At 32.5% G+C, this 134,130-nt stretch overlaps 5 protein-coding genes across 8 annotated transcripts; 4 read left to right on the top strand and 1 right to left on the bottom strand.

The window, feature by feature from the left end:
• Positions 1–14,757: 14,757 nt before the first annotated feature.
• LOC134721009 (gamma-secretase subunit PEN-2-like) lies at positions 14,758–27,625 on the top strand. Of its 3 annotated transcripts, none has more exons than XM_063583654.1 (4): positions 14,758–14,837; positions 18,584–18,648; positions 25,319–25,423; positions 25,976–27,625. In XM_063583654.1, exons 2-4 carry the CDS (start codon positions 18,588–18,590, stop codon positions 26,113–26,115), a joined length of 306 nt encoding a protein of 101 aa, XP_063439724.1. In that variant the 5' UTR covers positions 14,758–14,837; positions 18,584–18,587; the 3' UTR covers positions 26,116–27,625. The 3 variants fall into 3 exon arrangements, with proteins under 3 accessions (XP_063439724.1, XP_063439726.1, XP_063439725.1); XM_063583656.1 differs by having other exon boundaries at positions 14,804–14,828; XM_063583655.1 differs by lacking the exon at positions 14,758–14,837 and adding an exon at positions 15,401–15,485.
• Positions 27,626–36,106: 8,481 nt separating this feature from the next.
• Positions 36,107–40,932, top strand: LOC134721008 (uncharacterized). Its single transcript, XM_063583653.1, has 4 exons — positions 36,107–36,211; positions 37,818–38,213; positions 38,708–39,055; positions 39,923–40,932. Exons 1-4 carry the CDS (start codon positions 36,160–36,162, stop codon positions 40,216–40,218), a joined length of 1,092 nt encoding a protein of 363 aa, XP_063439723.1. The 5' UTR covers positions 36,107–36,159; the 3' UTR covers positions 40,219–40,932.
• LOC134721007 (cytochrome P450 3A21-like) lies at positions 40,149–63,156 on the top strand. 2 transcript variants are annotated; one of them, XM_063583652.1, is made up of 15 exons: positions 40,149–40,198; positions 44,714–44,802; positions 46,367–46,463; positions 48,141–48,193; positions 49,739–49,835; positions 50,212–50,328; positions 51,088–51,176; positions 53,492–53,640; positions 55,057–55,187; positions 56,859–56,916; positions 58,699–58,856; positions 59,435–59,523; positions 60,526–60,663; positions 61,832–61,994; positions 62,880–63,156. In XM_063583652.1, exons 2-15 carry the CDS (start codon positions 44,729–44,731, stop codon positions 62,964–62,966), a joined length of 1,500 nt encoding a protein of 499 aa, XP_063439722.1. In that variant the 5' UTR covers positions 40,149–40,198; positions 44,714–44,728; the 3' UTR covers positions 62,967–63,156. The 2 variants fall into 2 exon arrangements, with proteins under 2 accessions (XP_063439722.1, XP_063439721.1); XM_063583651.1 differs by lacking the exon at positions 40,149–40,198 and adding an exon at positions 40,977–41,208.
• Positions 63,157–67,648: 4,492 nt separating this feature from the next.
• LOC134721006 (carboxypeptidase B-like) lies at positions 67,649–85,416 on the top strand. The gene is made up of 12 exons (XM_063583650.1): positions 67,649–67,745; positions 70,689–70,769; positions 71,003–71,078; positions 71,409–71,545; positions 72,271–72,361; positions 77,271–77,369; positions 78,826–78,924; positions 79,358–79,468; positions 81,030–81,129; positions 83,131–83,333; positions 84,239–84,323; positions 85,188–85,416. Exons 2-12 carry the CDS (start codon positions 70,690–70,692, stop codon positions 85,379–85,381), a joined length of 1,275 nt encoding a protein of 424 aa, XP_063439720.1. The 5' UTR covers positions 67,649–67,745; position 70,689; the 3' UTR covers positions 85,382–85,416.
• A 14,724-nt stretch (positions 85,417–100,140) lies between these two features.
• On the bottom strand, positions 100,141–131,436 carry LOC134722458 (uncharacterized). Its single transcript, XM_063586079.1, has 9 exons — positions 131,328–131,436; positions 119,514–119,691; positions 114,611–114,717; positions 111,160–111,294; positions 108,157–108,255; positions 104,006–104,038; positions 102,497–102,616; positions 101,556–101,614; positions 100,141–100,206 (listed from the first exon to the last, which is right to left on the bottom strand). Exons 1-9 carry the CDS (start codon positions 131,419–131,421, stop codon positions 100,141–100,143), a joined length of 891 nt encoding a protein of 296 aa, XP_063442149.1. The 5' UTR covers positions 131,422–131,436.
• Between the last annotated feature and the right edge of the window lie 2,694 nt (positions 131,437–134,130).

Genomic DNA, 134,130 nt, shown 5'->3' with positions numbered 1-134,130 from the left:
AAAAACTTTCAGGGGACTGATTATTGAGGGTATTGAATTCAGTGATATTTTTTTCTTCTGAAAAGAATACATTTTGTATACAATTCATAATTGCATATAATTTGTTTATGCCAATTCATGACCAATGTTTAAATCTATAAGAGTCACCTGAGATTGACAAAAACCAGTGGCATTGTGAAAATGTTTACGAATATACTTCGGAACTTATTAACCTTTAAATTGTAATGCAAATTAGTTGACAAATAGATGTTAAGCTAAAACTATATCATTCCACAATTGTTGTGCATTCAATTGTTTTGTTAAGCAATAACATCAAAAGCAACTATTTTCATGCGTCATTGAATTGGTTCTGCTCCACCTATAATGCCAACATAAATGACTATGGAAGCATGCCGAAGATAGTCGTCGATTGTTAAAATGAAAAAATATTCGTGTACAGTTTTTTGTACCATAAAACCCCTTTGAAACAACGCATCCTATGTTGCCTGATAGGATTTGTTAAAATGAAAAAAATATTCGTGTACAGTTTTTTGTACCATAAAACCCCTTTGAAACAACGCATCCTATGTTGCCTCATAGGATTTGTTAAAATGAAAAAATATTCGTGTACAGTTTTTTGTACCATAAAACCCCTTTGAAACAACGCATCCTATGTTGCCTGATAGGATTTGTTAAAATGAAAAAAATATTCGTGTACAGTTTTTTGTACCATAAAACCCCTTTGAAACAACGCATCCTATGTTGCCTGATAGGATTTGTTAAAATGAACAAAATATTCGTGTACAGTTTTTTGTACCATAAAACCCCTTTGAAACAACGCATCCTATGTTGCCTCATAGGATTTGTTAAAATGAAAAAATATTCGTGTACAGTTTTTTGTACCATAAAACCCCTTTGAAACAACGCATCCTATGTTGCCTGATAGGATTTGTTAAAATGAAAAAAATATTCGTGTACAGTTTTTTGTACCATAAAACCCCTTTGAAACAACGCATCCTATGTTTCCTGATAGGATTTGTTAAAATGAACAAAATATTCGTGTACAGTTTTTTGTACCATAAAACCCCTTTGAAACAACGCATCCTATGTTGCCTCATAGGATTTGTTAAAATGAAAAAATATTCGTGTACAGTTTTTTGTACCACAAAACCCCTTTGAAACAACGCATCCTATGTTGCCTGATAGGATTCGACACTATTTTAGTTTTTCGACAGTTAAAGCTGTAGATGATCCTCTAAGATTGAGATGCATTTCTTTTATATAATCAGAAATAAAAAAAATCTTGACTCAACTATTTCATTGTTAACATAAATTATGTTAATTGAAATCCAAAAAGTGACTACAGATGTGGGAATAGCCAACGTGTTGTGATATAAACACCGTAAGGTACTTTCTTTTCAAAAACCTAGAAAATTTATCCTCAGAACAATTGGTTTTTCATTTTTTTTTATTTAAACATGAGGTTAAATTACAGGAAAATCATCTCACTTCTCAAAAATTATCATCAATTATGTATAGTTTGATTAGTTGACACTTTAAACGATAACCCGGAAGCTTCGTTTTAATCTTCGTTTGATAACAGTATGGTCCTCATTAGATGTCGTTGCATTCATCATGTTCATCAAAAAAAGAAACATTTGGATACAAAATAACAAATTTCCGCCTTATAAAAAACCACATTGTTACTGCATTAAGTTGTGGTTCTTTGAAAATGTAGAATTGGATAAAAATCTTATTTTTAGCACTTTAATAACCAGTTAGAATATAAGAGTTACAGTTCAAGTTAGAGTTTCTGCTGGACGAATATGTTTCTCTAAATATGATATAAACAGTCAAAGTAGTGACCTTCACATTCCTGCTTTCAACATGCTTATGTATATCTTACTTGGATCGAAAAATATCTATACATAATAATAAGAAGATATGGTATGATTGCATCAGGTATCTGTATCTGCATCTTTTCTTCACCTCCTTCATAGAAGATCAGGGATTTTGTACTTAAAGTATATATTTATAAAAATGTCATTCACCATAATGTTATAAGAAAAGCCTATCACAATTTCTACATCGTATACATATCAAAATATCAGGTATTATATAAACGATCACTTCTTTGACTATTTAAACTTATTGAAAGAGGTTAAGCTAGCTATAGAACCAGTTTTTACCCACTATTTTCTCCAGAAATTGTTTGTACGAAGTTTAGAATATGATAGTTGTTTTTCACCCATCCATTGATTGATAAGGTTTTAATTATGCCGAATTTTCTTTGTTAGAGTTATCTCCCTATTTACTGTTTATTTTGTGTGTGCATCTCCTTCGTAACAAAAACATATATTGCAAACATTTTTTTTTCTTAATTGTTTTATTCATCCTCAGGAATTTTTGGCTGATTGGATCGAATTGATCCAAGGTCAATAATATATTAACACCATATATTTGTTGAATCTTTGTGAATAAAGCTATCATATAAGACCAGAAGTGAGCATTTGACAGTAATGTACGCATCTGTAAATGAATATTATGGCCCCAAAAATGATGAATTAAAAATTTTACAAGTGAGAGGTTAAGCTAGCTTTAAAACTAGGTTTAATCCATCATTCTCTCCATGAAAGAGCCTGTTATTACTTGAACATGCAGACTGTTCAGCGTATTTAAATAATCATGAAAGTTTCCAATGAGAATATGTGTAGAAACACACACTAATATATGCTTTCGATCATTTATATCCATAACATAAAATGCAACGGTGAATTCCAACATGACATTGGCAGATGATGAATTGACACCTTACCTTTCAATACGTTCAATGGTGAAACTATATAAACAAAATTCAAACAAGGAAAAAAGTTGTTGGTGTTTCATAAGCCTACCCCTTTTAATGAAAGAAGAAATACAACTCAATTTGCCTAACTTATTAGTCATAATCTTTCGTCACTAAGTTAGAAATATATAGATTATTTCGATTTTAGAGTATATGGTCATATCGCGTTTGTATATTTTGTCTATAAGCAATAGAGTTTTGTTAAGAAATTTAGTGGATCTGAGACTATAATTCTTGACTATTTGAAGTACACCGGAAGTGAAAGTAAACTGTACCTTTGTCCAAGTAATACATGGAAATAAAATGACTGTACTAGTCACAATAAACATGTTGGAGTAAATTGCAATAACCTAATTCCAGGTTTGAATTATACTGGTTTAATACATTGTGTGTTCTTAGATAATTATCTATTTTATATGAGTCCAAAATACATTATGATAGGCTTCATAATCAATGTATATTTTGATGAAATCTGTACGGCAAATGACTAATTCCTGTATACATAGAGTCACTTCCAGATGACCTTTTCATGATCATATGTCTACCAAACGAATGCAAAATGTAATATGGCTTTATCAATTTATTTTTGTGGAACAAGGAATTCAAATCAAAAGACCCCAGATATGTATCACTAATGGCTTACCAATTACAAATACATAGCATTTTGTAAAACATATAAGGGTGAAAAACTCTAATAAATTGAGTCCAATGACCGCTTCGTTCAGTTTTTTTTCTGGAAACCTGAAGAAATACTGAGCAATATGGCACTTATTTTGCGTTTTCATACAGTTGCGAAGAAATAGATAAATAAAGGAAAAAACTCTGAAAAGAAAATGTCTTTGGTTAAACCTTGTCAGTTTCAAAAACTTATAATTTGTTCGATATCATATTGTAAATATCGAAGCGATATCTTGCAAAACAAAATTTCCTTGTAAACATAAAAGTGGCTGATAAAAAAAAATAGTTTAGAGAACAAGTGTAGGTGCTTCCATCCCAAATGCACATTTATGAAATGGAAAGTATTAACTTCTTATCATATTGCGTTCACCTTTGAATGATACACCTATTCCTTGCTTTGGGAGACAAGGCCTCAAGTTAAAAGACCAAATGTCTCTCTCTCTATCAGTAAACGTTTACCAGTTACAAATACATTCCAATTATATCAAATGCATTACGGAGAAAAACTGCCGTATGGGGTATCCGAACCAATTCGGACATGATAGTCAATAACATCCTTAAAATGCAACGAGCAATTTTAGAAAATATTTTTGTCGTAATCTTTAACGGCTGTGAAAGAGTTGTGGAAAAAGAAAACAGTGTTTAGAGAGATCACTCGTACAAAGAGAAGTGTCCGGTTCAGCTTTGTTAGTGTCAATTGTGTATGCAATGCTCAATATCATATACAAAATATTTAAATACATTTTCTGAAACAACATTATGGCATAAGAAAAAAAACCATAGGCAATATTTTTTTTAAATAAGTCAGATCAAAAGGTCTTTCAACGGAAAAGTTAACATGATTATAATCAGAACATTATAAAAAGATCTTTCCACGATAGCATTGAAAAACCATTTATCATATGTGTTGTCATTTTTCCACAGTTTTGTTAATGGAGTAATTACACCAATAATACCAGTTGAAGGAATGTTAATGTTTCTAATGCTGCAGCCAAAAATTACGTTTACCATATTCCGGATAATGTAACGGATTAGCATAGCATAATCATGAGCATCTTGCGAAGGAGATCCAGATAACAATTCAAAAGCCTTTTCTGTAGACTAATTAAAAAAAAATATTCAAAAACATTTTGTGAATAAGGGGGCGTTAATTTGGATTACGTTTTCCTTATGATCAATCACTAAAAAGGGTAACTAGTGAAAAGCATCGAGCTTTTATGCGACATGTATCAGATGTTTATCACATGATATATTTTACACTAAGTTGCAATAAACTTATTATTTTATTAAACACCTGTTTTCAGGAATTTTTTTTAGATGATTATGGATGGTCCACATGGGAACTATGGACGACATGTAGCAGCAGTTGTAATGGCGGGCTTTAGACCAGGTCACGCAGTTGCACTAATCCATCGCCTAAATATGGAGGGTCATGATGTTATGGGGAATCATCATGCACAGACAATACAATGCAATACTATGTCTTGTCCAGGTACATACAAACGTTTTAAACACAAACTATCTTTAACAGAAATTAACTTATTGTAAATTTAATTTAAAAGGTGGATAACCATCACAAAATGGAATTCTCAATGATGTACAATATAGACATGAACAATGACTTTGCTAACATAAATTACATACATGTTATATCAGTTAAGTTATTGAACTGTAGCATGAACTTGTAACGCTATAGTCTGGGAAACAGTGTGTATATGGTTACCAACGGGGTGTTCTTGTGTTGGAACTGTTACAATTATCTCCTCTTTGGTGCTTTATACTGCATTGTTAACATGTAATACGGTATTTATAACGATGAATAATTTTGTGATAAATCATATAGTAGTGCAGAACAAATACATTGACTTTAATTGACATTATCGATTACAATCGATATTTGCATTGAAGACGCAATTTTTCATCGAGTTTTTTTCCACATTTATATTCTGTTTAAAACCTATGAACATGAACAGATTTTATCAAAATTAGATAGGAGTGATTTCGAACTTGTAAAACAGTGGGTGAATTTAATAATTTATTTGTTGAAACTTCAAAATCAAACAGCATATTAATGGCTGAATGTACAGATATAATTATAATAAGTAATGATAATTCAAAAAGATGTGGTCCGTGTGTTTTTCACACAAAATCCCCTCTGTCAAATCCGGTTGTGATCTGGTGACCGATTGTTGATTACAAAAAAAATCTTTGGCTTCTGATTAATAGTTGTCTCATTGGAAATTATCCCACATATCTCCTTATTTATAAAAGGTTTAGTTTGCCAGAGGAAACTGAAAACTTGTTCTTAATCATTTCAATATTTGTCGAAGGAAACAAAAACAATCTCTGTTATAATATCCGTCATCGATAATATCTTATTATAAATCTACATGTGGCCGCTTCTTGTTGATCGTATAGGCATTGTCTTAATGGATCAGATACATGTCTGTCTGAATTCCGTTTTTATTCATGTTTCTCATATTAATCAATGCGTGGCCTTTAATTAACATATGTTGAAAAACTATAAAAACACAAACATTTAAACATACACATTTAAACATATTTTTGGTTATCCTTTTGATACGGTTGGCAGTTTTGGTTTTTCATTTGTTTACACTAAACTTTCACATTATCATGTCAAGCTTACAATGTCCTAACTACTTAATGGTCGTTTGAAAGATCTGATTACACATTTATTTGCCGCAACTCATATAAAGCTTTCCAATTGAGAACTTTACATTTCTAAGTAGCAACATTCCAGCAGCACCTGCATACGGGGTATATATCTCCCAATTGATACGATATTCCCGTGCTTGCATTTCCTATCATGATTTTCTTGATAGAGGGTTACTGCTCACAAGGAAGCTATTAAACCAAGAGTTCCAAATGGTGAAGTTGAAATCATCCCTTCGTAAATTTTACGAACGCCATCACGAGTTGGTTGACCGTTATGGAATAACCGTTTCACAAATGATATCGGATATGTTCCTTACGTCGTAACTACAATCCCCTTCCCTTTCATGAATTTGACCTACCGAATTAGACTATTTACCGGATTTGTAATCACATAAGCAACACGACGGGTGCCGCATGTGGAGCAGGATCTGCTTACCCTTCCGGAGCACCTGAGATCCCCCCTAGTTTTTGGTGGGGTTCGTGTTGTTTATTCTTTAGTTTTCTATGTTGTGTCATGTGTACTATTGTTTTTCTGTTTGTCTTTTTCATTTTTAGCCATGGCGTTGTCAGTTTGTTTTAGATTTACGAGTTTGACTGTCCCTTTGGTATCTTTCGTCCCTCTTTCATATAAAGCCTGCTACTATAATGAAAAAGGTAAGTATGTTAGGTATACTTACTTCGGGTGTGTTAAAATGATTGAAGTTGTACATTTTCTTTTAGACAACATTATATATAGTTCGGCAATAACGTTTATCGACAGGTTGTATGTATTCCCAACTACACCAAGTGCGCCCCTTTAATAGCGAAATTGTACCTTTACTGTTATGATTCTCCTAATTGTGGACTTCCCATTTCTATCAGTGATATTTCTGCGTTAAATAATAAATAATTGTCTGAATATACTGCCGAAATTTACCGAAAGGAACTTACTTAAAATAAATCAAATTCAAACCGTTGGATTATTCTCTTTTCCAAGATTTAGATATCTATTTTGTTACACGTGAAACTCTACACAAAAGAAAAGTAACGAAAACAGGAACTATGTTTCGTTCCCTTTTATTCATTTTCCTTTTTTGGGAGGTGGAGTTCCTTTTGCTAACATATCACAACTAGTTCGCTATCCCTATGTTTTGTTTTTGGATTTCAATCAACGTAATTAATGTCTACTAAAAAATTAATGACTCAAGAATTTCATAACCTCAAATTACTTAAATCTTTACTAAATTCTTCCATAGACACGCCTGGTAAATTATCAAATCTCATTCAAATGGTTAAGCGAGAACAAAGTTTACTGGCACTTTCTGTTGAGCTTTTCTGGTAAAAAATATAGATAGGGTAGGTCGACTTTTTAATTAACTAATTGTCAATCTGTAAATATGTTTTTGTTAAATAGGAGAATGTATACTTCTGTTGCCTTTATCTATGCCATAGATACCTGAATGGGAGCTTATCTCGTTCATTAATTACTACCAATATAATTTAAATGACATCGGAATGACTTGTCATGACAAAATTCATTTTTGTAGACAAAATTCAGTTTTGTCATGTCAAAACTCAATTTTGTCAAAATTAAAAAGGTATGCAAATATAAATAGATATAGGAAGATGTGGTGTGAGTGCCAATGAGACAACTCTCCATCCAAATAAAAATTTAAAAAGTAAACCATTATAGGTTAAAGTACGGCCTTCAACACGGAGCCTTGGCTCACACCGAACAACAAGCTATAAAGGGCCCCAAAATTACTAGTTTAAAACCATTCAAACGGGAAAACCAACGGTCTAATCTATATAAACAAAACGAGAAACGGGAAACACGTATATATAACATAAACAAACGACAACTACTGTACATCAGATTCCTGACTCAGGACAGGTGCAAACATTTGCAGCGGGATTAAACGTTTTAATGGATCCAAACCTTCTCCCTTTTTTTTTGAAACAATAGCATAACATCACAACATAGAAAAACATACGATAAAATATCAATTGGCAGACTTAACTCAATCAAAAAAACTTATTTGCATACAAAATTGACTTTTGTTACCTGATATGGAAATTAAAACACAAAAGTCAATTTTGTAAGACAGAATTGATTTTTATGAAACAAAATTCAATTTTGTGAGACAAAATTCAAGTTTGTCTATTTTGTTTCACAAAAGTCGATTTTGTGAAGATAAAATTCAATTTTGTGCGACAAAATTCATTTTTGAGAAGACAAAATTCAATTTTGTGCGACAAAATTCATTTTTGTGATAATAAAATTCACTTTTGTGGGACAAAATTGACAAAATTCAAGTTTGTCAATTTTGTTTCACAAAAGTCGATTTTGTGAAGACAAAATTCAATTTTGTGCGTCAAAATTTAATTTTGTGACAACAAAATTCACTTATGTTATATAGGACAAAATTCAATTTTGTCAATTTTGTCTCACAAAAGTCAATTTTGTTATATAAGACAAAATTCAATTTTGTGACGACAAAATTCATTAATGTGACGACAAAATTGACTTTTGTGAGACAAAATTGACATTTGTGAGACAAAATTGACTTTTGTGAGACAAAATTGACAAAATTTGTCAATTTTGTCCCACAAAAGTGAATTTTATTATCACAAAAATGAATTTTGTCGCACAAAATTGAAAGTCAATTTTGTCTCAGAAAAGTCAATTTTGTGTAACAAAAGTCGATTTTGTATGCAAATTAGTTCACAGAATCCAAACTTAACTAATTTGCATACAAAGCTGACTTTTGTCGCCCAAATTTCAAATTAGGTAACAAAAGTCAAGTCTGTGTAACAAAAATGAATTTTGTCATGACGAAAGTGACTTTTGTTCATTGAAAGATAATTTTGTATGACAAAATTTTAAATTTGTAGTATGTTACAAATTTTAAATTTGTAGTATGTTACAAATTTTGTTCAACTGAACTCAATTTTTGTTGAACAAAATTCACTTTTGTCCGTACAAAATTAAAGTTCGAGTACAAAACCACAAGAGTCCCAATCGGCGCCCCGTATCTCGTACGTGCGGCCAGCTCAGTGAGTTTTTGACAAAATGATGGTAAGGTTATCAATATGTAAGGTATATATCAGTATATAAGTGTTCTTCTTATCAATATAAATGACGTAAAATAACTCTATTTCTTACAAATGTAATTGAATTAAGCTGAATATGTCATGAAGTATGTCAGGTTGAGATTGTCTGGTATAGGTTGTGATATTCTGGAACAATGTAGAGATCTACTGTCGAATAAAATTGCTCAACTAGCTGCGTATCAATCCGATACAACCGTCAAAATTCATGAACTTTCTGTAGAGCGGTTGTCATTTTAACTCGTTTCTGGTTTTGACATTAGTTTTGTATGGAGAGTACCTAAGCAAATGGCAAAATCAAAGGCCCAAACACATCAAACGAACGGATAACAACTGTTATATTCCTGACCTGGTACAGGCATTTTCCTATGTAGAAAATTGTGGATTAGACCTAGTTTTATAGCTAGCTAAACCGCTCACTTGTATGACAGTCGCTTAAAATTCCATAATATTGACAACGATGTGTGAACAAAACAAACAAACATAATAGGTAAAGTCAAGCGCTGAAGTATATCGTTCGGAACAGTAGATGCAATGTCCATCGCTGTAGATCTTTATTTTTAGAACTGTAGATGCAAAGTCCTGTCTTGCTTCTTTACTAAGAAGGCTTACTGTTGTGTCGTGTATATGAATATGTATGGAAACAGGATCTTCCATAGATTTGATTCACAATAGGTAACATGGTAAAATATAATCTTTTTAAAGTATAATCAATGAAACAATGTGAATTATTTATTTGATACAAAATATTGCAGAAAGGGGGGTGACAATGTTACAAATGTCCCCAAAATATTGTCCAAAGTAGAATTTCAATCCATTAGTGTGACATTTTTTCTGTATTTATCTATACAAATGTCAAATACTGAAAACCATGTATGCATTTAACATAATTTTTCGCTGAAATTGAATTGAAAAGTTTGAGCGAATAAAAAATGTTGAAAAAGGGTTCAATAATTTCTCGGTGGACCTTATGTTAGTACGGATGTGATACAAGGAAGGTCAAACAGAAAATTGCCTATAAAACATGCGAAAATCAATGTTCATTTTAAAGCCTTCTGAAAGTTTTATGTTTTCCGCTATTTAAGAATCGTTTATTGCACACCTACTTTCTTTTTTGACAAATTCGCCGGGCTCGAATTGCGAAACCAAACTGCCCAAAGGGTATTGCTATAAATACCTACAGCGTAGTAAAAAAATATTCCGCTTAACCATTAGGTTAAAATCTTATGGTTTACCAGGAGTGATATATACAAAGATTTGGTTTGTAAGTCTGTATCTGTAGAAGACTTATTCAAATCGGGATATCATGTTCTCATTTTAACGGTGAGGTCTGTTTACCGAGCTCGTAAATGAAGGTGCGATCCGGGTAAACGTATACGTACCGTTCCTTTAAATAAACTTATTCTAAAAGGTTACCAGTTCAACATAGTGTTTCAATTTTCGAATAGTGTTTTTTTTTCGATATAGATATTGATTTTGTGATCAGTAAATAGACCACTTTCGAGTTCATCCGTCACCGGCAAAAACTCGTCAATTATACACGCCTTTATGACGTCATTTACCAGATAGAGGGGCTCGCCTGTATCCCTGCACTATTTACGTTCATCAAGCGTCTTAGTGATCGTCTTTGTGCAGGATAAACTAGAAATAATGGTTGCTCTGTAGGTACTTACTGACAATTCCCTAATGACAGCAGTGTTGATTGTCAATTTTTAGAATTCAATTTGCCGAATAATTCGTACAGTATAGAATTATAGCTTTCCAACCACTCGCTCAACATGGGAAGGGAAGTGACGATGCCCCTAAACGCACAAATGACGATGATAAAGGCGTGTATAATTGACGAGTTTTTTCCGGTGACGGATGAACTCGAAAGTGGTCTATTAAGACCACATTCACGGTTGTACAATCTGTCGATACATTTAATTGACATTGCACAAGGATATGTTATTATCTGATAATTACTAAAGTCATATTCTTCTCTGATTAAAAGACGTTTTACACTGAACCCATAGGATGTCGGATGCCAACTGATAGGCATTTTAGTCTTAGACCGATAATTTATTAGTTTTTTTTTTACTTTGAACTATCTTTTAGTAACTGTGAGTACTCTCCTATTTGTACTTTGTGTCTTTAGATAGATATAGGAAGATGTGGTGTGAGTGACAATGAGACAACTCTCCATCCAAGTAACAATTTAAAAAGTAAACCATTATAGGTTAAAGTACGGCCTTCAACACGGAGTCTTGGCTTACACCGAACAACAAGCTATAAAGGGCCCCAAAATTACTAGTGTAAACCCATTCAAACGGGAAAACCAACGGTCTAATCTATATAAACAAAACGAGAAACGAGAAACACGTATATATTACATGAACAAACGACAACTACTGTACATCAGATTCCTGACTTAGGACAGGTGCAAACATGTGCAGCGGGATTAAACGTTTTAATGGATCCAAACCTTCTCCCTTTTTATCTTTATGTGTTTTGAATCGATCTGATGATATAGGCCCTTTTCAATTATTCATGACTTTTTGTGTCGAAGTGTTGCAGCACTGACCCAGGTTAAGGTGAAGAATTGACGCCAGCCAACATTTTTAAGCCCGTCACATTCTCTGTGTGCCTGTTCCAAGTCAGTAGCCTCTAATGCAGTGGTTGTCGTGTATTGCTGTCTAATATATTTGTTTTTTTTCGTTTATTGTTTTGTAATTAAACCAGGCCGTTAGTTTTCTGGTTCTTTCGAAGCCTTTTATATAACTTACTATACGGTATGAGTTTTGCTCATTGTTGAAGGCCGAGCAGTTCAAAATAGTTGTTAACTTCTATGTCATTTGGTCTCTGGTGGAGAGTTGTCGCACCTTTTATATTATACCTGACATTTTCATATTTTGCTCATTGTTGAAGGCTGTTCAGTGTACAATAGTTGTCAACTTCTATGTCATTTTGTCTTTGATGGAGAGTTGTCGCACCGTTTGTATTTTACCTAACATGTTGATATGTACACGATATAAAAAATGGTGATAGATTTTTCTTTTTTACGCAATCATGACAATGGTGGATGAAATTTATAATTATTAGATAAAAATATACTTTTAGTGAGAAATATCTGATCTTCTATGAAGGAGGTGAAGAAATGATGCAGATACATATACCGACTGTCAATCATACCATATTTTCTTATTCTTATATATAGGCATTTTCGGATCCAACTAAGATATCATTACATATGTATGTTTAAAGCAGGAATGTAAAGGTCACTGTTTTGACCGTTTATATTATATTTAAAGAAAAATATGTGGTCCTTAAAAAAGGGAGTCGTAATGTATGCCAAAGGTTCAATTTTAGGCTTTACACAATAATGCTTAAAGCTCACTATGTGCCGTAGAGGTCCATCCCCTTACACCACCCATTTGTCCTTAATACTACCCTAATGTCAACTTCTACTCTGAATCAACGTACATGTATCAGCTTCAATGCATGCTGGGGTATTGCTTCTTTACCTTCGTTATCTCATATTATTTGTATGCATCATCTAGCTTTATTTAAAGAAGCAACAGGTGATATATATTTCTCAGACATACTTGTCAAACATGGGTCTTGTGTATCATATAATAAGGTATTGTTACATTTTATAAACTAGCATTCTGATGGTACTGCGTTTGCTATAATCTGACACTTCCTAATATGTCGTAGTATGTTGAGGGGAATTTTTATCTTACCATTTTTGGGGCCGGAATATTCATTTACAGATGTGAACATTTCTATCAACTGCTGAATGAACCCAATCATGAGTCATCTGTTTTAAACTAAAATTTGATATACATTTTATAACACCGGATCAATTGATTCAGAAATCATTAAAAACTGGACTAAACAACAGTAAAAATATTTCGTTCAGCAGGAACTCAAACTGACTTGATCTGCAACTTTTATAATCTAACTGAGTATAAAAGTGCTAAAAATAAGATTTTTATCCAATTATACATTTTCAAAGAAACACATTTTAATGCAGCAATAATGTTTATTTTCCATAAATCGAAAATTTGTTATTTGAATCCAAATGGTTCTTTTCTAATGAATGCAACGAAATCTTCATGTGGAGCAAAGTGTTTTCAAACGAAGAGTAAATCGAAGCTTCCGTGATATCGTTTCAAGTGTCAACTAAACAAACTATACATAATTGATGATAATTAGCGAGAGGTGAGATGATTTTCCTGTAATCTAACCTCATGTCAAAATTAAACCTTATAAAATTACTATGACCAATAAATCTTTATGAACTACCACATGTAAAATCCATGTGAATTTGTGCAATTTATTTATATTTAGCGCACAATATCTTAATGTAAGACTATAAGTTGCATTTCTGTAAATATGGACAATGCAATTTCCCATAGGAACTCCTTTTACGGCTAAAACTGGACCACTTTTACTATGCAGTTTTGAAAAAAATTATATCCTAGAATGGAAAGATCATATGCACTACTATTTTTTTCAAAGGTCAAAATATAGGGCTGTGCGGCGCATTTCTAACGTTTATATGCCCCGAACTTCTAAGAGTTTAAACTAACACTAAATTTCTTAACTACACCTACCTTGACTGTAGGATTATGCATATGTATATTTACTGGTAACATATGTCTCTAAGAGATGAAACATAGAGACCTAATTGGGAACCAGTACGTAAACAAAATTAATTATCTATGAATATTCTATATCTCCCTAAAAGAGGCGAGGTTTTAGAAATCGCTGTATTTACAAAGTGCAACCTATACAAACATTTATTCAAATAAAAATCTTTCTAAAAACACTTTTTTCTCAAATTCATACTTATTTATTAGAATTATAGCCTTAAAGAAATCACTGCATATACTCTAAGTTTTCTTTTACTGGCAATAATATTTTTATTATTGTTACATTTCCATGTAACCGTAGCCAGTGCCATTTAATATTTGACTGCTGCACCCATATTTTGACAATTTTACCTATTATGTCTGTTTTGTTCACGCATCGTTGTAAATATGACAGAATTTGACAAGACTGTCACACACATGAGAGGTTTAGTGCTATAAACCAGGTTCAATTCACAAATTTAAAAATTCGAAAATGCCAGTACCGATGGGGTTTGATAAACAATGTCGTAATCAAATAGCTACATGTAAGTATCAAAATTATTGTTCACATACTATATAACATTTAGCCAATTTTATAATGAACTCACCAAAATATATATCTCATATGTTAGTTATACGTCCAGAAATATTGCACCCACGGTGACCCACCAATGATCCACCTTGAAATAATTTTATCTAAGGCGATTGAAACAAATAAAATGCCTAAAATAAACAGCAGAACCAACAAACTTGAATAAATAATGAATCAAACAAAAACAGAGAGGAAAAAAAAGAAGAAAAATGGGTCCGTCAAAATACAATGAGACTTGCTGTTACGATAAAGACTTCGGTTTTTAGTTATATCATAGTACACACTAAATGATGACGTACTACACATCTGACATCCGGAAGTATTGATCATATGCAAAGAGTGAAACTAAGGAGTAAGTTCGGTAAGTGCCATATTTGGCCCAAATTATAAAGTTAATAGTTAAAAGACAATAAATGTTTTAAGTTGCCTTAAAGACATGTTAGAAAGTTAAACTGAACTGTTTTTGTCAAAATTTAATTCTAACACGTTGATTTTTACATCCAAAATAGGTCAAAATAAGGGATTTTGGTGAAATTTGACAAAATCAGCTATATTTCAACCAAATGAAGGACCAGGAAACATAGAGCGCAGGCGTCGACAAGCTTAAGATTCTAATAAGACATGTGAAATGTCTTCACAAACATTATTTTAAAAGATCTTTGTTGTCGACGCATGCGCTCTATGTTTCCTGTCCAAATATCTATGGAAATATACCCATTTTCATTGATTTTTTCGTGAAAAATCACGAAAAAATCAATAGGAGTACAACTTGTGACGTCATAATGAAAAGCAGAAACGTAAAATTTTCAACAAAATGGTTTATATCATAGCTAGTCAATGTATTAGCTGTAATTTATCGTGATATTGGTCGATAAATCTGAACTTGAAATTTACGCTTAAAAAGGGGGCCATTTCAGGACGTTATCGAACATACTCCTTTGTGTGATACTATGTCATGTATGTTATAGACGTTAAGATTAATCACAATCGTTTTGTAATTTGGGAACAGGTATACATTCAAGTACATTTATACTACTTAACCAGTTTTTGGAGCCCACCCAGATATTTGTAGTGTCATTTTCGCACTACGCCACTAGCTATTTGTCTGGATAATATGAGGCAGGTATAACCTGTGAATGGGGACGAAGTCTGTATGTATTTTTTTTTTTAATTCAATCATGTTGATAAAAGAAACCGAAATATCGTACGTAACGTTCCTGATTTTGGTTCTGTTGTTAGATAATTATAGCTGTTACGTTCTTTCAGTTATGACGTCATATTCGATGTAAACAAAAGAAACGCTTTGATCAGGTAACGTTTTTTTCATATCAAACAATTATTAAAATTGAATTTGTATTGAAATCCAATTATATATTTTACTTGACTGATAAATATAAAAAAAAAAATCAAAGTCTGATGTAATCAAGACAGATATCTGCGCAAATACGGGAAAAACCGGAACAGGAAGTAGATCTGAAAAAAAAAGTTAACGATTTTGAGTTCATTAGTACAATGAAAAATTCGGGAAATTTTCCAGATTTTTTTTTTTTTTTTTTTATTGATTTGGGGACTTCGTCCCCATATTAAGAATTTTGCAAATTATGTACGTAACAGTAGCAGGACTGTAATCCCTATAAGCTTTCTTTAAACAGAGAGGGAGAACATGTGTCTGAATTGCTTTTCTTTGAAGATGTACTAAGCCAGCTTGAGTAGGGAAGTACCTCTTTTGCACAGTCTGTTCTAAAGTGTTTATTTTAACACAGAGGTGTTGGGTTCAAGTCCTGGCCTCACGGTCATAAAACATTCGAGCATGATTTTTGTACTCAGACTAAAAAATCAACCAATCAAATTGCTGGATTTCATGTTTCGAGCATGATTTTTGTGCTCTGGGCACTGGGCAAAGTTTTATGACTTCAAGGCCTGGTGTAAACAATAAGATTTTCTCTTAAGAATATTGCTGTCCAACTCACTTTACAGACACTAATACTAACAGCTGCATCTACATGTACAATATACAGTGCCTCTTTAAAGCCTTGTCTCTTGTTTTAGTTATGGAAGCAGGACAAATCACCCCACTGGCAAAACACCCAACACCATTATTGCCCCACTATTAATAAATAAAAAAATCGCCCCAACCTGATTAACCAACTCCTCCACTTTATAAAAAAATCGCCTCACTTGTTAAAAGGGTTATAGCCAGTTAATTTTCCCCCTGTGAACTTGCCCCACTTACTAAAAGAAGGAAAAATCTACTTCTATCATTGTCTATATACAATTTTCCGGTCTACCAACTAGCTGCACTTAAAAGTTGAATGAAAACTTATTTTGATTTTTGTAATCTACACAGAATACAAAATAAACACAAGAAATTTATTAAACTTTGTTAACAATCTTAAAATATAATTGCAAATACATGTACATTTTCGTATCATTATTTGAAAATAACTTAATACTTGTAAGCTTAGTTATTTGTATAACAATAGGGCTCTTCACGGTTAGTTCAGGGATATTGGATAGGGGGAAGATTTTCTAGAAAGAGGTGGAAATAGTATGAAAGTATGGGAAATCCTATGTGTGTTTCCAAGCAACAGCTCTGTTTTAATGATGTGTTCCCATATTTTTCACACCATTTGCAGGGCTCACGCTACCAGGTGACTTGGGCAAAGAAGTCGCTTTCCCGACCGTCACTTCGCTTTTCCCAACCCTAAAAAGCGAAGACAAGTCGCCCTGTTCTTGACGATACTCGCTTTCAGTCGCTTTCGTCATCGGACATTTTCAATTTTTACCAAGTTGATAAAACATCATTTTTTATTGATAATTAAAGAAATTCAGACATAAATGATTCATTATCTTTAGAAAAGAGTTTGAAGCATTGTCTTTGCGGTGTGAAGCAGGTTATTTGATAAAAATACCACTTTTTATCACTTCGTGCATTTCAGTTAGTTCTGGTGCTTGTTACTCGAAAACATACATCAACCTAAATTTTGGTGGCATAATAAGCTTGTTACTTCATTTAAACGTGATAAAATTTGCCTCCAGTAAATGTTTAATCCATTTATTGCATTAAAACATCATGTTCCTTTCCAAATAACTTGTCAAACAAATTTCATTTTTGTAAATTTTCTTCCATTTGTCCGCCATTGATCGATTTCTAAACTACGGATCTGAACGGGACCAGCTATGACCGAAATCCGTGTTTTTACAATAATTACTACACACGGATGGAACAGCTGACAGAAGAATGTTGGTCCCAAAGGGAAAAATTACGCATTTCACACGCATTAAGAGACTTTTGGTTGCATCTAATTGATTGGTGTATATAATTCCCTATATCAGCATGTGTTGTGGTTAAACCCCGTTGTAGTTCCTCTAACCTGGTACAGTTGTGTAATAGTACAACATAAGAAAAAATATACATGTAGAATAATCGAGATATTACAATGTACTACAATGAGAGGGGGTAGGAGGGGTCCTGATCCCGAAATCCCGGACTTACATACACGAAATCCTGATGTCCCTAAAGTTGAAAAAAGAATTCCCGGATCCCGACAGGGTCAATCCCAAAATCCCGAGCTTCAAATCACCCGATCCTGGAGTCCTGATAAAGGTCCTATCCCCCCTCTACAATGTATGATTATTTTAAACAGAAAAAAATATGATTATTATACCTTTACAAAATTACAATGTAGTACCAAATATCTTTAAAATAAAACACCATATGTTATGTATATAGAAGTTTCTTTTTAATGGTAAGTTTTTAATACATAACCTCATATACATGTAAGATAAAGCTAGGACATGCCTGAAAAGAGCAAGAAGTATTGCATACATTTACAAATGTACATGTATTCATGGTATTTGGTCAAAATTATTTGAATTTTTACTGAACTTTTCTTATAATTAATAAACACCATGTTTATACAGTTTATAGTAAAATATATCTTAAACTTTAATTATTTTATGTACCATACATGTATATACACTGATATATGCATTATTCATATATACATGTACAAAAAAAATGTACATGTATGACTGTATGTATATTTAATAATATTATATATGACACTACTCTTTATTAGAAATAGATTTTATTTTTTATTTCAGAAACATGGACTTGAGAAAATTAAAAAATGAAGATAAGTTGGATCTCTGCAGAAAGTATTACTTGGGTATATATTTGAAATGTTAAGTGTAAAAAAGTTGACTGATGTTATATTACCAGAGCATATATATTCTAATACCTGTCTACTATTTAGCACCTTTTATCTTTTATTGGTCAAGTTAGAACTGATATTAAGGTTTGTAAACTCTTGCCACAGGCACTTGACTCAGCAGGCGCAGATCCATGGGTGGAACCACTCCCCATTTTTAGCTCACCTGGCCCGAAGGGCCAAGTGAGCTTTTCCCATCACTTTGCGTCCGTCGTCGTTGTTAACTTTTACAAAAATCTTCTCCTCTGAAACTACTGGGCCAAATTGAACCAAACTTGGCCACAATCATCATTGGGGTATCTAGTTTAAAAAATGTGTGGCGTGACCTGGTCAACCAACCAAGATGGCCGCCACGGCTAAAAATAGAACATAGGGGTAAAATGCAGTTTTTGGCTTATACATGTAACTCAAAAACCAAAGCATTTAGAGGAAATCTGACATGGGGTAAAAATGTTTATCAGGTCAAGATCTATCTGCCCTGAAATTTTCAGATGAATTGGTCAACCTGTTGTTGGGTTGCTGCCCCTGAATTGGTAATTTTGTGGAAATTTTGCAGTTTTTGGTTATTATCTTGAATATTATTATAGATAGAGATAAACTGTAAACAGCAATAATGTTTAGCAAAGTAGGATTTACAAATAAGTCAACATGACCGAAATGGTCAGTTGACCCGTTTAGGAGTTATTGCCCTTTATAGTCAATTTTTAACCATTTTTCGTAAATCTTAGTTATCTTTTACAAAAATCTTCTCCTCTGAAACTACTGGGCCAAATTAATCCAGACTTGGCAATAATCATCTTTGGGGTATCTAGTTTTAAAAATATTCCGGTGACCCGACTATCAAATCAAGATGGCCGCCACAGCTAAAAATAGAACATAGGGGTAAAATGCAGTTTTTGGCTTATAACTCAAAAATCAAAGCATTTAGAGCAAATCCAACACAGGGTAAAATTATTAATCAGATCAAGATCTATCTGCTCTATAATTTTCAGATGAATCTGACAACCCATTGTTGGGTTGCTGCCCCTGAATCGGTAATTTTAAGGAAATTTTGCTGTTTTGGTTATTATCTTAAATTTTATTATAGATAGAGATAAACTGTAAACAGCAATTATGTTCAGCAAAGTAAGATTTACAAATAAGTCAACATGACCGAAATGGTCAATTGACCCCCTAAGGAGTTATTGACCTTTATAGTCAATTTTTAACAATTTTCATAAAATTTGTAAATTTTTATTAACATTTTCCACTGAAACTATTGGGCCAAGTTCATTATAGATAGAGATAAATGTAAGCAGCAAGACTAGTAAAGTAAGATTTACAAACACATCACCATCACCAAAACACAATTTTGTCATGAATCCATCTGCTTCCTTTGTTTAATATTCATAGACCAAGGTGAGCGACACAGGCTCTTTGGAGCCTCTAGTTTTAGCTCACCTGGGCCAAATTGGTAATTTTAATGAAATTTTGCTGTTTTTGGTTATTATCTTGAATATTATTGTAGAAAGAGATAAACTGTAAACAGCAATAATGTTCAGCAAAGTAAAACTTACAAATAAATTAACATGACCCAAATGGTCAGTTGACCCCTTAAGGAGGCTCGCGGGTATAAAATTTTCACAAAAAAATCAAACGTTTATTTTTAATTACAAATTTTATTAATTACCTTCATGTCATGACCTTAAGAAGTTGTTACTTTATCATATGGTACAAAAATTATTCAAAAAAATCAATACGTGTTGGCCCCAGGTGACTTTTAAAATGTAGATATCAGTAAAAAGCTCCAAATTATCTCCCTTTGGTGCAAAAATGCCATGTTTTGGCATTAATATTTAAATATCTTTTTTAACTCATCGGTGACCTATATTTTTTATTGTTATTTTCGTAAAAGCTGTACATAAACTAAATAATTGTAAAATATCTGCCATTTCTGTAATTTAGTTCTTTTTTAATTTCTATATTACCGCTTTTTCTCCTATTACAAATGTATTAGTTTAACAGAAAAAAAGGACATTAGCAAAAATGTGTGCTTTTTTCGAAGGCAGATTGTAAGCCTAAATGAACGGTGACCCCATTTTTTTATTTCATTTTTCTATAATTAGGTATAAGATAAAGTTTATTTATTGAAAAATATAGCGAAATCTTATATTAAATAAAAAAAAATGATTTAGACCCGCGAGCCCCCTTCATAGTAAATTTTCAACCATTTTTTGTAAATCTAAGTAATCTTTTACAAAAATCTTCTTTGAAACTACTGAGCCAAGTTAAACTAAACTTGGCCACAATCATCATTGGGGTATCTAGTTAAAAAAAATGTGTCTGGTGACCTGGCCAACCAACCAAGATGGCCGCCATGGCTAAAAGTAGAACATAGGTGTAAAATGCAGTTTTTGGCTTATAACTATAAACTCAAAAACCAAAGCATTTAGAGCAAATCCGACTGGACGTGAAATTGTTAAACAGGTGGAAATTTATCTGACCTGAAATTTTCAGAAGAATCGGAAAACTGGTTGTTAGGTTGCTGCCCCTGAACTTGTAATTTTAAGGAAATTATGCGGTTTTTATACGACCAAAAAATTTGAAAAAAATTTCGTTGTATATTGCTATCACGTTGGCGTCGTCGTCGTCGTCCGAATAATTTTAGTTTTCACACTCTAACTTTAGTAAAAGTGAATAGAAATCAATGAAATTTTAACACAAGGTTTATGACCACAAAAGGAAGGTTAGGATTGATATTGGGAGTTTTGGTCCCAACATTTTAGGAATTATGGCCAAAAAAGGGCCCAAATAAGCATTATTCTTGGTTTTCACTCAATAACTTAAGTTTAAGTTAATAGAAATCAATGAAATTTTAACACAAGGTTTATAAACCACAAAAGGAAGGTTGGTATTGATTTTGGGAGTTTAGGTCCCAACAGTTTAGGAATTAGGGGCCAAAAAGGGACCTAAATAAGCATTTTTCTTGGTTTTCGCACCATAACTTTAGTATTTATAAATAGAAATCTATGAAATTTAAACATAAGGTTTATGACCATAAAAGGAAGGTTTGTATTGATTTTGGGAGTTTTGGTCCCAACAGTTTAGGAATAAAGGGCCCAAAGGGTCCAAAATTAAACTTTGTTTGATTTGATCAAAAATTGAATAATTGGGGTTCTTTGATATGCTGAATCAAACTGTGTATGTAGATTCTTAATTTTTGGTCCCGTTTTCAAATTGGTCTACATTAAGGTCCAAAGGGTCCAAAATTAAACTTAGTTTGATTTTAACAAAAATTGAATCCTTGGGGTTCTTTGATATGCTGAATCTAAAAATGTACTTAGATTTTTTATTATTGACCCAGTTTTTCAAGTTGGCCCAAATCAGTGTCCAAAATTTAAATTTAAACTTTGTTTGATTTCATCAAAAATTGAATAATTGGGGTTCTTTGATATGCAAAATCTAACTGTGTATGTAAATTCTTAATTTTTGGTCCCGTTTTAAAATTGGTCTACTTTAATGTCCAAAGGGTCCAAAATTAAACTAAGTTTGATTTTAACAAAAATTGAATTCTTGGGCCTCTTTGATATGCTGAATCTAAACATGTACTTAGATTTTTGATTATGGACCCAGTTTTCAAGTTGGTCCAAATCAGGATCCAAAATTATTATATTAAGTATTGTGCAATAGCAAGAAATTTTCAATTGCACAGTTATAAATTCAGCAATAGCAAGAAATCTTCAATTGCACAGTATTGTGCAATAGCAAGAAATCTTCAATTGCACAGTATTGTGTAATAGCAAGAAATCTTCAATTGCACAGTATTGTGCAATAGCAAATATTTTCAATTGCACAGTATTGCACAATAGCAAGAAATATCTAATTGCAAAATATTGTGCAATAGCAAGAAATTCCAATTGGATTTCAATTGGAGTTATTTTTCTTTGTCCAGAATAGTAGTTGAATCAACTTAAATCATTGTTTTATACAATATACAATGTATATTCATTTTTACTACCAACTGATAGATTAAAACAATCTTTACCATTCAGTCATTGTCAGTGATAACAAGCACTTTTTTTTTACATTTTAATATTTTATGATGTATTTAAATGAGTAGTTATTGTTGCAAACTTCATTAGAAATTTGAATTGAGATCAGTTTTGAAATAAGGGAAAGGGGGATGTGAACAAAAAATTGGGGGCGGTCAATTTTTTTCATTTCAGATTTCATAAATAAAAAAGAAAATTTCTTCAAACATTTTTTTGAGAGGATTAATATTCAACAGCATAGTAAATTGCTCAAAGGCAAAAATTTTTTTAAAAGTTCATTAGACCACATTCATTCTGTGTTAGAAACCTATGCTGTGTTAACTATTTATTCACAATCCAAATTTAGAGCTGAATCCAGCTTGAATGTTGTGTCCATACTTGCCCCAACCGTTCAGGGTTCAACCTCTGCGGTCGTATAAAGCTACGCCCTGCGGAGCATCTGGTTGTTATTTATATCTTGAATATTATTATGGCTAGAAATAAACTGTAAACAGCAATAATGTACAGCAAAGTAAAACCTTAAAATAAGTAAAATGATCAGATTGGTGAATTGACCCCCTAAGGACATGAAGGAGTTATTGCCCTTTACAGTAATTATTTAACAAATTTCATAAAATTTGAAAATTTTATTTACATTTTCCACTGAAACTACTAGGCCAAGTTCATTATATAAAATAATATATTCATTATATATATCGCTAATTGTAAGCAGCAAGAATGTTCAGTAAAGTAAGATCTACAAACACATTGATCACCATTACCAAAACACATTTTTGTCATGAATCCATCTGTGTCCTTTGTTTAATATTCACATAGACCAAGGTGAGAGCCTCTAGTTTAAACGATCAATGCATTTGAATGGGGACATGTGGTTGGACCCCCCCCCCCCCCCCTTTTGTCCTGGGTTAGGAACCCCTCTTTTTGAAATGGCCGGATCCACCCCTGCTTAGTATATTTTTTTCCCTATATACCTTAAAGTCATATGAAACGAGTGAGTGGTGAAAAATAATGTATGTCCAATTCTTGAACCAATGCATGTATACATCATAAACTTAGTCCTCTGTGCACGATTTTATCATTATTTTTGCAAATATATCATATAAACGTCAATTTTTTTTCTCTCTGTTTGTTATGATTTAACAAATATGGTTGTTCATTAAAAGCCATGTTTTGAAGCCGAGTTTTACTGATTGTCACTTTATAGTAAACAAATCACAAAAAGCATGGGTATTGAGCACATGTTTAACATGTATAATCAGATATTTGTTTATTTCAATGACAGATCCATGCGTATTGTGCATACGGAAAATATGTCCGCAAATTGCTTGCTGGAAGCAAGCAATTAAAAATAAGTAAACTTCTTCTAAATGTGGACAAATTAAAGAATTTTCCTCAGAAAAAAGTATATGTACATAAGTTGTATAATGAAAACTATCCATTTAGTTATAAAAAAACATATGCATATTTTTTTTTTATTTGAGGTTTCTTATGACTTTAATATAACACTTTTTATATATAAGGTATATAAGATTTTTTTTTTCTGAGACAAGTGCCTGTAACTCTTGCCTAGTGATCATATTGTCACCTATGAAATGTCTGTTGTCAGTTTTTCCATATTAAATACTACAAAAAGAGTTAGACATTGTTTTGATTGATTTTCACAGACCCGCAATGTACATGTATCAGTGTATGATCGGATCAAAAAGATTCAAAGTACTGGATATTCTCCCTTTATATTAATTTCACGTTAGTTCCCTTTAAGGGGGCTTGCTGGTCTAAATCATTTTTTTTATTTATTATAGGATTTGTTATATTTTCTATAAATAAACTTTATCTTATACTTAATAGAAAAATGAAATAAAAAAATGGGGTCACCGTTCATTTACGCTCACAATCTGCCTTCGCAAGAAGCAAACATTTTTGTTAATGTCCTTTTTTCTGTTGAACTAATAGTAGAAATAGCATGCGCAGTAATATCGAAATAAAAAAAGAACTAAATTACAGAAATTGCTTAAATTTTACAATTATTTAGTATATGTACAGCTTATTCTAAAACAACAATAAAAAATGGAGGTCACTGATGAGTTCAAAAAGATATTTAAATTTTAATGCCAAAAATGGCATTTTTGCACCAAAGGGAGATAATTTTTAGTGTTTTCAATGATATCTTCATTTTAAAAATCACCGGGGGCCAACACAAATTGATATTTTGGAATAATTTTTGTACCATAAGATAAAGTAGCAATTCAACTATTAAAGGTAATAAATAAAATTTGTAATGAAGAATAAATGTTTATTTTTTTTCTAAAAATCTTATACCCGCGAGCCTCCTTAAGTTCCCTTTAGTGACTCAAATTTTTCCCTTTTTCTTATCTGTAATAAATAAGAAAAATTTGCCACATAATTAGATAAGAGGATAAGCTTTCAGCATAAAAGACCTGCTCTGTATTAGGAGCATAACTTGTCCTTGTGAAAATGTAACTTTTACACCCAATTACATGTACAATGTAGTGAATGTACATGATGTACATGTACAACCTCATTTGGCTTCAGAACATTTTTCCATGATTGATTAAAAACTTTATTTCTGTTTTCAGGTGGATTTGCAAGCCTTCCATTTCTGTGGTTTATAAACTCTATATGGTTCTTCAAAGACGCTTTCCTAAAGGAGGAGTACACTGAACAGAAACAAATCAGATCATGTAAGAACATGTGCAAAGTGACTTCTATTATCTATAATTCATAGTTTTAGTCAAAGCGATTGTTTACAGATATCAAACTGTAAAATTTCAATAATTATTTTCTATTATTCACAACATTGGATTGAGAATACATATAAAGACAGTATTGCATAGAGTCAAACATTTTGTATTTAAGCTTGATTTTCTGTATGGTTTTTATTCTGACAGCTGCATGACTTTAAGTTTCTGAAGGAAGTCCTGAAGCGTTGTTAGGTCTTTATAATCGTGATAATGACTAGTTAAAATTTGTGTTAACTTGAATTTTGGTAGTTTTGATGTTTTATTTTGACTGCTACCATTGAGAAAACATTTCAGTGATAACTCGTTTTGTTAATATAAAACGCAAAGAAAAAAACAAAATATATTGGACAACATTAAACTGCTAACGATTGAATGTACAAACAAAAACAAGTTGAAATAACCAACACATTCCAGATATAATGATCAGGTATAAGCTATCTGGAACATTCATATAAAATACATGTAGATAAATGTATGATTTTATTTTTACAGATGTGATAAGGTCTATGATAGGAACTGTGATATGGACAGCTATAATAACCATATGGATTGTAATATTCCAGTTAAATCGTGTTTCATGGGGAGATGCAGCTGATGCTATGTCATTCATTATTCCAAGAGGCATACCATAGGCATAGGGAATCAAAGTCTTTTATTCCATCGAAGAATCATTCACAATATATAAGAGATTATTTTTAGAGATAAACTGCAACAAATATTGTAACAGTTATCATGGTTATGTGTTGAGCAATATAGGAATTTGTATTATGCTAATACATTTATCAGATTCTATTTATCTTAATGAAAGTCATGTAAATTATTCAATGTTAATCAACAGTAAAGCACTGAAATCACCTGGTTGAATATTTTGTAGAAATAATGAAATAGAACATGTCATCACACAGAAAAGAAATGAATGTTTTTTTCTCATTGGGTTCAAAAGAAATTTTGAAAAACAATGGCCTCTAAAGATTAAATAAGCTATTGAAAACTTGCTTGTTTGACAAATAGGAAAATCTGTTTTAGATATGTTTTTCCAAAGCAGTAAAATATATGAGTGCATGCCTATGAGTCAATTTGATCATTATAAGACTTAAGTTAAAGTAAGGGATCATCATCTTCTATTTTGTTCTGCGTTGTTGTACATAAATAATATATTAATACATCAATTATACTGTAAGTACAAAAAAGCATGTTATCCTTTAGATATATTTAAATCTTGATAACATGCATGTATGGTATGGTTTGTGATTTTTATGTTCAGAATTTCTGAGAATAGTTTTTTTTTTCAGTCTAAAATTTGTTTCTTAATGTTTGCATTATTAAAATTCCCCCTCTTTTTCTAGTACTTAATACATGTAATATGATCACACAAATCTTTCCTCTAGTTCTGAATTTATTTTATTTTAATTATAACAGACTTTAGCCAATAGTTGTATTGAAAATCATTTTAATATTGTATATTTATTATGTCCTTGATGGATATTGTATTCACCATATTCACTGTCTCATTTATCATGTTTATGTTTGTTTGAAAGAAAAAATTGAAATATATTATGTATAGTGTAAATTCACAAATTATTGAAGGCATTTATTATTGGGATTATTTTAATTTTAGACTCAAATGTTATTTTTATATTTGCGATATTGAGTAAATTCCTTTTTAACTCCTAAAAAAAAAACCATAATGCAAGTTAAAATTATTGTGATTATAACCTTAAAAGCATCGCAATAATTTCTGAATTTACACTAATAACTGTGGTCATCAGTCATTTTAAGCAATGTTTAAAAGGGCTGTTCCAGAAAAGTTATGGTCCAAACTTTGAAAGCACAAATAAAATAAATTTTGAGGGGGTTTGCTTCTGGATATAAAATATACATTTTTCATGAACGATCGGGATTCTGAAAAAAATGACTTTGAAGTCTGCTTTCCATTCTCAATTTTATTTATAATATTTTTCTGGATCTGCCCATCGTCTGTAGATTGTAAAATAATTATGGTTATCAGACATGAAACAATAAAATATTTACATTGTATAAATGAAGAAATTGTTTAGTTTATTCTTGATTTGTATGATTGGATACATGCAAATTATTGAATATATTGTATTAGAATATGATATAATAAAAAATTGTAACTTACTTTTACAGAGGATCTAGTAATGCACACTTTTTTCCTTAATAATGTTAATATAAAAAAGAAGATGTGGTATGATTGACAATGAGACAATTGTTCACAAGAGACTAAAATGACACAGACATTAACAAACTATAGGTCACCATACAACCTTCAACAATGAGCAAAGCCCATCTATACTGCATAGTCAGCTATAAATGGACCCGATATGACAATGTAAAACAATTTAAACAAGAAAACAAACCGCCTTATTTGTATAAAAAAATGAACGAAAAACAAATATGTAACGCATAAATAAACGACACCCAACCACTGAATTACAGGCTCCTGACTTTAGACAGGCACATACATAAATAATGTGGCGGTGTTAAACATGTTAGCGGGATCCCAACCCTTCTCCTAACCTGGGACAGTGTATAACAGTACAACATATGTTAAACCGGTTTGCAAGAACTAATTTTCATTTTTGTGTTGCTTGACAGAGTCAAAAAGCAAGACATAGGTATGTTGTTTCAAGCGTTGGTGGTGATGATGGCGTCAACAATGAATTTGTTTGTGATTAGGTCTAGTTCATTGTTAATCACCAGTGGTAGGTCAATGATATTTTGTATGCAGTTGTATTAGCATTGCCACATCGCATTACCATGGAGTTAATTTGGCCCTTAATCATGGTATATTACTTACTTTACATCTATTAGTTTGTGATTATATCTGCTTAGTGGTAGGTCAATGATATTCTGGTATGTATTTGAATAAGTTTTGCATATCTCATTACCATGGAGAAAATTTGGCCCTTCCACCTCAGTGATGGTCTATTGACTTTGAAACCTCTGCTTAGTTTGCATGTTTTACACTAGTAACTTGGGGCCTTTTATAGCTTGCTGTTCAGTGTGAGCCTAGGATCCTTGTTAAAGACTGTATCTCGACCTAGAATGGTTTACTTTTATAAATTGTGACTTGGATGGAGTGTTGTCTCATTGGTACTCGTACCACATCTTCCTATATCTATTTAGTTTGTGATTAGGTCAGTTAATGGGGAAACACTGGTGGTAGGTCAATGCTATTTGGTATGCAGTTGTATTAGTATTGACATATCTCATTTCCATTGAGAAACAAGGATGAAGTTCGAATTGAGTGTAATAAAATTCTGAATATTTGAAAGACACATTAAGCTGTGGAAATGAATAGGGGCAACAGTAATTTACCGGAGTCAAAACTAGTAAATTTTATGTAAAGTCTACTCAAGGGATTAAAACTGATTGAATTGCAGGAACTCCAAATTGAGCCAAATATGATGGCATGCTTACCTTGTGTGTAGGAGGTCATTGTATTGTTCTTGTCAGGTTAAACAAAGTACATGGACATGTGTAAATGCTGCTTTTCTTCCTAGCATGTGGATATTTAGGAGTAAGAGCCAAGACGAGTCGTCGGAAGGGGACGATAAATGGCTGACCCGTGTTAAGAGAGAGCCATATCTCTTACACGTAAAAGACACCCTTGTAGATTTCGAAAAAGAGTAGGCTAATGCCGCTACAATGCAGCACTCGCACCCGCAAAGTGGAAACGGATTAATATAAGTTGCAAAACTTGTTTCCCAATCCACTCTAAATAAATATGTTTAAACTAAACTAAAGAGTTTAAATAAGAATCTGACAAGTCTCTTTTGCCATTTTGGAGTTATTTTCCCTAAAGGGGGGTATCATTGGGGGGGGGGGGGGTCTGCTTTCTGTTTAGTCAAATTCCCGTATCCCGCTTACACTATGTGATTATGCAATTCTATTTTTTTTGTACTTTCCCGTGTCCCAGACTTCATTTCCCATTTTCACGGCACAATAATTTGACTTACACGTGTCACGCTGACAACAAATCGGCAATCCCGCGTCACGCTTAAACCCCAATGAGACCCACCCTAAAGTTAAAATCAGTTTAGGAAAAACCTAAAAGACTTTGGCAATCTTGAAAGCTGTAACAGATATGTCATATGCCAGTAGCCTGTAATTCAGTGGGTTTCGCTTGAAAGTATGGTTCATTGATGTTTCATGTTTAGAAAAATATATAAATGTATAAGACCGTTGGTTTTCTCGGTGTTATTGTTTTACACGAGTCATTTTTTTCACTTTATTTTATAGCTTGCTGTTAGGACGGTGTGATCAACGGCTAAATAAGAACAATGTCTATTTATTCACACATGTCTTTAATGTAGAACAATGACCACAGTCATCTGTAATGAAAAATAAAACATTATAAGCACAGTTCAGTCCATAGTTTTAAGTAGCAAATGTACATGGCAATTATAACCCTCTATCTCCCCTTAAGTTTTTGGTTCCTGTAATGTTCCATTAAAGGTGTCAAATACTTGTTCACTGTCATATGACTAAGATGATATTCACACTACTCTCCGTTAGTTGAAATGCGAACTGAAAATTCAAAATGTCAATGTCATGATTGTTAATCCATACTATAATCTGAATGCCAGGCAGGTGGTCTACTAGCACGACTAGATTTACGTTGTGGAGTAAGTTCTGTCGGAGTAATAATCAACGGAGGAGTGATGGTGGTCGGCTGCGTTCCCTTGGTTCACTAGTGTCGTTTCTGTGAATTCCAAACGACGCCGCTCAGGATGTCTGTTTTCAACTGTAGGACTTTTGGATGAAGAAAGTCCTGTCTTGGGCGTTTCCGGAATGTGAAGATTTTGCTCGCTAGGCAAACCTTGTGGATACTCATTAGGTGAATTCTCGTGTAGAGCTGTCCTTGGAGTCTGAAGTTGCCTGACCTAGTGGATAATGCTTTTCACGAGTAGATTCTTTGGGGGTTTTCCATTAATGTATCCGACGTCGGTTGTAGTACTAATATGGTGTCCAATGATGAGGGGACAGGTATATTCTTATAACAAAGATTATCTTGCATAGTCTTTGTTGTTTTGATGCTCTTGACAGGAACATACTTTCTGAGAAATTTCCTGTTGCGTAAAGTTACTCTTCCAGAACCATTAACCTTTATAGCATATTGATCAAATTGGCGGACTTCAATGATGATGCCAGTTTTGTCCCATTTGAGTGGGTAATGCCCTATTTGGTCCTGAATACGCATACAATCGACAGTTGCACGTTGAGGTAATCTTTTTGTATGTTCTGATAAGCGTTCACCCTGTTTGATGTGGCGGTTTCTGAAAGCTTCTTCACGGGCATCTTATCTTTCCCTCCAAGTATTGTGAGGTAACAAATTGTCCTGGTTGAATCGGAATGAAATCCCTGATTGGATGACCAAAGACGCACATTGCAGGGGAAAGTTGTGTGACTCTGTCAGGTGTATATATGTACTGAAGCATGGCCCGTTGGAATGCATCCGTGTCGAGATCACCTGTAGTACCAGTGTTATCAGCAATCATGCGTTTGACGGTTTTTACACCAACTTCCGCCCTGCAATTGCTATGAGGGAAAGACACTGACGGTAGGTGTACACCCCAGTCACGAAAAAACCTGTCTTGAAGCAGTAGAGGTAAATTCAGGACCACCGTCAGTTGCTAGTTCGGGAATTCCAAAAGTGACAAATGTGCGTCGAAGACAGTTAATGAGTCCGGCTTCTCTATTTGATGATCTTTCAACAATTGGCCAGTTTAAGTATCGGTCAACTATGACAAGGTAACAAATCCCTTTGTATTGAAAAAAATCAGAACAAACACATTGAAACGGGTAGTCTGATGACATCAGTGGTGTAGGTGGAGCACTCGGGTTATAGGGTGCTATCCGATTACAATGGTTGCATCCGGCTCTTTGTGCTGAAATAGCAGGGGGTAATTAATACCTGGCCAAAAAAACTGATGACTCTGCTCTAGAAATCATTAATATATTGCTGTTACTCCTTGGTGAGATGCGTGTAAAGCAGACAACACGTCATCTCGGAGGCCGGGGGGGGGGGGGGGGGGGGGGTGATGATTCTGTCCTTGTATATTATAACACCATCATTATAGTATAAAAGTGTTCACGGAATTGGTAGTATTTCCGTAATCGTGGAAGAAATTCATGTCGAAATTCAGATGTACCAGACTCAATTAAGTTGATAAGTTCATTCATATTGTCTTCACTTGCTGTAGCGGTACGAACTCTATCCCAAGTATCGGATTTGACTGCAAGCGAATCAAGCGAGGATACGGTTGATATGAAGACACTGTTATCTATTTCAGTAGCATCCGATTCTGATTCAGCATGATGTATGTCCGATAAAAAAAGATGTGGCAGATGGCAACGACAGTGTACTATTCTTGATGGCTCCTATGTCATCTAAGAGAATATTTTTTTCAGGATCCCCAGTTGGGTGACGTGACACACCGTCAGCAGCATGATGTTTGACGCCTGTTATATGAATCATCCGGAAACGATATCGGAGTGTTTTCTCTTTCAAATTTCGAAGGCGTGAATTCGAAATGTCTTCTAAAGATCTGTCACTGAATATTTTTAGGAGTGATTTATGGTCAACAACTATAATGAGATCGTCGCATTCCAGTACAAAATTCGTCGCTTTGTCAAAAGCGTCGACAACGGCTAGCGCTTCGCTTTCTACTGGCGCATAACGGAATTCAGCTGGATGTGTAAAGCTACTCCCAACAAGAGTTATTCGCCATCCTGAGTTACAACAGAATGGTTCACTTCCTTTGCAGGAACAATGTTTCTCAAATAGCCAGAAGCCGATACAAGTTTTTGACCAATCTGTAGCAAGACATGTCGGTTTACTTTCATCAAAGATGCGAACGCTCTCTTATATTTCGCTTATGATAGCAGCTTTTGATTCCTCGAACAGTATTTTGATGTGTTCATCCAAGAAAAATGGTGTCCTTGTTTCAATAATTGCCTGAAGGGAAGCATCTTATTAGCCATGCTGAAGGCGTAGGACACTTGATTAACAAGACCAAACCATGATCGTACATCCGTGATATTTCTAAGTGTTGGAAAATTAAGGATCGCTTCAAGGTATTTCATGCAAGGACGGATAGTGTTGGGCGTGATCTCAAATCCAGCGAATTCTACAATATCTTGACCGAATATGAGCTCTCTCAGGATTAAGAGTGATGTCAAGACGACCACAAATATCGAGCCATTGTACAGCTTGAAAAAAGCTTTACTCAATTGAATCAGCCAATAGGAGAACGTCATCGACACATTTGGTTTTGTTTGGAATATCGGCAACAATTTTATTATATCGGCTTGTATAGGCGTCGCCTGAAGCTATGTAAGCTTGCGTCTTGTAACGATATCTGACCCAGGGTGTAATGAAGGTAGTCAGATAGCGATCTTTTTCACGAATTGGTATACTATGATAGCCGTTCCAGGCGTCAAAAACTGTTTTCTTCTTTCCATTCGGTACTGATCTAGCCTGGTGGAAAGGTGAAGGCGTACGGTGTGTTTCGCGTGTTGCGTGCCCATTGAGGGGTTGGAAATCAACAGTACGACGTGGTTTTTCATTTTTCTTAGTACATACGACCATTCTATGACACCATGTGACAGGTTCCCCAACTGGAACAGGTTCCAATACGCCAAGTCGGACGTCTTGATTAAGACCAGCTTTGACTTCCTCTTTCCAGTGGACTGGTATTAGAACTGGAGTGTGATGAGCCACAGGTTCAGCTTCGGGATCCACCATCAACCGCATTGGTGGTCCATCCATTAGTGTCACTGGCTGGTGATCACATGCGGCAGCTCCCGTTGAGGACATCTAGGCTGTTAACACTTCGGGTTGTTGTTTGTGATGTTGTGAGAGTTCTCAGTACCGAGAGTTTGTTGCGTATCGTCAATTTCACCAATTGTTGGGAAGCTGTCGGAGATCATTCGAAGAGCAATGCAAGCTTCTCTGCTGATAAATAGCTTTTCAGAGTTGTCAGTAACATATATATGTCATTTGTTTCGTTTCGACATGTCTGCCTTGATCATCTGTGCCTGAAATATGGAGTATGGTTGTTGGCAGCATGCATTTCAATATTGACAGGAATTAATTCAGTCTGATTTATTCCTAGTCGATGGATGACCTTCATACCGGCAAGGCATCTCTGACATCCTGTATCCACCATGGCAGAGATTGCAACGGTATTTGTTCTTTTTGTCATGTCGAAACCAAATGCTTTGTAATCTACCGGTAATATTCTGAAAACGAGGTTGACGAAGGGTTGTGGTTGCGATGCCTTGCTGATCCAGGTATCTGACAGATTATCGTAAAGATGATGGTCTATGGCTAGTGTTCTACCATTTATTTTATATGAATCGCTGGACATGCTACACAGTGAATCAAAGACAGCACCTTCACAATCGTCTGTATTATGAGTAGCTGTACCAGTTTTCGATTTTTCCTTGCTTCTACAAACCTTTTCAAAGTGGTGTTCACGGTTTCAATATCCACACTTATGGCCATATGCAGGGTAATCTGATTCACGGAGACGAGCTGGTGCACTTTTGACGTGTCCCTTTTTGCCACAATATGTACAAACTTAAGTTTTGTCCCTCACGGCTGTCTGTTTTGCCTTTTTATAAGAGCTGCTAGCTACTTGAACTGTTTGAGTTTCAGGTAATCTAGATGCAGAACGTTTGCCTGACCTTCAACGAATTGAGTGACTTCTTCAAGGGTTATGTCTTGGTTTTTGTCACAGAGGAGATCTAGTTGGATTTCTGGATCGGAAATGCCTGTTGCAAGCACGTCGCAAATAATGGTGTTTGTATAGTTCACATCTGTGTTACATGTAGTTCTGTATGAAGAATTTGCAGACACCAGCTTGTCCTCGCAAACTTGCACAAAAGCTACGCACTGGTTCGTCACGGTCTTGGCGCATATCATGAAGTGTGACTCTTGCCACCATCGTATTTTCTTCACGAAAAGCAAGTTTCTTGATTACGGCGAACACTTCTCGCACAGGTTTGTTTGTTAGACTACCCCCTGCTGATCGTGCCAAGTCCTTGAGTAGTTTGTTCATCACAGCATTATAGAAGCTGAACTACCTTGTCACGGCCGGCAATTTTCAACATAATCGGACCACCGTGATTCAAAATATGCCTATTCCTCACTAATTCCAGCTGTTGATATAATCGGTCTTTTAACTTTTTCTACGTTCGCTGCTGTGACTGGTCCCGAAGCGTGTTTTGTACTATGAACAGTGATGAGAACAGCTACGATTGCTGCATCAAGATCGTCAGTGAGATAATCACATCCAGGTATTGGACACTGTACTGCAGGCATTGTCGTATAAGTGTTGTTCCTCACAGGTCTTCAGTAATTACTGGCCGTGGTCATAAATAAGAACAATGTGTATTTATTCACACATGTCTTTCATGTAGAACAATGACCACGGTCATCTGTAATGAAACATAAAACATCATAAGCAATAATAGGCCCAGTTCAGTCCATAGTTATAAGTAGCAAATGCACACGGCAATTATAACCCTATAACGGCTTCGTGTTGAAAGTCGTTCTTTGGTTTACTTGGCTTGGATGGATAGCTGACTCATTAGCACCCAAACCACATCTCCTTATGCATATAACAAATATGAAAAGCATTAAAGTAGTAAAATTAAATACCGAAATGGCCTTCCAGGTGTGCAATTTACGCTGCTCTTGGAATAACCTGTTTTTAATGTTGTGATATGGTAGACATTCTTATTTCGCATGAGGAATTACCATACTAGAGTATTGTAGAGTATGTAAAAATGATATTGATAAATTTGATAATATATTTCAATTTATGTTTAGTTTTAAATTGAGTTGAGGTTATTTCTTTATCAGAAAAATCAAAAGGCAACTGTTAACCTCATAGGGTGGGTATCTAATCGGACATCTATATTCTGTGCTCCCCAACTTACTTTGGCGGCGCAGACTTATTGAATATCAAGCTCACATGAAAAATGAAAAAAAAATCACAAAGGGTATACTTTGATGTATAATAATAAAGATATTAACGTTTGCAAAAAAAAACCCCATGTAAAACCTATCTTTAAATCGCCCTTTCTCCAAAATCCAGCCTGAGATATTATATTTAAAACAAGAATGTTTCCATAGTACACGGATGTCCCATCAACACTTTCATTTTTTATATTAGTGGACCGTGTAATTTGGGTAAAAACTCTAATTTTGCATTTAAATTGGAAAGATCATATCTAAAAGAAACTTTAACCTGAAGCGGAACAGACGGACGAAAGTCGAACGAACGGACGGACGTACAGACCAGAAATCAAAATGCCCATAAATGGGGCATAACACCCCCCCCCCCCAAAAAAAAAAAAAGCTGTTCAAATTAATGTATCCCAGCATTTACTTTTATATTAATATTTTATTACAAACAAAGCAATATTTTCTTTCATATATAATCGATCAGACTGAGGATTTAAATTCTTTTATCACGGTATGCTTGTTACCAAAGTGCGTATGGAATTTAATATAAAACTATAAAAATATCGTACACATCGTGTTTATTTATACGACCGGGAGATAACACGGGTTTCGTCAGGTATGATAATGAAAGTAAGCACACACTTTAAATCTCTTCCTGTTTATGACATTCTGAATGAAGAGTGTTATGTATTTGTACTTCTTTTTGGTTCTTATTTGTTTGAAGGGTAAGTCAGATACCAAGCATGTACATGACAGTTGTTGAAAACCAAACTAGTACATAATGTTATATACAAATAGAATTAAAAAAGAGATTATACAATTATACATCCAACTGCACAAGTAACAAAGATTAGCGGTTCTTAACTTGAGAAGGGCACATTCATTGGTTACGTGGTACAGCAATGATCTCCACCCTCTTATTGTGTTGTTTTATTTTCGTGCGCATCGGGAGTAATTTGTTCTCCGTACTGTTATTTCGCTTTTTTCTCCGCCCCGTATAAGGTAAAAGTTTGTCACTAAGTTGCTGTCTTAAATGTAGATGTATGGTATACCGCCATCTTGGCTTATACAATCGCAGAACACAATCGGTCTAGAGCTTTGCCAAAATCTGAAAATTTTGGAGACAGATTGAAATTTATACGTTAGACTATTTATTTGTAGAAAGAAAGAAAACTTGATGATTCATTGCATTATTCATAATGTTTAAATAAATACCAAATATTTGTGTTTTTAGAATAATTTTTTCAACTTGGCCATTTAAGGGGAGATAACTATTTTAGTAAAAACTATTTACTGGTGTAATAGGGAATTTTTAATTTATTACTCGTAGCAAGTAAACACCACTTTTCCTTTTTATTTTCTTAAAGCACATTATAAAACCTATCTTCTCATATCAAATTTCCAAATTCTGCCTCATAGATATCTTTTTATGCACAAAACAGTGGTTTTTTTCATGAACAATCTAAGCAAATTTCGGCAATTTCAAACGATCAGTAGCTTGAAAATAGCACCGTGACCCATACATTTTTATTTTATTTTTGGAAAAAGCATGAAAAAGTCTGCATTTTGGCAAATTATAATAAAATCTATCTGAGGAAATATATACCTCTGATCTAACTTAAATCACCTAGAACGGTAGTACACATGCTCAGTATGATGTGAACTTTTAAAGTTATTTACCAAATTAGGGCCCAAATTTCACTTAGTTAACATGAAAATGTGCGAACATGAGCATGGTGTTCTTTAGCAATTATATTTTCTTGTTTGAAATTATACCCTGCTCCGAAGAAGGGGTACAGTAGTTTAATCTGACCACCCGATCATTCCAGGACATAAATTAACCAAAAAAAAAACCACACCAATATACATGCAGATGAAGTGTTACTTTCATGTATTATAATCAACGACACACGTTGAAAATCGCACCATAATATTATTACATAACAGTGAGTAATGCAGACTCTTAATCTAAATGCTTGATGTTAAGAGTAACTAAATGCTAGCGTTTTATGCTATCGTTATAATGTACATGTCCATGCCTACATTGCTTTAATACTGCACATGAAAAAAGAGGAGGTGTCCTTCAGTTTTTTATTCTTTGATTTATAAGTCATTATTATCTATTATTTATGAATGCTGTATATTATTCTCTATCATTCTCTATATTTTCGGTAATATTGACCAATTATTCTCTATTCTTTATATATTTTTGGTAGTATTAGCCCGTTATTCTCTACCTAGTAAATCATATCCAGGAGAATACCGGAAATTTTATTAAAAAAAGATGTATTTATTGAATGAAATATGATAATTAAAAAATACTATTTGTAGACACAGGAGTAGAATGCTTAACAAATCTCCAGATAAGTACTGTTGGTCATGCTGTTCTTGGACCTAGTGATTTGGAATTACGATGTTCATACAATCCAGAGAGCGGGGATGATATATATTCTATCGACATATCAGCTGAATTGAACGGTCAATACAGAACAATAGTAGCATTTTATCCAGAAAATAAGAGAAAAGATGGGAGATTGCGAATGGATGGGAATTACCTAAATGGAAGAGTTACGATGAATAATCCGAATCAATCTTCTGATGTTGCTGTACTGATATTCAATCAAACTGAATGTATAGATGAAACCATGTACAAATGTAGAGTGACTTATGACAGTAATATTGGTACGCAGAACCAAGAATCAAACGCAACAGCTATATACTTGGAAGGTATGAAATCAAATTAAATTTTAATGATTTAAGTTGAAAGCAATTTAATATGCAGACAACGAATTATCATACAAATGATTTATGTATTTCACTTTTTCTTGATTATTAGGAGCTATCATTTTATTTGTATGGTGGGTTGGGCTAGGATGATATTTGAAAAATGCAGGACAGGAGTTTTGAGTTAAAAAAAAAGGCAGGATGCATGAGACGCATTGCAAAAATAGGCAGGATGACCATTTATGTAAAAATGTCAGGACCGATTAGAATGAAAAATAAAAAGGCCGAATAGAAATTACAGATAAAAAAATGCAGGACACACTTTTCATCCTAGCCATTATTTGTATACACAGGGGTATACTAGGATCAAAAAATGAAATGGTAATTCCCTAATTAAGAAATCCTGTATTCATTTAAGACTGCAGATACATTTAAGGTAATAAGCAATTAAATCATAGATTCCTATTAAATGTTATAATATACTTTCTTATTTAAAGGTAGACCTACAGTCCCAGACAGTGTACCAAGCTATATACCCTCGGCTGGGATAGAAGAAGGAATGTCAGTTGTCTTCACGTGCACTGGAAATCTAGGGAAACCAATGGGTAAATTTAGATGGATTGTGTATAGACGTAACGCCAATGGTTCTATGCCAATACAAGTATCGCTGTATGACAACGTGACTACAACAGGACTTGAAATACCAGGAACCTGCACATTTAACGGTACCAGTCAACTCACACTTCAGGCGGAAAGTCTGGACAACAACGCAGTAGTGAGATGTGAAGTGGTTTATCAAGATGTGCCTCAGGATTTATATCAACAATCGAATATAAATGTTTATTGTAAGATTTTCCTCTTAGTTTAAGATGCTGTTCTAATGGCATAAGCTATTTAGTGTGACAGTGTTTGAGAAAAAAAGCAATTATCATAGTACATGTACTATATTATGTAATGAATGATTATTTAAAAGATGTGTGGGGGTGTGTAGTGTAGAATCAACAAAAGTGATAAAACAACCAACCGAATTGGATGGACCGATATCTTATCTTAAACATCCAAATTTTAATACACTACAAAAATAATAAAATCTATGATCTTCACATCTCATCTTTTATAGCAAAAACACTATTTTAGGGCCAGCCGAAGGACGCCTCCGGGTGCGGGAATTTGTCGCTACATTGAAGACCTGTTGGTGACCTTCTGTTGTTGTTTTTTCTATGGTCGGGTTGTTGTCTCTTTGACACATTCCCCATTTCCATTCTCAATTTTATATCAAAATGACAGATATTCTTTATTTATAGTCAGGGAGCGAGATATAAGGATATTGAAAAAAATAAAGTTGTAAAACTTTTACTATGAGCGGAACTAAACAATCAATTTCCATTGTAAACCAAACATGATTTTTTAGTTTTATTTTGATAAGATTTGAAAATCTCAACTTTTGATTGTACTGATGATCAAACTGTTACCAAAAGCGGATTTTACTGAAAACAGTCAAATTAATACCAAACAAAGAAGTTCATGATAACAAATTTCCAAAATAAGTTTGTCAGTTTAACTTTTTTTTAAGAAAAAACGTTATTTGTTTTTTTGCCGTTTTCATTAGTCATTATAAATGAGATTAAACAGCAGCAGTACTCTAACTATCAATAGGTCGCTACAAACATCTACCTCGTAATAAACTGAACATTTATATATATTACATACAGACAGCGTGAGGAATGTTACAGTAACAAAGTCATATTTACATTACACTTTCGGCCCAGGACGCACCACTTTGACTTGTACATCAGATGGTAACCCAGCTGTTAGAAATGATGATTATAAATGGTACAAAATGTCCCAGCAAAACACAGTAATAGAAACTGGATTCCAGCTCCTTACAAATGCTACCGTTGGGGAATCAGATGTCTATATTTGTGTGGCACAAAACAGTTACAATGGAAAAACTTTTAGCTCAAATAGTTCAATACAGATTAAAATAGGTAAGATGTTAAACTCATAAACAACAACAAATGTGAAACTTCACAAATCAGCAAGTACTAACACATTTTGAAATACAAAGCTGACTTTATATTTGTTTTGGTAATTATAGTCATCACGCTATCGTCTATGTTTTCAAAAAGTACAACAGATAAAGATGGCAATTAAAGAGTGTGGCAATAACATTGAACACAACTCTCAAATTCAATATTACTTTACTAGTACAGTCATTCAAACATATAAAACTATGAACATGTGGTAAGATTGTCAACGAGACATACATATGTACTAATTTACCTATAAAAGAGAAGATGTGGTATGATTGCCACAAGATACCAAATGACACGGAAATTAATAACAATAGCTCACCGTACAACCTTCAACAATGAGCAAAGCATAGTCAACTAAAAAGCCCCGAAATGACAATTGTAAAATAATTCATACGAGAAAACTAATTGTATTGTGACTTAATATCTTGTTTCAGGTTAATAATATAAGGGTATTATCGGTGAAAATAGGCAGAACATAAAGACAAATAAATTCAATATGTAGTGAATCGTTATTTCTATTCATTCATTCGTTAAACTCATAAACTCATTAATTCATTTATTCATGTGTTGTATGTAAATGTGATATCGGTTCACTTTGTTCAATTGCTATATACCAAACTTACACTGTCGAGTTTATTCATTTATTTTCTTGGGTATCAATTTTCGTGGATTGCTGAAAACTTGCATTTTCGTGAATATTTTATTCTGTTGTTAAGCCAAATTGAATATGTCTAAACAAAGCCTATTGGAAATATGTTATTCGTTGATCATTTGAATTCGTTGTTCACCTGTACCCACGAAAATTGGTATCCAATGACTAATAATGAGTATTGAGATGCAGTCGTTAACGTCTAAATGAAAGGATCAAAATGTGTAAAACGGTTACATAAGACAGAATGCGGACATGACTTTTAGAACCGAAAAGACTGTCAATAACGTACTTCAAAGGATACAGAGTTAAGGTAGATATTGTGTGTACCGGTTAGTATTATATACTTTCAAATATTATATTGCTATACAATAAAAGGGTTATTGCATGAATATTGGGGAATATTGTCCCTCGTAGAACATATAAAATTCTACTCGGGACAATATTCCCAAATATTCATGCAATAACCCTTAGGCTACATTATTATATTATTACGTAAGTATTTCTGTATTGGTCGTGTTATTGGCCAGAGGCTTGCTGTATTGGCCTGAGATATAGATATGAAATTCATTGCTCAATAAACATCACAACAAGCATTCGTGACATATTTTCCCTAATGAAAAAGTAAAACGCTATGGTAAGATTGTCAATGTCGAAGATTTTAGCAACCATAGACCAAGGCTACGATATCATTAGCAAAAGTCGGTTAAAAAAGGACACGATATGGCATTATAAAAAACGGTTCAAACGAAAACGGCCTAATTTAGGCAAACCAAAAAACCGTACAGCAACCAACTACAACCACTGCACGAATTACAGGCTCCTGACTTGGATCAGGCATACACACAGGCTCTCCCTCATGGATTTTACAAACCTCACACGAGTTGGTTGACCGTTATGGAAAATCAGTTTCACAATTGATATCGGATATGTTCCTTATGCTGGTTTTGCGTAAAATATACAAATATCTTACCAATGCTGGTGTCCCTTTGAATACACAGAGAGTAATCAATTGTGGTGTAATTAAAACTATAAAAACAACGGAATACAAATGTTTTTTACTAGTATTTTGACTCTCAAACAATTACGATCATGACACTTTCTGAAAGACAATTAAATTCCTCTTTATACAACTTCCTCTTTTGAATAACGCGTTTTACAGATATTGATGTTTGCTTGTGTTAATATATGTCTTTTAATTGAGATAATCCATTTCTATGGATAATTTATAGTGGTTTTTTCTATGTTATGATAATACACTATTGTTTAGGGTAAGGCTGAAGGTTGGTACCTATTAAAATGTTCAAATCCCCTGCATTTATTTGCACCTATACTAAGTCAGGAACCTGATGGTTTTTTATAATTTACATTTATGACACAGAGCTCGAGCAAATACATATTATTTAGCAAAATATTGTGTGGCAAAAATAATTGTTGTGATATTAAATATGTTTTACGTTTTTAAATGCTGCTCCAGACCAGTTTGATTATTTGGTAATGTATTCCATCCACAAATCATGAGCAATAAATCCTGCATTTAAAAAGCTGGGTATTATTTATGACAAACCGTTTTACTATTTATTTGAATTTAAAGTTCCTCCACTATAATATATAAGATATCTCATATAAAATATAAGATATCTCCTTTAATATATAAGATATCTCCTTTAATATATAAGATATCTAATATAATTTCATATTTTTATGATATCATACACATTATATGAGATATGTTATATATCATATAATATATCTTAATATTATTAATTCGTATATTTTAACAAATTTGATACGTTTAGGGATAGTCACATGTTAAACTATATTTTCGAAGGTAGAGAGAAAACGGCGGATAGCAAAAAGCATATTGACCGGCAAAAAGCATATCGCACGGTTATTTTTAGAATACCTAAAAACCGATATACTTTGTGACGTCATGTAATGAATTTCAAGATATTGTTTAACGTTTTATAACACATGATATCTGTCATCGATTATTTGACAAAAAATCTTTAAATACATAAGATGTAAAAAAAAATAAAAAAAAATAAAAAAAAAATGAAATAACAACTAATATGTTGTTACTGTTAAGGAGACAATGTAATATCTATAAAATTCCAATAATCCTAAATGACGATTTTGATACAAATATGGTCGGAAATTAATAATATAACAAATATAGCCTTTGTATGAGGTCAATACAGGATATATCGACCCAAAGAAGTATATCGACCTCGGACTTCGTCCTCAGTCAATATACTTCTTTCAGGTCAATATAGAGAGAATAATACATGGCAAAATCCGTATCATATGTCGTATCATCCCGAGACATCAATATCAGCCCAAGGGCCTTTAGGCCCGAGGGATGATATTGGTCGAGGGTGATACGGCATGTGATACGGATTTTGCCATGTATTATACGCTTTATCATATATTTCAACAGAAGAGTAAATAATTATATTATATGAACTGTTTTCTGATCCATAGCACTGGGTTACCTTCAGTTCTACTTTTGTCTTGTTTCATAGGCCTCAAAAGAACTGCTCAATTACTTATCCGAAGCACCTTACAATTTGCGTGCTGTTGTTTTAAAAAAAATATTTTGTTTACGCATTATTATATTTATTTGTGTGTTTTGTACTTTTTATAGTTGCATTTCGTGTGCCAAAAAAATATGAAAACTTGACGTTCGCGTGACATCATATACAATAAAGAAAACTTGACGTTGGTGACGTCACATATCAAACAATGACGTCATTCAAAAAAATTACCTATTTTGAGGAAAAATTTTCTTGAGCAAAAAAAACAAATAGACTAACTTTATTTAAAAAAAAAAAAAAAGTAGGGGTGTGATAAAGGGTAGGGGTGCGATAAAGGGTATGCGATAAAGGGTAGGGGTGTGATAAAGGGTATGCGATAAAGGGTGTGCATCAAAGTTGCGTGATATGGATTAAACAGCAGGCTATTTATCACATATGCAAAACTACTGTATTTACTACTTAACATATGATAAAAGGATGTATCGACCTCATACATAGGCTGTATTTGTATAATATAATAAATGTAATATATATGATAAGATATCTCATAAAAGATATAAGATATCTTATAAACTTTATTTTATAGAGAATAAAATTATCTTACATGTATATACTTTATAAAATAAGATTTCTCATATACTTAATAAGATATCTTATAAATTATATGTGCCGATATATTTTATAGTTTTAAAGATATCTTATATAATTTAGAAGATATCTTCTATAAAAGAAAATTATATGAGATATCTATAAACAACATAAGATATCTTATAAACTATATATTAAGATATCGCACAAACTTATAAAATATCTTATAAAGTGTATAAGATATCTTATAAAGTGTATATATAAGATATCTTATAAAGTGTATATATAAGATATCTTATAAAGTATATAAGATATTTTATACAGTTTATGAAATATTTTGAAGTAAGAATCAATAGCAAAACCGCTTGCTATAGTTACCTCTTTCAGTACTTGGATTAGCCTCTATGTCCTGAGGCAGCGTAAAGCAAATACAAATCAATCAATCAATCTTGTTTTTCTTGTATCGTTTTAACTAGGAATCGTTTATATTCCCATTGTAAGCAGAGCGAAAATAAAATTGAGGCGTCGTGGGATAAAAGTTAAAATCAGAATTAAAAAACCAAACGTTCATATTTATTTCACAATAACGTTTTTCATGTGATAAATACACTTTATGCACCGTTAGAGTTCATAGATAGTATATAAATAGAATATAAGTAGTGATAATATACACACTGATATGTATTTATTCAGGTAAAGATATTTACAATGGAGCTACTCGGTGTTATCTCTGTACCAGGATGGCTGTTAACTATTTTGCTTCTGATTCTAACATTTTGTTTGTAAGTCTACTTTCATTTTTATATGCAAATAAAAAATTACAGGTTTTTCCTATTATGTATCCGTAAAATAGGTGAGCCATCATATTTCATTAATAATACATTTATGACATTGTATCACTATATATATACTGAACGACTTTAAAAACGCAACACTCATTTTGTTGAATTTTTTTTGACCTAATCTTGTTTGAATTTCTTACAACTACTTTTCATGAATATCATACTTTACAAAAAATCAAAATCTGACTTACCTGTGGTTATTGAACATATCGAATTTTTGAAGTCGCACGAATTTCTTAAAGCGAGACATTGGACCCATGAAAGTTTGTTTCGGTTTTGTTTGCTTTGTTAAACAGTTCTTTCAATCCTTTGCCTCACTTAAATCAGTTTAAAAATGTTGCATCTCCATATTGCCAAGACTGAGAAATAAAAAACTGAATTAGCCCTTAAGAATACTGCAAACATGAAAACATAAACGTGCTGCAACCATAATGTATGACTTCAGAAACTCGTCTTACTGTCCTTCTGACAACGATACAAGGAGACCAGATTTGTTGCTGGCCATCAATGAACAGATCAACGTGTAGTGACAATGAAACGCCAACAGAATTTGATTACTCAACGTCATTTGCCATACTTTTTTACGGCCGCAACGTCAACTGTTAATCAAATTGCCGAGTGCCATTGTATACCGATTCATGCAATATATGTTTCCCATCAACTAAATTGCCAAAGAATCGACTGAAGGAAAACCTTTAAAGCCCTCAAGTTCCAACCGCATAATTTCCAAAACCAATTAATGGGTTGAACAAATGCGAAATCAGAAGGTGTAAAACAGAACCCAAAATATGTCAGACAGAATTTGTTGACCTTTTTGACAATCATTTTCTCGTTTGTATAACAGGCAGTCATCGCTTTTGACGGTGAGAAATTTATTCAAAAATAACAAAAAAATAATCTAGTGTTGCGTTTCTAAGGTCGATCAGTATATGTACAATAAGTTAACACTGACGATGATCATCATCAATTGGAGGCACCAGTGGCGTATCATTGCTTAGGGTACTACTCTTACTTGTACATATTCTGCTAAAAAGATTTAATTTGATATACCAAGCCAAATTGAGGTTAATTGTCTTGAGTTATTGTTTTGGAGATCCACTTTAGTTTAACACCCATGCGTATATATTGTATTGTATTATGAAAATTATTGATGTTGTAATGTTTATGCCCTTTGGGGCCCATAATTGGAAATAAGATATCTTCTTCGTCTTCTATACATCTAAATTGATTTGGAATGCAAAGGTATAACAGTTTGTCGGTTTTCTTAAAATTAAAGACCTCACGACATGTTTTTTTCCATGGTATTCTTCAGACAACTCTCCACCATTATATCAAATAACACATTCATGAACAACTATACATTGTAGGTCTCCATACAGCCTTCAGCAATGATCAAAGTCCAAACCGCATACTCATCTATAGAAGGCCCAATATCTAACTGCTTTTTTTCTACATATTGCATATATACAGGATTTATATTTATTTTAATTGTTTTGTTTTATAGATATTCAAAATGGAAGCACAGTTTGTGGAAGAGGCTTGGAGTTCCTGGTCCACAACCAACTCCTTTTCTTGGAATTTTGAAAGAATATTTTAAAAAGGTAAAATAAATGGAAGGTTCTTTTCATGATAAAGGACATATCATTTACGCATGATTTGCTTTTTTTCTTTTTTTTTTCTTAAAATTTTGTATCCACTACTTGCAAATCTAAACGTCTCACAAAAACATCAGTTTGGTCGTCCGATTTTGATTTTATAAACTGTCATGATTCTCGACTTTCTCATCATCACGAAGGCGATAATTTGTGTTAGATTCAAGTCGTATCAAAAGAAACATTATAAAACTTAACCACGCACTAGCTAAACCAGTATTTATTAGGACTACCAATGCCCGGTCAACGCCCTGACATATATAGATAATTGATCATGCCCTCCTCATGAACTTATTTCATCATTTAATTTAAACTTTGTATTCATTATCCTGTTTGTATTTAAGTGTCACATACTTTCAATGGAAACAAATATTCGTATAAATAAAAGGGATACACAATTATGTTGTCGACAGGAGGAATTCACTATACATGTCAAAATAATCTTTACACATGTGTATGCATATTCAGAAGGAGATACAGTGAAACCGTCTTTTCGTTCATTTTTTTACATAAATAAGGCCGTTAGTTTTCTCGTTTGAATTGTTTTACATTATCTTATCGGGGCCTTTTATAGCTGACTAATATGCGGTATGAGCTTTGTTCATTGTTGAAGGCCGTACGGTGACCTATAGTTGTTAATGTCTGTGTCATTTTGGTCTTTTGTGGATAGTTGTCTCATTGACAATCATACCACATCTTCTTTTTAATATTATGTGATACTCTGATAATCATTGATAATTTATACATTTAAGAATTCAATGCCTCGTTTTGGTATTTTATTGGTGTCTTAAAAAGCGTTGACCGGAGCACGTCTTGTACAATTTTAGTGTATAACCGTGAAACAACGATATATATATATTAACCCAGGTGGTCGTGTGGTCTAGCGGGACGGCTGCAGTGCAGGCGATTTGGTGTCACGATATCACAGTAGCATGGGTTCGAATCCCGGCGAGGGAAGAACCAAAAATTTGCGAAAGCAAATTTACAGATCTAACATTGTTGGGTTGATGTTTAGACGAGTTGTATATATATATATATATAGATCAAGCCTTTCGGTAGTTTTCTGAACTTTTGGCTTCCACGACGATTCCAAGTTGTAGAATTGTATAAAACTTTAATTTGTTTGTATAATGATAGTCTTAAAATATTAAAGTGCGAGAATTATCAATAAGGCATACGTTTAATGAACATGCATGAACTATTTGCAACTGGACGTTGAGCAAACACCAATAAATTGAAGAAAAAAACCCCTAACATTTCTACACCAATCATCATTATTTGGCAACATAACGAAAGAAAATATATCCATATGATCTACGTACACACAAATAGTTTCCAACAATGAAAAGAAATTTTCATGAAATGACTATATTGATCAAACACATAAATGCCCAACTTTTTAAAGTAGTATAAAATCCCAGAGAGAAGAAATGATGACCAATATCGCCATAATGATGATAACTGAAAAACGCAAAGATAGTTGATGTCAAAAGCTAAATAATATAATACACATAACGTTAGGAAATAGACAAATGGACCTAGTATTAGTGTCCGGATACATTGTTATCTATTTGTACTCCAATAAAAACACTCGGACACAATCAACGTTAAACCTTTATATTGTAGGGTTCCTGTAACACAGATTTAGAACTTGTGAAGAAATACGGCAATGTTGTCGGGTAATATAAAATTTAAACAAAAACAATTTTTGAAGATAGAGGACATCATAAATTATAAAAATCTGCACAAACAAATCGACAGTCAAAGGAGACGTTGCATCCCATAAATATCGTTCTGAATGTTTTTAACATTAAGCTTAATAAACCCAACTCATCAGTAAATAGTCTGTAGCAAACATGTATGTTTGGTGATTAAACTCATCGACCCGTGTTAATAGAAGTGTCAATGAATAGAATCATATTCAAAACAGTGTGGTCCTGGCCATTGATTGACGACCTAAATTATCCCTTTGACTGGGACAGATAAGGCGAACGTTTGTCGGTAACAATCACTGCTCACTGTGTACTTGTTAAAAACACTGAATCTGTGGGGTCACCAAAGGTTCTCAACACCTAAATAAAGCAATTCGAAAAACGAATCCGGAATAATACGATGTGTTGATTTATATCAATAATATAAATCAAAACATAAAGGCTATTCCTGAATAATTTTTCGATTTATTTTATTATTAAAGGCGTTAAGAACCTTTGGTGACCCCACAGTTTAAATTCTATAATAAGTAAGAAGTGAGCAATGGTCGTTACAGACAAACGTTCACCTAATCTGTCCCAGTCAATGGGATAATTTAGGTCGTCAATCAATGGCCAGGACCACACTGTTTTGAATATGATTCTATTTAAAAACTGACCTCATCAATCAGCTAACTATTTTATTAAATATATAACAGGTACACGAATACATTTAGCTACATTTGTATAGTACCACTATTCCTTTACGTTGTAATGGCCATTTTCATTCAAAGTGAGGTCCTCTCCGGTGTCCGCATTTAAGTAAAATCAATACATGCTCGGCGAGATTCGACTATCTTTCTAGAGTTTTAAGAGCTCGGAAGTTTATAGCAAGAATTGCATATATGATATGATCAAGTAACATATCAGATCAGAAACATATCGATCTCTGTTAGTGAACCAATTAAAATTGAGAATGGAAATGGGGAATGTATCAAAGAGACAACAACCCGACCATAGAAAAAACAACAGCAGAAGGTCACCAACTGGTCTTTGAATTAATGTAACGAGAAATTCCCGCACCTGGAGGCGTCCTTCAGCTGGCCCTAAACAAATATATACTAGTTTAGTGATAATGAACGCCATGCTACTTTTCAATTGTACACAATAAACTAAAATTAAAATAATACAAAACTAACAAAGACCAGAGGGTCCTGACTTGGGACAGGGGCAAAAATGCGGCGGGGTTAAACATGTTTATGAGATCTCAACCCTCCCCCTATACCTCTAGCCAATGTAGAAAATTAAACGCATTACAATACGTTCATTTAAAATTCAATTCAAGAGAAGTCCGAGTCTGATGTCAGAAGATGTAACTAAAGAAAATAAACAAAATGACAATTAGTTGTTACAGTCGTTACCAGAGATCAAATTTGCGCAAATTAAATGCTCCGTTTTTTCTCTTTGCCAATGTAATGCACAGAATAAAAACAAAACTGAACAGGGAATAACATATATTTCGTGAATTCGTTTCAGGGTTTATCAGTGTCATGTTCCAAGCTTGTTAGTTGCTGATCCAGAAATGTTGAAAGTGATTTTTGTTAAGGAATTCTCCAACTTTCCAAACAGATTTGTAAGTGAAAATGAAACAACTTCTAATCTATGTCAGAGGAAACGAAACCTTATTCTAATTCATTTAATATATGAAATGTGCATTATATATTTCTAGTTTGAAAATGTGAATTGATAAAACCAAATTTTCAAAAGATTTTTAAGATCACACAAAAAAAACCCCAATGTTTCTGCCGTTTGGGTTTTAATTTTTAAATTGATGTGTTTCCGTCAGTTTTTGGTTTGTTAATCTGATTTGTATCAGTTATATCAATCAACGAATATTGAACAGTCTTATACTACTATTGCCTATTTGTATTAAAAAAAAGATGTATGACAATTAGTCCAACAGCCTGCAATTCAGTTTGTTATTTTACTTTACTAGAAACTTATTGCAGATACCAGTAAAGCCAACAGAACGAATGTTAGCTGGTGTTGCGTTGGCCCAGGGAACACATTGGAAGTTTCTCAGAAGTACAATTTCACCGACATTTACAGTGGGAAAGTTAAAACTTGTAAGAATCTTAATCAGAACCATACTAATGTATCATTTAGCATCAATATAACAATACAATAATTGTTCAAGCTTTAATTGCTTGTTCAAGTGAACTGATGATTTTCAAATTATATTTAGACATTGGACAAGTGCCAATCGTCTTTCAGTTACGAATTAATGAATGTTGGCGAATTTCAACAAAAACTATGATTAAAGGTGATTGTTTTCGTTCTTTAAACACTTGAATACTGAGTTTGTGGACATGGTTTATTACAATTAGTCTAGTTTTGATATTAACTCCTTTTTTTATTCAACTAGACATATTAGAACTTTTTATTATTTTTGCGTTCATTATTGTTCAATGGTACTATCAGTATCATTCTATCGTAACATTATAGTACTCGGTAATATATAAATTTCAATCAACTAGAATGAAAAAAGTTAAAAAGATAATACCAAACATTACAGGACAATGAACAAGGAATAGAAAGATATGACCATACATGTTAAACAGAGGCAATATACAAAAGATTTTTTTCTCAAAATTACGAAAATACCAATTAACACAAAGCTTAGGAAAATCTGGATATGAAATTTCCTTATCAATAGCAAAATAATAAGCTCAAACACATCAATCGAATGAAAACAACTGTCATACTGCTGACTTGGTGCAAGCATTCCCTTATGTTGCAAATGATGAATATCTGGTTTTATAGCTAGCTAAACATCTCACGTAAACGGTGTTACACATCTGACGATATTTTTGTTTGTCCTCTAGATGGTACAGAAAATCAAAAAATGTTGTCAAGCTTTGGTAGAAAACATCCACTCACAGCGAGGAGACAACAAACCTGTTGATATGAAAGAGTAAGTGTCATGTCATTGTGCATTTGTCATGTCTTCAAATATACACAAGGGAGTATGAACGCAACTACCAAAATCAAGAAAGCAAGAACTCATACTTTGAATAATACAAAAGAAAGGTAAAAACTGACAAAATGTAATCAAACGTGTTGTCTCCACTATGAATGGAATTACATGTATTGTCAAATAGATATAAAAAGATGTGGCACGAGTGCCATTGAGACAACTCATCCAAGTCACAATTTGTAGAGGTAAACCATGTATTTAGTAACCATAAAAGAAAGAGAAAAATGTATGCATTTTCAGTTATTTTCAATTACATGCGTCATAACTAAGTCTACTTGATATTTAATTAATTGATAATTATCAAAGGTACCAGGCTATTAATTTAATACGCCAGACGCTCAGATCAAAATGGTTAGAAAGCGAAACAAGTATAAAGTTGAAGAGCATTGAGGACCCAAAATTCCTAAACGTTCTGCCACATACGGCTATGGTAATCTATGCCTGGGATAAGAAAATCCATAGTATTTCGAATAATTCATACTTTTGCTAAAAGTAAATTTTAAGATTGACTAACGGATCAGATAAATACCATTGTCACATAAGTTATAATGTCTGGTTAAGATCTTGTGTTTTCTTCCTTGAATAGACAACTTTCGAGTTCGATGCCTTTCCGTCAAAAACTCTGGTTTTAGTGAACGTCATTTGTGCGTTTAGGGGCGTCGTCACTTCCATTCCAATGTTGAGCGAGTGGTTGGAAAACTATAATTCTATATTGTACGCAGTGGCGTATTCAGAAGGGGGCGTAAAGGGCGTACGCCCCCCTTTGCTGACACTTTTTTTTTGCAAAATGATTTGTAATCAACCTAGACTTCGTGCATTTTGCCGTGTATTTAATTTCAATGCGCCAATTCTTCACTAAAAAGCTTTAAGATATTTTTCAGTCGTATTCACTGTAATATATTATTGATTATGTCAAAATTAGTAATTAGCTACGGTGGAGTTGACAAGTACGTCGAAAAAAAAATCGTCACTCAGTCATTTTGAAATTCAAATTACAGTTATACATGTTATGGCTAAGGACGAAGCCTTCAAAGCAACACATTATTGCGCAAGGACGTATTGACTTTTTTTTTCTCACAATTCCACAAATTTTTTATGGAGGGGGAGGGTTGCATATGAATCCCAAATCTGACTGGAAGGTCGGTTCCGCCGAACTGATATACTAAATATTTTTTCAAAGCCCTGACTTCAACCGGCCTGCTGGTTGTGGCCTATATGACTTCATGTGTCTACCGTTATTCACAACTTTATTTTTTTCGTTTCTGATTCATTCGTATCCTTTTAGTTGATTTGTACCCCTCGCTTCCATTGTTGGGTGAAAATTTTCAACCAAACATTTCAATGGATAAAAATTTCTTGTTTGTTTTTCTTCATGTCGGTCGTATTGTAAATTTCATTGAATAGCCGTATATCTTGTTCACAACAAGAAACTGTAAAGTAATGCTAACTTACCATACAATAAACGGGAAATTCCCATGTCCATTTTTTACTGACAAATTCCACTTCAAATATATTAAATAGTACATAGCTTTGGATCCATTCAATCATTTTATAATAGACAATCAATGTAGAAAATACGGCAACGGCAAAAATGTCCAGCCACTACACTTTAACTAAAATGCATTTTACACTTATTTTATGTTTTTTAGACAAAAAAAGGTCCCAAATTTGTTTTATCCACGCTCCGCTCGGCATATTTTTTACTTCGCCCCCACTTTCAAAAATCTGGGATCCGCCCCTGGTACGAATACTCGGCAAATTGAATTCTCATTATTGAGAATTAACACTGCTGTCATTAGGGAATTGTCAGTAGATACCTACAGAGCAACCGTTATTTCGAGTTTATCCTGCACAATGACGATCACTAAGACGCTTGATGAACGTTAATAGTGCAGGGATACATGCGATCCCTCTATCTGGTAAATGACGTCATAAAGGCGTGCATAGTTGACGAGGTTTTGCCGATGACGGGATGAACTCGAAAGTGGTTCATTGGTCCAGTTGTTTCGAGTGTAGTTAGGTTTTTTTTCAATGAAATTGCTTGGCTGCGATATAAATTGATATACTGCATTAAGCAAGTGTAAAATTTCATTCGCGATCAGTAACACTATGAATATGTGTTTTTTATAAAAAAAAAATTATAGCTAAAACAATTTATATTTTCATTCACTTCAGTTTAAAACAGAACTAAGCAAATGACAAAGCTTTATTGAAAATAAGCTACATCAAATATCATGAAAAAAATGTTTTAGATTGTGTGGAGCATTTACTATGGATGTCATATCTAGTACAGCTTTTGGTATTGAGGTTAATTCGCAGAAAGAACCCAATAATAGATTTGTTTACTATGGAAAGAAAGCTGCCATTGGACAACTTGCCTCATCATTTGCTGTGTTTATCAGTAATTTATTTATTAACGACTGTATTATTTATTTGTTGTTGTCGTCATTATGTGAACCATATCCAAATTAAGAACACAGATAATTTTTATGGCCCACCTACGATAGTAGAGGGGCATTATGTTTTCTGGTCTGTGCGTCCGTTCGTCTGTTCGTCCGTCTGTTCGTCCGTCCGTCCGTCTGTTCGTCCGTCTGTCCCGCTTCAGGTTAAAGTTTTTGGTCAAGGTAGTTTTTAATGCAGTTGAAGTCCAATCAACTTGAAACTAAGTATACATGTGCCTATGATATGATCTTTCTAATTTATATGCCAAATTAGAGTTTTGACCCCAATTTTACGGTTCACTGAACATAGAAAATGATAGTGCAAATTTCAGGTTAAAGTGTTTGGTCAAGGTAGTTTTTGATAAAGTAGAAGTCCAAACAACTTGAAACTTAGTATATCTGTTCCCTTTGATAAGATCATTCTAATTTTAATGCCAAATTATAGAATCTATTTTAATTTCACGGTCCACTAAACATAGAAAATGATAGTGCGAGTGGGGCATCCGTGTACTGTGGACACATTCTTGTTTTACATTCAGATCAACAGTATACAACACTAAAAAATAAAGGGACGTGAAAAGATTACGAATGAGACACTGTCCAATAAAGTTCAAATGAAGTTTATATGTGACTTTAGTAAACATAGGCAACCATGCCGTCTTCAACAATGGAAAAAACAACTTAACTATAAAGTCGCCCGTAAAGGTTAACTAGTCAATTTATGAATCGTTATAACCAATCAAAAACACATTAAGTATTCATATGCGAATTAATTTTGTCAATTCTATGTTTTCAATTATAAATTCATTGCAATCTTTTTACCGATCTGCTTATCAATAACACATCTGTTTTAAAAGTTAGGTGAAGATTCTATGTTAATCTTATTGACATTTCGGAGTACCTTAGATAATCCCCATGTTTGGTGGTGTTCGTGTTGATCAGTATTCTGTGTGTAGCGGTTGCATGTATTTTCGTATTGGCAATGATATTGCTTTATTTTTTTTACTTAATGTGGTTGATTATCCTCTTAAATCTACTACATGTTGGTTATTATTAGTATACTAGTAAAGCCTCATACTTAACCGACCATTAAATTTGGAATATATACTGTTAGTTCAGTTGAAGCCCAAATAATTGGAACCTTGCTGAAAATACATATTCATATTTCTTTTACCAATTAAAGCTTAGTAACGTAATTATGTTGCAGTTTTACGGATGATTAGTCTAAATTTCACATAAAAATGTCCACAGTGATGCACTCAGGATTCATCCACTTTATTTATCATTTCACACTATTAAAGCTGTACAAGTACAGCGACACAAGAGATTTATAAAAAAATATGGACGAATATATATTGAAAATGTTTCTATTTCAGTGATGTTTCCATTTCTAAAAAATATAATTGGTGCCATCATACTCCAAGGAAACAGAGTTGGTAAAGATGTCATTGAATTCTTTGACACTGCACTACGGTCTGCTATTGATCTTCGAAAAGAAGGAACTGAGGTATTTGAATACAATGTGAATACTTTATCTCAGAATATGTTTGGTTCATTTAAACATACATGTAATATGTTTGAGTTAGTTCCTCAATCCTACAATTTTAAATATTAATGATTTTCCCCCTTAAGCTTCATTTTCGTTGTGGGATTTCACACTGATTATATATTAAATTTTCCCAGCTGTAAAGGAGTAGGTTCGGTAATGACCGGTTTTTGGCCTCAAATTTCAAGTTCATCTGACGAAAGATTTCGGACACTGTTTAAACACTTACATGTCTATTTGAATTGATTCAATTATTTTTTGTGAAAGATTTTAACTGATTTACTCATTAAAAACGCTTAGCTTCAAGTCTGAATATGAAAAATCTATCAAATTTGCCAAAAACTGTCACTTTTCAGATGTTTTTTGTCAAAAAAGAAAGTGACCGCATACGTGTTCATCCTCGACCTTTATATATGTTATATATTATCATTAAACACAACTTACATTTCAATATCAAGAATGGTCACGAATGCGACCACTTTCATTGAAGACGAAAACCGTCTTAAATTTCACTTAAATGCTAAAATTGAGAAGATTTCAGTAATTTAGCATGACTTAATGATGCAAGTACCCGATATATGTGCATTGTAGTGCCAAAAATAGCCAATATTTATTTAACTAACAGTTTACATTTAAACAATTTTGTAAAACTGATATATTTTTGGGCCAAAAAGGGGTCTTACTTAACCTACAGTAACTCCTTTGACCATGAGCAGCAGTCTGAATTTATTCAAGTTAAACGTGTTCTGTAATTTGGAGATCGATAAGATAAAGAGCTCTTTAACATGTAATGTTTGTGTGCACAACACCTTTGTACATGTTTAACTTGAATAAATTAAGACTGCTGTCCACGGTCACAGTTGGGAAAGTTTAATAAATAATCAGTGTTAAATCCCACAACCAATCAAAATAAAGGCAGCCGTTGTGTAGTGCTTAGTGCATCGGACTACTAACACAAAAGTTCCTGGTTCGATTCCCGTTTGGGATGAAAATTTCAGGAACTCAATTTTCGGCTCTCCTTCGACACCATTTGAGAGTATGGTCTTCAGAAAACGATGATAGTCCGTCGGAAGGGGACGATAAATGGCTGACCCATGTTAAGAGAGAGCCATATCTCTTGCACGTTAAAACACCCTTGTAGATTTCGAAAAAGAGTAGGCTAATGCCGCTACAAGTTAAAATGATATAAACGTACATATTGGGTCGATTCAAATTTGTTCTTGTAGATGTTTGGCTTATGCCGCTACAAGGCAGAACTCGCACCCTCACAGTGGAAAAGGATTAATATAAGTTGCAAAACTTGTTTCCCAATCCACTATAAACAAATATGTTTAAACTAAAAGCCTAAGCGGAATAACCAGTATAATATCTTCCTAACCAATTTAAGATTTGAACATCGGTAAAAAAAAAACATCATAGATACTAGTCTTTTAAATAAGTATATATGTTTTTGAAATAAGGAAATAGTTTCTGACGACACATTCCATACTAGCATGCATTTAATAAGTTGGGATAATAATTTCAATCTTCTTATTTGGTTGCTTACAATGTACAAGTAAACGTGAAGTGCAGATGTCGTTAGTATTGTTCGCATATATTATTACTATTACCGAATTATTATATATTCTATAGCAATACCAAGATTTCCTACAATTAATGATGAACGCAAGACACAAGGATGAAAATAGAGGTCAGAAATAAATCAATCATGTAAAATGTAAAATAAATTGTGTGTTATATTTAGCTTGACTATAGAAACTATATAATGAGCCCTGTACAACAATTTATAAAATAAAAAAATCATAAGTCCAATCGAAACAGACATCAACATTAGCAAAACTATCATTTAACTAATGATTGTGAAACACGAAATTACAAAAAAAAGTTATTTTCCATTTGTAATCTTAATATGTTATGACTACATTTTGTAATTGCAAAAAGTTGGCTTTTAATACTTATTGTCAGTATTTGATAAAAAGTCTTGTTATACTGTTGTATAGCTTCATATTTTAGGTTATATCTTTTTTTACTTGAAAATCACAATAATTTATTGTAACCAATGTTTAACGTAGGAATAATTTCATATAGTTCTAAATTTATATAAACTATTGCAAAAATCAAGAAAAACATTCAAATTACTTTTACGTTGCCTGAATATTAAGTGCATGGAGACGTATAACTGTACTTGTAACACCATTATTTTTAAATGAATCAACGGGTAGGATAAACTTTAGTTTGATGTGTTTTTTTTTTATATCTATATCACCAATAAAATAGCAATATGAATTAAACATTTTGTTTTCAAATTCAGACTGCTATTATATGTAGTCTAATCTTTATTAAACACATTTTGACTAATGACATTTTGGCCAATCTGCTCTTTTAAAAAAAATATGTAAACGAGATTAATTGCAGGATAAAATTGAATTGAAATGGAAAAAGAAAAGAAAACACCACTTAATCGATTTCATCCTTCCAAAGATTTGGAGAATTTATGATCACAAATCATTATAAAGATCATGTCGACTACTTGTCTGAAAGTGGAATGCTACCCAAATGACTTATATCATACATCATTCATGATTGTGTATCTACTTAAGGAGTTTAGTCAAAAATGATTTTGTTACAACTACAGTTATATGAGTATGTATAGAAATCGACGTGCAATATAAATAAACTCATCATAGATACCAGGACTAAATTTAGTATCTACGCCAGACGCGCGTTTCATCTACAAAAGACTCATCAGTGACCCTCGAATCCCAAAAAGTTAAAAAGGCCAAATAAAGTACGAAGTTGAAGAGCATTGAGAACCAAAATTTCTAAAAGTTTTGCCAAATACTTCTAAGGTAATCTATGCCTGAAGTAGAAATAAGATATATTAAAAACCTCTTAAAAAAACACATAAAGTGAAAAGGTATATTTTACCAAAACGCATTTGACTAACAAGTCAAACAACTAATGTTCTTAAGCCCTGATGACTGTCATTGACGATTGCCAAATAAATTGATCATAAGATGTAACAAAGTGGATTTTTATATTTATTTAAAAATACTAAACAGAAAACAACAAACCTGCGGCAAAGATGTTAAACCACAAACGTGAGGTGCTTAAATTTGTACATTTTATCCTGATTTCGACAACTAATATCTCTTCAGTGATGTAAGGAATCAAACATTATTTGGAAGGCCATATAATTTACATCAATTTAACGGAGGGTAAATATAAAACAAACGCATACGAAATAAATATAAAGAAGACTGAAATGAAAACAAGGCTCAAACCTATGATTGCGTTGGATAACAACCACAATTTGTTTACGTTTACATTTAAAACAAATTTCGTTGAAGAGGGGTCTAAATACAGCACAAACAACATTTTCCAAAAGACCAAAAAAAAGTAAAAAAGTATTTAACATAGTATATATATACAAATTAATATTCAAATTCTCATTGACCACTCATTTATATAGGTTTAAATGAAATGGAGTTGAAATCAAACGCCATGACGTTCTTCCTAGCAGGCTATGACACAACTGCCAACACACTATCATTTGCTTGTTTTGCATTGGCCACAAACTCAGACATACAGAAGAAGCTTATTGAGGAGATCGATACCGTTCTTTGTGGGGTAAGTTCTTATTTATTCGGTAGCCGACAACCATTGACTCAATCAAGTTATGTTTAAAAACTACGATTTGAATGACGAATTGTCTGAATGGCACTCATATCACATCTTCGTACACTACATACACCAGAAAATACATGAACATAAAGTGGCCAAGCACTTTTAAACAAGGCAAAAATCAGTATAATCTGTTATTCATGCGTTCTAATGCTGCGGTATAAAGTTTTAAAAGGTAATTCAATCAACATGAGCAATAGGCATTTTGAAAATCATATACCATGTTCTTTTAATGCTATTTACAAACATAACGTGAATACAAAATAAATATAATGATACTGTCGAAGATAATTTGGTGAAAACTTGTATAAGATTACATACACATCATGTGCAAAATCAATTTGTTTTCTGTGGGTTTGTTCAGAGATCCCAAAGTTTAAATCTAAATATCTAAATACTCACAACACTCGACGTTAAGAATTACATGTAGCTTAAAATGATATAAACGTACATATTGGGTCGATTCAAATTTGTTCTTGTAAGAATTAATATGATTACAGCTTTAAAAATTTGCTTTAACATAGGAAAAACCCCAATATGAAGACATATCAAAGTTACAGTACTTGGACAGATTCGTGAATGAAGTTTTGCGTCTTTATGGAGCTGCAACTAGGTATGTCATAACAGTATATAAGAAAGAGGTAAAAAAAATGATACCGAGCTTTGAGAAATTTCTCATAAAGTTCATAAGCAAATGGCAAAATCAAAACATCAAACACATCAAACAAATAGATAACAAGTGGGATATTCCTGATCTGATACAGACAAGAAGAGTTATTGCTTTTTCAAACACTCATGAATCAACGATTCATCAAGGGCATAAACCAAATGAAATCTAGGGATCACCATTTTTACTCAAAAATATTTTTTTTGTAGTTTTCAACTATAACAATTTTATTACTGGAAAATAATTTTTAAATTGTCAGGATATTATTGCACTGTCAATTCCGACCCACTGATGGTATACTTACATTGTCAATAACTAGTTGTCTATTAATTACCTCGTTGTTTGTTAAATCTGTATAAACATAACTAAAATTGATTTATGTCCACTGATATGGAAGTATTCACGTTTCAATTTCTTCATTGTTTCGCAAAATTATTTTTGTAAAATATATTTGTTTTAAATAAGTCCCATCTGATTCTGCCTAAATGAATTTACAATATATAGTTTACGATTGATCGAATGTTATAAATCTATTTTGATTATACCACAAAAATAATAAAAACAAAATCGAATTTGAGTGATCATGACCTAATTAGTAGAGACATTCTTATGATATGAATGCCTTACCAGACAAACCAATACACATTAGTCAAATTGACAGTTTAGAAATTTCAAATAGTTAATACATCTTTACAGTAGTCATTTATTATAAGGTTGTATGATCTAGAACAGCAAAAAAAACCAAACACCGACCGTGTGTTGAGACCCAATCAATTTGTATCAGGCAATTAGTTCCTGAAGGTGACAAAAAAAAACCCAAACAACATGTGAAGTGTATATTTTATTCGCTTTCCATAATCCTATATACATCGCTGTTTGTATCCATTAGATACAGTAAGTATAATGTTAAATTTCAGTAAAATAACTGCTTTTACAATCGTTTTGTAGATTTAACAGGGAATGTCAGAGCGATATCAAGATTAAAGACACGTTTATTCCGAAAGGAACAGACATCAGTGTACCTTCATTTGCATTACACAGAAATCCGGAATTCTGGCCAGATCCTGAAAAATTTGATCCTGAAAGGTAAATGGAAGAAAATTTATGTATAAAATAAAAAAATTTAAGATGTGTTGTAATTGTCAATGCGACGATTCTTCGAAAGAAACAAAAATAACACAGACATTAACAACTAAAGGACACCATGTGGCCTTCAACAATGAGTAAAACAATACAGAATAGCAAGCTATAAAAGGACCCGAAATTACAAATGGAAAATAATTCCGAAAACTAACTGCTCTAGGATTATTTTACAAAATAATGAACGAAAAAAAAATATGATATACAGCAACGAGATTCACTAATTTACAGGCTCTTGACTAAGGACAGGCACATGCAGTATATGGATGGGTGAAACTAGATTGAAAGTGTCCTATTTTGGGAGGGACAGTGATAAAACAGTTAACTATAAAAACCGACTATAAAATCAGTTGAAAAAACTGTTACTTTGATGGATACTTAGAATACTTAGACAACAACAAGACACTAATAACAGATTTGAGAATACTTGCAGCCACTACATCTAGTCCATAGCCAGTAAAAACTTACATAGCCCATTTGTAGAGATAATATATGTAATGTGTATTTAATGTTTAATTGCAATTATAAGGGTAATTGATATGCATAGCATTTATTATTGTCTTAAAATAAATGCTTCCTTCCTTTAATGTATACGTGTTTTTGGATATCCCAGTTCAAAGCGACGATGAATTCGTATTTAAAATTAACATTCTAAAAGGAAAATCTTTATCATATACATATGAATGGATTTAGAAAAATAACAATTGTTATCCATTCCTTTGATGTATTTCAGCTTTTGATTTTGTCATATGATACCGGAGGTTCTGTTTAAAATTTTACCCGGATTTTTTGTTATTTTTATCTTTGTGATAAAGCAAATGACTTTTGTTATTTTTGAAAGAGTATTGATCATTTTCATCATGACTACAGTTTTGAATTTAACGAAAGGCAGGTCGACATAATGCATGTTTGTTTAGCTCTTAGCACTGTTTGGAACATGAAGTGTAAATCATGCATTAAATGAATGCATTTGGCGACTGTATTGGTAAAGTTCTTGTAATAAATATAGTTTTCATTTTAAATGTATTTTTTCAAAGCTGAATACTATTTTTATAAAATATGCATTATTAAAATGTTTGTTTCACTCATATAACGACATATTTATTTGTAACAGATTTACAGAAGAAAACACTGCCAAACGACCAGAATATAGTTTTGTCCCCTTTGGCATTGGTCCAAGAATATGTATTGGTATGAGGCTGGCGTTACTTGAGGCTAAAATGGCTTTGGTGTATATGCTTCAGAATTTCTCTTTTACCACTTGTGATACAACGGAGGTACGTTGAAGTGTCTGACATAAAAATTTACATAAATGATGGAAGTATTCGGTTGTTATTCAAATTAATATGACTACATTTGATATATTGGGCATAAAGATGGTATTATTTAATTTATCTAATCTGCAATCAATTTCATATTCATGCCCAATATATCATGTACTCTAGATTCTACTGACAAGGAGAAGAAATACTTGGCACGTATTTGTTTTTTTTCTCAATCGATTTAAAATTTTTGAACAGCGATATACTACTTTTTCCTTAATTTGGCCAACAAAAGCTGAACTATTGTGCAGTCGAGGTAGCCGTGTGTTCTAAAGCACTGCACACAGTGCAGGCGGTGTTTTTCTCGATATCAAAATATTATGAGTTTGAATCCCGTCGAGGGAAGAACAAAGTTTTGCTTCCGTAAATTTGTAGATTTAACATTTTTATGCTGATATTTAGAGTTTGTATCACCTTCACTTGTGATATAACGGAAAGATCTGTCGTAGAGTTGTTACTTGTTTAGGCGTACTTATATATATGCAAAAGAATAACGTTACGCTACTTAGTTATATAGATATAAGAAGATGCGATAGGAGTACCAATGAGGCAACTTTTCATCCAAGTCACAATTTGTAAAAGTTAACTATTATAGTACCTTGCTAAGACCCGCGAAGGATGAAAACGTTAGAACGAGGATGCACATATTGTATTATCTACTTACACCATTCTGTTTTTTTTTTTTTATTTATATACGAATCTTTACACGACTTTATTTATCATTTTATTAATATATATAAATACAGATACTGTAATGGACGTAGACGCTTTTATAAAATTATTATTTTTATTAAATTTATATTATATGTAAAAATGATTAAAAACATGAACTCATTGTAGATACCGGTCACATTTGAAAAAGGATTTGTTCTGAAGGCACAGAATGGAATAGTTTTGAATGCTAATCCACGTAAAGACGCACAATAGAAAACTTCAAAAAATATACTATAAGGACATTGTGACTAGATTATTATGAATAATTGTTAATTTGAATTGAACGGTCATTGACGTAAATGATACATATCAGCAGTCAATGTTAATGTAATTTGTAATATAACTCTATGTACGATTTGTCGTTAGTTACATGTGGTCGAGTGGTTGTACAATAAAAATGTTTTGCAAAACACATGCAATTTTTAAGTACAATGTACCACAAGAAATATTTGTATGTGGGTATTGTATCGTAAAATCTTTTTACTACCAGTGATAAATTCGAATGACGTCGCTTTCTATACCTGATCCCACCTAAACTTCAATTATAATGTGTAGCAATAAATGCTTCCTGACCTGTTCAAATACAAAAAAACATTTATATAATATTCTTGACTATGTTTTGTGATATAAAATAGTTTAGTAGATTCGTGATTTGCAAATATTAGCACAAACTATAGACACCCTGAAACAATTAAGAAAATTGAGACAAAAATAAACGAGAATGCATGCGTGCGTTGGGTTATCTTAAAACACTTGTGTTACTCACCAATGACATTTAGATTTATGAAACAGCTTAACCCATAATTATATTTCGTTAAAAATGCACTCTTAAAGGATGTGAATATGTGTCATATATATATTTTCGGAGTAAAGCTGTTGCTCATTTTAAATTAAAAAAAACCTCTGGACACAAAAAAATGCGTATTTTATATTCTGATGTTTGTTGTTCAAAGGACAAAAAAGCCATCCAAATAAGTATTTGGGACAGGGAATTACACACCAATATTTATAGTTCGTTACTGACAAATACTTACTCAGCAAAAACAATAATCTATTTAATATAATTTCATGAACATGTATTTAAAATTAAAAGGGACACAGCATAGTAAACAACAGTATATGGTAATCGTTATTGTTCAGAAAACACAAAAATGGCTACAAAGCCGTATGGATTAGATGTATTAACTATTTACCGAGGGTCACTAGAAGATGCCAAAAATACAGTTATTTTATTTGTTTTTGTTGCACTTCAGTCTTTCTATTGTTCCGTCGTTTTTCTCTTATCATTTATGTTTTCCCTCACTTTCAGTATGAAACCCGGATTTGATTTCCCTCAATCGATTTATTACTTTTAAACAGTCGAATACTGCTGTTGCTTTTATCTAGTCATTTTTTTTATGGTGACAGTAGGTTGTACAACTTTACAGAGTAAAGGTTTGCAAATAAAAACATTTAAAGATTAAAAGTTTTTATATGACTTTTAATTAAATTATTTAAGGAAATCACAGAAATAAGCCGCCTTGTCATTTGTACATTTATTTTATGATCGCTTTTAAGATAATGAGAATATTTTCTTAATCTAGAATTTCATTAAGGCTGTATCTAATCATTATGCTTAACACGTAAACGATTATGCACATAATTTTATTTGAGATTTATCAACCTACTCATTTATAACAAGTTCACATTCCTAAACAAGATGGTTAAATTTATAAACATTATTTCCAAAGCAACTTTATCCAAGTATTTGCTTATTGTGTAAAAAGTAAAATCACAAAAATACTTAATTCCGAGGAAAATTCAAAACGGAAAGTCATTTGACAAATAGCAAAAGTAAAAGCCGAAATTCATCAAATGAGTTTTCGAATGTAGAAACGATACACAAGGTTACTGTTTCATTATTATATTTTTAAATCTCATTTGGATCCATTTTCTCAGTCACGGTCACATATTACCGCGTAAATACTATAATTATGACTATATAAATGTATATAATTGTTATGTCACTGGTTAGCTTTAAGGTTTTATTTCATTTTTCTCAGCATTTGAATGCCAATAAGTGAGAATAAGGTTTCGTGTAACTTAAGTTTTAGCAAAAATTGTTCCAACGGAAATGCTTATAAGTACCAGCAGTTACAGCATGGGCAATTATCTAAAACATAATATATTTAATTCAGACTTATTTCTGGTAACTTGTTGTTTAGCCGTCATGAAATTTGTTTACTTTAAGGCTACATTACTTATGTTTTTTTGAATACTGCGTTACATTACCTTTTTTTTAGGCTACATAAAGATTATTTCCTAGGTAACCCGAAACATTTTGGCTTTGATATTATGTGTGATACTACATCTTTGTCTTGTTAGATGGCAAAATTCCAACATGCAATTAAGAATTAGATATATAATGTTATTCTCATATATTTTGTGATAGTATGATACTAAACCCCTAACGGCAGGGATTGTGCCTGATATTCATATGATGAAGACATAATATTTCAATCAGTTTAATTGAGGTCTAGAGGTGGCATGTCAGTTAACTGCTAGTAGTCTGTTGTTATTTATGTATTACTGTCATTTTTTTTTTTTTTTTTTTTTTTTTTTACATCTTTTGACATCGGACTCGGACTTCACTTGAGCTAAATTTTAATGTTTTTATGCGTTTACTTTTCTACATTGGCTAGAGGTATAGGGGGAGGATTGAGATCTCATAAACATGTTTAACCCCGCTGCAATTTTGCGCCTGTCCCAATTCAGGAGCATCTGGACTTTGTTCGTCTTGTATGATTTTTATTTTAGTTTCGTGTGTATAATTCGGAGTTAAGTATGACGTCCATCTTCACTGTACTAGTATGCATATTTTTAAGGGGCCAGCTGACGGACACCTACGGGTGCGGGAATTCTCGCTATATTGAAGACCCATTGGTAGCCTTCGACTGTTGTCTGCTCTATGCTCGGGTGGTTGTCGTTTTGACACATTCACCATTTCCTTTCTCAATTTTATTTTAATAAACATCTTCATTATCTAGGAAGAAGGGATTTTATCACGCGCCTCCTACGTAAATGCAAAATTTAATCCTGGTATTTATGTTGCGTTTAGTAACAACTTCTGGGTCGATGCCACTGCTGGTAGAGTTTGAGTCCCTCGAGGGTATTTCCAGCCCAGTAGTCTAAATTATGTACTGACATGAATTATCATTGATGAGGTCATATTTATAAATTACCGTTTACAAACTTTTTAATTTTTGAAATTCTAAGGATTTTCTACCTATGGAATAGACTACCTTACCTGTATTTGGCAAAAAGTTTGTGAATTTTGGTCATCAATTGTCTTTAACTTCGTAGTTTATTTGGCCTTTAAAACTTTTTTGGATTCGAGAGTCACTGATGCATCTTTTGTAGACGAAACGCGTGTCTGGCGTGAATGCATAATTTAATCCTGGTATCTATGATGAGTTTATTTACAAGAACTGGGTCGATACCACTTTTGGTGGAGTTTAAATTCCCCGAGGGTTACACTGTGGTGACATAGCTTATCATTGATATGTTCATATTTATAAATTATAATCCTGGTACTTTTGATAACTGTTAACTGTTTACCAAAGTTTTGAATTTTTGAAATTTTAAGGCTTTTCTACCCCAGGAGTAGACTATCTTAGCTGTATTTGGAAAAGTTTTAGGAATAGTGGTCATCAATGCTCTTCAACTTCTTACTTTATTTGGCCTTTTCAACCTTTTTGGGTTCGAGCGCCACTGATGAGTCTTTTGTAGACGAAACGCGCGTCTGGCGTAAATGCAAAATAAATCCTGGTACCTATGATGAGTTTATCCTTAAGTTCAATCAAAATAATATTTCTTCAGTCAACATGGTCAACTGATGTCAAATAATGTATTTAACTGTTTGGCAAAAACTTAAAATTTACAAAGAAGTTGTTCGTTAATTGGGACTCAATTAGTCAAGCGAACTGGTTGACGGTTTTTCCCCAGAAAAATAAAACACACATAAGAGTATTTGTCCTTCAAGATCTAAAACAATTCTAGTAATAGAAATTAAAAATTAAAACAAGTTGGCAAGACACATCTACTACTTCTACTTTTCCATCTGGTTCGTTCTATGAACACAGATTTAAATTTATAGTAAAAAGGACATGAAAGTAGGAATAAGAGAGTATCGCTAATCGGATTGTATCATATATATTGACTGTTTAAGTTTATACAGTGGATGAACAGTCAGTCGATAATAATCGTGATGGTCGCATCTTCACCTTTTACCTTTCTATCTGCTGTAATGCTATTGGCGGATGTTTGCTGGATAAAATGTTTTCTGTGCTTCTTGCTTCCAAAATTCGTTTATTAATTCTGAAGACAAAAGAAAGTAAACTTTTGATACAATATCTATAAATATTTATGGAAAGAAAAGAAAAATACTTTTAGTAATTAGTTGCAGTCAAAAAAAGTTTAATCGGAAGGTTGTCTTTACAGTGGGCTTTATTTATGCATGTAAAAAAAAAACACACAATACAACAAATAATCATTTGAAATCATCATGCAACAAGCATTAACAAATTATTTTCCATAATCTATTCTTCATCAACCGGCTTTTTACCGAATTATCCATTTAGTAACTAACCTTTAAGCGGAAGTTTAATTGCATTGGGCTGTTTGGACATATATGAGAACTTATCGTTCTCATGCTGTGGTTTTGTCTTATTTTATTTCCTCCCAAATGGCTTTTGTCGTTTTCACAAAGTAATTGACTGCATTGATTTCTTTGCAAACATCTTGCTTCGTTCATTCCGTCTCAATCTCGTGATTAAATTAAAAAGGGGTATATAATAAAAGACAAAACATTTATTTCTTCTGAACTATATCAAGATATTTAACTACTAAAGTGTCACGAGGTGTCTGACCTTTTGACTGCCAACTTACGTTTCGATAGTTTATATCTGATCCTGATAAGAAGTTACGTTACTTTGGGACATTTCATTTGATCAGGTATGTGTACATTTCTCATAGTATGTTAATATCAAGAACACTTTATAAGGATTGAATAATTGAAAACAATATGTTACTGCTAATAAAAATTTAAAACGTTCCAATTTACCAACTAGACAAGGAAGTGATATAAATAAAACTGTCTAGTATCAGATAAAATGTCATTAACCTCAACCACCCATCAAAACACAGTGTTGCATCCGATAGATCTTTTAAATAACGAGTTTCAAACGATGCATGACCTTTTACCCTTCTGGAGGAAGCGTTCTGGAGCATTTGATATCATCCCAGTGTAATTGGGGATCTCATTGCTGAGGTATTAATTATTCTATGTTGTATATTGTGTACTTTCAATAGTTTGTTGGTCTTATACCTTTTAGCCATACGCCATACTTCATTTGTTTTAAACTTATCAGTTAGAATGTTTCTTTGGTATGTTTCTTCTCTCTTTTACATATTCGACATGTTATACATCATATACATGCATGTTAAGGCAAAGTTATAAGGGTTTACTATTATAAATTGTGATTTGAATGGATAGTTGTCTCATTGACACTCATACCACATCTTCTTATGTCTATATATAAGGACACTTTTTGTTCAATTGAATTCGAGAATACAAAAAGGTTTATTGATCTATCATCATTCATATATCAGTATGTTTAGTTTAAGATATGTATTGGATATCTGCATGAGGCCTTCAAATTTCTTGCGTTTAGAGTAAAACTCAGAAAAAACCCACTAAAAAGCAAGTGTACATGTTGTAAATAATATTTAAGTTTTATTCAAGGCTTAACTAAAACGATTTTATGCGTAAAATATTTCCAGGCATAGATTACCTTAGCCGTATTGGGCACATCTTTTTGGAATTTTTGATCCTCAATGCTCTTCAACTTTGTACTTGTTTGGCTTTATAAATATTTCGATTAAAGCGTCAATGATGAGTCTTATGTAGAAGAAACGCGCGTCCGTCGTACTGAATTATAATCCTGGTACTTTTGATAACTATTATAATATGTACAAAATATGTCTTAAAAATGGTTTTAACTTTTACAAAATCTTAAAATAAAAATATATTTCTATTATTACAACAAATGCCTTAAACCTCAATAACATTTTCAGTTTTTTGTTTGCTATCGTCCTTTCATGTTAGTGTGGTACTTTTTTGATACTGTTAATGACAAGATAAATAGTTTTTATAATTGCTTTTAAATACCTTAAAGGCTTTTAAAATGCACATTATCAGGTATGCTCACCTGGTATTCCAACTGAAGACTCACAAGCAACATTCGAATCAAATTATGCATCCAATATTACTGATAGTGAATACCCTTTTTTCGGGACCGAACACATTACTGACAATGCAATTAATACAATGTCTATAAAATTAGAACTAAAGTTTGACAAATTATGCGATACATGTTTAGAAACCAGATAATTTATTTTGCAAATGCAACTTTAAATATGTTTGAAGTCCCAATGAGTGATATGCATTGGGCGGGGTTAAACATGTTAGCGGGTTCACAAACCTACCATAACCTGGGACAACAGTACAAAATAAGAACGAACTTTAAAATTCAGTTGAAAAAGACTTAACTCATCAGAAGGATACAAATAGAAATACAAAATAACAAAACACAAAGTGTATGTGTCCAGGCACTTGTATATCCCAACAGTAAAAACACACTAAGTATTGATCTAAGAGTACTCGCAGTTACAGAAAGCTAGTTCAGCTGTAAGACTAGTAGGAGTTAATGTAGAAGAATGAAAGGGTGCGTCTCAAGGTATCACATGTCTTTGTCTTGTTGCAACTAGTAAAAAAAAACTCTTTTTCTAAAATGAATAAAAATGTAGCATTATTTTGCTTTTGATTATTGTTCTTTACTATTTAATAAATTTCAATCGTGCATGTATATTCCGCTTTATTATTTTTTTCAAACTTTGAACATGTTAAAACCATTTTAAAGCAATATTTTTGTAAATGTGACCTGTACAAAATTGCAACTTGTACATAACACATATACTACAATATATTCCTTTGGTAAGTCGCACAATCAGGGTCATAATATTAGCTTTTAGCATATGTTAAATTCATTCAAGCTTATGCTGAAATGATTTTTAGCATAAGCTAAATTCATCCAAGCAGAAACTTAATTCATTTTAGCATAAGCTGAATTCATTTTAGTATAAGCTTGAATCAATTTAGCATATGCTGAATTGTTCAGCTTATAAAGAAATATCGGCACGGAATTAAGGTCATAAATATTAAACTTCGCATATATGATCATACAAGCCAGGTCAATTTTAGCATATACTTAATTCATTTAGTAAAATATTCAATGAAATCAGCTTATGCTAAAATGAATTTAGCTTATGCTAAAATGAATTTAGCTTATGCTAAAATGAATTTAGCTTATGCTAAAATGAAATATGCTTACGCTTAAATGACTTTAGCTTATGCTAAAATGAATTAAGCTTATGCTTAAATGAATTCAGCTTATTTTAAAATGATTTTAGCTTAAAAATTCAGGTTATGATAAAATGGATTTAGATTATTGTAAAATGATTTAAGCTTATGCTAAAATAAATTCAGCTCATGCTAAAATGGATTTAGCTTATGCACAGATGAATTTAGCTTATAATTAATGAATTTAGCTTATGCTAAAATGAAGTTAGGTTGTGCTTCATTAATAGTGTTATCCAATGAAAATATCGCTTTATTAACTAGTCGGCTGGGCATATACCCAAATGCATGCGGTCCTTTTTTTGTGCTTAGTTTCAATGTCTGACACAGGACGTCGCACAGACCATCATTCTTATAATCAACCTTTGACTACGTGCAAATGAATTGTGCAGGATTCAATACGTTTACTAAATGCACAGATGTTAGAAATCTAGAATATGTTTCATATGACTGTACAATATATTGTTTCATGATTTCAGCATGAGGAGTTTCTTCCTGTTCTTGCTGTTGGCAGTTACGTTTACAACCGGACTACCATCTAGCAAGAAAAGATTCGATGGGTATGTGAGTAATATAATGTTATAATGGTTGATTTTAAATGGAATACCAGTTTTTTAAAATTAAATTATGCACACATTCCTGTCCTAAACACATTTAAATTTAAAGAATGTACAGCACATTTTTTTTTGTTCTAAGGATAACAAATATTCACATAATTATTCCGTTCTTTATCATGTTAATGTTGTTAAATTTTTAATGGAACAAATAATAGTCTTGACGATTTATTTTTCAGGAATCAGGTGCTTCGTATTCTTCCAAAGAGTTCGGATGATATTCTGAAAATTGTAGACCTGGGTAAAAAATACAATGTTAGTACTTTAATTTTGTTATTTTAATATAATAAAACATAGAAACTATGTAAAGTTACCGATACCGTTATCCTAGAGCTGAAAAATGGAAGATTTTAACCAACTTGACGAGCTATATAGCCCTTGCACTTTTGTGGATATATGTCTCATTTTATTAGATGAAACAACACAAATCTCAATAAAACCAGAATGTAAATTCATGTGCTCCGTAAAAGTCAGTAGAAAAATGACACTCGATATAGATAACAATAAGGATTTATAATACATTGGTTTTGTTTGAATAAATAAATGTTAGAAAGAGACACGTAATGATATTTTCAATTCTTGTAGGTTGATATTTGGAACATACCAAAGTCCCTCAATAGTACACTGGATATTCATGTTGACGCACATAATCTCAAGGAATTTGTGGCAGAACTGAAATCCCTTGGAACCAATTACATGACATGGATTAAAGACCTACAAAAGTAAGAAGTGAAATTATATTCAATATGTCGTTAAAGATATACAAATTGCAGTTAATATAGACTAAATTTAATCGACGAAAGCGTAAACGGACATCTACAAAATGGCACGAGTAACACACAGACAGCAAGGGTAAGGTTTACTGTTTTTAACAATAGAATGTGATGCACACGGATTACATTGTACATGGTGATTGAATGTTTCAGCGACTACCAAAGATCCGCCTCCAACAACTACGTGTAACTATGCACAGTTAAATGATTCAAAACTGTTTACCATTACCTAAAAATTAGACAAGCATTTGGGTAAGTTATGAACAAAATGAGATATAGGACCGGGACAACTTGATTCCTTTTAATTTTGAGAAGGTCGATAACATATCGTGTACGTGTTACAACCATATGATTTATCAACGCCAGAAGCATGACATTCGCTCTCGGCCTTTGGCCTCGGTGAAAATCACAACTTTTGGTTCACGAATTCAAGTGCTCAACGAATAACACATTTCCAATAGGCTTTGTATACAGAGATTGTCAAAACCACGAAATAAAATATCCACGAATAAGTAAGTTTTCAGCAATCCATGAAAATTGATACCCACGAAAATAAATGAATCCAAGTAGCTTATACAAAGAGTTACTCACTCTTAGTATAACATTTGTCTTATTATAATAAAAATAAACAATTGTTACGGTCATTCCAAAAAATAACGTGTTATCTCTTTCAGACTAATCGAAAATGAAAATGTCCATACTTCACACGTGAAATCCAGAGCAGCAGCTAGCTTTAGTTTGTCACATTATCATTCAAGTTTCCAGGTAATTATGTCATATTGCAAATTAAGCTATCATTTAATTATGTCATAGTATCATTACAGCTATCAGGTAATTATGTTATATTGTCAACAAAGCTATCATTTAATAATATCATATTATCATTCCAGCTATCAGGTAATTATGTCATATTGTCAACCAAGCTATCATTTAATTATGTCATAGTATCATTCCAGCTATAAGGTAATAATATTATATTGTCAATCAAGCTATCATTTAATTATGTCATAGTATCATTACAGCTATCAGGTTATTATGTTTCATTATAATTCAAGCTATCAGGTAATTATATCAAATTATAATTCAAGCTATCATGTATTTATATCTCATTATAATTCAAGCTATCAGGTAATTATGCCTTATTATCATTCCAGCGTTCAGGTACTTATGTCATATTATCAATCCAGCTTTTTGGTAATTATTATCATTCCAGTTATCAGGTTATTATGTTCCATTATCCTTCTAGCTGTGAGATAATAATTTCACATTCTCATTCAAGCTATCAGGTTATTACGGCATATTATCATTCTAGCTATCAGGTTATTATGTCACATTATCATTCCAGTTATCAGGTTATTATGTTCCATCATCCTTCTAGAAGTGAGATAATAATTTCACATTCTCATTGAAGTTATCAGGTAATTAGGTCATATCATCGTTCTATCTATCAAGTGATTATGTCAAATTATCATTCCAAATATGAGGTAAATATGGCACATTATCAGTCCAGCTATCAGGTAATTATGTCATATAATAAAGTGACAGTGGTATACCGCTGTTTGAAAGTAATAACTCAGTTGAGAGAAAACAAAGCCGAGTCGATATCATCATTCTAGTTATCAATTAATTAGGTCAAACTATCATTCCAGTTATAAAGTAAATAATGTCACATTATCAGTCTAGCAACCAGGTAACTATGTCACATTTTCATTCTAGCTATTATGTTATTATGTCACATAAGCATTCTACGATAAGATATCTCAATTTAAACATTTCCTTTATTCTGTGTTCATTTGGTGCCAATTTCAGGACATTGTGGCGCAGAGTTGAACGAAATACACGTCTGGCGTATCAATCCTAGACCTAAATCTATCATGATAAAACATAAAATTGAGAATGGATAAATGAGTTAATTCATAGATGATTATGTGTCCTGATCTTTATATAACAATTACCTTTATTCAGGTAAAATATGTACACAGTGACGAATAGAAGAACTATATCAAGTAAAGGAAAGAGGGACGAAAGATACCTAAGGGACAGTCAAACTCGTAAATCTAAAACAAACTGACAACGCCATGGCTAAAAATCAAAAAGACAAACAGAAAAACAATAGGACACATGACACAACATAGAAAACCAAAGAATAAACAACACGAACCCCACCAAAAACCAGGGGTGATCTCAGGTGCTCCGGAAGGGTAAGCAGATCCTGCTCCACATGCGGCACCCGTCGTGTTGCTTAGGTAGCAATACACAGTTAGGAGTTTAGTTTCGCATTATGGCCCCTGTGGATTTTTCAAATAGGAAAGTTATTGTGTAATAAAATTCATTTTTAGACAGATGAGTGCTAATTTAGCCTTCAAAGATGGTTTATAAGAGCATCAAGATTATTTTTTACATGTTTTATGGGCTGTTTTCTGTTTGCCAGTCCGTATTTTCATAGTTAGACCGGCCATCGGTCCAGAAATTAATGTACTGTTTACAAACAATCTTTTTCTACACGAAGTTTTTGACGCAATTTTACAAAAAAATGAGACGAAAGACATATGATTTTCATTGGATTTGCTGAATGATATATGTACACAGTTTCAGAAAAGGTATTACTTCAAGCGATTGAAATTCTACTTTTAGCCAAATTTTGGGGAAATATGTGACATCTTTCCCCCCTTTTTGCAATATTTTCTAACAAATAAATGCAGATTGTTGCCATGGATACACCAAAAAGAAATTATATTTTACCATTTTATATACTGGAAATAAAATCTATGGAAGATTCTGATTACATACATATGCCCATATATGACACAAACAGTAAGCTTGATATTGCAAGAAAGCAATGAAAAGGGAATGGTAAAATTCATAAGGGCAAATTTTAGTATTTTTTCCTAACTGTTTATTGCTACCTTATGGCATACTTACCAAGCTCAGAATTGTAGAATTTAAGACTTTTCATGCCACAGATCTATTGATATTTAGATTCAAAATCAAATTCTGAGTAAATTAAGTGTTTAACAATGACAATATGTGTCAATTTTATTGTTTACAGTCCTTAGCAACCAAAATTAGACATTTTGACACTAGGCTTATATTTGTACTATATCGGCTTAGCGCTTGCTTCTGATGGATTGGGCTGTATGTAGTAGCCCAAGTATTGAACGCGTTGTTTTTTTTCTTGCGAATATACCAAATTATTGTTTTTATCAAGATTTCATGTTACATTTTAGCATATATTAAATGTATAGTTAAATCAGATTTAAGAAATTGATTCCCTATCACCAAGTTTTTTAATCAAGTCTATGGTATGCAATAAGCATAAAGATTAACATTTTTATGCTTAAAATTGCTAAATTTTGTACAATGTTGCATCATCAGGTATCTTATTATGATATTCAACATTAAAAAACTGACAAAAGAGGTACAGTTTTTAAGATTTGGCTAAAAATTGAGGTAGAGACAAGATTTTACACTTTGACTTGGCACCTTTCTTAAAATCAGTTTTTGTAGCGTTTCAGTCTCAACTGCTAACCTTCATAAAATATTCATTACTCAACCAATTTTGAAAAATTAAAGGCCATTTTACTTGTTTTAGCTAGCAGAACTCAGAAAATAAGTTAAAAGGGAGAATTTGAAAAAAATATTTACTATTAAGGTAGCAATACACAGTTAGGAGTTTAGTTTCGCATTATGGCCCCTGTGGATTTTTCAAATAGGAAAGTTATTGTGTAATAAAATTCATTTTTAGACAGATGAGTGCTAATTTAGCCTTCAAAGATGGTTTATAAGAGCATCAAGATTATTTTTTACATGTTTTATGGGCTGTTTTCTGTTTGACAGTCCGTATTTTCATAGTTAGACCGGCCATCGGTCCAGAAATTAATGTACTGTTTACAAACAATCTTTTTCTACACGAAGTTTTTGACGCAATTTTACAAAAAAATGAGACGAAAGACATATGATTTTCATTGGATTTGCTGAATGATATATGTACACAGTTTCAGAAAAGGTATTACTTCAAGCGATTGAAATTCTACTTTTAGCCAAATTTTGGGGAAATATGTGACATCTTTCCCCCCTTTTTGCAATATTTTCTAACAAATAAATGCAGATTGTTGCCATGGATACACCAAAAAGAAATTATATTTTACCATTTTATATGCTGGAAATAAAATCTATGGAAGATTCTGATTACATACATATGCCCATATATGACACAAACAGTAAGCTTGATATTGCAAGAAAGCAATGAAAAGGGAATGGTAAAATTCATAAGGGCAAATTTTAGTATTTTTTCCTAACTGTTTATTGCTACCTTATGTGATTACAAATCCGGTAAATAGTCTAATTCGGTAGGTCAAATTCATGAAAGGGAAGGGGATTGTAGTTACGACGTAAGGAACATATCCGATATCATTTGTGAAACGGTTATTCCATAACGGTCAACCAACTCGTGATGGCGTCCGTAAAATTTACGAAGGGATGATTTCAACTTCACCATTTGGAACTCTTGGTTTAATAGCTTCCTTGTGAGCAGTAACCCTCTATCAAGAAAATCATGATAGGAAATGCAAGCACGGGAATATCGTATCAATTGGGAGATATATACCCCGTATGCAGGTGCTGCTGGAATGTTGCTACTTAGAAATGGAAAGTTCACAATTGGAAAGCTGAAATCATCTCTTTTGTCGTAAAGTTTTGTCTTCAACCGACCCTCATTGTCAATTTCTAGATGTAAGTCAAGATATGAAGCCGACTTAACTGTATCTGTAGTATCCTTTATCTCCAATTCGATGGGATAGATGCGATCCACATAGTCACCAAATTTTGAATTGTTTAGTGAAAGAACGTCATCTATATAGCGGAAAGTAGAGTTAAAGGATATTGCTAACTTCTTATCTTTCTTCCTAAGAAGTTCCTGCATGAAGTCAGCCTCATAATAATAAAGAAACAAGTCAGCAAGTAGAGGGGCACAGTTTGTTCCCATTGGGATGCCGACAGTCTGTTGAAAAACACGTCCTCCGAACGTAACAAATATGTTGTCAATCAAGAAATCAAGCATCTTGATAATATCGGTTTCAGAGAATTTTTTGTTTGAATCAGAATGATTCTTTACAAAGTATGATTTATCCCTCCCTAAGACAAGATACTTGTATCTACGTTGGCCATTCTTTTTTATGAAGCAAAGTAATACCAACTCTTTTAATTTGTCTTTTAGTTTGGAATGTGGAATACTTGTGTAAAGAGTAGAAAAGTCAAATGTTTTAATACTGTTACAAGATGAAAGAGAGTTACCAATGTTTTAAGGACAGAAATGTGTTGTAGTTAACACGACGGAATATGACGTACCGTCAGAACACTTTGGTCCTGAATTAGAGATGGTATTTTTGGAAATAAAATTTATATTATGTACTTATTTATTTATTTGTAGAGCAGAATATGTTTACCTTTCTGGAGCACCTGAGATCGCCCCTAGTTTTTGGTGGGGTTCGTGTTGCTTATTCTTTAGTTTTCCATGTTGTGTAATGTGTACTATTTGTCTGTTTGTCTTTTTCATTTTTAGCCATGGCGTTGTCAGTTTGTTGTAGATTTTTGAGTTTGACTGTCCCTTTGGTTTGGTTCGTCCTTCTTTTATTTAAGTAGAACATTAAATCTAATCATTTGTTTTTCACCACAGATCTCCAATCACTTAGATGCCGTGGCATTAGCATCTCGTTACGCAACTGTACACACTGCTGGTCATAGCGTTCAAGGAAGGTCGATCAAGTATCTAAAGGCAAGTAAAACGGCTAGCGCTTTTAAAACAACCCTCATGGATTAGATGTGTTGCTCAACAGGCGCTTGTCTGTTTACGTACTTCTGGAATTAGATATAATCTTCATGATAATTCCTCAATTTTCACTATTTTGTCATTTCAAGCTTACAACTAAGTGTATACATATAGTATATTCATTTTGGTTGTCTGATATGGGTAAAATATATGAATCATGAAGACTAGCAATTATAAATTTAGCATTTTAAAACGTAAAAAATAGGACGCTGACTGATAATGTTTTGAGTTTCTTAAAAAGATGCAGTGAAAAATATTCAACAGTTTAAATAGCAGATAAAATAATGTATGAAAATATATCTTAAAAGATATCGTTTATTAAATAGTTATCAAAGGTACCAGGATTATAATTTAGTACGCCAGACGCGCGTTTCGTCTACATAAGACTCATCAGTGACGCTCATATCAAAATATTATAAAGTCAAACAAGTACAAAGTTGAAGAGCATTGAGGATCCAAAATTCCAAAAAGTTGTGCCAAATACGGCTAAGGTTATCTATGCCTGGGATAAGAAAATCCTTAGTTTTTCGAAAAATTCAAAGTTTTGTAAACAGGAAATTTATAAAAATTATCACATTATTGATATTCATGTCAACACCGAAGTGTTGACTACTGGGCTGGTGATACCCTCGGGGACGAAACGTCCACCAGCAGTGGCATCGACCCAGTGGTGTAAATAGTTATCAAAGGTACCAGGATTTTAATTTAGTACGCCAGACGCGCGTTTCGTCTACATAAGACTCATCAGTGACGCTCATATCAAAATATTATAAAGTCAAACAAGTACAAAGTTGAAGAGCATTGAGGATCCAAAATTCCAAAAAGTTGTGCCAAATACGGCTAAGGTTATCTATGCCTGGGATAAGAAAATCCTTAGTTAAAATGATATGAAACGAGTGCCTGGTGAAATATAATGATTATCTTATTCTTGAACTTATGCATGTATAAATTACAAACTCTGTCTTCTGTGCACGATTTATAATTTTTGACGCAAATACATAATGTATATCGTATAATCGTCATTTTTCTCTGTCTGTTATGATTTAACAAATGTAGCAGCTCATTGAATGCCATGTTTTAATTCCGAAGTTAACCGTTTGCCACCTTAGAGTAAACAATCAACTAAAATACCAACATGTTTATTGAGCACGTGTTTAACATGTTCAATCAGATGATATTTTATTTCATTGACAGACCCTTGCGTATTGCGATTACCGGATTTTTACGAGAAGGTACACGCTATAAATTTAAAAAAGTAAACTTCTTCTAAATGCGGACAAATTAAAATTAAAAGTTAAATAATGAAAACTATCCATTTTGTAATAAAAAATGTATGCATCTTTTTTTTTAATGTGAGGTTTCATATGTATTTTATGATCATCAGTTATTTTTATTTGTACAGGTCAGCTCAGGGGGGTCAAAGAAAGCGATAATAATCGACGGAGGTATACATGCTAGAGAATGGATTTCTACTGCTGTTGTAATGTACATCATCGATCAGGTTTGTTCTCTGCTCACACTTAATAACGAATACTGAGAAAATTTAAAGGAATCTATAAATACAAATAATTGATATACAATGGTATAACTTTGGTAACATCTTTTCATCGTTAAAAGGAATTATTATCAAATAATGTACAAATGTATCAAACATATCATAGCTTATTTTACAATTCCACAGATTATGATAGAATTATAATTTGATGAACCCCAAAATAAACAAAACGCATGTACCAAGTCAGGAATATGACAGTTGTTATCTTTTCATTTGATGTGTTTCAGCTTTTGCTTTTGCTATTTGATAAGGGACTTTCCGTTTTGTAAAATCCTCGGAGTTTACCGGAAATATTTTCGTGATTTTACTTTTCAATGTTTATGATATGAATTATGAGTGACGTAACTTACCAATTAACATTAATCTTCTTCACATTTAGCTCACCATGAATCATGATAACAACCCAGAGATAACTTCAATGTTGCAGAAATTTGACTGGTACCTTTTACCACTGATGAATCCAGATGGATACGAGTACTCAAGAACAAATGTAAGTAAACTTATAAAACGACAAGGACTTGATATAACATACAAGAACTAAAGCAATCCAAGTTATTTAAACTGCTGGCAAAAAAATGTAAATCAATGTATATCAAAAACTACAAAAAAGCAATGTAGGTAAACTTAGAAAACGACAAATACTTGATACATTATATACCTAAAAAATGTAAATGAATTTATTTCGTTTTTCATTTGTGTGTATTTCTCTAATGGATGAAATTCCAAGTTCTTTGTGGTAATATATCTATTGTTACGAAGAACAATGGATTTTGAACCAACGATGTTACGAGCGGGATTTCAAGAAACCCCTGCTTCTACAACCCAAATAACAGTCTGTTGTTATTCATAAAAATAGGAATTGATTATGTTATAATAAGCAGGAACACACATGTAAGAAATTACTAATTGAGTTCACATCAATGTGTTCTAAGATCTTAAAAAAAATATTATAACGCATCTATTTTGAATTAAAAAAATCATCTAAATGATCCTTTGCTTGTATGCAATCTTTTTTAAACCCCTTCATATGTCTCTATTCTAAAGCGTTGATAAAAAACAAAAGGAGTTCTAGCTCCTAGATTGCCAAACGGGGGAGGGGGGTCTATTCAGATCTAGTCAACCTATACCTCAGTTTGTCATAATATGAATGTTTGTTTATTCTTAAGAAGAAAGGGGATAGGTATATATAAAACCGTGACATGCATTGTATAAAGTCCATCTTATACCCGTCTGTATTGGCAACTGTATTCAAGAGGAAGAATGCATTTATTTTTGTAAAAGTAATGCATGTCAACCTTGACATGCTGATCCACATGAACACATGGATTTGACGGGAATATACAAAACAGCAACTTTGACATTTGTAAAACTAGTTGTCAAAGTTTGAACGAAGATAGCCACAGTGATGTTACTGGTGAGGGTTCATATAAATAATGTAAAATAGAAAAAAAAAAATTCTTATAAATCATAGTTTGATATTTTCTATATATATGCTATACGTTATTTTTCATTTAGTTATCAATATTAACAAATATAGGATTAAGCATCGTGTGTAAGTTAGCTATACAACTCCTGATACGGCTTGTTTGGATAAGAAACCTCTCCGTCCTCCAGCCGACGGGGTATTTTACCCAGACACACCCATCTCTCGGTGTATAACTGTTACGTAAAACTGTGATGTTTGAGAGGAATGAAACATATCGATTTTACCACTGCGTCGAGTGTGATACGATATTTATCCATTCGAGACAGTTACACAAGGCTCGCAGAGCGTTTCAAATATTTATCATTTAATTGTCGAGAGTTTATAAATATCGTTTTTCTAGAGATTTAGTGGTGATTCTGTTTCTCTGATGTTTTTTTAACGATACCCAGACTATCATAATTTATCTGATCGAACGATCAGCAAAATGATGTGTTCCTTCTTATTGACGACATCCGACATGGTCGCCTTTTTTCATGACGTCATAATGCAAATTTCAGAGAAAAGCAAGGAAAAGTATCAATCGAGAATGATTCTGAGAATAGTATTTATATCAATGGTATTTCAGAATAGAATGTGGAGAAAGAATCGAGCATCCTCTCATAGCGTAACAGGGACATGTACTGGTGTTGATCTCAATAGAAATTTTGGATTTCACTGGAATCCAGGTATTATTATAAATCATTTTTTTCTACAAGTTAACTGTTATACGTCAGAACTTTTTTTTGTTTTTTTGGTGTTGATGCGAATTATTTATGGGAATTCCTCATCGCCAACCACATTTCAGTCTACTCCTAGGCCATCGACATTAACACATATGGTTTAGAATTTATTTTGAACTTTTATATCATACAGAAATGTGTATATAGCTTATATAGTTTTAATGTGCGTATTGTTATACGTTTACTTTTCTACATTGGTTAGAGGTATAGGGGAGGGTTGAGATCTCACAAACATGTTTAACCCCACCGCATTTTTGCGCCGGTCCCAATTCAGGAGCCTGCGGCCTTAGTTAGTCTTGTATTATTTTAATTTTAGTTTCTTTTGTACAATTTGGAAATTAGAATGGCGTTCATTATCACTGAACTAGTATATATTTGTTTAGGGGCCAGCTAAAAGACGCCGCCGGGTGCGGGAATTTCTCACTACATTGAAGACCTGTAGGTGACCTTCTGCTGTTGTTTTTTTATTTGGTCGGGTTGTTGACTCTTTGACACATTCCTCGTTTCCATTCTCAATTTTATTGTTGACGGTTATTTTACACCACTGTTTTTTCCAATGTGTACATGTAACCAAGAAATATTTTGGTATTACCTCATGGTCATCATTTCAGATGACATTGGCCAAGATAAGATTCCATTTGAAATTGATTAAGAGGTGATTACCTAACTTACGAAAGTAAATGTATGGGACAGTTGTGAAGAATTACAATGTAACATTTTTCAAGACTATCACTTTATTGGTGATTACAATAGCAAAGAATGGGAGATATCAATCGTTCATTTTGATAAAATATGTCTTCTCTTTTTTTTTTTTTTTTTATATCACATGATTTCCATTTAGAGACCGGTCAGATTTGTTTTTCAGGTCTTTAGAATATGATAAATGTTGGGATACAGTTTGAGTTCATTTCCCTAGGCACTTGGTTTAGTATGTCATTGTTAAAATACAAGATGAGCCAACGATATCAGAGGGAAAGTCAAATTCATAGATCGAAAATCAACTGACAATGCCATGGTCTAAACAGAAAAATAAACAGACAAAAGAGAGTACATATTACAAAACATTAAGCAACACAAACCCTACCAAAAACTGGGGGTGATATCAGATGCTCAGAAGGGTAAGCTGATTCTGCTCCACATGTGGCACTAGTTGTGTTGTAATTACAAATCCGGTAAATAGTCTTATTTGGTAGGTTACATTCGTAAAAATAAAAGATTGAATTGTCGACATTAGGAACATCTGTGAAATGGTTTTTCAATAAGGTTCAACCAACTTGTGATAAAAACATAACAATATCTGACTGCCTTTTTTAATACCTAATTTTCAAATGTCACGGTATCTTATGTAGAACATACAGTTTTGTTATTTAATTAAGAATTGAATGCTTCTTTTTGTAATTTCATTGGGGTGTAAAGCGTTGACCGAGGTTCATTTTGTATGAAGCGCGGAAGCGCTTCATTCTAAAAATGGGCACACGGTCAACGCTTTAACAACCCTATGAAGTTACAAAAAGAAGCATTCAATACTTATAATTACATTTTTTAGCTGCGATAATCTAAACACGAATTTTTTATTTTTTTTTATTTAATTCTCCTGTGCACTTTATTGTGGGACCTCGTGTTATCATGGATGAGAAGTTTTATTGAGTGATACAATTGCTTAAGGAATAACACGTGATGTGCAGTTAGCCAATCAGAATAACGTTTTGTAATGAAACATTCATCTAATGTAATTATTTGTTTTTATCATTTTTAAAAACACACAATGAAATTGTGCATCTCCTTTTCTACACTCCTCTAATAATCTGATACGATGGGAACTCATTTTAGTTGATAGCCGCGTCAATATCTATCTTAAATATAATGTATCTGCCAATTTATATTAAGATATATACCATATTCACGCATAGCACAGTATTTTTACTGTAAAATATCTTTATATTACAGCGGTCGGCGGAAGCAGAGATGAATGTGAGGAGACATTTGCTGGAACTAAAGCTTTCTCAGAACCAGAGGCCCTAGCAGTAGGTCATTTGATGCAAAGTCTTAGAGGTCAGGCAATAGCCTACCTTAATTTGCACTCTTATGGACAGCTGTGGCTTTGGCCATGGGGATATACTACTAGTCTTCCTTCTGATTTGGCAGATCTGGTAAGATTGGTGTTGGTTTTGAATATCACGGACATTTAGTTCTAAATAAGTTGGCGATATAGTTTTTGCAGTCTGTACAATTTGATATGGTGCACACTACTTTTTGTTGATACTTTATGAAAACAGCACTTTTTGTTAACTTACATGGATTTTTTTATAATAAATCGCCTTTTTGAAATAACCGTTTTGTTCACACATTGTTGTCAATACAAGAGAGAGATTAAGCTAGATATAAAAACAGGTATAAGTAACTATTTCTACATAAGGAAATGCCTGTACCAAGTCAGGAATATTACGATTGTTGTCCAATCGTTAGATGTGATTGAGCGATTGATTTTGCCAATTGATTAGTGACTTTTGGTTTTTAATTGTCCTCGGAGTTAATTTTTTTTATTGTATTTTTTCTTTTTATTAATAAAAGTTTACAGTTATATACTGTTTATATAAGTGCATTCTATTATTGTTGAACATACAGTTGGTCATTGTTAATGCGTATTCAGATTGAAAACAAATCAACAATTTATCAAATAATTAGATCGGAATACTAGTATCGACTGTTCAGGAAAATGACTGACAGGAGAACATGTGTTGCCTTGCAATAGGATACCTGCGATGGACCCCTCAAACAATAGGTCACCTGCAACGGGACATATTTTTTATTCTCAGGTCAATTTCAATGAAATGTCTCCTCTACGGTTCGCGAATACAGTGCTTCCATGTGTGTATATTGTTTGTCAGGGAAGCGCCAGCTCGGCACAACAACTCTGTTATTTTCTTAACAATTATAAGATTCATATTCTAACGGTAAAGAAACGTACACGATTTGTTTATCTTTTAAGAGCGAAAAGATTTATGGTAAGCATTACTTAAGAAAATTTATGTTTATTCTCTCTTTTATTCTACAGAAACACATGGCTGGGCGAGGAGTTTCTGCTATCTACCCTTCCCATCATGCCTATTACACCACTGGCGGTGATGCAACAGATTTATGTAAGTTTTGTGTTTAAGTGCAGAAAATCAATAGTATATGTTCGTTCTTGTAATGTTTGTGCATATTTGCCTAGGCAGGAACTGTAAAACGAAAATGTTCTTTATAATGAAACTGGTTGTGTTTGTTTTATAAATATACTAACATACATCATTACATGTAGCTATATTTTGTATGATGTCAATATCATCATCATGGAACACTTTCTTCACAATCGGGGGTTCATTTAGGGATGAAAATAAGTTTGACATCTGTGTTTCTATTTAAAAAGCTATCAATGTATTTGTTTAAGTTGAAAACAATATTAGGTCAATGTCATAAAAATTATTTGTTTTTAACTTTGTTGCAAAACTGTGGAAGGGCTCAGTAGAACCTCGCCCTTTCCCAGTTTCCCAGCCTCATACAAAAATGTTTATATTTTTCTTTCATTGACCTAATATTGTATATGAATGATTGCTGACCAATACATAAGAAGTAAAAATTACAAAATAATTGAACTCCGAATAACATTCAAATCGGAAAGTCCCAAATCAAATGGCAAAATAAAAATCTTAAACACATCAACCGACTGGATAACAACTAATTTATTCCTGACGTGGAATATACCATTTCTTTTTTAGAAAATAGTGGACTAAACCTTTTTTTATCGATAGCTGAACCTCTCACTTGTATGAGAGTCGAATAAAATCCCATTATGTTGAAAACAAACAAACAGATATATTGGTTTCATCTAGGTGGCCATGTATACACGAGTACCAACCAAGGGAGATGTAAACAAAAAGTTAATAATACTTTTATGTTCATGTTGTTTCGTGTTAATTTTAAAACGTTTTAAGAACATAAAATACGTTTTTTTTTATTAATAGATCCAGCTGCTGGAGGAGCTGACGACTTCGCTAAAGGTGGCGCTGGTATTAAATATTCATATACCGTAGAATTACGGGATACTGGACGACATGGCTTTGTTCTACCATCTAGCACTATCATCCCATCTGGGGAAGAAACATTGAAGGGAATTATAGCATTTGCCAGCGAACTGTTTACATATGAAAGACTTTAGAAAAGTGTCTCTGCTATTAAATGTGATATTCTCGACTACATATAATTTCTACATAATTATGTAGTTAAATAGGAAATACTCACGGTGTTATGCATTCGAGGCGATTTATATGCACAATGATATTGTTCTTCTCTTCTTTCTTGTCACAAAAAAAACCAACACAAAATCGCTCGCGAATTATCAAGTTTACAGTATAATGTAAGTCAAATGTATCAACTTATTATCGAACATAAATAACTAATCTAAAATCCTCCCCAAAATTTATAATATTTGTAATAAAAACTAATACGGTATCTTCGACGTGTTCTGACATACAAAATACATATAAAACACGCATGTTTCATCATATTTAAACAGATAAAACCGTGTGTCCATCGTTATTTTTCTCTTTTGTGACCCTTTAACATAATTGGACGACCAACAACTTTTATACAGTAGTTAATGGAAATTATTCCGCGTTCAAACAAAAAGTAAAATCACAAATATGATTAAGTCAGAGGCAAATTTAATCGGAAAGTCCATAATCACATGGCAAAATTAAATGACAAAACACATAAAAAACGAATGCACAGCATACATTTTGAAACAATGTTACAAAACCAAAAGTCGAAAAACTAAGGATTGTCGCTCTTGATAGTCATAATCTAAACAGATTCATAAAGATATCACACGAAGACATTCAAATTCTAATTTAAGCCAAGTTTAAGTGAAACATGTGCATCATCACTCCCTATGTTTGAAAAGTTGTATTGCCATATCCGACGATTATTGCCGCGGACACACCAAAACACTTTAGTTTAACATTTAAACTCCTTGGTATTAAGTCTATGGAAAATACTGTTTATATAAATATGCACGTTTATGACATAAACGGTTTGTAAAAGAGTACTGAACCAGCTTTCCATGTATTACATGTTCCTCATCATGTATCGATGACTGTATGTTGTGTATAATTGGTGAGTTTCAAATATTGTTCTTATAGTATTATTATATGTTCGGATTTCACGACAATATAAATGAATGGTAGTCACATTCCAGCCGCACTTTGGTACTCTATTTTTTTATATACTAAAAACTGAAGTAATCCTTCAACCCTTTTATTTGTTGAATTGATGCGTCTGCTACGAAATTAAAATTTAATTTTGCCGGGCAGACGTAGAACGACGGACATGATGACAACCCGATGCTCTGATTACACAGGTCACCTGTGTTGCTCCAGATAGCGGAAGAATCTACTAAAAAGAAAGAAAGTGCACGTAAATTTCAGAGCGGAACGTCCTGGAGGACGGTCGATCCGAAATGGCTTTTTTCCGATTTTAACCCCCAAAGTCCCCCAAAAGATCTTATAAATAACACATAATAATAAACTATCCCTTTGTGGTATAAAACAATATTCGTGGATTTCATGTGAAAGAAGAAAACGCGACACATAATTTCAACTCCATTCATTTAGTAATATACAGATGTGAAAAACCCTTGAGAACTTAATTTCCATTATCTGTTTTAATCTCTTTATGATTCACCTATTCAGTCGGAAACCCGGTTGGAATAGAACAAAAGAATCGAAGCTCTTTGTTAGAGAAGGCGATAAATGTGTACTGTAATGTTTATTATAGTGACAAAAAATTTAAAAGTTAAAAGAAACAAACAAAATTACAGTTTTCTTCTCAATAACAAAATGTTTTATTTCAAAAACACCATTTCATAAGTTTTCAATTTATCTAGTACATAGTTAAGCAGAACAATTAGATATCACGTCAACATTGGACAACAACATGGGTATCTTTCAAGTTGGATGTAGAAAATGCATATCCTTCGATTTCTTTAAAAGAATTTACCACGAACGGAAAACATGTCAATCTATTAGTTCAGTAATTTTTGTGTCTGCCCTTCTATTATGTGACTAAATTTTTTTTTACAAAAAATGGGTAACAATAGTATCGAAAAGAGAAAATAGAGTGTACCTTTTTATGTTAGGGCGTGTTTGAGTTGAATTTTTTGTCTTGATATCGTACAAAACAAGAATATTTCGTACATCGTCTCGCTTCAGATACTATCATTTTTATATATCAAAGCTACAGGTTGACTTTATAACTTAAAAAAATCAAATTACGAAAAGATAAAGTATATTGGTCAAGTGAAATACCTATCTAATGAATAAAAAAAACAGAGTAGGGGTGTTCGAATAGTTATTTTTTACTAAAAGTACATGACGACAGTCTTTCAAGTTGGATGATGAAAATGCATATCTTCGAAAAATTATATTTGTGTGTGTGTGATAACTAGGGTTTATAGTCTTCAACCACTAAACACATCTAGTCTGCCCTTCCACGAAATATTTAATAAGATTTTTTTTTAATGTTTATGAATTTTCGAAAATTCCACCTGACAACCGATCATACAATAGTTTTAAGTTGAATCAATGCAGACAAGATCATTAACTGATGCTCATTACCGAGTTGATACAATTGTCTTTTAAAATGCAACTGATATATAAGGACCGTACTGGTGCAATATGGATAAATTTATCGGTTTCCAAGAGCAAATTGGTAGCGCGTCATCCCTACAATGACTTCCATTTCTACGATTGTGAAAATGAACTGGCGTAATGGGGAGATAATTTTGACGAAGTAGGATCCTGACTGTATTAGAGTTATAAGGGCATCATGAAATGTTTTATTTAATTGAAAAAGGTACATCTGAACCACTTCCCACATCGGTTTCAGCTTATAACCATGCTCGAAGACACAGGATACACCCCGACAACCCAAGCAGGTAATACCGTAGTGAATGACAAACTGTCATAATTGATTATAAAAACACAGTAGTTAAGCGATGTTGAAATCTCATAAATCTTAACGCAAGACTATTCAAGATAACACAAAAATTCGGACTATCGCATGAACTCAAAAATAATTTAGACAGGAATCGTCAAGAGGGTAAACGTCTCCTTTTATAAATGAATCACCCGGCATGCGAATCTGCCTTCAGTCAAAATGACGCATAGAATTACAGATCAGAATAATATGATTGTATTGAATTAATCTGTATAAAGAAAAAGAAAATGTTTTACGTTTCATGCTTTGGAATTTTCTATTAACATGTTCTGTATTTTTCTGCTCATAGTTTGTGACCCCTGGTATCCTCTTTTAAATAACTTTTTTTATAAGACTAGTTCTCTTGTCTTGAATTATTTGCTGATATAACATAAGGGAGAGGATTAGAGTTTACAGAGAAGATAATAAAGGGCAAAACATGCAAAGAATAGAGAATAGTAAGGTTCTAAAATATAAAGAATTGGTGATTACAGAACAGAGTATAATGTGCAAAAAGTTTAAAGAATAAAGAAAAATGGTCTGACAAATCTAAAAAAAAATACATGATTGACGTTACCCCATCAAGACCCTGTTACATATTACACAACAGGAACCCACTCTAAATTTCTTATATAACAAATATATAAAAAAAAAAAAAAGAAGATGTGGTATGATTGCCAATGAGACAACTGTCCACAAGAGACAAAAATGACACAGACATAAAGAACTATATGTCTCTGTACGGCCTTCAACATTTAGCAAAGCCCATATTGCATAGTCAGCTATAAAAGACCCCGATAAGACAATGTAAAACAATTTAAACGAAAAAAACTAACGACCTAATCTATATAAAAAAAATGAACGAAATCAGATATATCACACATAAACAAACGACAACCACTGAATTACAGGCTCCTGAAACATTACATTATAAACAGATGATGGTGATACCAAATAGTACTAGGTAAAAATTAATGATATCTTTTATAACAAATACACCACAAAGGTCTTTAACACAGACATAAAAATAGATGGTACACGCTAAAAGAAAAACTCCTATACTACATTATAAGAATATGCCGATGTGGTATGATTGCCCATGAAACACCTCTCCACAAGTGACCAAATGACACAGTAATAAATAACTAAATGTCACCGTATGGCCTACAACAATGAGCAAAGCACATACCGCTAAATCAGCTTTAAAAGGCATAGAAAAGCTAAATATAACACAATTCAAACGAGATAACTCTGTATATATGTTATATGTTTTAAATGAGCAATAACAATAACAGAAATTGTGTTTGAATGAATTTTATTGGTTGATCTATGTTTACTATGGAATAATACTTCTATTTTGCACTGTATACGTACTGGGATTCATTGCTATTGTATATGCGATGCATTTTCACAGCAGGATTCCTTCATTACCACCAAATAGAGTGTTAATTTATTCGACTCGCTGACAACCTTATAATGGCAGAAGGATGATTATTTTGCGAGTAAAGATCTAACGAGGACAACAATTAGTTCTATAAACATAAGAGCTTTTATTGTTATTGAATTCTATGTATTATTCATTAGTCAGAATATATATGAGGGGTTACATTTCTCTATTCAAATGACATTTCATCATTGAGGTCATATACTTTGCTCAGTAAAGCACACGCAAAAGTTACAAGTCGTGTATGTACAATTCTTTCATAAATAGTAACAAAGCTTGAGAAATACATTGTCATAATTCAATTTTACTTGTTTATTAGTCAAACACCGAAATTCGTCATTTTATCTTTTTAAGTATCTTTTATTTCAACTGTTAGCTATATATTTTGATAACTCAAAGCCTAAAATATGTTCAAAATATGTTCTGAACATACTAGTGCTGCTTGAGAAGTTTTTGAAGCTAATCTTATGTACAATAACTTAATAAGGAAGTTATGTCATAAAAATACAAGGCATTCGTAAATTTGCTCCTTCCGATTATTTTCCAAATCTCAAAATTGAAATAGGGAATTTTCAAAGAAAAAAACCCAGCCGAAGACCACCAACTCATCCTACACATAGAGGCGGGTCGTACCCTGGCCTTAAACAAAACATGATCTAGTTTAGTGAAAGTGGCAGCCATGCTTAGGTTCAGAACATACAAATGAAATAAAACAAAATAAAAATAATAAAAATATTAAAGATTAACTAACGCCAGAGGCTCCTGTGAAATGGGGAATTTTCAATAAGAAAATAAAAACCAGACGAAGTCCACCTTCACAGCGAATAATCCTATACATAGAGGCGAGTTGTACCTGGCTCTTAAATAAAACGTTATTTACTTAAATAAAAATGGTAGCTATAAAAGTTCAAAACATGCAAATGAAAAAAAAAAAGACATTCAAGATAAACAAACGCAAGAGGCTTCTGTTTTGGGACATGGGAAAAAATATCCAGAGTTTAAGTTTTATGGGATCGCAACCGTTCATTATCCTTCAAGTCAAGAAGGATACACAAATTCACAGTCTGAGTCGGATGTCAGAAAAGATAAAAAAGAAACTTAAACATAAAACTCAAACATGAATTAATAAAGGAATACCAGTAGTTACTGACAACTGCCAGCTCCATACTCCAATTGATCCTATTGAAAGTTTATTTCGTCAACCTACAATCAAGCGCATACCGAAAAAAAATATAGGAGAAGATCATAACCAGTACTTATCTAAAACTGGTTTTAAAATTCATCTGTTCATTTCCGATGCAGAGAACCTATGCGTGAATCAATATAGGTATCGAAACCAAATCCCTTTTGAATAAGCCTGTTTAAAGTTGTGGCTGTCTTGTGAGCTAAATGGCGATATTCTTGTGCTTTTACAATAAGAACATTACAATAATACATGGGAGCGAATTATATGATGGTGTACACAAACAATACGACAGAGGTTACACAGCAAATAGTGGATATCAATTTTATTTTGAACCAGTATTCCACAGCTTTCACGATAAAATACATTTAATTTACCTCTTGATTTGTATGTGCCTGTGTCCTAAAACTATTATGATGTCATTTCCTAAATCACATTATTATTTAGACTACAATCGCACGCCAATCTTTATAAAAAATGACATTGATTGTATAAAAGTGATGGATTGACACGCCTATATTAAACTAAAGTCCTATGAACTTTGACTGGCGTATTGACCACTCATGTAGAGCAATATCCCATGATCCCAGGATACTTTGAATGATTTCATATGATCCCGCGACACTATGAACTAACTTCAGATAACTGTCAAGATGATGAAAAATATTACAGATATATTTAGACACTTCGTTTGAAACCAGTATTCAATATTTGAAAAAAATGTATTGATAGTACAAATTGTTTCAGTTTTAAAGATATTGAATAACGTACACGAGTTTTACAACCTGTTTTTGGCTTAGTAACTATTTTGATGTTTAGCTTGCAAGTTTTAAAAAAAATGTCCGCATCTTTTTGCACCGAAAGATATACGACGAAAACGGTATTTGTTTTATATTTCAAATTGATGTTCGTAAAAGAAATTTTTAGTAAACAGCCAAGGCGGTCGTGTGGTCTAACGGGACGGCTACAGTGCAGGCGATTTGATGTCCCGATATCTTAGTAGCATGGATTCGAATCGCGGCGAGGGAAGAACAAAACAAAAATTTGCACAAGCAAATTCACAGATCTAACATTGTTGGGTTGATGTTTAGAAGAGTTGTATATACATAATGTACACAGCTATGTATCACCATCACTACTGGTGATCCGATGGATAAATCTGTTGTACATTTGTAACTGGCTCAGACGTAATTATGTATGTAAAATAATGTATTCATACAATTCCTGATCACTTCATTGTTTTCATATTTAAAATCACTGCCATGATGTGGGGTGTAATATGTCCGCATGTATATATATATTCACTAGTCTAACGATGTCCTGGTACCAATGATAATATATTTAGTAAATGTTTTGGCTAGTTTGTGATATTGAACATCTTGTTGTAAGAATTTCTTAGTTATAGACCAAAATTAAATCTATCGCCCCTTAAAATAAATCCCACATAAGAAGCTATAGCACTTACAGTATAGACTTCAGTCATGTTATAATACTTTGTAGAGTCGTATTCTAATATATTAGTGTTACCAATTAAAAAAGATTGAAATTAATCATTTTGAATTTTGAATACACAAACAAAGATTTTCGTATCATCCATTACAATAGTAATAATGGCATATTTTAGTGCAAATAAACATTCTAGATTTGCACTAACGATTATGTTTTAGAGGGGAAAACTTCCTTTAAATGAATGACATCAAAGCTGTCACAAATAACCATGTAAATTTTCCTTGGTTTCCTTGTAGGCAACACGAAAACTATCTTGTTTGTACAAGAAATTCCTATACTAAAATATTGCATTATATCATGCTTTTCAACTTTGTACTTGATTGACTTAATAACCATTTCAATCTGAGCGTCACTCATTTGTCTTATGTAGACGAAACGCAAGTCTGACGTATCACATTATAATTCTTGTACCTTTGATAACTATTTCCTGTTACTAAATAAAGGCAACAGTAGTAAACCGCTGTTCGAAACTCAAAAATTGATTGAGAAAAAACAAACAAATCCGGGCTACAAACTAAAACTGAGGGAAACGCATCAAATATAAGAGGAGAACAAAGACACAACAGAAACACAACATTGAAATGTAATACACTCAGAAACGAACTATACGATAACAATGGCAATTTTTCTATCTTTGTACAGTACATTTTAAGGGGAAAATGGTGGCTTGAACCTGGTTTTGTGGCATACCAAACCTCCTGCTTATATGGTAATGTTAAATATAACATTAAAATGACAACATAACATGACAACACTACAATACAAATAAATGGGAGAAAATATAGGACAGAAAAACACACAAATAATAATTAACAAAAGGTACCATGTTTAAAATTTATTACGCCAGGAGTGCTTTTCGTCCACACAAGACTAACAAATGACGCCTAGACGAAAAAAGTTCTGAAGCCAAAACAAGTACAAAGAAAAAGAGCACTGAGGACCAAGAGTTCGAAAAAAAAGAGTTGTGCCCAATACGGCTAGTGTTTTCTGCCTGGGATAGGAACATTTGTATTATTTAGTATAATTTATACTTTTGCAAACAGTAAGTTTTATAAAATCACTTTTCAATAGATATACACGTTTAAACCGAAGTGATGACTAACTACAGAATAAAAAACAGATACATTACATAAAACAACATAATCCAGCACATAAAAATACAGAGCCAAGTTAGCCAAAGCCTCAACGCACACAGTGACGTCACATTTGAAATTATAAAAAAACCAAACACAAAGTGACGTCACATTTGAATATTCAACAAATAAGATAGAATTAGGATTGATTTAAGATTCGATTTGTAATACTGATATTACATTTATTAATAACAATGAAAATTACAATACCTTTAATATCAAATTGTTGTAGTAATTAGATAATTAATTGTATTATCTAGCTATGTCGGTGTTTCTTCTGAATCAAGCTGTAAACCACATGTATATTGTATAAAATTCGTTGAACCAAACTAAAATCTAAGAAATGAAGGGGATAGTTAATTATCTTTAACATAACACACGACCTTAACAGAAAAGACGTTTAGACATTTGACAAAATCCGATGAAAACAACAAATATAACGTCAAAATTAAATACATGACTTTGGGATAGAAAAGTACCGTGACACGTCTTATACAATGCGAATTCACACTCAGTAAATAGTCACAATAAGAAATAAGTAATTAAAAGAACAGAAGACGTTATGACAAACCACAATTTAACACGGTGGTAAAAAATTTCCTTAGCTAGTTTAAACTAAGACACGTCATATGGGTCGATCCGTAAAATTTACCGAGTGTCATTTTTAATCTATCTGTCCTCCTCATAAATTTGTTGGAGCAGTTTCTGCGTACGGAGCATATTCCTGTATATGCAGTTCGTACGTATAGTGTGAACTAGCGCGAGAATAACATATCAACTGAGATATGTAAACACCATACAAAGGGACAGAGGATATGTTACTGCTGAGAAATGGGAAATTGAGAATTTGGAAGTTGATATCGACCCGTTTTTCATGGACTAAACTTAAAAAAATTCTAAAAAACTAATGAGTCTCTTATCCCAAGAATAGATTACCTTAGCTTCATTTAGCACAACGTTTTTGGAATTTTGAATCCTCAATGCTCCTCAACTTTGTACTTGTTTGGCTTTATAACAATTTTGATCTGAGCGTCACTGGTGAGTCTTATGTAGACTAAACGCGCATCTAGTGTATTGAATTCTAATTCCGAAACCTTTAATAACTAATTATATCGTTTGCATTCCAAGTAAAAATATCTGATAAAAACGTAGATGTCATAATAACTATAGGTCATTACAGGGCCTTTATCAATCAATATCTAAAAATCCATACCACAATAAGCAACCCATAAAAAGGCCTAGACAGAACAATATACAAAGTATTTCAACCAAAAAACCCAACCAAAACACAAAAGCCTGATGTATACACAAAACAGCAAACGAGTTACAAACACGATATACACAGTAACAAACGACAACCACTAAATTAAATCTCCTATTTTGGGACAGACACATACATAATGCCAGCTGAATATATTTTTGTGCGTTGTAAATTACACTACCAGATTCTTTTTATTGAAAGAATAAGTTCGAAATTACATAATTCTTACCAATTTTCTTTGATAAAGAAGGTGATTAATGTATTGTCTTTCTGATTCAAACTTATTAAATGTGGTAAGCGATCGATGCACAATTTTAGATGTTAAGCTTGCAAGTTAAAAAAAAATGAAAAAAGAGCGGAGATGCTCAAACACATCGAATGACATTTTGATGAGTAAATGACAATGTTGTATTAACAAAACGGGCTACTACAAAATCAGATTGTTTAATCTTGTGACTGAAAAATAAATCTGAAATTGACAAGCAGCTCCGTAACCACTGCCATGATGTAGGGTGTAAGTTGTCTGCATTTTTATATATATTCACTAGTCTAATGATGTCCTGTTACCGACGATAATATTTAGTAAATGTTTTGTTGACTAGTTTGTGATATCTAACATCTGGTTGTAAGAATTTTTCAATAATACACCACAATTAAATCCATGGCCCCTTAAAATAAATCTCACACCATAAACTATAGCACTTACAGTGATGATGCATTGCACCAAATGTCAAAATGAATTGCTTCCAATAATTTTATTTTAGATTAATATGCTGCTTTAATGATGTGTTTATGTATGGACTTCAGTATTGTTATAATACTTTGTAAAGGCATAATCTAATAAATCAGTGTTACCATTTAAAAAAGATACAAATTAAATCATTCTTAATTTTGAAAAACGTACACAAACACAGATTTTCGCATCATCCTTTATTATACTATAGTAATACTGGCATATTTTAGTGCAAAAAAATATTCTAGATTTGCACTAACGAAAAAGTAAAATCACAAAAATACTGAACTCAGAGGAAAATCAACTCGTAAAGTCCATATTCATATGTTTTAGAGGGGAAAACTTCCTTTAACAAATTGACATCAAAGCTGTCACAAATAAGTATGTTACTTTTCCTTGTTTTCCTTGTGGGCAACACGAAAACTTGTTTGTAAAAGCACTTCCTATACTAAAACATTGCATTATATCATGTCCCTGTGCATATGCATGCTGTAAATTATGAAAGTCTTTATAATTATAAGCGTTTTCTTTATATTATTCTTCATCTTCAAATTGGATGTCTGTGAGTACTAATTATATTTATATCAATACTGTTTGTTAAATAATTTCCGAATGTTTTTAGACAAATAATATCAGCATGCATTGTGAATGATTTGTACCGTAATTTTCCAATTTAAAGAAAGTCAAATTCACTTTCAAAAAGTGCTTGTTCGTAACTTATCTTAAATTGTTTGTTTTTTATCTCTTTTCTTCTAAATGCAATCATGACTCTGGTACTTTCTGTACGTCAGATTGGTTTGTTTTTCATTAAATATTATAAATACAAGAAAAACAGAGGTGACCACATCATTTATCAAAAAGACTTCAACATAACTTTTCCTATGAAAAAAATAAATTGTAAGTTTCAGGGATAGTGTAATTGTAATCTGTAATCAGAATTGATTGTTATTGATTGCATATTTCAAAGTTATCGACAGTAATCTGTAAACGGCTACATTTTCGATTACATTTAATTTGAACTTAGGCCGTGTTCACACCAATAGCCATGCACAGTAAACATGTTTAGAATTAGTTGAATGTAATGTACACTGGTTTCACATTAAATTTGTTCACATCTATACACCATTTTTAATTACCTGTACATTAGGTTTGTTCTCAATTGTAAATTATATGTAATTTAAATGTTCATTACGTAGAACCGAATGCAAAATTTTCGAACAACCTTTCTACGTTCGGAGGACGTGTTTTTCAACAGACTGTCGGCATCCCAATGGGAACAAACTGTGCCCCTCTACTTGTTGACTTGTTTCTTTATTATTATGAGGCTGACTTCATGCATGAACTTCTTAGGAAGAAAGATAAGAAGTTAGCAATATCCTTTAACTCTACTTTCCGCTATATAGATGACGTTCTTTCACTAAACAATTCAAAATTTGGTGACTATGTGGATCGCATCTATCCCATCGAATTGGAGATAAAGGATACTACAGATACAGTTAAGTCGGCTTCATATCTTGACTTACATCTAGAAATTGACAATGAAGGTCGGTTGAAGACAAAACTTTACGACAAAAGAGATGATTTCAGCTTTCCAATTGTGAACTTTTCATTTCTAAGTAGCAACATTCCAGCAGCACCTGCATACGGGGTATATATCTCCCAATTGATACGATATTCCCGTGCTTGCATTTCCTATCATGATTTTCTTGATAGAGGGTTACTGCTCACAAGGAAACTATTAAACCAAGAGTTCCAAATGGTGAAGTTGAAATCATCCCTTCGTAAATTTTATGGACGCCATCACGAGTTGGTTGACCGTTATGGAATAACCGTTTCACAAATGATATCGGATATGTTCATTACGTCGTAACTACAATCCCCTTCCCTTTCATGAATTTGACCTACCGAATTAGACTATTTACCGGATTTGTAATCACATAAGCAACACGACGGGTGCCGCATGTGGAGCAGGATCTGCTTACCCTTTCGGAGCACCTGCGATCACCCCTAGTTTTTGGTGGGGTTCGTGTTGTTTATTCTTTAGTTTTCTATGTTGTGTCATGTGTACTATTGTTTTTCTGTTTGTCTTTTTCATCTTTAGCCATGGCGTTGTCAGTTTGTTTTAGATTTACGAGTTTGAATGTCCCTTTGGTATCTTTCATCCCTCTTTTCTAGCTATTAAGGAACAACCTTCTGACTTCTAAAAGGGGGAGGGGTTTTCCATAATAAAAGAAGAACACATTTTGGTCAAACAGATGATAAAAGAAAATATTCTGAATCCAGAGTTTCCCCATACATTATGGGTCCTTTATCGGGATTCCGGGATCGGGTGTTTTTAGGTCGATTGCTAGCATCAGACAAAAACTGAAAATAAATCGAACTCAGAACAAATACATACCCCCTCCTTTGAAGTTAAGTTGTCGCTAATTTCAGAAAGCCATTTTGATGGTTTGCAGTAGTTTAAAGATACAAAAGATGTCTTGATTACGCATTAGAAAACATAGGCTGCAGCAGAGCGTCTACAGACGAAGAAAAAGGATTAAGATGTTTAAAAGGATCATTATATTTCAATCTTTTCTGTTTGTTGTTTGTTTCAAATGGTATTTCTTCTACAAAGAGTATTTGGCAAAGGGAGGGGGAATGTGTTTTTTTATTTATTTCTAAGTGTTTTTTTAACGAACCTGATAAACTAGACACACAATACAATTTACCTCACACTATTGATTAATAACTTACATTTCTTGAAAAAAAAAAACCAACTAAAAGATTTTCAATATAAGTGTAAATATTTTAGATAAAAATAAAAAAAGCTTAAGTCATATTATGTTCAATATATACACTTAAGTAAACAGCTTACTTGTGTAAAATTATCTGAACATGCTACACGCATTTATATCAATATGATTTTGGGATTGATCTGGGAATAGATCAACCAGTTGTCCATGATAAAATGCTATGCTATAAGAAAAGTGAAGAATCAGGAAAGGTTTCAAAGACATTTTGACAAAAAACCAATATATTAACATTTTAGTTCAGTTAGCAAAGCATGTGTAATTGTATCAAATAAATGTCGTTTTTTAAATCTACTTTCTGTTTTCACCCATTCACAAATGAGTCATTGTTGTCTTAATTTTAATATCCCTTCTCGAAGTATAATTTTGGCGACGCACAAAAAGAAGTAGAAATTAAGAAATGAAGAAATGAAGAAATCAGGAGAAAATAAATATATTAAGTGCCTGACACGATTGTTTGTCTTAATTGCACTTCACAAACGATACACTTGCAGTTTACACTATAATAGTTGAACTTGTTTGGCTTAATAAATATTTTAATATGAGCGTCACTGATGAGTCTGACGTAGACGAAACGCGCGTCTGGCGTACTTAATTATAATCCAGGTACCTTTGATAACTCTTTGAATGTAACGCGTCTTCTGATTGGCCGACGTTGTTTTGTTTATCAGCTCATAGACATAATTTTGTCATGTGATCGCGACGTCATCACCATTTTTTTATGGTTGACTCCGGTTTAAAATTGAATTTAGAATTAAACTATAAAGAATTACTGTAATATTTTTTTTGTCTATTCGAAATAACATAAAAAATGTGGAGTACACGTGAAACGTTATTCAGTGGGCAGCACATTTTTATGTTATTTCTTTATAGACAGAAAAAAATATTACAGTCATTACGTAAATAACCTATCTCACATCAAGTAAAACATTTTGCCACCATGTTTTTAATAAGAATCTTCAAACTCAGCTGCACCTTGTTATTGCAAGTCTTAAATGTTACGCCATATGTTTAGTAGTAGAGGAGTGTGGACACGAGCATTGTTGAATCTGTTATCGTTCATGTTATAACAATATAGTATACTTACCAACATCAACTTTGAAAAATAAGCAGTCAACAAGAACAACACTTTTAATGTAATGCATTGTGAATGTGAATGTGCATATACTGTATTCAGTTGTAACTTGATGTATTCGTGATGCTTAGAGGTATATAAAGTACTTCTCTGCACCAATGTGTACTCTTGTCGAAGTTATTTCATGCAGGTAAAAGATACTTGTCCGTTTTTTTTCTTTTATAGAAATGTAAAGTTTACATATAAATAGTCTTTGCTTTACCTGGTACAACTCTTTAGGAAATGTTTAGTTGTCAACGTCTTAATTAAGTATGCTTTTTAGATGTTATGATTTAAGTGCTCAACGAAATCTTGTATGAACGAAACGTGTATATTGTGTACTTAAAGCATACACATAAGTATGGTATCTCTATTTTATAGAACATGATTTAAATACCACACCACATTTTATTTTTATTGGGGGAAATCAAATCCAGGTAACAACCTAAAACTGGGATAACACATCATTTATAAGAGAAAAAAACAGGCCCAACAGAAATACTGAAGTGCAACAACAGCAAACGCCAATGAAATATTTCTGACTTGGTTAACATCTAACATGTAATATAGCTACATTATACACAACACTTATGTATATTTTTTCAATAATAATCAAAAGTTCACGACACAATACAGCCGTATCCATTAATATCTCATCCTATTCACCGTCTTGATATTGGAACGATAGCAAACAAAAACACAAAAGGTACTGAACCTTGATTTATTGTAACAAAAAAAGATCACATGCATTGGGTGGTATATCAGTTCCTGATACTAACGTGTGGTATCATCAAATTGGACTACTTCATAAACTGACTCCACTGAATTAAATATTATTGCCTGAAACAAAGCAAAACATATAAACAATCTTATTTCTAGATAAGTAAAGGTTTGGTTATTCGTCTTGGGTATATAGAATATCATACATTTTCTCGAAATATCAATGTTATTTGTACAAGGCTAAGCAACAGGTATATAAATCGAGGATTCTACCTGTTTCAATACGAGTACACATAACATTACCATTTCCAGACACTGTATAGTATTCTTTATATACTGCCATTCTTATAACTATTCAAAATGAATTATTAAGGGTATAAACTATTATTTGGAGCAAACGACGTAAAGTTTCCGCAAACCATGTTTTATTAACGTCATAAATAAAACTCCACGGAAACGCATTGTCTACATCATAAAAAAAGCGATGTACAGTCTATGACTGTCTTCTATTACAATTTGAATAAAAGAATTTTAACGTAAAGTTGTTTCTTCTTTCCGTGCTGCAATTTTACTATTCACGATCTTTTTTTGGTTTTTTTTGCCGACACCTGAGTTGTTTTGATTAACTTCAGTTTTCTGAGAAGTGTTCAATGAACTGTTCCCGGATTTTTATTTAGGTATTTTACTCTAAAATTTTGTATTAGCAGCTTGGTATCTTCACTATATCAGAAAAAGCTGCACATATAAAAAGGTAGTGAATGTATACTACAATTTATCTGCATGCATTGTGTTTTGATTAAACTTTTTCCATTCTGAACTTTCAAAAAGAAGCATTTAAATGATTTCACGTTATGAAGTAACTCAAGATAAATCTTACATTCATGTTTGCATTTTAATCTTTCATTTTGAAGAGATGTTCTTTTAAACATTAAGTTGAGCTTTGGGATAACTGTGCTAACAATCATGCAGACCTTTTAGAAGATTCCCGTTGATTCCAGTTAGCCATTTGTAAGTGTTCCATTTCTACATAGTAATATTCAAACAGCGCCTACAGATTGGATTAATATCTAAAAGTTGATACGACTTTCTAGAGCTTGCGCTTTAAATTATGATTACTTTGAAAGAGGCAAAGGACTCCTACTAATTGCATAAATGCTTTTCACGGATGCCATTAAAAGTTTGTAGGCCGTTCTGTAAAACTAGTAGTAGTATCTCCGATTTTCTTTTTTTAGCAATGCAATTGTATGTTTTGTCTTGACATGAATGTGTCAAATGTTCACTTGGTATCTTATGGAATTTTGTCTTATAAATGTATTTTCATATATTTCCTTTTCAGTTTCAGAAATGTCCATGGTGTGTTTAAATCAAATCGTTTAAAATTAGATGTTAATATTTCGAGCTTGAATCGATATTTGTGTATCCATTCATGACCATTTGTAATTTGGGTCATTAAAACTGAGTCTACGTACCTGAATACCTACAATTGCTGCTAGTAGTAGAATAGCATTCACAAATGAGGAACCAGATTCTAAAATCCACAAACAAATACAATTTCGAATCGGTAAACATATAATTTTAATCAATGTCACGTTTGAACTTTTGTCTATTTATTTTTTTAATTAAATAAATGTTAGCAATTCAGAACCAAAATTCTTTGTTTCATACGGGGAAGAATACGACAAGAGCGAAATGAATTACAAAATATAGTTGTAGCAGATTGAGTTGTGATAATAACATTTGTGAGACAAGTAAAATGTAAAATCACAAAAATACTGAACTTAGAGGAAAATCATTTCGGAAAGTCCATAATCACATGCGAAATCAAATAACAAAACGCATAAAAAACGAGTGGACAAGAACTGTCATATTCCTGACTTGGTACAGGCATTTTCAAATGTAGAAAATGGTGGATTAAACCTCTCACTTTAATAACAGTATCATCAAATTCCGTTCTATTTACATTGATGCGTTTAATAAACAGACACAAACAAATAAAATAGTCAAAATATGGGTACATCAGTCATCATCGTATTACAATTTTAAAAGGAACAATTTAACAGAAGGCAAAAACATCTTCTATCTACAAACACATTCATTTACTTGAGAGTCTGACGTCAGAAAATTTTATACGTCACATAAATTTGTCGTTCAATACAGAATGGCCAGTATTGTAAGGCTTTGATGATAACACTTTGCGAAACAATATCAGTAACTAAGTTTTAAAAAAGTATGTTTTAAAAAATGAAATCTTTCTTACATATGAAAATATATCATGTATATATAACAAAATAAATTTAGTTATAATTAAAAAATAGGTTTTTTTCTCAATGTAATCGATTGACATTTCAAATAATTTTACCAAAGCTTAAATTATCAGTGAAGTGAAGTGTGGAATTACAATCCAAATTACCTGAATTCCCTGCTATACCTGAAACGCCTGCCACGCCTGAATTGCCTGCTACACCTGAAACGTCTGGTAAGCGCTGTTCTGAACTTTGCGAGTTAGTAGCTAATGGTAAGACACTGGTAGCTGTAATGTAAGGTATCATTACAATATGAATGCACAAAGACATTTTTTTTATTGAGTAACGATTTTTTTTTAACAAAATTATCTTCACAACATACTTGAAATTTTAAATTTCATTTGAGAAGGTAAAATATGATTTTTTTTTATAAACATTTTACCATGCAAAAACTGACAATTTAAATCTTCAGATAGATATTAATAGAATCATATTCAAAACAGTGTGGTCCTGGCCATTGATTGACGACCTAAATTATCCCATTGACCGGGACAGATTAGGTGAACGTTTGTCGGTAACAATCACTGCTCACTTCTTACTTATTACAGAATTTAAACTGTGGGGTCACCAAAGGTTCTTAACGCCTTTAATAATAAAATATTTCGAAATTTTTTTCAGGAATAACCTTTATTTTTTTATTTATATTATTGATATAAATCAACACATCGTATTATTCCGGATTTTTTTTTCGAGTTGCTTTATTTAGGTGTTGAGAACCTTTGGTGACCCCACAGATTCAGCGTCTTTAACAAGTACATAGTGAGCAGTGATTGTTACCGACAAACGTTCACCTAATCTGTCCCAGTCAATGGGATAATTTAGGTCGTCAATCAATGGCCAGGACCACACTGTTTTGAATATGATTCTATATTCCACAATATGGATAAATGAACTATTTGATGTAATGTTTATTGTCATTTGGTAAAAAGGTATGGTGAGAAATAAGGCGGCCCGAGATAAATCTAAAAATTAGAAATTTTCCGTATTTGCTATACTTTTGTAGATATTGTTTTTAACGCTTGTCTCATTCTCCAGACTGTCTAGTGTGTTTGGTCACAAATTTATTGGCGATTTGGGAAAATGTTTATTGTATCTAGATCATCTTCAATGAAGCTATGTATATGTTACACACGGCTTTACCTTAGTATTATGTTAATGAAATTGCTCAATATAATTGTCTGACAACAATAGATCAAAGTTTTATTAGAGATAAGAACTATATACCTACGCGAAACATATGCTTACTCTTCCATATAATCTAATTTCACCCCCGGTTAGTTGTTGGAATCGTTCTGCTCAGTAGTTATTTTTCTCTGATGTGTTTTGTGAATATTTGTTCGTCTAGTCATCGTTTTATTTGCGATCTTGTTGTCAGTTCTACATAAGGCATCAAACTAGTTGCACATATGTCAATATCGAATGTAGACATGAGTTCAAACTCACATCTCGGAACTCTTAGTTTAATTGCTTCTTTACATACAGAAATCCACGAAGTTATGATAAGAAATGCAGACTTTAGAATATCATATCGACTAGGAGATATATTCTCCTGTACTACATATACCACATCTACATTTTAAAGGAAAAAGTGAGAAAAACATCTTTGTATGTCTTACTTTGTGAACTTCCAGTTGTCGCCATAGTTGTCACTGCAATACATAAAAATAAAGGGCTAGTGCATTAATTCTAAATTATTCTTTGCTATATCAATCAAAATTAAAGTTAAAATCATTATAGAAGTTCCAAATACTGGTACATTTAACCAAGCTCTAAGTACCCGCGATTTCGCGGTTGTGTTCTAGTGATTATTCACGATCTTTCTTTGATGTTATTATACTTCATAATTCTGATTCATTACGGATACACACACACACACATATATATATATAAGAGCGATAGCTGAATGTATATGTAAAAAACAAACACAGAGTTGAATGACTAAATAAATTCATGAACGATATAGTGTGTATTGTAAAGGACGTCAGTATGCACCTGATACATAATCTTAATCATAATAGTATTGCTAACATATAATTTTGTAATCGTCTCACGAAGAACATATACATTTATATTTATTCGTCGTCAAATGAAAAATTAGAAGCTTTTGAATCTTAGATGAACGGATTATATAACCGGAGGGAAAATATAATGATACAAGCCAAAACTAGATAAATATAAACAAGTGTACATTGAAAACAACGTTCTATCCAATGATTGCGTTGGAAAAAAACCGCAATTTTTATACGTCTGCATGTACAACAAATTTCGTTGTATAGGGGTCTAAAAACAGCACAAACAACATTTTCCAAAGAGACTAAAAGAATGAAAAAGTATATTTAACAAAACATATTTAACTAACAGATCGAACAACTGGTGCACTTTAACTTTACTGACTGCCATGCTTATGAGATAGCGTGGCACCTAATCGGCATGCACTGTATCCGACAAGCGAGACCAGTCGACCACCTAGACTTCACAATAATAAAGCTTTTAGTCGCCGGGTATCACATTTCCTTGTCAGTTTTAATCTAGCGTCATAATACAGTACATGATATATAAGGCATGACGTTAGAATTGTTACAGATCAGCTGAATTGTCTATTGTTTAGGATCCTACACACGAATGCAAGATGCATTCATATTAATCATTATATTATAAAAAGGTCTGAACAAGTAACAAATCTACACCCGATTTAACAATTGGATCACCAGCAATGATGATGATATAGAGCTGACAATACATTCTGTATATATAATTCGTCTAAAAATCGGCCCAACAATGTTAGATTTTGCCAATTTTTTGTTCTTTTATCGTCGGGATTCGAACTCATTCTTCTGAGATATCGTGGCACTAAATCGCATAGCACTGTATCCTACGCTCTATACCACTTGAACACCTAGGCTTCACAATAACTAAGTTTCCAGTGTTAAATTTCCTCGTCACTTTTAATCAAGCGTCGTGATAGCTTTCGATGGCCGTATGTAACCTAATTCTCTGATCCAGTGCTCTTCTCTTTGTCTGCGAAACGATGTACTTAATGTTTGATCAGTGGTGTCGTACTTTTTTTCTAAAATGCGAATTTTAATGGAACTTCCTGAATGGTCAATTTGGTTGAAAAGCTGGTAAACGATTTGTTGGTTATGAATATCGTTCTCACTTGACCTATGTCGGGTGTTTAATCTGCTCTTTGTTTCGCCTACATATATCATGTATATCAAACCAAACAAAGTAAACTCAATTCCGAAAACAAGATTAGAGGACTGACAATACAAATCATCATGACAACGTGTATTATAAGTTTTATTAGTTAAACTGCTGATAAAACACGTGTCCGTTATTAACCTATCGCACGTTTTACAATTCTATCTAGAATTGCACTTAGATATATTACAGTGTTGTTCGTTGTCATTGAAATGTAAAACGTCTGTTAATTTAACAGTGCAAGTCTATATATTGAATTGACTGTAGTTTTTGTTCGACATATCAAGATCTGAATACTGTGTATGTGTCTCTGTAGAGGTAATAACATTGGTTTGGACACCTACCTGATCAGCCTTTAACGTGCCTAGAGCAACGCCAGTTCCTGAGCTTTTATAGTGGGCGACCTCAAAGCCACGGTAGAATTCCTTTTTTATTTAGATTTCATGTTTGGTTACAAACAACTGGGCGATCAGTATCCTCGGGGACAAATTGTCCACCAGCAGAAACACCAACCCAGTGGGAAAAAGACAATATCAAAACCAAAGAGTAAACAAAGACTCACAAAACCAAAGGATATTTACATCAATAGTTATAAATAATAATTAAGAAAAAACACGAATTCCACTAAAAACCGGGAGTGAAATCAGGTGCTTTGGAAGGGTAAGCATTTTTCTGCACCGTATACGGCACCGTCGTGTTATTTCTTTGTTCAGTTCGGTAATGGTGGAAGGTTCTTATGACTTAGGAAGAATGTAAGATATGATTTCTGACACACGTTTGTCATAATGGCTAATCAGCTCATGATGGTGACCGTAAAATTTCTTGAACTTAATTTGATTGGTTCATAGCCCTGTCTAAGCAACTTTTGAGAAAGCAGTATTCGACGTTCAACAACATCAACGTACTTTGAGCTAGCTCAAGAGTAACGTGTTAATTGAGACACATATACTCCATATGCTGGTACCGCTGGGATGTTGCTACACAGAAATGAAAAGTTGACTATAATTAAATTAAAATCATCGCGTTTGTCATAAATTTTGGTATTCAACCTACCATCAGTAGTCATCTCGAGAAAAAGGTCTAGATATCTTTTAGTTAAACTGCTGGTAAAACACGTGTCCGTTATTAACGTATCGCACGTTTTACAATTCTATCTAGAATTGCACTTAGATATATTACAGTGTTGTTCGTTGTCATTGAAATGTAAAACGTCTGTTAATTTAACAGTGCAAGTCTTTATATTGAATTGACTGTAGTTTTTGTTCGACATATCAAGATCTGAATGCTGTGTATGTGTCTCTGTAGAGGTAATAACATTGGTTTGGACACCTACCTGATCAGCCGTTAACGTGCCTAGAGCAACGACAGTTCCTGAGCTTTTATAGTGGGCGACCTCAAAGCCACGGTAGAATTCCTTTTTTATTTAGATTTCATGTTTGGTTACAAACAACTGGGCGATCAGTATCCTCGGGGACAAATTGTCCACCAGCAGAAACACCAACCCAGTGGGAAAAAGACAATATCAAAACCAAAGAGTAAACAAAGACTCACAAAACCAAAGGATATTTACATCAATAGTTATAAATAATAATTAAGAAACAACACGAATTCCACCAAAAATCGGGAGTGAAATCAGGTGCTTTGGAAGGGTAAGCATTTTCTGCACCGTATACGGCACCGTCGTGTTATTTCTTTGTTCAGTTCGGTAATGGTGGAAGGTTCTTATGACTTAGGAAGAATGTAAGATATGATTTCTGACACACGTTTGTCATAATGGCTAATCAGCTCATGATGGTGACCGTAAAATTTCTTGAACTTAATTTGATTGGTTCATAGCCCTGTCTAAGCAACTTTTGAGAAAGCAGTATTCGACGTTCAACAATATCAACGTACTTTGAGCTAGCTCAAGAGTAACGTGTCAATTGAGACACATATACTCCATATGCTGGTGCCGCTGGGATGTTGCTACACAGAAATGAAAAGTTGACTATAGGAAAATTAAAATCATCGCGTTTGTCATAAATTTTGGTATTCAACCTACCATCAGTAGTCATCTCGAGAAAAAGGTCTAGATATGAAGCAGATTTATGTTATATTTGTTTTCTCATCGGATTTTGTCTAATGCTTAGTCCGTTTCTGTGTGTGATACATTTCAATGTTGTTTCGTTGTTTTCCTTTTATATTTAATACGTTTCCCTCAATTTTAGTTTGTTACCCCGATTTTGTTTTTTGTCAAACGATTTAAAAGTTTTGAACAGCGGAATACTACTGTTGCCTTTATTTATCTGTGTCGGTAGTATCTTTAATTTCAAGTTCACTTGGATATATTAAACGTTAGTGATCACTGAATCTATTATTATTAAGATACCGTACATCATCAATATACCGAAAGGTGAAATTAAAAGACTGGGCTAATTTCTTTTCTCATTTCTGTACAAGCCCGTGGATAAATTCTGCTTCATAAGAATATAAAAACAAATCTGCAAGTAGAGGAACGCAATTAGTACCCAAAGCCTTCACCTTTTATAGTACATTTAATAGTATGTTGCTTATTATAAAAAACTACCTGCTGGGGCTGGCACAACTGCTGCGAGATCACAAACTGCCTGTAGCGTAGTACACGGTAAACATGGTGGATCAGCTGTCACAGGTGGCACAACTGCCACTTATAGAAATCAAAACATCATTAGGAGGATAACTTTGTAAATAGTACTTTTCAATAAAAGGGTTTCAGTGCGCTTTCAATTATAATGCTTTATTGTTTGGAATGTGTACATATTTTATATACTGATGATTCATTTTATTTGTGTCGGTATTAATTTTCTTGGAGTTAGGAACATTAAAATGTGTCTTTGTATATGTTGACGTCGGATTTTGTCAGTATTTAAATTCATGGCTTACTTCTACCCATGTCATCAACGACAATTGGTATCTCAAGAATTATAATGAATCAATATCACACAGACAAATTATTAAATTTCTAGGCATGTTATAGACAGACAAAAGATATCAGAGGGACAGTCAAACTAACAAGTCAAAAGTAAACTGACAATACCATGGCAAAAAAAAGAGGAAAAAAGACACAACAAAGAAAACTAAAAACTGAGCAACACTAACGCGACAAAGACATTGGGCGATGTCACATGCTCCGGAAGTGTAAGCAGATCCTGCTCCACATATGTCACTCATTATGTTGCTCATGTTAGTACAAACCCGGTAATAGCTAGTAAGGCACATATAGAAAATGTTTGTTAAATAGCTACCTGGTGAGCAGCAATTCTTTTTATCGGAAAAATCCTGATAGAAATACAGACCCTAAAATATCGTTTTAGATTGGACAATGATGTTTTATAACAATGGAAAATATACAATTTGGAAGCTGAAATTATATCTTTTGTTGTAATGATTTGCTTTTAATGTCAATATGTGGATTTAAGTACAGATATGATGCAAACTTAACTGTACATGTTGTATCATTTATCTCTATAACTATGAATGCAACACGTGCATTTCGGCTACACAAGAATAATCAAAAACGCACAGTAGTTTGATGGCCAACTAAAAACGCAGTAAAAGATAAACAAACACAACAGACAACTCCGAAACTGTGTGACAAATACATGAAAGTTTGATTCAAATTTGGAATGTTGTAAGAGCACGTAGAGCTGGATCTTCACATCGAAATTAATTCCTTACGCCCTAACATTTGGGGTAAAAACAATTGAACATCCCAGCAAACTCGAATATATAGATCACCAGTAAATATAACTAACTGAAATATCTGAACGTTAGATGTTCATATCTTAGAAACCTTTCATACGAACTTTCTTTAACAATTTGTTTAGAACTATATTACAAATACTATTTATTTGTTATGAAAAATTTAATTTTGGCATGATATGGCCACTAAACTGGTTGTTTTATAACAATAAATGTTTACAACTGCAGCAAATACCGTCGTGACTGTATCAAGCAATGATAAGATAGTTTGTTCAATTTAGGTATGACACATACACAGAAAAGCGAAATCAGAGACCCTGGTTATATTCTATCATTTATATCTTGGGCACTATATATGTATATAATTATATAACTTATCGATATGATAAGAGTGAATTCTAAATAACAGTTGTCGCATAGTAAGTTGCAGGCATGTTAATCCGAAATAGTTATTAAAGGTACCAGGCTTATAGTTTTATTATATACACAATTGTTTTCTATCTTTGAAGAAAGGCATATGGAGATGTCAGTATGACATCCTACACATGCCAAAATTTATTTATTTGACGGTTATATTCACGTATTCATAGAATTTGTTAAAAGATATATGAGGAACATTTGTATAAAATCGATATTTTACAAATTTTAAGATCTTTTAGTTTTATCATGTAAAACTTTATATACTTCTCCTTTGGATTTACCTCGAAGCTTAGTGTTTTAGTAAATTTTTTTTTTCATTTGAGAAGACTAAAAGATACTGCTTCAAATGTTCACTTTGCTTGTTGCTCATGTTAGTAATAACCACATTGAAAGTTTAATTAGGTAGATCATTTCTGTGAAAAAGGAACAGGATTATTACTACGACATTCGAGACATATCCACTTATATCTGTAAAACAGAAATACCACAACGGCCAACCAACTCGTAATGACAGCCGTAAAATTAACGAAAAGATAATTTTAACTCAAGCATTTTGAAACATCTTTTGTAGCCAGAATACAACAACATAGTCCAAGAGAATCTTTATGAAACTATTAATATATGTTACTGATGTCGTTACTACAATACCCTTCCTTTTTCACAAATGTCACCTACCAAATACTATTTACCGGATTTGTAATAACGTAAGCAACACGACGGGTGCTACATGTGGATCTGCTTACCCTTTCGAATCACCTCAGATTACCCCCAGTTTTTGATAAGGTTCGTGTTTCTACGTATTTAGTTTTCCATGTTATGTTTTCTGTACTATTATATGTCTGTTCGTCTTTTTAATTTTAGCCATGGCGTTGTCAATTTATATTTCGATCTATGAGTTTGACTATCCCTCTGATATCTTTCGTTCCTCTTTTAATGTAATTTCACCAACCTTCAAGTTATTTCATGGTTGACTGCATACTGTTCTTATCTAATTAACACTTAAAAGTTAATGTAAAACAAGAAAATCAGAAAAAAAAAATAACACGTTTCGTCATAATTTGTTGACATGTTCTGTGTTAAATGAACATCGAATTAAACAGTTGTTAAAACAAAAATGTACGGGAACTTCTTTGTTTGTTCTATTTTTTTCTCCAAAATGAAGACACGACTTCTCATGCATTTATATCTTTAAAAATACAACTTGCTTAACTATCTGGTGAAAGTTTTAAAATTTCAAAATTTTTATATTTTTGGAATTTTGATATTTCTAGACTTTGATCAAAGTTTCAAAAATCTAAAATTTAAGCACTTTTTAATATTTTAAATTGATAATTGTAACACGGACTCACACGCAGTAAATATTTAAAATTAAAACAGAATTGTATAATGTTGAATAAGAACACCGTAAAATATTGAATTATGACAGTACCTGTCGATCTCCGAAGAATAGATGCACCCGAGTTTACATCATTACAGAAATCGCACGGCTCAACGCCAGTAGCAACATTTTGTGGGAAGTTTCTCTTTACAGCTCTTACACGAGGAAATGTACTAGCATTTTCATCTGAAAATATTAAATCATAAAATGTAAACAACGTTGGTAAACATATCATTTTCTATCTTAATTTCTTCATATCTATTACGTATGTATATTTATTGTGAAATAACGCTAATATTTCAGTCGTTCACCTTATTTCTATATACGTGTTTCTCAAAGTATGTATTGAAATAAACGGCGACACAAGATTGTTTTCAAATGGATCAATTTGCAGGAGCAATGTTTACGAAAACAATATAAATATATCAGACTGATATCTTTAGTGATTTTCAATATGAAAAAAAAAACACCCAAACAATTAAACAAAATCTAAAGTATTATTGAAATTCATGGTATACCATTGGTATCAGACAAAACATTACATGTAAAAGGGATGGAAAAGTAAACGCGGCGTTTACTCATGTTTACTTTATGTAAACGCCCTGTTGCTCTGCCTTGTTTTCGACATTTCAGTAGATATAATAAGTAAACGGGCGTTTACTTTCCGTTTATTTCCCTGGTAACGCAAAAACAGTGCGTTTTCTAATATTGTAAAGAGCAAATGGACATTTTTTCGCTTTTACTTGAGCGTAAACTCGAAAAAGGGCAAGTTTCTTATTTTTGTAAAAGTAGTAAGCCTGCGTTAACGCAGATGTCATCGTATCTGAGATGTTTACCAACTACTCATATTATTCCACTGTTTATGATATTGATAGTTTAAAAAGTATTTGGTTTGTTTAGACTATCCTATGTGTCATTTACCTAAGCTTCATATTCCACTCTCAGTATCACATTTCTCTCTGAAAAGTCGGGACTAAACCATGCGACGTTACGTGCGGTTAATATACATAATGTCTTTTAAAATTAAACTAAATAAACATAGCAAACATTATTATCTTTCAGCCGTTGAAACAAAAAGACTAATACTCAACTTTTTATCCGTACTGTTTATCAATGTTTGTCATGTTAAGTAATAAAAACAAGCGGATTATTAGTTGATGTTCAGATAGTAAACAAAGCATAGGCAGTGGAATAAAACATTGATATCCCTTGACCTCGGGATAATAAAAAGTTTGTAAGTCGATATTTTTACATGTAACTTTTATAAAGAAGATATAGAAAAGCCGTTATTCACATTTTGGTCCTCAATGCTCTTCAACTTCGTACTTTATTTGGCCTTTTTAACTTTTTTGGATTCGAGCGTCACTGACGAGTCTTTTGTATACAAAACGCTAGTCTGGCGTATACTTAATTTAGTCCTGTTGTCCATAATGAGGTTATTTACAGTTATTACAACTGGTTTTGTTTGCAATTGATAAAAGTTCGTATTTCGAATTAGCAAAAAAGAATTGTAATGGTTTTAAACACTTACACGTAAATTAATAATATAAAAATCTTTCTAATAAAATTTAAAAAATGTACAAATTTACAGAAAGTTTATTTTATAGTTTACATAATTAGTTAACGCATGTTTACTTTCATGTGAACATAAAAATACATTTGTGAAATCTGTTGTACACGCCCGTTTACTTTTAAGTGTACGTCAAACACTATGAAATCTGAGATGAACGCCCATTTAGTACTGATTAAACGGACACAGAGTAAACTTATGTTTACTATATTCTTTTTTTCCATTTTGAACGCTTTAACGAAATTATAGTAAACGCGCGTTTAATAGTAAACGTGAAAATTGAAGTTGATACAAGAAAAGTAGACGTGCGTTTACTTCATAAAATACTTGGTTTGCACCCAACTGTACATGTATGTATATCGTCGTCTTAGTGTCTTTGAATATTTTGGTCATAGACCGTGTATACAGGAACATATATATTACGAGTTACGTCTGAATGTACACAATTTAATAGTCTAAACAGTATTATTGAAGACAGTGTCCACATGTTTTTGTTAGATGTATTTTTATTTGTATCCATCTGATAAATTCAGTCTTTTTCAACTGTATTTTACAGTTTGTTTTAATGTTGTACTGTTCACCACTGTACCTGGTTAGACAGGCCGTGGTTGAGAAGGGGGTCACACTTGTCAAATATTGAACTTCGCCAAATTCTGTATGTGTGTGCCTGTACAAAGTCAAGAGCATTTAATTCAGTGGTTGTTGTTTACTGCTGTGTTTCATATGAGTTTTTCGTTCATTTTTTGTTCATTTTTTAGGCCGTTAAGTTTCTGGTTTTAAAATTTTTCATTTGTAATTTTTCGGCCTTTTAGGGCAAACTATGCATATTGTTGAAGGACGTTCAGTTTTTAAAATTTCTGTGTTATTTGGTCTTTTGTGAAAATCGGAGTCATTAGCAACCTTTCAGCATCTTTTTCTAAATGTACATATATAAAGAAGATGTGGTATGATTGCCAATGAGACAACTGTCCACAAGAAACCAAAATGACACAGATATTAACAACTATAGGTCACCGTACGACCGTCAACAATGAGCAAAGACCATGCCTCATAGTCCGCTATATCAGGCCCCGAAATGACAATGTAAAAACTAACGGCCTAATTTATGTTCAAAATATTAACGAAAAACAAATATGTAACAAACATGCAAACGACAACCACTAAATTACGGGCTCCTGACTACGGAGAGCCACATACATAGAGAATGTGGCGGGGTTAAATATTTAAGCGGGATCCCAACCCTCCCTGGATAGTTTTATCTATGTTTTATTTAGATGTTGTCTGCTCTATGGTTGGGTTGTTGTCGCTTTGACACATTCCCCATTTACTTTCTCAATTTTATTATCATTGGCAATAATCCAACTTTATACTATACTCCTTCATAACCTATAAGCTACCTCTGTTGAATATCACTTATCTATAATATTACAAGGAGCATTTTTATATATGTGTAGTGGAATAAGAAGATTAGTTTATGTCAACTGATGTATCACATCATATACTTATAAAAACTAACATGGCAATACCCCTGAAAGCATTTTGATTGTAAAGTTCTTTTCTGAAATTAATAGAGGTGCTTTATTCTTCAACAGTACGATAACTCGTTACGGTAACAGATTGTTTCTTTCGCCGATTTTTAACTTTCCCCAAAGATGTTTGTAATGCGAGTATTCTTTGTTGTCTTTTTGGGTTTCTGTTTAAAATTGAGTCCACAGTGTTTGATTTTTGGTTATCTTCTTTAAAATAAATTCCCATCTCTACCAAAACGTTAGTTTTTTGTTGTGTTTTTTCAATCCACCAATTTTTGGTTTTACACACATTTCATAAGCTATCATATATTAATTTAGGTTGTTCTAGTCGAAGTAATATCAGCCCTATTCGTATCAATATTGGTCGTTTGGTGAATTTTGAATTGACAAAAATTGACCTTACCTGCTAATAAGTAATAATAATAAGAATTTTCAGAAACTTTCGTTATCCTCATACACAGATAGTAGAATTGAGAGCTGCCATCAGGTGAGCTTACGCTACTATCACTTCTACAGAAAAAAAGCAATATTCATGAATAAAAATATATATTCTTTTATATGTATTTTGTAACAAATAAAGTAAGGCACGAATGTTTGTCTAGACATGTCAAGAGAGTAGCTAAGAAAAATTACCTGATAAAAAGGAACATATCATTTACAATATATTTGTGGAGTTTGGAAGATTCATATTTTAACAGTTAGTCGGTATTGCAATACGTACTAATTGTGTACCCCTACTAGTCGATTTGATATTGTACAAACTCGTATGAAACAGAATTCATTCAACAACATCTAAAAGACAAAATGAAAGAGCACCTTGTAAAACTATTCATCTGACAAAGCGGTTGGTTAAAAAAAAATTTTTTTTGTAAAAGTGTCAAAGTAAATACTTTGACAAAATTTTATAAAAATTAAACGAGCCAAATTAACTTTAGTGAAAATGTTGGGTACCACCTTAATATATATATTAATTGATATCCTATCACAGAATAACTGCTATTCAATCAGTGACTGCTTCTCATATATCTCAGTGAACTTGAATTTAAAGATACTACTGAAACTTCAAGGACTGCTTGATACATTGTACCTTGATGTCTTCCTACATATTCACACAGATGGACTTACCACTAAAATCGTTTGAAGTTATAATTCTTTTTTGTATTTTCTATTTTTATACAAAAGTAAAGATAATTAATCACCAAGTCCCTTTATAAGATTTAGTTTTTTTTAAAGCAACTATGTTCGCAGGATTTATTTGTATTTCACATAAATAGAGGCAACAGTAGTATATTGCTGTTCAAAACTCATAAATCTATGGACAAAAAACAAAATACGGGTAACAAACTCAAACCGAGGGAAACGCATTAAATATAAAAGGAGAACAACGACGCAACACTAAAATGAAACATTCACAGAAACGGACCAAGCATCAGACAAAATCCCACGACAAGTACCGTGACACGTCTTATCGCAATGTGAATTCACACTCAAAAATAAGAGAAAAACAAACGACGCAACGTTAAAATGTAGCACACAGAGAAACGAACAATAATATAACAATGGCCATATTCCTGACTTGGTATATGACGTTTTTAAAGGAAAAATAGTGGGTTCAGCCTGGTTTTGTGGCATGCTAAACCTCGCTCTTTTATGACAATGCTAAATATAACATTGAAATGACAACCTAATATTACAGGACTACAATACAAATAAATAGGAGAACGTATTAGACAAAGAAACACATGATTTATAGATAACAAAAAGCATCAGGTTTATAATTCAATACGTCAAAAACGCGCCTCTTCCACACAAGACTTACCAGTGACGCCCAGATATAAAAGATCGAATGTGAAAAAAAGTACAAAGTTGTATAGCACTGAAGATCAAAAGTTGAAAAAGGTTGTGGAAAGGAAATGGGGGTATGGTTCAAAGCGACAACAATCCTACCATAGAGCAGACACTAGTTTGATTTTGAGGAACGGCCGACACAGTTAGATGGTGCAGTTAGTTGCACAAATAAATACACAACGCCATGGCTAATAGAAGAAAAAGACAAACAGACAAATAATAGTACGCAAGACAAAAATAAAGACTAAGCAACACGAACCCTACCAAAAACTTTGGGTATTCTCAGGTGCTACGGAAGGGTAAGTAAATCATTGTCCATAGTATTATTCGGTAGGTCACATTAATGAACAGGAAAGGGGATTGTAGTTACTACATAAGGAAAATATCCTATATAATCTGTGAAACCAACTCGTTATGGCGTTTGAAAAATTAAAAACGATATCATTTCCACTTCACTATTTAGAAATCTTAGTATAATAGCTTCCTTGTGAGCAGCAAACCTCTATCAAGAAAAGCATGATAGGAAATACAAGACCGGGGATATCGGAATATATACTCCGTTTGCAGTATTTGTAATTGTTATCAAATAATTCAAATAACATAATAACAAACCTAATCTCGATTTACATCATATTTTTAGGAATGTTTGTGGCGTTGATAAATTTGTCGGACACACAGTTCGTTATACTAATATTCTGTGTTTGTGCACAGTCATAAATTGATTAATGAATTCTTTGTTTTTCTGTGGTTAACATATCGAAATGTTCTTTTATATTATCATTAATTGTTTTATTTGTTGGTTATTTGTAGTATTCACTCTGATAGAGTTTTATTATCCTTTACCAGAATTTAATAAAGGCAACAGTAGTAAAATTGTGCTCAAAAGTCATTAATTGATTTCGAGAAAACAAATATGGGTTACAAACTAAAAACGATGTAAACAAATCAAATATTAATTGAAAACAAAGAAACAACAGATAGGCACTCTGTCCACTGTATAACTTAACGATCTGCAGTTTCTATTGCCACTTGTTATCGCAAAAAAGATAAAACCTATAGAATTACTGAATAGAATTGAGCAGGAACAAAATAGTACTGTGACCGGTTTTTTTAAGATTTTCTGTACATTGTTACATAATTAGTTGATAGGTTGTGATGTCCACACTTGAACTTATCTAGCTTCTAGTTATTCATAGCATCCAAAAATAGTTAAGACATGACTGTAATATTTTTTTCTGTCTATGAAGAAATAACATAAAGAAATTGGTGCACACTGATTAACGCGCGTAGCGGGTTATTTAACAGTGTGCACCACATTTTTTTATGTTATTTCGAATAGACAGAAAAAATACTACAGTCACTTCTTATAATTTCATTCGAAATTCTATTTTAAACCGTAGAAAACCATGAAAAAACGTTGATGACGTCACGGTCACATAACTAAATTATGTCTATGGGCTCAAAACAAAATAACGTCAGCCAAACACGCGTTTCATCCAAATTTAAATTATTTGAAGATAGATTTTTGAAGATTTTTTTCGAAAAAGTGATAATAAATGTACAATTATATAATCTATAGCATTAGCATTATGCCCTTAAAATACACAGAAAAAAGTCCCATAAAATCTCCCTTGAGGAAAACTCAAAATCAGCATTGGATGGGGAGATAACTCTTACAAGAAGAGGGTTTTTTTGTCAGTTTTTGGTTGTTTTTCTTGAAATTTATGTAGAGTATAATACTTTGATGGAGTTATAAGTTTGTATTTAACTAAATTATATAAGCTTCTGCTCATGAAATATACAAAACAGAAGTGATATGGGTAGGTTTTTTTTCGTGCATTTTTCATTAAAGAAATTGCAAATTTTTAGCTTTGTGACCATTTTGAACAGAAGCGATAAAGTTATAATTTTGTATAAATTTTTATGATATGTCTGCCGTTTTTGCATGAGTTATCTCCCTTTTCAATGCAAATCTCCTTAGGAATTTTGAATGGTTATTATTTTAGTCTTGCTCAGGTTAGATTTTATTAAACTTTTTTCTGTGTATTTTTGGAGTATAATGCTAAAGATTAAAAATTAAAAAATGTCTGTTGCAATTACTTTCGGGTTAGGGTCAAAGGAGTAGATTCAGTAAGACCCCTTTTGGGCCCAAAACATTTAGCAGATTTACAAAATTGTGAAAATATTATCTTTAAGCTATTTACTGGTAGGTAAAATGCTTCAGCTTCACAAATATTGGCTGTTTTTAACAAAACAATGCACATATATCGGGTACTAGCATCATTACGTCATGCTAAATTAGTGAAATCTTTACAATTTAGCATTTTAGTTGAATGGTAGACGGTTTCTGTCTAAAATGAAAGTGGCCACATTCGTGTTCATTCATAATATTGAATTGTTAGTTGTATTTGATGAATATACATACCAGAAATACAGGTAGAGGATGAACACGGATGCGGCCAATTTCATTTTTGACAAAAACCATCTGGAAAGTGACGAATTTTTGCATACTAGTATTTGATAGAATTTTCATATTTAAGCTTGAATCGGAGCGTTTTTAATGACTTAATAAGTCAAAATATTTCACATAAACTAATTGGATCAATTGAAATAGACACTTTAGTGTTTCAAAAGTGTCCACAATCTTTCATTTGATGAACCTGAAAATTGAGGCCAAAATCGGCTCTTAACGGACCTACTCCTGTATGCTTGATTGACTGGACTAGTGTTTAATCAGTGAAAATACTTCCTTGACAATGTTGTTCATGGCAAAGTTATAGTCTAGAGATGAAAGCTGAAGCTAGACAACACAGCAATGTTAAAACGTGACTATATTACTCTGTCAATTTTTAAAAACAGTTTAAGTATATTAGAAAACAAAAACAAAGGATACGTATTAAATAGATAGCACGACCTTGGATTGCTCCTTTCAAATTCGGTTTTCAATTGCAAGTTAGTGCCGAAAAATTATTAAAAACAAACTTTGTTAAAGTGTCTATTATAAATTTATATATGAATGGTAAAATATGTTTCATCTCTTTTTGTGGGTCCTTTAGCTGTTCAACTGTTTTAGTTTTTATGTATCATTTACTTGCCAATAGTCCTTTTGTTAGTGTTACTGATGGAGGTATATACAAACCATGAAATCGAAAGCATGCGAATTATGGTGTTGTTTTCTTTAATTTGATCATATTTTTTAAACTGTAGTGACATTTCTAATATTTTATATTGCGCAAACTTAAGCGATCAACAAAAAAAATGAATTTGCCAGTTAAAGTGAAAACAGTACGAGAAACATAGGTTAACAACCAATGCCTTCATACCATGTTAAACCATGATAGATGTTATGTTTGTCCAATGTTTTAAACATAATCATTGGTAATGGTTGAAGATAAATGGCATGACCAATGAATCGGCGAGCCAGATAAAGACTCAATATAAAACAAACAATACATTACCCAAAGACATATACATTATCTACGTTGCCAACACAAGTGAAAGCATTTAAAGTCGTCCCCGTGTCCTGGAAACTAAATCCCGTTAAAGTTTTGGTTCCAAATGTTAATGTGTTCGATGCAATATCATCAACCCAGCTACTTTGCTGTAGATCCGCTGGAAGTCCTGTACAGGCGGCATCTAAAATTTAAATTCATTTCAAAAGTCTTGTAATAAAGTTTTCAGGAATTTAAATATTCAGTATACCAAGGATCCAGACATAATCAGGACTTTAGATATTCAGGATTATCTGGTACTAGACGTAATTAGAACTCAACATATAGTACAATCTAGTACCCTTATCAGGACTTTGAATATTCAGTATAATCTGGTACCAAACGTTATCAGGACTTTCATACATATAATCTGGTACCAGACGTAATCATGACTCTTATACATATAATCTGGTACCAGACGTAATCAGGACTCTTCTACATATGATCTGGTACCAGACGTTATCAGGACTCTTATACATATAATCTGGTACCAGACGTAATCAGGACTTTAAATATTCAGTATAATCTGGTATTGGACGTGATCCGGAGTTTAGATATAATCTGGTACTAGGCGTAGGCAGTGCTTTATATATTCTAGTATAATCGGATACGGGACATAATCAGGCCTATACATATTTAGTATAATCTAGTACCAGACATAATCAGGCCTTTAAATATTTAGTAAAATCTTGAACCAGACGTAATCATGACTTTAAATATTCGGTATAATTATCTGGTACTTGACGTAATTAGGACTTTAAATATTCAGTGTAATTAGTTACAAGTCGTAATCCGGACTTTAAATATTCAGTATTATCTTTTACCAGACGTAATTAGGACTTTAAATATTCAGTATTATCTAGTACCAGACGTAATTAGGACTTTAAGTATTCAGTAAAATTTGGTACCAGACGTAATCAGGACTTTAAGTATTCAGTCTACCCAGGTGCGAAACATAATCAGGATCTTTGATATGCAGTATACTCTGATATACTCAGAAAATAATAATATAATGAACAATTTAATTCATTTGGTGTAAAATGGTCACAGTAATAATTGAAATTTACTATATATTACGTATTTCACAATCATTGAAATAAATAAGATCTTTTTTACAGATTCCCTAGCAAAATGTCAATAATTTTTAAAAACTCGTGAAAATAAGAAGAGGTCGGCATGGGGAGGCGCCTATAATCGTTCCCCGATTGGATGCAGACAATTTGTTAAAAAGTCTACTTCCAAATTCTATAATTGAATGTCGTGTTCTACTTGTATAAACTGTGTATGCTTTAAATAGAAACTTGTAGATAACAGAAAAGTTTGTCATAAGTAATGATACGAAATCATTGTAAATTTTAAATGCTTCTCAATCAATTATAAAATAAGCCAATCGTATATTATTTCGGTCTTATACGTTTGTAAAAAAGTAGATATTGGTTGTACAGTAAATGTTCCTATCCCTAGTCGTGGACATTGTGACACTACAAAATTTAATATAGATCCATTCCCCAAGTAGGATCAGAGAAGGGTTATCGTCTTGTTACCAAACATGGTAATTTCAATCAAAGGTTATTCTTGAGACACCTGTTTGAATTCAATAATTCCCAATTTTTTTAATCTGTCAGCTGTATCTAATGATATAATTATCTCTTTTCGACAAAACACTGTCATCCATTTGTGATGAACAAGGCGTTTTTTCGTATGGATACCGGTCTTCTGGAAAGAATGGATTAAAACAGAATGTTTGTGAAAGGCAATTACAATAGATATCAATTGAACTCACCATGCAAAAATATATAATTGTAGTCTTAATATAACTTCATATACATTTAATTCAGGAAGAATCACTGTACAATCGATATAACTATGAGTGTTGTTTTTTTTATCAATTTAAAATGCAAAAATACAAAAATGAATTATGAGTCACCGGTTTTTTCCTCCACACTACAGGTTGTGCACAATTTTCAGATTTTACTTAAAAAAAGAATGAGGTATGGTTGCAAATAAGACAACTATCCAGAAGGGTTTAAGGTGGTACCTTACACTACCGGAAGATAGTTATGTAAAATCAGCTAAACGTTTTAATTACCTTGTGTTGTTATGGAAATAGTAAGCTTCTTAACGATCAAAATTAGTGTGTGTCAAACTGCTATATATAACCAGTGTATTTTTTCTGATATAATGGTTGGTTCAAGTTTTTGGAAATATATATTTTTGTCAAAAGGTCAAAGTAAATACTCTCTAAATTTATTGAAAATTAAACGAGCTAAATTAGTTTTAGTGAAGGTGTTGGATACCACTTTAAAAGAGGGACGACAGATACCAGAGGGACAGTCATACTTATCAATCGAAAATACACTGACACCGCCATGGCTAATAATGAAAAGGACAAACAGACAAACAATAGTACACATGACACAAAATTGAAAACAAAGGATAAACAACACGAACCCCACCAAAAACTAGGGGTGGTCTCAGGTGCTCCGAAAGGGTAAGCATATCCTGCTCCACATGTGGCACTCGTCGTGTTGCTTACGCGATAACAAATCCGGTAAATAGTTGAATTCGGTAGGTCAGATTCATGAAAGGGAAGGGAGTTGAAGTTACGACGTATGGAACATATCCGATATCATTTGTGAAACGGTTATTCCATAACGGTCAACCAATTCTGATGGCGTCCGTAAAATTGACGAAAAGATGATTTCAACTTCACTATTTGGAACTCTTCTTTTACTAGCGTTCTTGTGAGCAACAACCCTCTATCAAGCAAATCATGATAGGACATGCAAGCACAGGAATATCGTATCAATTGGAAGACAGCTCTTATAGCAGGCTTTCAGATAAGAAAACAATGAGGTCACCGTACTTGTTTTCATGTTGCATATCAAAATAGTTATCGCAACAGAACCAAGTCATTATAACTAATTAGAGCCGACAAATCTATACATGTTCTCGATCCTTGAAAGATATTTCTTTTCATCTCATCTCATCTTATGTGCACTGTTTTTTGTGCAGCGTTCCATGAAAACAAGAATCTTAAGGAGAAACTATGGAATATGAGTCGTTTATTTTTTGGCAACATACGGGAACGACTATTCTATAGGACAAAACAGTCGGGGACTTTTAAAACTGACATAACAAAACAATGTATGATATGACACGATAGATTATGTAAGGTTGTCACTTCTGACATACTGTCATATTACATGTATTAATGTGTTTTTGGTAAGTATGTTTTATTTTGGCCTGCAATTGTTTTGTATTTTGGCCTGCAATTGTTTTGTATTTTGGCCTGCAATTGTTTTGTATTTTGGCCTGCAATTGTTTTGTATTTTGTCTTTCATTTTAACTAATGTGCTTTGCCTTTATATGTTTTTGTGTTTCTTAGTTATATATTTCTTTGTGTAATAATGATTAAGATTATAACACAATGTTAACTGCTGTATTCCAATTTTTGACATTTTAATCTTTTATGTCTTTTTGTTTTGTTTACACGTCGTTCTTAATATACATGATTTTTTTGCCATTTTCATACATGAATAGGTTTGAGCTTTTAATTTCTCCATCGCATTAGGGACTTTCCATTTAGAATTTTCCTCAGTGTTTGGTATAATAAGATAAACTGTCAATAAACTTAGTTCCATTCCTTTAGTTGCAAATGCCCTCATATTATTTGAATGCATAAAATACGAATCAGCTTTTGGGTAATTTATTTGTATTTACTTTTTTTTGGCAATTTGTACTTGATTATGTGTTCAAATTGGTCTGTTGTAATTTGTGCTAGTCTTTGTGATGTTTATTTAATTTTCTTTGTGAATAATTGTATGTTTGTCTTTGTGAATGATTGTTTGTTTGTCTTTGTGAATGATTGTATGTTTGTCTTTGTGATGTTTTTTTCAAATTTCTTTGTGATGTTTTTTCAAATTTCTTTGTGAATGATTGTATGTTTGTCTTTGTGAATGATTGTATGTTTGTCTTTGTGAATGATTGTTTGTTTGTCTTTGTGAATGATTGTTTGTTTGTCTTTGTGATGTTTATTTAAATTTCTTTGTGAATGATTGTATGTTTGTCTTTGTGAATGATTGTTTGTTTGTCTTTGTGAATGATTGTATGTTTGTCTTTGTGAATGATTGTTTGTTCGTCTTTGTGAATGATTGTATGTTTGTCTTTGTGAATGATTGTTTGTTTGTCTTTGTGGATGATTGTATGTTTGTCTTTGTGAATGATTGTTTGTTTGTCTTTGTGAATGATTGTATGTTTGTCTTTGTGTGAATGATTGTTTGTTTGTCTATGTGATGTTTATTTCAATTTCTTTGTGAATGATTGTATGTTTGTCTTTGTGAATGATTGTATGTTTGTCTTTGTGTGAATGATTGTTTGTTTGTCTTTGTGATGTTTATTTAAATTTCTTTGTGAATGATTGTATGTTTGTCTTTGTGAATGCTTGTATGTTTGTCTTTGTGTGAATGATTGTTTGTTTGTCTTTGTGATGTTTATTTAAATTTCTTTGTGAATGATTGTATGTTTGTCTTTGTGAATGATTGTATGTTTGTCTTTGTGAATGATTGTATGTTTGTCTTTGTGTGAATGATTGTTTGTTTGTCTTTGTGATGTTTATTTAAATTTCTTTGTGAATGATTGTATGTTTGTCTTTGTGAATGATTGTGTGTTCGTCTTTGTGAATGATTGTATGTTTGTCTTTGTGAATGATTGTTTGTTTGTCTTTTTGGATGATTGTATGTTTGTCTTTGTGAATGATTGTTTGTTTGTCTTTGTGAATGATTGTATGTTTGTCTTTGTGTGAATGATTGTTTGTTCGTCTTTGTGATGTTTATTTAAATTTCTTTGTGAATGATTGTATGTTTGTCTTTGTGTGAATGATTGTTTGTTTGTCTTTGTGATGTTTATTTAAATTTCTTTGTGAATGATTGTATGTTTGTCTTTGTGAATGATTGTATGTTTGTCTTTGTGTGAACGATTGTTTGTTTGTCTTTGTGATGTTTATTTAAATTTCTTTGTGAATGATTGTATGTTTGTCTTTGTGAATGCTTGTATGTTTGTCTTTGTGTGAATGATTGTTTGTTTGTCTTTGTGATGTTTATTTAAATTTCTTTGTGAATGATTGTATGTTTGTCTTTGTGAATGATTGTATGTTTGTCTTTGTGTGAATGATTGTTTGTTTGTCTTTGTGATGTTTATTTAAATTTCTTTGTGAATGATTGTATGTTTGTTTTTGTGAATGATTGTATGTTTGTCTTTGTGTGAATGATTGTTTGTTTGTCTTTGTGATGTTAATTTAAATTTCTTTGTGAATGATTGTATGTTTGTCTTTGTGAATGATTGTTTGTTTGTCTTTGTGTGAATGATTGTTTGTTTGTCTTTGTGATGTTTATTTAAATTTCTTTGTGAATGATTGTATGTTTGTCTTTGTGAATGATTGTATGTTTGTCTTTGTGAATACTTGATTGTTTGTATTGTGAATACTTGCTTGTTTATCTTTGTGAATACTTGTTTGTTTGTATTGTGAAGGATTAATTGCTCGTCTTTGTGATTTATAGTGTTTTGTGTAATATGTTATTTCAAAAAGTGTTTGTTAGCGTGATGTTTTTTTTGTCATTTTAACAGATTGTGTTGATAGTTATCATAAGTACCAGGATTATAATTTAAACGCCAGACGCGCGTTTCGTCCACATAAGACTCATTAGTGACGCCCAGATCAAAATAGTTTATCCTTCCGATTGATTGTAAACGGGTCTAATAGATGACTTTCTTTGTCTTTGCAATTTACTGTGGTTCGACATTTTAATGCATTCTGATTTTGTGCAAATGTTGTAAAAGTTACCAAAAATACTAGGACTATAATTTAGTACGTCGTCTACATAAGACTCATCAGTGACGCTCATATTAAAATATATATTAGGCCAAACAAGTAAAAAGTTGAAGAGCATTGAGGATCCAAAATGCCGAAAAAAATGTGCCAAATACGGCTAAGGTAATATATGCCTGGGATAAGAAAATCCTTCGTGTTTCGAAAAAATCAAAGTGTTGTAAACAGGAAATTAAAATAAAAGTGACCACATTATTGATATTCATGTCATCACCAGAGTGTTGACTACTGGGATTGTGATACCCTCGGGGACGAAACGTCCACCAGCAGTGGCAACGACCCAGTGGTGTAATAGTTGACTGTTGTGATTGTTTGTATTGGTTTTACTAATGAAAGTTTTTTAGATTGTGTTTTGGTCTATGTGATTGATTTTATGTTGGTTTTTGTGGGTGTGAGAGTGTTGTTATTTGTTATTGATTGTGTGCTGGTCTTATGCACTATTTGTTGTTTTTGTTTAAAATGACTGTCAGATTGGAAATGTAACAGACTAATGTTGTCCTTCTGATTGATATCGGATTGGTCTACCGTTGTGTATTTATTTTAATTGATGGATAGATGGTCATGTGCGATCATATATTGTGCATTGGTTGTCTTGACTGATGCTAATTTAACGATGTGGTTTTTAAAATTGCAGAGACCAAATAACATAAAAGTTAGTATGTATAGGTCACCCTCCAGACTTTGCCAATTGAAAAATAAAAAAAGTATGAAATAAATTACCCTGAAATGACAAATGTAAAACAATTTAAATGAGAAAAGTAAAAATAAGGCCTGATTTATGTTAAAACAATGAACGTAAAACAAATACGATATACATCAACAAACGAAAACGACAAAATTACTGGCTCCTGACTTTGGACAGGCATTTAAACCCTCCCCGAACCTTACCTAATAAATAAATACAAATCAGCAACACATTAATATAGTATTAAGACGTCGTTTACAGTCAGGGAAAACTAAATCAATAATCATAGCAATGAGACAATAGCTATGGATAAAATTTCACTGTTGAATTGGTAACCTTGTACAAGAAGTTTACTAAGAGGAAAGATAGGTTTCATATATATCAGTACGCAATGAACGTGGTTGCTAATTTTGATAGATGCTTTATAGTGCTTCTTTGTAAATATTTTTTTTTGGTTCTTATTGAGATTGTGACACGCTGATTACTGTTGTACCCCTATTTTGACAGTTTTACATATTATGTCGGTTTTTGTTCATGCATCGTTGTAAATATAAGGGAATTGAATGCGACTGTATACAAGTGAGAGGTCTAGCGCTATAAAACCAGGTCCAGTCTACCATTTTCTACATTTGAAATTGCTTGTACCAAGTCAGGAATATAACAGTTGTTGTCCATTCATTTGATGTGTTATATCATTTGATTTTGTAATTTGATTAGATACTTTCCGTTTTGAATTTTCCTCGAAGTTCATTATTTTTGTGATTTTACTATTTACCGGATCGTATCTAAATTTACGGGATCGGTGAATAACATCTCTTTCAAAAGTACAATGGGCTATCCCATTTTAAATATTAAGCTTTCTACGGGTTCCACCAGACTCTTTATATCTAGGAAAGAAATAAGGTTTCATATTATTTTTAACAAAGTCCCCAGTTTAATGATTTACCGGTTAACCGTAGATTCATTTAAATACAAAATATCACTAAAAACCGGAACATTGCAAAGAAGAGGTGTAATATACACCAATAAAATGTCACCAAAGATACATCGCCTTCCAAAACTGGAAAATTACCAATAGGGCATGAAAACTGGTCCCTTTGTATTAAGTTTTAGTGTATACCTTTTTGATTTATTTGAAAGAGGTTCCTTTGGGTTAGTTTCGACAGGATATTTAGTAAAATGACGATTATTTGCCGAAAAATATCATTAAGATAACGATAAGTGTTGTTGCATTTATAAAAATTTGAACGGGTTTTTACAACGGTTGGTCACAAACTGTAATTTACAACAAGACAAGAATCGAAGGAGCACAATAATTGCACATAGGAATACCTACCAGCTGTCGATAAAATTGATTACCGGAAATAATCAGGGAAATAATTAATCTCTTCAATCATATCATCGTACTATTTAAAGGTTTATCAACCATATCTACCTTTCTTATTGAAAAACAAGGCTTAAAATGAGTTTCATTTAATATGTGTGCAACTATTTTTTTCAAACGAAAATGTCTTTACATAGTGAAACTTTGTTAAAGTCATTTTAATAGATGTTGATGTATTCATCTTTGTGATCTTTGCAGTACAAAAGTACCAGAATCATGATTGCATTTAGAAGAAAAGAGATAATAGTACCAACAACTTTAAGCAGCTTTATCTCTATGAAAATCAGATATATTAAACAAGTCATATAATTAACACTTATTCAGACGCATTTACAATGACTGATTGGATATAACATAGCATTTTTTTGTGTGAAAATATTATCGTTTAAAAATGCAAACATAATTTTAGTATCTTTTCACATGCAATACAAAGTTTTTTATTCTTAAAATATTTAAATATTATAAAAAAAAAAACAATGTACAATATATCACATGTAATCTTAAATGACTGATTGCAAACAACAGTTCATTTTTTTTAAAGGAAGACATATTGGTGATTTAAACAATGAAAACAAACTTGTTAGCGTATAGTCTCTGATATTCGTCAAATCTTATGAGAAAAAAACATCAAGATATTCAAAAAGTTCCAAAAATTTAAGGCGGTCAATCTGAATAGAGAAAAAAAAATCACTTTTAATTAATACACATAAATGTGGACATGTTTACTTTAAGAATATCGATATGCTATAAACAAATGCTTTATTCATATACATTTGAGATAACCGATTTTTGCAACATTGCAAATTTGTTTTATAAAAGGAAGAATTATTTAAAATTTTCATATTGATGACAACAACATTTTCGTTTCCCTTCTCTGATAATCACCATATTTTTCTATAATTGCAATGTTGTCATTGCAACCAGTTGATAATAAATTATTGTCTACAGATGTGATTGTAGATATCTATTTTTATTGCACATCCATATAACCATGTACTTTTGAATTCGTAATTGTAACTACATGTACATACATATCCGTCCGAACTGTCCAAGTAATTTATCGACTAATAATTTGATTTTGGATGTAACGCGTTTCTGATTGGCTGGCGTTGATTTTTTATCAGCCCATAGACATAATCGAATCATGTGACCGTGACGTCATCAACGTTTTTTCATGGGTTTCTCTGGTTTAAAACTTAGAATTACAGTGACTTGACTGTTAGGGTTTCTCTCCACTAATAGCAACTCTTTCAAACTTTTGACCAAATTGTATTTTTTTTTATTAAACCAAATTGTTCAACTGGTCAGAATATTGAACAAATTGTTCAGCTAAAGTGTAAAAGTGCAAGGTGATAAAATAAAACATACTTACAATCCAATAAGACTTTAACTCCACTTTAATGATGTTGTGACAATCAAAGTCTATCAGTTTGTAGAGGTATATTCTAGTCATTTCAATGCTGTAGGAACTGTCATTATGTTAAATTGCCATACACCAAAAACTAAGCTATCATATAGATTTCCTTCTAAAAGTATTCAGATTCTATATTCATAAGAATCAGATATCATTAAAAAAAACCATCATATATTTAGTAAAATATGTGTGAAATAACTATATGCTATTGATAAGTTGCCATGTGGAGATAACCTAAAATATTATTCTTTTGAATAAAGACTTTTTAAAAGAAAAATATATCTCCCCATGGACACTTCCTACAAACATTTTGCAATTGTACACACATTTTTCTGAATATGAAATGTTTTAATTCACTTCATGTCTAATAAATATAGAACACTTTTAGTAAGAAATACTATATGAAAGCTTAGTTTGAACATGTTTATAGCAATTCAAAATAATACAAGTTCCTTCAGCATGGAAATGACTATAATATATGCGAGATGTATAGAGACACAGACACGTTAACTTTTATTTCTATAGAAGTCGCTCTTCACTATACTACTACCTGTCGATACATATATTTTTGGCATTGCACAAGTCATGTCTTCTTTGACTATTAATGACGTTAAAATACTAAATCCCTGTGATGTGTTTTAGTCGATTTTAGTCTCTGATGCATGATTTTTTACTATTAATTGGTTTTGGCTTTTAACTAGCTGTCAGTAACTGAGAGTACTCTCAAATCGTATTTTCTTGTTAATTAGACCTGTTGATACTGTTTATAATACTTTTTTGTTATTTTTTATTTATATGGATCTTGTCTGTACACCAGCTTTGATTATTTGTAATATCTTCAATTTTTCACTTATTCTAACAACATTTGTATAAACTTCAAGATTATAAAAACCCGTTTTTTTAATAAAGTGAACATTGATTGGTTTAAATATTTCTCAGTGTGTTTGAATTTGTTTGTTAGCTTTTTGGTCATGAATGTTTGTCTCTAATATTTAATTAACTGTGCATTTGTATTCAGATGTCGCAGATTAAATTTATTCGTTCATTGTGTAATCATACGTTTTTTGATTGAGTTAAGTCTGCCAATTGATATTTTATCGTATGTCTTTTCTATGTTGTGATGTTATGCTATTGTTTCAGAAAAAGGGAGAAGGTTTGGATCCATTAAAACGTTTAATCCCGCTGCAAATGTTTGCACCTGTCCTAAGTCAGGAATCTGATGTACACTAGTTGTCGTTTGTTTTTGTAATATATACGTGTTTCTCGTTTCTCGTTTTGTTAAAATAGATTAGACCGTTGGTTTTCCCGTTTGAATGGTTTTACACTAGTAGTTTTGGGGCCCTCTATAGCTTGTTGTTCGGTGTGAGCCAAGGCTCCGTGTTGAAGGCCGTACTTTAACCTATTATGGTTTACTTTTTAGATTGTTATTTGGATGGAGAGTTGTCTAATTGGCACTCACACCACATCTTCCTATATCTATACAAACTGATAGACTGATTTTGTCACAACATCGTTTAAAAGAAGTTTTAAGTCTTATAGGATTGGAAGTATGTTTTCTTGTATCTCTTTGCACTTTCATGACTTGTCTGTGGTTCTCTACAGCAGTTAGTTTAAATTTCTGACCCGTTGAACAATTTGATTTTATAAAACAAATTTCAATTTGGTCAGAAATTTGAATATGTTGCAATTGGTGGAGAGCAACACTAACAGTCAAGTCACTGTAAATTATAAGAAATAGCTGTTATATTTTTTCTGTCTATTCGAAATAACATAAAAAAAGTGGTGCACACTTTTAAATAACACGCAACGCGGGATATTTAGTGTGCACCACATTTTTTATGTTATTTCTCCATAGACAGAGAACAAAATATTGCAGTCATTCCTTAAATCGAGCGCTAACGATTGTCACGATAACTTCCAATATCTTAAATATTTGATTTTACGTATGTGACGGAATATCTCTCATAAGTAATTTACAGATCAATCAATATTCTGTCAAACAGTAGCGCCTAAGGTTACAAGAACTGTTTATTTTGATCTTCAACTTTGAACTAGTTTGACTTTATAACTATTTTTATCTGAGCGGCATTGCTGAGTCTTTTGAATACGAAACGCACGTATGCCGTATTTATCTGTAAGCCTGTTAGCTTTGATAACTATCAATTAATAGTTTTGAAATGACAAAAAAAATAAAAGATTTTTGTAACCTTAATCTGCAACGTTTGTAAAAGAATTGTAGGGATAATTGACAAACAAAAATGAATTGAAAATGAATTTGATTTCACATAAATTGCAAGGTTACGATGAATATTATTAATTATGCATGCTTATATTCCACGTCTACCATAATTAGGAAATAGTTTACGAATAATGTTGATACATGTACATGTATAACAATATTTCGTACTCACCGACATCCAATTTGAAGATCAAGAATAATATAAAGAAAACACTTATAAATAAACAGCCATTCATAATTTCCAATGATTTAATGCAATTGAACATTATATATTGCAATGTTTTAGTATTAGTATACAAAATGCTACGTATAACAAGAAAGTTGTCATGATGCCCACAGGTGAAATAACCAGACAACATTTACATGCTTATTTGTGACAAGTTTCGACGTTATTCCGATGAAAGGAAGTTGAAAGTTGAAAAGGTGACTGTTTTCCCTTTAACAACATTCGTTCCTGTGATATGTACAAAGTATATAAAGTGCAAATCTAGAAAGTTCATTTTTACACTCATATGCAAGTAGAACTATTCTAAGATAGAGGATGATGCGAAAACTGGTTTCTTTTACGTTTTTAAAATACAAAATATTTGATTGGAATGCATTTATTAACACTGATTCATTCAATTAAGAAATAATTCATGGAGGCCATAGATGTTTTTAAAATTTACATATGGCCTTTAGATGACGTTATTGCACTTAGAGCATTAAAGGAATTTCGTGGAATTCTTATTATGAATCAGAACAGGAATAAATGTTCTGAATTTTTTTGTATTCTTAACACAGTGAAATGGGCGTTGCGTTATCACATGCATAGAGGTAATGATAACATGAGGATTTACGTGGGAGGTAAATTGTAACAGCCACTTTTATGAATATCTCTGAGTTTGTGCAAAGTTAAGATATATCAGAAAGTGTTATCATGGTGTCGTGTACATAGTGAAAGAAACACGTAATATTATATTGTATAATAACGTTATTAAAGTATATACACATGTCATTTAAGCAACATAATCTAGAATAAAGTCATTGAAAGCGATTAATTAAGACATTTTGTGCGATCATTTCTGATTTATTTTTATGTTCGGTGGATTTTAATTGTGGTGTATAACTGAAAAAAGAAAAAAAAACATCTGGGTTTCTGAAATCACAAACTAGTGAAAGCATTAACTTAGTTGGGCATGCTTTGAAACTATATATACGCTTGAATTTTTACTGGATAACATCTTTGTTCGCTTGGAAATTCTGTATATATCGTCAAATTCTTGGAATTCCATTTGGAACTAACTGTGCACCACTTATTGCGGAACTGTTTTTGTATTGTTATGAGTTACAATTTATGACTTAAATTTGCAAAGACCCATCGAAACAACATTTGATACTGTACACAAATTTAATAATACTTTTAGATACATGTATTTGGATGATATATTGGCTCTCAATAATGACGACTTCAGTATGTATACTAAAGAAATTTATCCTGTTGAACTTACTTTGAATAAAGCTAATACTAACAATGACCAATGCCCCTTCCTCGATCTTGATATCTTATCATTAACGGGAAACTTAATACAAAACAAAAATTGCTGATAAAAGAGAAGATTTTTTCATTTCATATCGTTAATTATCCATTTATAGATGGTGACGTTCCCTTTTCACCATCTTATAGTGTTTATATATCTCAACTTGTACGATTCGCTCGTTTTTGTAACAACGTGTGAGATTTTAGCGAAAGACATTCATGTATTAATGAAAAATTATTACACAAGGGTTTTCGATATCACAAACTAGTCAAAATTTTTGCTTAATTTTATCATCGGTATATGGAAATAATTCGTAAATATAACTCAACATGTAGACATCTACATTGGTATTTCACATCCAATCTTTTATGATAACATTCTTTACAAAGCACAAAAATGTCAGTATTCACCTGAAAAGCTTACAAACCTTTAAACAGACTTATTAAGATGGGATATGGCTACGATACTGTTGTCAGGTCATTAAAGATTGCATATTTCGATTTAATATTGATTTACTTATAGGGTTTTTGCATCGGAACTAAACACATTTATTAAAAAACAGTTGTTGGTATGAAAAGGGTCATGTTCTTCTCATATATGTTTTGAAAGTATGATACTTAACCCCTAAAGGAAGGGATTGTGCCTGACATTCATATGATGAAGACATAATCTTTAAATCAGTTTAATTGAGCTCTGGAGCTGGCATGTCAGTAAACTGCTAATAGTCTGTTGTTATTGATGTTTTATTGTCATTTTATTTATTTTATTTTGTTACATCTTTTGACATCGGACTCGGACTTCTCTTGAACTGAATTTGATGTGCGTATTGTTATGTGTTTACTTTTCAACATTGGCTAGATGTATAGGGGGAGGGACGAGATCTCATAACCATGTTTAAACCCGCCGCAATTTTGCGCCTGTCCCAAGTCAGGAGCCTCTGGCCTTTGTAAGTCTTGTCTGATTTTTGATTTTAGTTTATTGTGTATAATTCGGAGTTTGGTATGAAATCCATTATCACTGTACTAGTATTAATACTTTAAAGTACCTAAGCTGAAGGACGCCTATAAGGTGCGGGAGTTTCTCGCTACATTGAAGACCCATTGGTTGCATTCGGCTGTTGTCTGCTCTATGGCCGGGTTGTTGTCGCTTTAACAAATTCCCCATTTCCTTTCTCAATTTTATTAATCATCGGTACAATGACATCATTCGTGAATATGAATCAACATGCAGACATCTAATTCGCTCAGGAATTTCAGATCCAATCTTTTATGGTAATATTCTTTACATAGCACAAACATATCTGTATACACCTCAAAATGTAATCAATCTGTTAAACAGACTTATTAAGAATAGATATAGTGACGATACTCATGTCAGATTCCAAAGGATAGAATTTTTAGCATACTAGTAATAATTGATTCAGTCGAAGGGTCTTTACATCGGAAATATCAGATT

Source organism: Mytilus trossulus, chromosome 6, assembly GCF_036588685.1.
Source record: "Mytilus trossulus isolate FHL-02 chromosome 6, PNRI_Mtr1.1.1.hap1, whole genome shotgun sequence".
Classification (NCBI taxonomy): Eukaryota; Metazoa; Mollusca; class Bivalvia; order Mytilida; family Mytilidae; genus Mytilus; species Mytilus trossulus.
The sequence above is the reverse complement of the archived record's forward strand: the minus strand, read 5'-3'. Positions and strand labels throughout refer to the sequence as shown.

What these genes read in the sequence shown, in the direction of transcription:
- LOC134721009 (XM_063583654.1), top strand. Translation starts at nt 18,588, where the DNA reads ATGGACTTGAGAAAATTAAAAAATGAAGATAAGTTGGATCTCTGCAGA. An exon ending in CTGCAGAAAGTATTACTTGG is followed by an intron (nt 18,649 to 25,318) that starts GTATATATTTGA and finishes TTCTGTTTTCAG; the next exon opens with GTGGATTTGCAAGCCTTCCA. An exon ending in ACAGAAACAAATCAGATCAT is followed by an intron (nt 25,424 to 25,975) that starts GTAAGAACATGT and finishes TTATTTTTACAG; the next exon opens with ATGTGATAAGGTCTATGATA.
- LOC134721006 (XM_063583650.1), top strand. Translation starts at nt 70,690, where the DNA reads ATGAGGAGTTTCTTCCTGTTCTTGCTGTTGGCAGTTACGTTTACAACC. An exon ending in TGGATTTCACTGGAATCCAG is followed by an intron (nt 81,130 to 83,130) that starts GTATTATTATAA and finishes TTTATATTACAG; the next exon opens with CGGTCGGCGGAAGCAGAGAT. An exon ending in CGGTGATGCAACAGATTTAT is followed by an intron (nt 84,324 to 85,187) that starts GTAAGTTTTGTG and finishes TTTTATTAATAG; the next exon opens with ATCCAGCTGCTGGAGGAGCT.
- LOC134721007 (XM_063583652.1), top strand. Translation starts at nt 44,729, where the DNA reads ATGGAGCTACTCGGTGTTATCTCTGTACCAGGATGGCTGTTAACTATT. An exon ending in CCAACTTTCCAAACAGATTT is followed by an intron (nt 49,836 to 50,211) that starts GTAAGTGAAAAT and finishes AACTTATTGCAG; the next exon opens with ATACCAGTAAAGCCAACAGA. An exon ending in AAACCTGTTGATATGAAAGA is followed by an intron (nt 51,177 to 53,491) that starts GTAAGTGTCATG and finishes AAAATGTTTTAG; the next exon opens with ATTGTGTGGAGCATTTACTA.
- LOC134722458 (XM_063586079.1), bottom strand. Translation starts at nt 131,421, where the DNA reads ATGTTCAATTGCATTAAATCATTGGAAATTATGAATGGCTGTTTATTT. An exon ending in AGTTGTGCCAGCCCCAGCAG is followed by an intron (nt 104,039 to 108,156) that starts GTAGTTTTTTAT and finishes TATGTATTGCAG; the next exon opens with TGACAACTATGGCGACAACT. An exon ending in GACAACTGGAAGTTCACAAA is followed by an intron (nt 102,617 to 104,005) that starts GTAAGACATACA and finishes CTTACATTACAG; the next exon opens with CTACCAGTGTCTTACCATTA.
- LOC134721008 (XM_063583653.1), top strand. Translation starts at nt 36,160, where the DNA reads ATGAAGAGTGTTATGTATTTGTACTTCTTTTTGGTTCTTATTTGTTTG. An exon ending in GGTTCTTATTTGTTTGAAGG is followed by an intron (nt 36,212 to 37,817) that starts GTAAGTCAGATA and finishes TACTATTTGTAG; the next exon opens with ACACAGGAGTAGAATGCTTA. An exon ending in ATCGAATATAAATGTTTATT is followed by an intron (nt 39,056 to 39,922) that starts GTAAGATTTTCC and finishes TATTACATACAG; the next exon opens with ACAGCGTGAGGAATGTTACA.